We start from the raw sequence: 125,698 nt of genomic DNA, 5'->3' as shown, positions 1-125,698 counted from the left end.
AACCCCTGAGTCCCTGCACTCTCAGACAGTACCTGTAGCTGGCTAAACAATTGTGCTCAAAGCAGCAAGCCAGTATTTAATGCCTGCATCCAACTAGAAAATACTTCTTTTAATTGGTTTTCTTTCCCACCCACTGCCTTTGCTGTGTTCCCTCGTGTTGCTGCCATGCGACCATGCTTTTGTTTCAGCTTGTACAAAGCAAACGTTTCAGAGAAAAAATGTGTCCTGGCAAAAGCTGGACACTCTGACCAACCCCAGGTGGGACTTGCTAAAAACCTCTGATCAAGAGAGAAATTAAAGCTCCTGCCTCCTCACATTAAAAGCTTTGGTTTTGTCTTTGGCATTACTCATCCTTGTGCCTTGGCTGACCATCATGGATCGTATGAAGCAGACCCTTGCTTGTGCCCTGAGCACTCAAAATGGTGACAGGTGCTGGTAGGCTGCCATGGGGGTGCTTGGCCTTAAACCCAGGAGAGGAAACAAAGGTTATCCATCAGTCCTGTGCTTTGTCCAGGGAACCTGCAATTAACCACCTGTGTCTCGTAGCTTTTGGAAAGGAGCCATGTGGCTCCTTCTCCCATCACACTCTATGGTGATGGCAGTGTCCTCACCAGGCCCGGAGTGGGGACTGCTCTGTTGGTCCCAGCAGTGTAGGGGGTGTGGGCTGGGGGAGGAGGGCAGCCAGGAGCCCTTGGGGCTTTCCTGTGACATTTCAGCTGAGCTTTTCTCCCCCATAGACTGGGGAGCAGGATGGTCAGTGCCATCCTGCTGCTGCGAGGCAGCCCCTTGTGTTGTCCTGTTCTGCTGCCCCTGCTCCTACAGGCTGGCACGTTGTCCCTCGGATGCAGTGAGACATGCACCGCTTTTATAATGTTTTAAAGAGAAATTTCTATTTGTCATAACATTTCTCTCCTAACTGTTTCTGCTTCCCTCAGGGAGCAGCTGCCCAGCCCTGGCTGGTGTGGTGCCAAGCCTTGCCTCTGGACACGTGGCACGGGCAGCACGCTGCCTGCTGGCACCCCAGGGTCCTTGCTCAAGAAGTGAAGCTGCTTGGGAAACCATTTGCCTCTCATGTTACACTCACTGCCAGCATAAATGCTCCTTATCCCACTTCGGTGCTATCTACTGGAAAATGATTCATGGTGTCTCACCCTCTTGTGGACGCAGCACCATGGCTCTGGTCCTGGGCTCTCGGCCCTGGTGTGGGAGCCTCAGCCCTCAGCCAAGTGGTCAAGCTCCCTGCACACTCCCTTGTGCCTCTGGCCAGGCGAGGGGACAGGATGGCTGCTTCCTGAGCAGCTTCAGGGAGGCTCCTGCTTCCTGGGACAAGGTGTCCAACCCATGTGCCTCTCACAAAAACAAGGGATGGAGCAAGGTGCTTTTACCTGCTGGATGCCTGATGAGTGCTCTGCCTGGGGCACAGGAGGTTCCTGCTTGAGTCCTGCTCTCTGCAGAGGATTCTTTCACAGCTCCAACCACAGTCTAGGGCAGGGCAATGCTTTCTTCCAGCTTTTCATTTTGCTCAGCATCCACTGCTAGGCCAAGAAGGAAAAGGAAGGTGCTATTGCCTAATGTCTCCAGCACTCACCTGGGAGGGTTTAGGCTCCAGCCTGTCCTCAGATGAGCATTACCATGTTTTTACGCAACATGGAATAACTTGAGCAGAGACTTTGAATGATCTTTGTTCTTTTCTCCACCCACGCACCCACACACAAGAAATGTGGTAGTGTGGTAGGCAAGGCACTCTTCTGAGGATGGAGATGGCATCACAGGCTTTTCATCTCCTGTTTGCTTTGCTTTTCCCCTGGGGAAGCAGCAGGCCAGCAGGCTCCTTTGGCTGCTTCACATTCCTCTGGCTAGTCTGCCTTTCCTCCTCCTAAAAAAACACATAGTTACAAAGTTGGAAATAGCCTGGGTGAAATTTTCTCCAGCTCTCCCCCAGTGGGGCAGGGCGTTTCCCCGCCATTGTGGGGCTCTGTTGGGCTTTGTCTGCAGTGGGTGGGGAGTCCAGCCCAGCCATGGAGAACACCCCACGGCACAAGATGAGAAACTAACCACAGCTGGGCCTCTTGCATTGCTTGACCCTCTTCCCTTGGTTATAACATGCTAGGTTTATTTTCTTACACAGAAATCACACAAGCCCCTGACCAGTTCAAGGCCCATATGGGCTGCTTGCCCTGGACTCCCAGTCCCACAGTACCTCACCAGCCATGAGGGGAGGGCTGCCAGAGGTGTCAGTACTGAACCACTGGGCTTCCCCCACTTTTTGAAACACCATATGGGTGGTTTTTTTTGTCCAAATGCTGCACAAAGCCAGACTGAATGTGCCAGGTGAGAAGCAGTACCTGCTACACCCACAGTGTGAGTCTAGTGATCAAACAGGCAGCGTGAGCTCAGCCTGGGATTGACAATTAGCAGGGAAATTCTGCAGTATCAGAGTAAAAATAAGCTCAGATGCATCCAAACCTATCAAAGATTTTTGTTTTTCTCCTTCAGCCAGTGACTAAGACTCTGAGAAACCATTTATATACATATACACGTATATATATATATATATATATATATGAATTAAACTTTTAAAAGGGCAAAATGCTTCATGCTCAACACCCAGGAAAAAGGGTAGAAAAATGTTAACGTTGAAGTTTTTAATGAATGTGAAAAGTTTACCTAAAAATATACAATAATGGGCAACCCTGAGCTTTCTTCAATGCAATTTCAGAATAAAACCAGAACTGAAGTTTAATTTACCAAATACATCCAAGCTCCAGATCTTTGCATAGACCTCAGCTTTCCCGTGTGTTTCATGCAGGTGGATGTGAGGTTTGGCTGACAGTTGCAGTCTGGTTGCTTTTTCCACATCCATTATTGATGACCAGAGAGTGAAACAGAATAACCTGGAAGACCTTGGAAGTGTCAGCTTATATATTTGCAGTGACTTGTTGTGATGGTGTTTGATGGTAGCACTGAAGCACAGCAAAGCTTTCCTGGATTACATGGGAAAGAGTGAGACTGGAAAATTACTGAATAAACTTACCTGAAACCCCATGCCTGGTCCAGCAGAGCAGTGAGCACATACACCAAGGACAGGTTGTAAACAGTGTCCCTTTGCAGTTCAAATGCTGCTGCACATCCAAACTGCAGCGAAGCTGGAGGGTTCAGCTCTAATGCCAGCTCTGCCCATGGAAGCCAATGGAGGTTGGGCACTGTCTTTGGCACAGAGGTGACTTCTCCTTCTGTGCTGTCCCAGCTGGCCAGGACAGGCTGGAGGCAGTGAGATGCAAACGAGGTCGCTTTGGGGCACGGCTGGTGAAGCCGTTTCAGGCAGGGAACCTGGTGTTTCACTGAGGCCTTGTGGTTTGCCCACAGAAACTGGCCGGTCTCCCTATAGGCTGTGGTGAAATCCCCTGAATCATCACTAATCTCTGCTGGGGCTGACAGCATTCCCAGGCTGCTGGGCACAGGGTGCCTGTGATTTCCAGGAAGCCAGCACGGCCACCCTGTGCTGGCAGTGCCAGTGCAGAGGCTGTGTTGGAGCCAGTGAGTGAAATGTCCAGGTGGGCAGGAGAGGAGAGGTCTCCAGTGGGAATGGACACAGGAGGGCCATGGAACCACTCTGCTCCATGAGCGAGTGCGTTCAGCAGAGGCCATCGAGATAGCATTGTCTTGGATTGTTGCTGTAACAGCCTCCAAGCTGGAACTTGTCTGGGGAGAGGTGGCTCTAGAAATACTTGTGGGAATATGCATGAGAAGAGTATTGCGATGGATGGCCCCAGAGTTTCAGCTCCTCTCCATGGGAGAGTCATGGCTGGCTTTTTTTGTTTCTTTCTTTTTAAATAAGCCATTATTTTAAGGGAAAATGAGCATCTTGAGAATGCTCTTTCCCTTGTGGTTGGAATGGGTAAGTACCTCCTTCCTTGACTCTGGCATGTCCCCCCTTTGCCCTGCCAGTACCCCTTCCCCTCCTCCATCTGGTGGGTGGCACACTCTGTTCCCACCAAGGGATGGCTGGTGGGGCCCCAGCAGTGACCCAAACCTTGCACTTGCCTAAAGAGCGAGAAGGGCCATGAGAAATCAAACAGCTCAGCTGTTTCCTACTGCAGAGAGCTTCAGGAGAGGCTTGAGGGTTTCTTACAGCTGCCCTGGAGGGCGAGGAGAGCTGAGGAGGGAATGCAAGGTTAGCCGTGCATGGCCACATGTGCAGGGGCTGCAGTGTGCCCAGCTGCCTCAGTGCTCAGCTTCTGTGCCCACCAGGTGCTTGGGCACCTCCCAAATCTGCCTGTGGCTCTCCAGAGGCTGATCCCCAGCCCACAGTAGTGCTCACAGCTTCCCACTGTGCCATGCTTCCCGCCTCCCAACTCTCTTTGAAGCCCTGTCCCAGCAGCAGGAGGTAAGTGCCAGGGATGGGCGCACCTCCCCACAGCCCCAAAAGTCCTGGCCAGAGTCCCCAGCCAGTGGTGACTGTACAGACTGTTTCTCACTGCAAGCCACCCTCTGACTGCATTAAGTGGAAGAGAGCCAGGTAGATGATCATCAGCAGGGCTGCTCCAGCCAGCCCTGGGCAGGGCTGTGTGAGAGCCATCTAATGCAGCAGCTGCTGGGAATCACACCTTGCACCTGAGCAGCAGCCACCTTGTGCAGCAGCTGAGCTTCCCACTGCCCATTTATTGCTGTGCTTGCTCCAACTCATTCCCTGGGGTGCTGTGAAGTGGGGCAGGGCTCACCTGGGCACAAGGCTGAGCCAGCAAGCAGGGACTGGCCAGCCCAGAGCCCCAGGTTGTGTGTTTTCTGTTACTTGGTGGTTTGGCCTTTTTTTTCTGTGTGTGGAGTTGTTTTTTTTTGCAATGAACCCTGTGCTTTGCAGAGACTTGTCAGCAGGACACAGACCTTGCAGCTTAGCATGGGGGGAGCTGTTTGACTCGGGTTGCAGGCAGCAGCCTGGGTCACTGCTGAGCTCAAACAAGGTTCTGAGACAACCTCAGCATGGGATGGAGACAATCCATCTCTGCCAGACCCAGGGCAGCACCCCTGGCACAGGGGGCAGGATCCTGAGTGTGTCAGTAGGGAAGGGTCCCTGTGGCAGCACAGGGCTCTGCCCTGCCTCATGTGCATTACTTCCTGACAGTAACCTAAATTTTGGACAGAACCAGGCCCCAGTACCATTGGGAATCATCAGTCAGGCTGCAGGAGCCATCCATGGAGCATCCAGCCTCTTTCCCTGCTGGCAGCCACAGATGCTCAGCACCATTTTGTGCTGGTGGTCACTTGTATCCTCACAGGAGGAGGATTGCATGTTTTGGGATGCAGCCCTCAGCTGCTACCCCCGTCAGAAAGAGACCACATCCCTCTCCTCTCCTGGGGGTACCAGGATGTCTCCAGGGGCGCAGCACCCCTCCCTGCAGCCCCCTCCTGCTCCCTGGAAATGCCTTGGAGTTGCCTCAAGTGGCCCTGCTGCTTGGGTTTGACACCCCAGAACATGTGTCTGGCAAGACCCTTGCATGTGGTATAAAATGCAGCTTTAAAAGCAGATTGAACCTGTATTTTCTTTTCCCTCACAAGGAAAAAAGGATTGTCCCTGTAACAGTATTTATGAGAAATTACAGCAAGGGATGGGTCAGCTAAAGAGGCAGATGGCCACTGTATCTTTTCCAAATACTTTTATATAAATCAGTGTCAAAACCAGCAATAACATGTTTTTGTGGTTAGTGTACGTTCTCCATCAGCCTGGACTTTCCTGGGGTACCTGTACAACCTTCTTTTTTAAGATAATTTCCACTGTCATTGACATGGCCACATAGAGATTATTTTCATACAACTTAGTTCAAGAGTGAAGCCTCCACCAAGAACAACTTCTCTGGAGAGCCATCATCTTCTATAGGAGTTGTTTAAGTGCTCACCTGAGTTGCCTTTCAGCTCAGTTCATTCATTTCCAGTTAAAGCCAGCCCTGAGCAGGGACCACCAAACCCAGAAATTAGATTACCTAAAAGGGATTTGGAATAAATGCATCAAAAAGATACAGAGAAACAATGAAGTACATTTGCAAACCCAAGAGCTATTTGAGGCTGAACAGGGATGGGAACACTTATTAAGAAGACTCAGAAAACTAGCAAGTGAGGGAAAAAGATTTTTAAGATACTAAGAAACATCTACCATCGAGGGGAGAAACACTTTGTTATTTGCCAGTGCTTTCAGTCCCATGACATTTCCAAACACAAACCTCCACCATTAAACTTTATTAATCCTCCTTTCTGATTTCTGTATGGGTCATTTAGAATTACTTAATACTGAGCTTAGGGGAAAACCTAATAAGCCAACCACTAATCTTTGAATTTGGCATAATTCTCTCCTCACTATTTCTCAACATGCTCTGTCTTGTTCTTCCCCCCGCACTGAGAAAGCCCTGGAGTGCTGGCAGAGGTGGCCAGTCCAGGCTCACACTGGCACCCTGGACACAGTGGCCAAGGGGCTGCAGTTTCCAAATGAACTGAGTGGGAGAGATTTTGGGACTTGGAAAGGAACCTCTCAGAAAGGGTAACCTGTGGTGAGAGACTATTGCCAGGCCACACTAAGACTGGGATCCTTGCAAAGGAAATTAGATATGTATATATTTTTGTTAAGCAATGTCTGCATGACACATAAGGCTAAATCATGTTTTAGCTGCAGACGGAAGCCTGACAGTATTTTATCTCCTTTACAAAGTAGAAAAGCCTCCTGCCTCCTCCCAGGTGAGGGGACACGATGCTGACCCAGGTGAAGGAAATCTCAAAATCTGTCTTGGAAAAGAAAACAAGATTGCTCCTTCAGCTTACCCCAGTCTTAGTGCTAACAGTACTTTGTGCTTCTGTAATGTGGCATTTAGCAAAGCATCATCCAGGCTTTTAGCCAGCCCTCAGACAGTATCTTAGACCCATCTCACAGCAGGGAGGATGCTGCTTTGCTGAGGCTGGGGAGTGACAATGGTGGCTCTTGGACAGGGTCCTCTGCTAAGGACATGATCCTCTATTGTCCTCTTCACCCTCCTCAGAGGGTTAACCTGGTCACTCTTCTTCTCCAGATAGAACACAGAGAAAAGTGAAAAAAATCCTGGTTTGAGATACAGGAATCCTCCTTTAGTTGAGTGTCTCTCTCACATACAAACTCAACCAAGTGTTTTTTGTCCCAACTAGCTGGATTTTATTTCTGCCCCTTTTAGTCTGTTCCTTCCTCAAGATTAAAATAAAAACAACAACAAATGTAAAAATAAAGCACAGAGGTCTCAAGAGAACTTTTCCCTCCCTGCTGCCTTTCCTGCAGAAATATAAAATTCCTGCAGAATTTCTCTTGGGAATGGAAAAGACTGTAAAAAGCATTTTATCAAAGGTGCAAAGCCCTGTGGTCCACTCGCAGCTGGAGATCTTGGTCCCTCCTGCAGGTCACCTGCTACCAGCATAAGAAGAGCATCAGAGGGGACCCCATCCTCCAATACAGCTCAGGACAGATCCCTGTGCCAGTCCAGGTGCTGGCAGCAGTATCACCCTGCTAGAGGTGTGGCTGAATCCCTGTCTGAAACCCCCAGCCTCATTGTTTCAGGCAGTGGGCTTTATCCTCCAAGTTTTGGCCATTTTGGGGGTGGGACCCTTTGTGCTCCATACCTTGGGGTGCTGGTGGTGGCAGGATGGGGCTTTGATGCCCCAGGAGGGTTCAGGAGGCAGCAGGAGAGGTTGCAAAGAGCAGGGGCCACAGCAAGGGTCCACCCGAAGGAGCCTCAAGAAGGAAAGGGGGTAAAAGCAGGGAAAAGCTGGGGAGAAATCTTGCAGGGTGAGAGCGGGGTCAGAAAGCCAAGGCCAGAGCTGAGCTGCCCTGGCAGGCTGCGTTCCCTGTGTTCTCATGGAAACAGGAGCGATGCCCTCCAGCTTGGCTGTTTTCTCAGTTTATTTTTAAAGGCAGCTCCTGTTCGCAGAGGAGCGTTCCAGCAGCCCCTTCCCAGGGAGGAGCAGGGCAGTGCCGGGGGCACAGGAGGGAGAGCTGCCCCTGTGCAGGGTGAGCATTATCTGACCGGGACAGCGAGCCCCATAAATGGCAGCACAGCAAAGCCCGGGCCCGAGAGCCGGGAGGCTCTGGCAGGGCGGGGGTGGCTCCTGGGTCTGCTCTAGGTCAAAGTCACAGCCGGCCGAGCCCTGGAGCAGGGCTGGTGTCTTTCGACTTCCCCTCTACACTGAGCAGGCCAAGCATCCTTTAAATAAAAACCCTCCCTTGGCCTCTGCGTAGGAAAGAGCCGCCTTTAGAGCAGCTGGGTCGAGCAAGAGACTTCCAAATCAGGGCATCCCAGTCCTTCCGCGGCCCTGGCGCTGCCTGCGTGCGAGCCTCAGCGCAGAGTGCGCTCTGCTCCCTGCGCTGGAAACGGGTCCCTGCCTGTTCCTATTAAAGGATATTGTTTAATCTCCAGCTGGGCTGATGCTCACGCAGGCTGAAAGCTGCAGCCCAGTAAAAATCCTTGGCAAGAGTCATTAGGACATCAGGTCAGTTTTGGGATGCCAAAAAGGCAGAGTGCTGCTGCTACAGCCCCCATCCCACTGCCTATGTGCTGCTTCCATGGGGCAGCACCCCTTGCCCTGCCCTGGGACTGACCCACACCGGTGTGGGATTGTGAGACCTGAAGGTCTGAGGGGTGCTCTGTGATCCTGGATGTCACTGTGCAGGTGACAAGACCATGGGTCTGGAGTGGGGGACAGGGCACCCTGAGGTCCGGCAGGACAAGCTCCACGATGGGAGTGACAGCCAGGTGAGCACCCAGCAGACACAGTGTACATTGAGGGGTCACAGCACACAGGTGCACCAGGACCCCCAGCACCTGGCTGGGTTTGGGCTGGGCTCAGGGACACTGGGCTTGGCAGGTAAAGGCTGCCTCCACCACGGGCCATGATCAAACAGTGCCAGCAGGAAGGGCACAGTCCTTCACTCACCAGGGTTTCGTGACGTCCAATTGTGCCGCTTTCCAAGCCCAGGCTGAGCCCACAGCAGCAGGTTATGGACAGGATTTCGCTTGCCTTTGAAGCTCTATTTCCAGACATTCACCTGCAGGCCACACACCTGGGGCCACCATGAGTTACTGCAATTTGTCACTGACCTGTTTTAAACCACAAATGGTCCCCACTGTCACCTCAAAGTCCACCAGGTTGAGTGGGGCCAAACCTGACACAATGTGTCCTGCAAAGCATTAGGCTTTCTGCTGATGTTTTTGTCTCACTGAAGTGTAGCTTGGCCCAGAGGTTGACAAAAGCCATAGCTGATGCTGTCCAGGAGCAGTGAAAGGGGCAAAGAGCTTCCTTGCCTTTTCCTACTTACACATCAAGGCCTTTTGTTCAGGCACAGCCAGTTCTGACCACCAGCACACTGAGCCACCTTCTTCCCTCCTGTGGTCTCATCCTCTCAGCTCCCCAAAGGCAGGAAGAGGTGCAGGCCCATCACAGGAGCAGATGACTTTTTCCACAGAAACAGATGCCTGCTTCAACCAAGAGTCTTTGTGTTGAGCTCGATCCCACCTATTCTGATTGTCACTGTTGTTATTATTTCTATAACTGTTTTTCCTCCAGACTCCTGGCTCCAGGAACAAATTACTTCAGCCCTGCCCACTCCCAGGGATGTGAGGCTTCAAAAGATGTCTGAAAGATCCGTCCTTCCTGGTGACAAGTGCTCCTTCCTTTGTATTCTCTGGGGACAATGTTTGCAACACGTCACAGGTAGGGAGGAGCTGCCCAAGAGAGCAGGACCATGGCTGTGGGCATGGCAGGGGGGACGCAGTTCTGGCAGCCAGCTCAAGAACAGCTCAGGGTGGGGCAGGAGGCAAAGGGGTGATGCTCCTGGCTAGCACCAAACCAGAGGTGGCTTCGCTTCTTTGCCAAAGGAGAAAGCTTCTCTTGAATTCAAGCATGTGACAGTCTGAGCAGGAGCCTGTGCTCGAGATTTTTATGGATTGCTGCAGGCTAGGAGATTCACAAAATAGCTTGCTGTTTCCTTCAGCAGTGGAAGTGAGGCAGTCACAGTTATCCATCCATGGAGACTTCAGCATGGATCCCCCAGCTCCCTCCCTGGGACATGCACAGGGTACACCGGGTCCAGCTGACTCGGGTGGCCACACTTCAGCCATAGCCAGGGCTGTCAAAGAGATGCACAGCCCTTTCCAGCAGCTTCAAACAGACACCAGCTCTGTACAGTGAAAATCCAAGGGACTTTCTGGCTCCCCAGAGACATCACTGGCTGACCCTCAGAGCTGACTGAATATTTATGACCTCCAAGAAGGACAGCAGCAGCTTGAACACAGGACAAATAACCACAGGGCTGTGGTATTGTGCTTCCTCCTAGTTCTTTGCTGAGTCTTATGACTATAAAACAAACCTGAAGGTCCTCCTTGCATACTATGAATACTCCTCCAGGACAGAAGATTTCAGGAAGGTTCTCACAGTACTGTGAAAATGTATCACCTCACTTTGCTGAGAAGAAAATTTGGGACCTTCTCAAACTACTCCAGTTACGTCTAACAGAGAGCTTTTGTTGTCCTACACGTCAGCCTACCCGCATGCACCGCGGTGGCCAGAAAGAGATCTAACTTGAGCCTTGGGAAAGTCTGACTCCTACTCTTCCTGCCTTGTGACAGACACTTGTACAAGCTGCACCACTCCCTCTGAGAGAGAGCAGGACCTTCCCTTCCTCTTTCACACAGCCACCAGTCTTGGCCATGTGGAAGGGCAGCAGAAAAACAACCAGCCAGCCAAAGAAGAAGTTGGTTTAGCAGCTAGACAAGAAACCCGGGCTCAGAAGTGTCCTGTCCCCAACCCAGCATGTATTCAGACCAGAACAGAGAAATGAAACCAGCTGAGACAGGAAGAGACTTTTTGTTATCATCAGGCAGATTTTGTCCTTCACCCTCCAGCTCGCCCCTGTCCGGGGCAGCTATCATCCCTGCCAGCCAGAGTGCTGCGATGCAAGTTAAGACAGCAGCAGACCAGGGTGTTCTTGTGTGGAAAACCACAGCTAGAGAAGGATGCGCCAGTGGGGCTCTTGTTTCTTGTAGTGCCGGCTGGGGCCTGCCAGGCTGGACTCCTGCTGCAGGCCGGGGTGACCACTGTGACCAGACACTGGTAGTGGGTCCCTGTTATAAGCACCGGGAGAAGGAACGAGTGACTGTCCTGAAAATTGAGCCAATCCTCCAGCAATGCCTGGGAGAAGTGTGCCAAGGGACTGCTGCTACTCCCTTTTCAAATCCATTGATCTATTTCACCTGCTTGAAAATAGAAGCCAAGATTAGATCACCCAAACCTTTCTTCCTCTAGATTTGCCTCCATTTCTGCTCGGTCTCTTGCATCAGGACATGGCCTATTTAGGGACCCCCATCACCCGCAAAGACAGATTTTAGTACCTTTTTCTGAATCTCAGCACACTCTAGGATTCTCCACACAGCAGCTGGTGAGTGGGATTGCTGGCAGGCCTTTTTGTCTCTGGTGGCATCAAGGCTGAGTAGGGCTGTGCTCTAGCTCTTACTGGGTTTAACACCTCATTTCCTTTGCTGTCTGCCCCAGAAACATGAGGAAAGGAGGCTTTGTGCCCTTCAGGCTCAACAGCAAGTTGTACAGCACCACACAAGCACCAGCAGCTATGGGCTGAAGAACTGGTCTGGGAGCCCAGGTTTGCCAGTGACCGCAGACTCTTTGCGCATACACTGATTTCTAAATGAGCACAAGCAGCTCGTTGGGTCCTCCCAAGCTGCACAAATAGGGTCTGTGAGCTGAAGAAGCTGCTCACAGAGTCACAGAATGATTTGGGTTGGAAGGGACCTTAAAGACCATCTAGTTCCAAGTCCCCTGCCATGGGCAGGGACACCTCCCATTAGACCTGAGGCTGCCCAAAGCCTCATCCAACCTGGCCTTGAACTGTTCCAGAGACAGGGCATCCACAACTGGAGATGGCAGCCTTTTCCATGGGCAACCTGTTTTTACATCTCAGCCTCTTGCTCTTGCAGCAGAAGCCAGGCTGGAGGGTGCTCTGCAGCCAGGTGGGTGTTCAGTCCCTTTTGAGAAGAGACTGAGGCTTAGTCCTCAGCTTGAATGTCATGCCAGCCTCGGTTAGTCACCATCAGGACTGGGGGTGCCTCCTCTTCTGCACTGCACTTCCACACCTACAGCCTGGTTGTGAGGCATCCAGAAAATCCTCCAGCACAGCCAGTGTAACAGGTGCAATCAGCATAACCACAAATTTCAATGCAGCACCATGCTGATCCAGAGCTTTACTTCCAGGCTTTTGGTTTTTCATTTAGCAGCATGTCTATCTTTGGTTCAGTCCCAATTTAGGACTTGTTTTCATCCCCTGCCTTTCCTGAACTCTGCTGCTAGATCAATGAAACTCAGCTTTGCAATGAAATGTGGAATTCTACTGCTCCCAAGACAGAAAACTGGGAAAAGGCATCATCTGAGTGACAAAAAAATCTCACATGTTGGAGGACAGAAGGGGAGGGTAAGGTAGAGGTAGCAGTAAGTTAATGAGAAATGCTGGTTAAATAAACAGCATGTGTCTGTCCCTATAAACCTTGGCTCTCATTCCTCTGCTTTATTTTTATCCTTGATGAATGCTTTTGTCACTGCCTTTACTTCTACTGTTTTACAAAGGTGGTTCCACATTTCCACACTTCTTCAGCAGAATTAGCCAGACATAAGACCATTTTTTTCCTGACTATTTTGCATCATGCAACGCCCACCCTGGCAGACCCAGCCCATAATGTCACTGGTAGACAGAAAATTGAAGAAGCATCTTTGATATTTTAAGCTACCTAAGTTATTTGGTGCACAAACCAGGGCTCCGCTGCCCTTTGCACCCTGCAGAATTCTCCCCTGCTCCATCAGGATTCACCCCAAGTGCAGCTCTGACCTAAAAAGTGACCTTTAAAGACAAGATGTCTCTTGGCCAGCAGCTCTGGTCCCTGCTGTGAACTGTCACAGCTTCTGGGCTGTTTCTCAGAGAAACAAGCCTCATATAGCCACACACCGTGTGTGAGAGCTTGGGCTCGTGTAAGCTCAGTCTGTGCCCCCTTGAGCTGTGATGCCTGCAAGCGAGCAAGGCGGATGGTCAGAGGGAAACCTCCCTGCTTGTGCCCTGAGCAGAGCTCAGAGCAGGAATGAGCCCCTCCATGCAGCCCCTGTGGGCTGCAGCTTCACTCCAAGAGTTGTTTGTTCCAACAGACTATGAGACAATATGGGAAACAGTGCACTGAGCTCCAGACTCAAATCCACACAGGCAAGGGGCCCTTTGAAGGGTGCTCACTGAGCTCCTCTTCTGTCACTGGTAAGCTCCTACCATGTCTCCCTTTTCACCCTGCAGTATTCATTCCTGTGTCTAAGTGGAGCTAAAGGGCAACCAGGGAGAAAAATGGATGTGGTTTCCCACAGCAACATGGCCAGGACAAAGCTTTTCTTCCTGCTTGTGGCAGCCTTGCAGTGAGAGCAGGCTGTTCCCTGACAGCCCCAACAGCAGGATGGCCCTGCCCCATCCATGAGCACCCAGAGGCCTCACAGCCCCTTGCTGGGGTGTTCTGGTGATGTGACCTTTTCCATCACTGCACAGGCCCCCATGCATTACAGAGTACACCAAATAAAGAACGTTCTGGTGAGGTGTCTGAGTCCCTAATGAGAGGCCTGGAAAACACCCAGGAACTGAAGCCATCCAAAACTGATGACTCTCTTTCCCCCTGTGCTATGGACTGCTCTAAATTCTAGATTCATTACAGCCTTGACTTAAATTAAGCTAAGCCATCCTGCAGGTCTGACTTCAGCAACTGAACACTGAGGAGATCCCGTTGCTCTTGCCATGCTTTGCCCCACAGACCAGCATGGAGATGCTTCAGGGACCCCAGAGCACTTGTACTCTTTCTCCAGCTAGAAAAGCACTCACAGATCTGGTCTGTAGAGACTCATGGAGCTCTGACACCACAGGAGACCTTAAAAAGGGACTGTCCCTTGAAGCAAGACTTAGACGAGTTCAGCCAAGGCTTGTCTCTGGAGATAAGGAGTAAGCAACAACTTTGGGAAGCCAAGGATAAAGAGGTTCATCAGGGGGTCAGTTAGATAAAACCACTAAAATATATTTGACCTAACAAAGTTACTCTGGTGGCTGCTCCCAGATCAGTGATGAGGAACAGAACTTCCCAACAGCAGAACTCTGCTTTTGCTGTTCCCACTGCGGGGTGAACCCTGTGCACGCCTCTCACCACAACCAACACTCCAGGAATTGCCTTGGGAGGCTCAGAAAAGGGCTCAGCAGCAGCCCATGGTTCTGGGACTACAGGAAGGAAGGGATAAGACACAGGACTCCTTCACAGAACAAGCACAGAGGAGCCAGAAATAAACAGCTTCTTCATTCCCACTATTTATCACACCCCAGTGATAAATATTAGTGATAAATATTAGTACCAATCACTATTAATCCCACAACAGCAAAACTTGGATTACAATACAACTGAAAGCTGGAGCAAAATATGTGATTTGAAAAAAGCTCCTGAGCAAATAAGGAAGTTTCAGTTCTTGCCTACTTGAAGCACATGTGACATTATTTGTTTGAAGAATAAAATAGACTGCAGGCATGGAAAATGCCAGGCATAAAGCTTTAGAGAGTTACTAATACAGTGGAATATAAATGGCAAGTGATCCCACATTATTTTTGAAAAGGCTGGCTGCAATTTACAGCCTTGATTAGACTGATTACTAAAGGATGAGCAGCAAAATAACTTAAGTAATTAAATTTCCGAAGAGGAAATCAAAGGTTCTTACTCATAAAATGAGCTTCAAATAAATTTAAATATTCCATTTGATTTTTGCCCTTCTCAGCAGAAGAGCACGCTGCCTGACATGGTCATTTTCCAGGAAAGGAGACTGAACAAGGCTTAACAAAGAAGTGAAAAAGGGCTTTGTAGCTCTATAGGTTTTCCATGGGAAAGGTAAAGCCCATTGGAACTACTAGCTCAGAAAGCAATACAACTTAATGGAAAAATAAATGTATCATTAGGACATATTTCAAGTTGAAAAACACAGTATCCATCAGTATCTTGTGGTCAGTTTTCCTCCGTAATGTGTCAAAGCTGTCTGAGCAGATGGTAACCGATAACTGATGTGAAATCGCAGGGAGGGAGCGATCCAGGGAGCTCATCTCTAAAAAAAATTCCAAGAGAACCCCAAGTAGAGCCGTTTCTGCGTTTGGGAGACATCCTGTGGCCGCTGCAGACACTGCACCATCCCTCTGCAGCTCGCCTTGCTGTGCAGAAGGGATCAACTGACCATCCATGCATCCATCCATGCATCCATCCACGCATGCATGCTGGTCCTGCCAGGCAGCCCCTGCTCCTCTTGCCACCACAGACACAGGACCATTGTAACAATGCCTTCAAGCTCCTATCAGTGTTTTTGCCATCCATGTGGAAACACATGTGAAAACACTTCATTTCATGCCTTTTGCCTGTGTGAGCTGGGGAGGAAATTATTCCACACTTAGGAACTTTGCTGTTTGTTGCTGATTGCGGTGCTCACGCTGAGGTCTTGGTAAGAGGCACCTCCAAGCAAACAGGATTTTACCTCGAGACAGGCAAATGATTGAAAACCATGTGATTGTAACACCAGGAGAATTTTACTTTCTGATTTTGCATCCCCATATGTTTTAACAGAATTATTTTCGTGGTGAGGTATTTTGTTATCTGATTTTATTCACCTAATACATTCAATGTGATCAGCAACTACAAGGAAACACAAACTGTACAAATATTTTGGTTTTATGCCCTGAATTTTTTAAGGATGTTAAATGATAACATAAGGGTATAAATGGAATGAGAACTGCAACATTTCTATGCCTTAAAATTCCATGCTGTGGTTCCCACAGCAACCATAACCATGGCCACTTTTCATGGATTTTACATCCAAGTCTGAACATACTGTTCCAAGTGCTCAACATACATCAGCAAAAACCAAGCAAAAGCTTTTTTTCCCCCCTGCAATAAACATCTTACCTGCTAAGTCACAACCACTAGAAGGTGTTAAATGGCACTGGGAGGTGAAGGTGAACTGCCAATAACTGACAATTAATGCCCTTAACTGGCTTCTGTGCAGATACCTGCAGGATTCATAGTGTTGGTATTGACACCCTTCTGATTTCTGTTATTGCTGGAACAAGAGCCTGCTGTTTGTACCAAAGGTTAAAGCATTCTTAGAAGGCTAAAAGAGAACAGTTATGGGTCTTTCAAATTCTTTTGTTTTGGATACCAAACTGTTTCAACATCAGAAGCACACAGTGGTCAAGAGACAGTTGTTCCATGGTTTTGCTCGTTTTATCCAGTCCCTTTGCTTACTGCTGTTGCAATGCAGGACTGTAATTGGTCTTGGGTATGAACAGGTTGAACTTCTAAAACATTATTAATTTCCCTAGGTTGAGCTTTATCCAAAGCTCATGCCCCTTCCTGCTGGATAACAGTTTATTCTCTGAAGCGATGTCAGTGGTGAAATCATTGAAATAATTCACTGCTACTAGAGGGGAAAAGCTCCAGTCAAAGGTGAAATTCTCAAAACTCTACTTCATCAGAATGTCAAATCAGGGGTTTAACTGGCAGCACCAGTGACCTGTAATAACATGAGCCTGTCTTTACTGGAAAGGTCCAGGATTTTTCTATGAAAACTTACAGAAATGAGAGTTTATGAACAGTTACAAGTCTACATATTTAGAATTAAATGTTAATCCATAGTACCAGCTTTCCAAAACTGTATTTATTCCTAAACATCTGCAGTGTAAATTAGAAACCAGAATTTTACATTAGTATGACCACCCCCCCACTCCAGATGGCAGAAATACCATCAACTACTGGAATTCTCTAAATATTTAACACTTTAGGTTACTAAGAAAAGATGTGGTCTTGGATAGCACAGCAAGAAACACCCGAGCAGGCCCCCCCCTGAAATACAGAGAGCGACACTGGCTCGGGGGGCCTCTGCCCACACCCAGGGGTACCTGAGCCCTCTGGGGACAGTGACCACTGTGACTGAGCCGGTTCCAACCAGGGCACAGGGCACACACTGCTGCTCCAAACCAGGGCTGCACAGGCTCTCTGGGCTGGCTGCAGGCCTAATTAAATTGCAATCCACAACGTGGTCTGTGACACAGCAGCTGTGGGAAATGCTGATTAAAAGCCTCTACACATTATCCCAACAGGCCCATGTATAGCTGAGCTTTTAACTGAATTGGAGAGAGCTCTTATTTAAATTCCAGGTATGCCACAGTCTTTCCATATGACTGGGGGGACTACTGAACCCTGCACTTAATTTCTGCAACACAAACGTGTGGATATTAATTCTGTGTTTTTATGAACAATCTAATTTATCTTGACACAAACTTCCGTAATAATAAAAAAAAATAGGATACAGTATCTTGCTATATTTGATCTTGAAGCCTCACTGTAATGCAAGAGAAAAAGCTAAACCTTGCCCAAATCTGTACTATAAATCTTTAAATTCACAAAGATTGGACCAGATGCCATAGCTTGAACAGAAGTAGTGTGCAAAACACTTAGCCCAGAAGGACCAGCTGTTCCTCCAGCCTACCTCTCTCTACTTCTTCTCAACATGGTCAAGGACCTCAGGTCTTGTAAAGAGGTCAAATAAACTCAAGTGTCTCAGAAATCCTAAGTACAGGGAAGGTCTGCACAAGAAAAAGTGTATCTGAACTTGTTCCTACTCAGTGCTCATTGTTTTGTTTCATGTATCTTTACATGCTTTTTTTTAATGAAGTAAATCCCCGCAACCCAAACTCTTAATACGTTTTTCTCTGCCAGATCCAGCAATCGAAAGACACCTTCAGTGCTGGCTGACACAGGTTTCAGTGATGCAGACCTTCAGTCATGAGCCCATTACGATCAACCCCCAACACAGCACTTGGAGCACACATTCCAAGACACCAGCCATGTCATTAAATAAAAACACTTCTCGGTTGCTGTTCACGTGTCTCAAAACACTGAGACCTGCTGTTGCCTCCTCACCCACACACCTCTGGTTATTTTTAAAATCTGCCCCTTAAGGTGAGAAAAAACAGCTGTGGTTCTGCAAAGTCCCATCAGCGGCGCCTGCAAACCTACAGGTTTTCCCAAGACATATGAACAGGTAAAAAACCCGTGTTGGGGAAGCAGTTCATCTTTGGTTTGGGGAGCTGAAGAAAGAATTTTCCTTCTCAGGCAGCTCCCAGAGGCTTGAACACCAAGCATGCAGGGTGCTAAATATTCTCACAACTTGGTAATTTTACAAGGCATTTGGGAGGGAAGCTGTTAAAAATCTTTTTCTGATTATAATAAGTGATTTTTTTTAATACCTCAAATAAAGATTTACTCTGAAAGAACCTTTGGAGAACACTTTAAGAAAAAATACCAAAGTACAAACTTTAAATATCCAAAGTATGATACTGGTGCACTTTTTAGAAACACTTACATACTTAACAGGTGAAGTAGGAAGAGAGTATTTCAGAAAACATTTAATACGAAACCTTTTGGAACTTCCATTGAATACAGATTTACATAATTTATCAGAACACTTTTTCAGTTCAGACAACAAAGTGCACTGCCAGGTGAAAAAAATACATTTGGAGGAGTGCTTAAAGCATAGGGAGTGAAAGGATAGGTGACCATTCACCTGAGAAAGTACAATGACTGCCCTGAAATGTCTTATTGCTATTACAAAATGGAGTTTTCATGGAAAAAACCCATCCTGAGCAGCACAGGCATGGGCAGAGCACTGAAAGCCAACTGAACTCCAGCAGCACCTGGAGTTCTCAAGCCATGGCATGATACAGAATATACAGAGAATAAAATGCAAATTCAGGAATATTTACTACATTTAACAACTATGATTACCCTTTAAACTAGCATAATCAATATCAATGCTTAGGGGAAAGAGAGGGGAAGTCTGCTGCCTTCACAGACTACAGATCACAAGAGCTAACTTGCAAAATATTAAGGACTTTGCATTTTCACCTCGGGTCAAATCTGAACTGTGTACTATGAGTAACTATTAGCTCACTGCAAATTTAAAATGCAAATTTAGGCTCCAGTTTAAAGCACATGTTAAGTACATGCGTAAGTGCTTCACTGAAATATAACCACAAAACATTAATACAAAAGGTCAAGTAGATAATGCAGGGTATTATCTACACAAGTCCTCGATGAAATAAACCGAGTATCGGTAGGAAACAATGCATGAAGAAATCTCTTCATCCTAGTTTGCAAAATCAAATCCGCTTCACCGCTGCGATGGTTAAAAAGTGGGGGCTATGCCAGAGCAGCTTCATGTCCTACCAAAAGCTAGTTGGCCAACAGAGTTCATCGGGGCGGGCTCCACACTGCACGGGGACAGGGGACAGGGGACAGGGGACTCCCTCGGCAGCACGGCCAGAGACACACGGGCACGGAGCCATCCAAAGCAACGCAACCGGAGCCAAGGGGAAGCTCGCTGGAAGAGAGCTGCAAGGAAAAGCTGCAACTGCTCCTGCCTATGGCTGTGGCTTAGAAAGCTGGATGTTTGGACAGAGAAGATCAGTAGCCAAATTGATTCCCACTTTCGGGTTTCAACGCTGAGGGCTGCCTGGAAGGTGAGGGACAGCACTGCCCAACGTGCAGCAAGGCCTCGGAACGGCACCGACTTGGACGTGGCTTGAGGCGGAGAATGGCCATGATTTGAGAGTCCCTTTGTGCTTTGTATCAGCCTGATCTAATCTAACGTGGCAAACTCGCTCTGAAAAAAAACCACTACTCAGCAATTAGCACCTCCCTTTACACTGCCTCATTCCCTAGAGGAACAACAGAGAAATGTTCTTAGCTGCGATCAATACTCATAAGCCAAAAGGACAAAGATACAGTTTTAGTAGTTTAGCAGAAGCAGAAGAATGGAAGCGTTTACCCAAATATTAATGCACAAATTAACTACATTATTAAAATTTGATTCAGACTTAAATAATAAATAGGTGGGCAAAATATAATGCAAGACTTACTCAGTAAAAGTGAATTTTTAATCATTTCATGAGATCTACTTAGAAAACAGGACTAATAATGTTCACAACCATAAATCCAAACCCTTCACACACTTTTCTTAACACAGCAGTGAACTGTAAACCTGTGTTTACTGGTTATCTCTTCAGTCATTTTAAATATTAACTCAAGTGTTTCCTCCTTGGCCATTTCAATTTTTAGCACCAAAATTAGCCCAAAAAGAGGTACTGGTACAGCTCAATGTTGTAAATGAATTGTTTACATATAATACTTTATATATTATACACACATACTGTACATTCACACATCCACACAAACAGGAGGCATATTTAAATGAATATATTCTGTGTTTCAATTTGTTGTCAAAGACTTAGGAGCAATGGAAATAAAGCAGAAGGGGTAATATTTTACATAGTAGGCAACTTTAATGCTGTAGTGCACTTATAAAAAAGTCCAACTCTCCCTCCCAGCTCAGCAGCTTTTTTTTTTTAATATCACTATTCAGAAGGATGCAGAAGTTATTGCCTAAATGTTATTCTATACATTTCCATCGGAATTCTCAAAAACACTTTAAATTGCTAACTAATTTACAACTTAACTATTTTTTCTTGTTACAGCTTTAACTCATTGGCAATTTTGGAAGCAATGTTTTTGAAAGCTATGGATGTTCCCGATATCCGCTTAAAGCGAACTCCATTCAGGGACAGTCTTGGCAGTTTACACACCTCCATTTCCCACTGGACAAGGTTTTCTGCGTGCCCATCTCCATGGACACAGAAAAGCAAGAAACGCTCTCTTTGTTCATAGTCACAATTATTGGCATCCAGGACCTTTCGTATTTCCCTCATCATGTCATTGGGATCCATGGAGCTGGTGGTTTTCATGCTCCAGGTAAAACGCAGCGACCGAGGCTTGGCTTCCTTGTTCTCATCCTTCTGATCCACAGCTACATTGCGGCTGAAAGACAGGAATTTCGGAGTGAGCAGGGCCAGCCACCCTCCCCAGGGGCCACGTTAGTGAAGCCAACACTCAAAGCACACCACCCGGATTAGAGCAGCACTGGAGGCTCTGGCTGCAGCCGAGCCCCGCTCCCCCAGCTGCTGTACACACACACAAGTCAGGGGGGAAAGCTGTAGCTGCTGGGGCTGGAACGAAGGTATGGCACGAGGTGTGACACAACTGGCACTCACTGGATTCAGGAGCGTGGGGGCAATGACCTTCTGGAGGCAGAATGACATGCAGCACCTATGACTTGATTTTAAGGCAGGTTCTGCTCAAAACTGTACTCTTGGGCCACATGGGCAGCTGAAACACCACCTCTGTGCTAGAAGTTTCTGGAACATTGAAAAAACAGCTCCCTTGTGTCAGGAGTCAGTCCATGCCATGGGAGGTGCCCACTTAGAGGGAATGGGGTGAGTCTGGGCACAAAGGTGCTGGGGGTTCCTCTGCACCTCCTCTGGGCAGCAGCCGGGAGACCAAGCCCTGGGAGGGCCCGTGGAGCCCCAAAGCAGCTGGCTGCAGGCAGAAGGAAGGACAGCAGGATCAGCATCACCCACCTGCTGTCCAGGGTCAACATGAACCCCCAGACCTGGGGCTGGCTCAGTTACACTCTGGCCTTCCTCCACTGGGGCGTGTTTGAGATGATCCCTAGGGACACACCATGCTGCAGGCTCTGGGGGTTGCCTCAGAGAGGAGATGCTTCCTAAGTTGGTCAGTAATTCATTAAATACCAATCACTGACAGAGGTAAAGTGATGAAATCTTCTGCAGCTACAAGCTCTGCAGTTAAGTGCCTCTGAGGGGGACATGCATAAAGAGAGCTGGAAGTCACTATTCACCTCTTCAACATAGTTTGTAAAGATGGTGAGAGGGTACCATTATTGTCACAGTTTTAAGAGATAAAGTACAAAATATTGAGAGTGTGTTTCCCAAATCTGCTGCTTTTTTTAAAAATAAAAAAGCTTTTCTTTTGGTATGGGTAAGTGAAGTTAAACAGGACAAAGGAAAGAAATGTTCCAGAAGTTTCTAGTTTTCAATCATTCTTCTACTTAAATAAAAATCAGTAGTCATGCAGCTAAAGAATACATCTGGACCTCCAGGGACAAAATACAGATTTTTCTTTGTGAGTATTTGTACACTGTCAGTCACCTCTTCAAATTTAATTAAATATATTGACCGTCATACTTAACTATTTCCTCAAAACAGCAAACCTAACTGACCCCAAACCATGCAGTTTAGGTCTCATGTTGAGCCTCCATATTAAGCCAAGCTGGTCTTTGAAACAGATGGCAATGGTTACACCACGTTTTATTTCTACTACCATTAAGCAGGCAATTATGAAAAAGTTAAATAAAAAGTGATAGCAAGGCCACAACTAAATAAATATATTTCTCAAATATAACCTATTTCATAATCCTCCTAATAAAAGACTTCTTGTGACTGAGAGTCATAAGACTATGCAATATGATTTGCCAGATGTTATAAAATTCATCACACAAATTAAAGAGTATTCTGTTTTAAGGTTTTAATTTAATAAGGCTGTAAAGGGCCAGGGAAAACCCCAACTTTTATTCAATGCTCATTTTATTTTTGGAAGCTTTTTCTACTTGAAAACAGTTGGCAAAACCAGCAGTTTGATAACTTCTGATATTTTTTTGATATGCTGATTTTGGAAGAAGAGTATAATGAAAAATATTTAACTACCTGTGATTTTAGAGATGAGAAATATCTTATCACCTTTCAGTGGTTATTCCACACATTTGCAGCCTCACTAGAGACCACTTATCTACACATCTACACGACAACAGCAAATTACAATGACTAAAATGCAAAAAAAAAGAGAAACCACACAAGGGAAAAGGCAACAGGAAAGATGAAAGTTTAGAACCAAGTCAATCAGTGCTTTAATAGCTGTTTTGCAGACGGAAATGCATCTTTGTTTAGTTCCAATGACTTACATGAAACAAAAGCTGCTGCCTGAAGCCACTATGCCACATAATCAAGGGGAGAAAGGTTCAAACTCACCTAAGTAACATTTTAAACAAAAATTTTACCCTCACCTTGAGCCCTCAAATCTCCCGTTCCTCTCATATTCAGTCGGGAGCCTCAATGAAAAGAATGCAGAAGCAAAAGGAAGTGGGAAAGAGAAGACAAATCTTATACTACAGTATATAATATCTGAGTAGTTGCTAAAAGATACTACAATCATACCAAAGGTGTGTTAAAATACAGATCAACAAAGATGTAAAGAACTTGGTAGGTTAGGCCAAACTCAGAATGTAACATTGTCAAACCAAATGGAAGTCTATAAACTGCAGTTTGTAAACCAACCATAACTAATTGTAACAGTATGTATTTATATATTAAATCTGTAGAACTCACTGAATAAATCTGAGGTTCTAAAAGCAGAAAATGTGAAACTAAAGTTACAAAGCATATTGAAGTGACTGTATTTATTAAGTACCTCTTAAAAGAGAAATAACTCCCAAATGTTTTTAGGCTAATGTAATTTAGAAGTTTTATCTGGAATAAAGTATATATTTGAAAAAATCCCCGTAACTATTTAAGGACAAGTCTGACCACCTTGTGTATTTGCATGCTCATCAGATCTGAGGTGTTCAAACAATACCATAATACCTTAATGCAAAAGAAGATGCATATACATTTTAATGGAACTTTTAGAGGTAAATCCAAGATTTCACAAGCTGTGGTAACTCCATCCTATTAATTCCCACACTGATGCATCTTCCCCACCCAAGAACAAGCTCAAGCTTTCTGTCTTCTTGCAGTGCTTAAGGCTACATTGCTGGTCACAACAATGACCAGCAATGTATCATCTATTGAAAGCCCAAGGTCAAGAAGAATTAAGGGGAAAATTATCTTTCTCTGCCTTCCCATTGTTGAAGGAAAATGGTTCAACATATCAGCATTAACTCCTCTCAGAGAGATGCTGCCTGTACACCGCTTTCAACCACACTAAGGCAGTACATGGCTTCTCTGAGTAACACAAACACGGCAGTTTGGGTGGCAGGTGTCTAAGGACAGGAATATAAGACAGTAACCTTATTTTCTGATGCACAGTGATATTTATATCAGGGTGTGTGGGGTGTTACAAGGTGTGATTTCCTCCTTTCCTTCCTTTTGAGAGCTGTGGTGAGGGATCAGCCTTGCGAGGTGTCTCTGGCAGTCCCTGTCACAGGGGACCAGGAGCTGTCCTGGCATTGTGAGGGGCAGGGTGACAGCACTGGCTGCATGGGCCACAGAATTAGCCCACATTCAACTCAGGTGCTACTGCAAATCTGCTGCACTTAAAAGGGTGCAAAGCTGCTTAGCTGAGAGCTGCTGGTGATGGCAGCATCCGATCAGAACCCTGCTGCAGTGCCACAGCTCAAGGTACAATGGGGACAATGTCACTGGCAAATGAACAGCTGCCACAAGCAAAAAAGATACAGAAAAAATCAGAAGACGACAATTGGAGGTCCCAGTGCAAAGAAGGCAGTTATTGTTATTTTCATGAGGTCTCATATTACTAATCTGTGGTGGATACAAGAGAAGGTGGAAAAAGATTTCCTGTATATACAGTCATGAAGTCATCCTCTGTGACAGCTCTACAGGACCAGAAAAGGGATAGGTAGGAACCACCACATGTACCAACTGAACAGATCCTCCCCTTTCAGATGATTGTTTTACTGGGCAAAGCAACCAAAAAGTTAGAAAACACTCCTCAACTGAAAAATTAAGAGTACTTAAACTTCAAAGAGCCTTCTGTGTTCCTGTGAAGTGGAAAATGGCAGCTTTAAGAGCTGCAAACATTTATGGATTTTTGTTGGGTCTTTTGTGTTTTGTTTTGAAACTTGCCAAAGGCTGTAGAAAATAGGAGGACAACCAGTTTCCCCAACAATGAACAGCCTTACTGTTGCTGGAATCTGTCCAGAAAAGTCTGTAAGGAAAAATCCCTAATGATGTCCTGACACACTTATCAGTTTGAAATTAAGCTAGTGTTCAGTTTGTAAAATTGTACTCTAAATCTAAGAAAGGTCATTATTTACAATATACCTGCCACTCTGAAATGATAAAACATTCTCATGGAAGCCTCTCAGAAAATCCTTGCTTTGCTCAGTTTTTCCATGCATCAACGTTCCATTCAGTGAGCAGAAGGAACTGCATGAAGTGACACACAACCTCAAATGTAAGCCATCATGCCAAGCTTAGGAGAGCTGTGCCAGTCTCTCAAGGTGCTCCTTCCTTCATGACAGACATGGTTATGGTCCAGCTCTACAGCCCAGCCCTGCTGCTCTGGGAACAGGCACTTACTGTACTGCCAGGATTCTTTCAGTTGGGGTTTGTGAGTCAGATGCAGCCCTGAGGCCTCCTCACTTGCTAATACAATATTCACTTCTGTGCTAGTTTATGCTCTAAGTTTTCTGCTTTTGCTTGTGTTTTACATAAACTGATTTTATGGACCAAGATGCTTCTTGAGAATGGAACAAATACATAGACAAGTTCTGTTCTCATTTGTCATGCCATGCTTACACATTATCTACCTTATGGTTTATGAAGAGCTTTCACAAATCTGATTGTTTCCACACATCTGTCCCAAATTATGCCGTGTTCCCTGTTCTTTACATCTTTGTATGCTGTTTTAAATAACGAAGTAAACACAAAGAAAACTGTCTAAAAAGATACTGAAAATCAACAAAAAGTGCAAGATGATAAAATAAGATCAATTTCTGGAAATGGAGGAATGATGCTGCAATAAAATCCAGAACATTGAGTCATTTTTGCTGTCCGAAAAAAAAAGTTAAGACTTCCACAATATGCAGATTGGCAAAGACAGTGCATAGTACAAGATATATATATATACTCACACATATATATATATTTGATACCTCTGTGTACTGAGTAGAATATTAAAACTCAACAGTTTAACAAGGAGTGACTGATTATCTACTTTCATTCAGCTCCTAGAATTGATGCTGTGGCACTATGAATACATGCTACTGGGTTACTGTAGCTCTGAGAGAACTACAAAGACAGTGATCTCAGGTAGGATTCATTTCAAAAATAACCCGGAGAAACTGCCAAAAGCCCCAGCATTTTCAGGTTTTGTACCTACATACAGATCAGGTATGGAGGGACACCACACATACTTAAAACAGAATTAAAAAAGCACACTGATCCTGTGCAGGTCATGTAAGACTTCACAAAAGTATTCAAAAAGATGTAGCAGATATTTCTACTGTGGCCTAAGACTTCTGGCCTCAAGTCAAAGGCAATTTTTTGAAAATTACCTAAAAATTACCTAAAGTCTCAAATTCAAACAATAACCTTCTAGTTTAAAACAGTACTCATATTAGCATGTCCCATCTTTCTTCAGAACAAAAGTAGATGCATCCAGCTGTGTGGGGTTGCACAGATCACAATCCTTTGTTTTAGAAGTGGGCTGTACCCCACAGCTCATGATGCATGCTGGGTTAAAGCCACTGTCACTGCTCATTTCCAGCTGTATGTCGAGTTGGATGGTTTCTTTTCTTAATTAATTGTTACATTTTCTCACATCAGCTGTGACAATGGCGGCCAAGACAACCAACACCAGTTCCAAACAGGACATGTTTGGAAGAGCACTGATTACCATCACCATGGCATGGAATTTGCTCAGTTAATCAGGTAGGGTACTTTTAGCCTCGCAGTGTACATAATAAACCCACATTTAGGCAGCAATTTATATATGTCAGGACTCTCTAATCTAAACATTTCCTTGAAATGGTGTAACTCCAAATTACAGTCACAAGCATAGCCTTGTATTCTGAAGGTGAAAACAGATGCTTGTTTTTTGGCCCCTTTTCCCTGGTTTTGATCAGTAGTAGGAAACTGGAAGTACCACCCTTTAAGAAGTTCTAAGATGTGGTACAACTAAACAGGCTATTACAAAACTCTGCTGCAAAATTTATCTGCACATCAAAATTGTATAAGTGATTTTCATGAATCATAGCGGATTAATGAGAAATATAGCAGCTTGATTCATTCCCAAATTGCAAAACTAAATTCAATCCTTTGGCTTGAAATGTGAATCAGACTTCTGAACTTTTCCATTTTGTTGATAATTTGCATAAATGTACTTTTTGCTTATAACTGAAGTGGTCTGTTTGCACTTCAGCTGCAATTCACTTCAACAAATGCACCCCATTTTAAAATAAATACACAGCTATTGAATCTTCATTCAATCTTCCACACAAAACTGTTCAACTCACAACGGTGCTCAGCTGCAGGCAATACTTCAAACCTTTTTTCTCTTCAATATCATAAAACATAGAGATAACATAAATTTAATATTACTTACCTTTATTTGCTTGTAATTGTATGTTTTGTTTATACTTTCATCATTGTTATCAAACACCTCATTCTTCAAACATAAGCATGCTAAGTGTATTAGTACAGAGAACAGAATTACTTTGGCACTACCAACTCTATCAAAGAAAGGAGAATTCACAAGGCATGCTTAGCATCTTGTTATACAACACAGATGGTGCCACAGATTCTTAGGTATCATCATGAGTTAATGGATTTATTCTATGCTTTCCTCTGAAGAAAGAAAGTATTTAGTTCTCAGTAGGAAGTTTAGTTTTCAGAAAACCAAGGCTAGAAAAGCCAAATCCTTTGTTAATTGCAGGAGCCACTTTTTTTTAAATATAAACAAATCCTACCTTTTGATAAACCTGAATGACATGTTTCTAAAAGAAATTAAGCCAAAATAATAGTTAACAAAAAATTTTGTACAAAATAAATTGAAAAAGGCATTTAGAGCGAAACATGCAAAAAATCTCATTTTAAATGCACAATTAAATTACACTTCAATACATTCTCAGATTAGGCAGACGATTTAGGGGCTGAAGAGCCAAACTGCTGGCACTGCTACTTTCAGTTTTTTCTGGGAAATATGTAACCAGTATTTACTATGAATTAAAATATGTACTGGTGTCAAAACACTTTAAAACTCAAAATCTGCAAGGTCAGGTGAAAATATGTTTGGATTTTCTTCATATATTTACCACAGAAAGCAAAAATCAGTAACTCTACTATAATTCTATCCTGAGTATCTTCAGAGTTAGGTTTCTTCCTTTCTTCATACCATTAAGTCAGCCATGTTGTGCCAAAAACTGCCTTAAATATTTAGCTATTTAAGTGGCTGAAGCTGTAACAATTGCCCACAGCAGAACATAAGTAGTTCATAACCAAAAGAATTCTGATTCCCCATGGAGAATGTTACAATAAATTAATGATTAATAAGGTTTAAAATTTTTATTTAACAGAAAGAAACATAATCATGTCCTTCAGTGGCACTATCCACCTCTTCAGTAGTTTGTACAGCACTGAATATAACAGAGCCCCAGCTGCAAGGCATCCTCCAAAAGCAAACTAATCATCTGTAACTGTGCTATTGTGTTACAACTGCATGTTATTTAATCAAGTCCAGATGGAATTCAAACTACTGTCAAAAGTCGTGGGGAAAGACTTCTTCAAGAAAGCAACACTGCACTGCAAAAGTTGAAACTCTGAGGTAATGATAGAAGTTTGAATGCTGCCTAAACAACTGAGTGAAAAGTTTGCATGTTCACAGTTTGAACATCCATATTTGGAATGTCAAATGGAAAATTAAGTAAGGATATTACAAACAAAAGTACAGAAAGAAAGACGTGCCAAAAGGATGTGGCTGATTAAGACTTCATTTGACATAAAGCAGATGGCTTAACACTTAAAAAATATTCAAATTAAACTCCTCTCTCTCTCAACATAAAAAGAAAGGGGGAAAAAGCCCAAACCAAATTTCCTACAGCACAGTGTTTCCCAGAGAAGTATTACCTGGCAGAGAACTGAGCAAATTAAAACACTTATCAAAGGCTAGATTGTCACGTTCTTGTTTTGCAAAGAAGCAACATCTACATTTTTAAAGAAATTCACTCTTTAAACTGAAATCAGACATTTGTGAAAAACTGGAGTCTGGCTTAGCATTATTTTGTAGGGATGGGAGACTGCAAAGGGGATACTGAGAGGGAGGCATCTACAGTCATAAAATAGACAGGAAGGAAATGGTTTGCTGCTGACGTGGTATAAGCTTAAAACAAAAGCTAGCAGAATGATCTTGTCCAAAAAACTTCACCTGATAAGGAGTGTACAAAAGCTTGATGATTATCTTGAAGCAAAGACAAACAAGCCCTCAATTCTACAAATGCAAGTTGTAGAGATCAGTGGTCTGAAGTATGTGGTATGGGAACTGACAGGTTTTAAATACAGCAGGAAAAAACACAATTTCCAATTTTAGAGTTTATAGGACCTAATCTAAATCATACATGGATTTGAAACTAGAAGTTCAGTTAGAATAAAAATTGCTAGTGTTGGAGCAAGACCTGCTAAAGCTTGGCTTTGGCTAGACCACCACACCTTCACACCTAACACAGAATCTGCACATGAACTGAAGTCCAAAGTAGGAATAAATTTTTCAAGGTTTGACCAGACTCCTGCCGAGACTGAAATCCTAATACTGCCATTATTTTAAAATGGTCTGCCAGTACTGCCAACAGAAGCTTTTGTCTCCTGTCCCTACCCTTTCTCCTGTGGTAAAATACTATCTGTGTTACCAGCAAGGTTTAGCTGACAACACTGATGGACTAAGTGACTGGGAAACACAAACTGAGCTTCTAATGCTACATCAAATATCTAGACTGGGATCCTAGTTTATGCCATCTACTGATGGACTACACAGCCAATGAGCAGCTTTTTGACTGAGCTGAAATGTTTAATCTCTGCAGCATTCGCACCTCAGACATGAGGCTGAAGAGCACAGAAGAAACAGCACAGACCAAACAGTCTTACATTTAATCCCATTTGACTCAACTCCCAAAAACAAATGGCTTCTGTAACCAAAACAGAACTATGAAAAAATCATAAGCAACCGCATTTTCAGTTGCAGAACTTAAGCCATTAGTCAGTGAACGTGGACAAAATCACCTAAGCAATGAGGTACTTCTACTATAAAAAGGAGAAAAAGACAGAAACATGGCAGTAATATTTTAAGAGGCTTACCTTCTGGTTAGTTTAGAAGTTAGTTTGCTAAAGAGGTTAGTGGAGCCCCTGGTGCGGGTCTGTGAGAGCGGCGTGGCCTCGTGGGACAGGCTGGGCGAGGCGGGCGGGCCGTTGTAGGTGGCGGTGCGGCGCTCGCGCAGCTGCCCGTGGAACGTGCTCCGGCTGGCCGTTCCTCTGGGGAAACGAATACGGTCAGGGGTGGTCGCACTGCTAATGCTGTGGGTTGAAGCAACGGGAGTTCTCTGATCGGGAATAGTGCTAGGGCAGAAAACAACAAAAAAAACAATGCTAGAACGCTTTCACACAGGCACTAGGGCTCAGCAGGAAACACAAAACACTACGTTCTACAGTAAAGCATAAGCAGACACTTTTATATAGGCCAAGGTTGGAAATACCAACATTATTACAGCACTGTATGGAACCAAAATTTGTAAGAAGTTAGGATTAAGAGGCTGCCGAAACAGAAACCTACATAGGCAGAAAAGTGCAACAGGAATATCCTGGAAAAGACCAGATTAACCAGGCCTACAGTGTTTCACTGAGAAGACTGATAAAAGAATAGACCGGTAACGTTTCCTCCCAGGAAAGAGAATAGGTAACTTTAGAGTCTCTCCCTCCACATTCTGTACATACATCTTTGAAAGTCTTACTAATTTGAAAGTATCCTACACAAAATTCTCTACAAGCGAACCGCTCCAAGTACTGAAGTCCTTCAGGATACAGTTAAAGTCTCCCACAAACTTTGACAATAGGGAATGTCCAATACTCCTAACAATAGGAAAAAATTAAGGTTCACTATTGCAGGATTATGTCACAGACAGCCTGACACACCACAAGACAAATGTAAACAAGACTAAAAAAATGAGGAAACACACATCTTGTGGGCAAAATATACTAGAACAATCTAGGACTAAAATTCCACAGCACAAAGTTAAGAAGCAGTGGGTATAAGTTAGTGTCACAACGATTTCTGGTTCTTACATAGGCCTGAAGTTATCTGCGCCATTGTCTATTGGAGGCAACATCATCTTCGTGTGCACAGAGGCTGACATGGACATCGACTTCTGATGTCGCAGCCGAACACTGGAGAAGGATGTGGTACAAACTGAAGCAGGGCTAGCTGCGTAAGCGAACATTTCTGTCAGGCTGTGAGGGGGTTTGGGTTCAGGCAGAGGCAGAAAGAAGAGCATGATGGACCAACAACAAACTACTGCATAGAAAAAAAAAGCAAACTTTTCCTTCTATTAACTGGTTTATCAAAGAACACGAACTCTAAGAGCCCTCCTCTTCTATGTAACAGCAGTAACTACTCTACACTCCCCTTAAAAAGCATCCTTACTTACATGGCACTGGACATCTATAAGTGACCATGCTCTTACCATTAGTTTGCAATGATACCCTCCTTGAAGTGAAGAACCTGAATAACTCAGAATCCCATGCCAAAGCTCTATGATAAAGCACTAATGTAGCTTGTATTGCTCTTAACAGTAAACAATGCATTAAAACCCCCACCAAATGCACTTTCCAAAAGACTCATGATAGCTCCATTACTACAGCGAATCCTTTGTTTTCAGAATGTATCCGTGTAAAAAGAAATCACTGAAAGTTGGACAAGCTGTCAAATCTACATCAGAGACTTCACAGGTACAATCAAAACCAAAAACACCATGATCTTTAACAACTCTGGAGAAGCCAAAAGAAAAAGGCTGCTAATAATAAACCTGTATGTGTAGTAAGGCACTGAACATGCTTGCTGCTTTCTGAAGAAAGAAGAATGACTGTTGAAGAGCATCTTGTATTGCTTTAACCATGAAAATTAAATTCTCCAAATTACCATTGAGGCTTTGAAGGAAAGCATAAAGCAGTGTCTCAGCAGAATAGCCAGTAAGCTGCCAGCTGTATAGTATGTTCAAAGCATAGAATTTATTTATGCATTAAATTTATTTATTTATTTAGGCCAAAATACTCTTTGCAGCCTTCACATTATCTAGTAATGATAAGGATAGGAAGAAAGTGAGAAGCCACAAGGTGTTTCGGGCCTTTCAGACTCCACCACCATGTCATTCATCTGAACTTTATTTTAAAAGAAAGACAGCAGTAATTCAGAAATTTTCCTTGAGGTTAAGAAATCAGTAATTCTCAGTGACAGTTTCAAGATACTGCATGTTCACTTCCAAGTAACTTTATAGTTACACACACAAACTCAAGTCCCGTTACCGAATTCTGTACATCAGACTCTGGGGAGGAGAATGCTAGTGCAGCTACAAGTGTCAGCTCACCCACTTCTCAGGCTCGGCTCCCAAAGCACCAGTACAAAACACCACACAGCTCAGACATCTGAACTGCAAGCTAAAGTGCTTAGCAAAACATACTTGGCTTTGGTTTAACTTTTCAGGATCTGAAAAACTTCATCTGAGTCATGCATGCATCTCAACAATGCTGAATCCATCAGAATGACAACTACAAGCACTACTTACAATGAAGCCTTCAACACAGGCCCAGCATTTACATTACCCCAGGGTTTTAAGGAATTGTAAGAAAATGAACATTCATCTCAAAACTAATACCCTGAAGTCACGTAATTGGTCACTGATCTCTCAACATCTTCCAGCTCCTTTCCTCTATATTTACTGGAAAAGATAAAGAATCTAGTTTTATGACACAAGGCCCAAGTTTTTAGTCACCTGCCTCCAAAGATGTGACAACTAAAGGTATCAGTAAGGGACCTTCTCTTCCTCTGATGCTTTGCTAGAAATCAGCTTCCTTGGATTACTAGCCTGGGAACACAGAACAGTGAACTAACAATAACCAATTAGTGCCAAGTCTTATTAAAAATCTGAAGCTGTTGTAAATCATTTGTGTTACAAATGATTTAAAGCAATTGCCTATCATTATGAAGAGTGTTTCATGAGTCCCCAAGTGCGTTAATTAATGCTCAGACTTTGGAGGAAAGCCAACAGAGTCGTCTCCAGCAGAATGCCTGTGTCAGCCACACAATGTTAAAGAGAGATGGGAGACTCAGAACTCTTTGTTCCTACCAGTCTGGCATGGGTCTTCAAGACTACTTTCTCCAACATCAGATCTAGTGACTATTGATTCTTTAAAGTTTTTGTATTTTCAGAAACAGTGCCTTCTCAGCATTCAATGTGCAAGATAAAAGCAGAATAAGCAATGTTTTAACACTTTCTCTACAGAAAAAAATAGAGATTTTAAATGTGTGCATCTTGCCTTTTATGGTAGGTCGCCCAGGTTTTCACTGGGTCACAGTATCTGACTAGTTATGGAAAATCAAAAATCCAATCTGTAACAAACCATTTACAGCAATCACTCCTGCCAGTAACATTTTCCACCAACAGACATTTCAAAATCTCAGAAGTAATTTTGAACTAAACCTCGGATATGTACAAAGCTCTGGTTCAACTTCAGATCTTATTTTACAGAAGAAAAAATAACAAGTTTCTAGAGTTACTTTCTGCCAAGCTGAGAGTATAATAGCATTAAAGATTAATTCTGAAGAGCCATTCCCATCAATAGCTATGTTGATTTTTCCTGCATTAAAGGTCCCTGCATTTCATGTGACCAGTCAATGCTTTACCCAGTTACAGCAACAAAATACATTCAAATGTAAATTCTGAATTCTGTGCCAAATCACAGTAATTCTGAAACTGTGCCAAAATGAACATGAAGTTTAGTATTGAAGCATTTCAGACAATGACAAGTCTCCAACTGTAATACAATTAGCAATGCATTCTCATTATCTTTTCTCTTTTTAATCCTCTATAAAAAATAATGAATGCAGTAATCAAAAAATGCATGATAAAAGCTATAAAGACATTTTTTACCTGTGCAAATATAAATTCTCAGACATTTCAAATGACCCAAATAAGGCTAGTTTGTAGAAAAAGCAAATGATATTTAAATATCATATTGACAATAAAAGGTAAATTACACAAGGATAACCAATTACGAATATAAAACACAACTAATATAGTTGTCAAGTGATACTCAATCTTAACTTTGAGTTTAAGGTCTATATGAGACAAACCAGAAAAACATCAGTTTCCTGAGAAATTCAGAGCTAGGGAAATAAAATTACTTCAAAAAATAGCTCTTTATGAGTATGAACTTACTCCCAAATTAAGGGAACATCTAAATCTCAAGCACTCCTAGTAAACAATATCTAATAGCTTTTAAAAATGTAATAAAGAAATTATAGAGAAGATATTAGTTTAAGATTGACCAAAAATTGTATTAAACCAAGTAGTCAAGTATAAAACTATTATCAAAACTATTATGGAAAGATTCATTTTTTCAAAGAGTATTTGGAAAGAAAAGAACTATTAACATATCAAGTCAGAGAAAGGATGGTGAGCTTTAACCTAAGCAACTTGGTAACATTAACAAAGAGTAACCAATAAAGGCTGAGACAGACACACTAAGAGCCAAATAGCTGCGCTGCACTTCACAAGACAGGTGACTGCAGGCCCAGCTAGCCAACTACACTTTTGGCAGTCTTCAAACTTATGCTTGACTCTTTCCTTAATCACTTTCCATTGGCAGAAAGCTAGGAGGAAGAGACAGGGTCAAAATCATGGTCTTTATCCCTAGGCTCCAGGAATCAAACAGGGAATAGACAGGCTTTCCATTCAACATCACAATTCCTCAACTGCCAAAAGGAAGGAAAAAATTTTGTGCAAAAAATGGCAGATCTTCTGCCAACTTCAACACAAGTTAGAAAATACGTGTTTTCTTCTTACCCTCTACAAAATATCAAAATACTAGGAAGGGGTGGAGAAAATTTGGAAGCATAGAAGAGGGATACACATTTCTTTAAGTACCAGCTATTTGGATGCTCTCCTGGCAAGGGTTAACTACTTAGTTGTTACCAGCTTTTGACAGCAATAAAATTCTGAGAAGAAGAGCTGGAAATTAAAATACCTCAGCCAGCCAGGAAGTTTGGTGGTATTCCTCCCAGCTGCTACTCTATACCTGATATCTACATTCACTATAATATTATTTCTGAAAGCTCTTCACAGGATAGCAGTAGATGTGACCACAGTGCCAACACATATAGAGGTTAGCTCCAGTTCCACTGCATGCTCTACTCTGGATTTCAATCAGAAAATTAAAATGAAATTAGTTATTTCTCTGACTGTTTTCACTCAGAATATGGAGATACCCTGAGGAGGGAAGCAGCTGAGTTCTGTAAATCCTGGGAAACAATTAGACTGCCACAGTATCTGCAAGGAACACTATTAGTCCAAGACAATGGCCGATCACCATTTCATCTTTGCTCAGAATAAATTACCTCCTCCCTGAGACTTTGCAGGAAAAATGGTATTTCAAATAATCCCAGTGAAACAGAGTTTAGAGTGAAATATAAAAAGAGAATGGCTCAAGAAAGATGGACTTTGTAGTCTAACACTAAACAAAGCTCTTCTGCAAGCAAGCTGTTTGACCACAGGGGTTCACAACAGATTTAAGATGAAGGCTACTACAAATATTTCATATATTTAACCAGAAATTAGAAACTTCCTTTTACATTCTAAGACTATAAAATTTAATATAGGGAAAAAAAAAACAAGCCAAACATACTTACAGGTGCTCCATAACCAAAGATCTGTACTCACCTTTCATTAAGAATTACATTAGAATATCACTTATTTTTAATTTAGGCATTACAATTTTTTTTTGAAAGGTGAAGACAAGGGACATACACCATAGGAAGACATTTCATATACCTGTTCTCCTTGCCATTTTGTATCACTGAATGCCTATCAGCAGTGGTTCTTTCACTACAAACATATGTGTTGCGCCGTGTCATTGCTCCAGGGGTAGTATTATTCTACAATTAAAAAACATAGGTTTGTTATTCCCCACAGAAGGCTTTTCAGAGGTTAGTCTGCATATAATTGAAGGCTTTTTACTTAGTGCTAGTTCTACACAGTTCTAAAACTTAAAATAATTAAATAACTTAATATACAAACTCCATCAAGTATTTGTAAGGAATAAGGCAATCAGAAAAAAATAATTCTAACATGTTGTTCTTATATTTCCTATTGATGGCTCAAAATTAATATTCCTTAAAGTTTTTAATTAAAAATGTTCTGAATTACAAATTCTGAGTATATACAGCATTCTTCTACATCTGGATAGTCTGTGTCTTTATAGCCTACTTTTGAAATACTTTACCACTTGTAGCTTGGAGAATTTTCCTTTAAGTTAAAATCATACCCTTAAACAAGATAGGAAAAGCAAAGACTTAACAAACAAATGTGGTAAAATTCAGTGGGAATGTAAACATGGACTTTTAAATATTAAGATACTATGAGAAACACTAGACAAGTTTTAAAAACAGGGAAAAATAAGAGACGAATTGCAGAGGATTTTAGTAAGACATTTTTTAAAATACACACTTAAATACAAGCATAATACATTGAGGACAAGAGAACCAGGGGAACTTAAACTACAGACCTTACTTTAGAGGGGAGAAAAGAAATAGAATTACTTTGCCTCTGTCTTTACAGAGAAAGAGGGTGGAGATATGCCCAAGTTGGCGGTCAATTTTCCAGGAACGACTGAGAAGCTATAGGTAATTCACAGATAACAGAATTATAAAAAGTTAGATGCAATTACTGTAGGAAAAGCACGGTGGTCCAGACAAACATGCACCCCCAGGTTGTAGAGGAAGTAAAAGCTGGCAAGCCTTTGTATTTTTTCTCCCCACCCCAAGAACAAAACACAGGAAACTGCAAATGGTTGGAAAAGTGGAAAAAAACCTTTAAAAGTTTTCTTTAAAGAAAAGGATCACGGGGCAAAGCAGGAAGCAAAAAAGGCTATAAACTTCAAACATCACTGCTGGGGAAAGTCTTGGAGGAGGCCAGCTTAAGGGAATGACTGGTCAGCACCTGGATAAGCACATGTTGAGTAAGGAGGGCCACTAAGAATCAGGCAGGGGACTTCATGCTCAACTAACCTTTTGGAGCTCTTTGAAGAATTATGCTATGACGGACAAGGGAAACTCAGCGGATTTTAAAAATAGCATTAAGAAAAGGTTTCGCATAAACGGTCACAGGAGAGAGTCATGGCAAGAAGGATTAAAGAAAAAGAAAGGAAAAACTAGTTCAAGCACAAAAGCAGAGTAGCCAAACCTTTTTTGTTTCCGAACCTGAAATAAAACTGTTAAAGTGGAGTGTTCTCAATAACTAGCAAAAGCACCTCCAGTGCCTTAAGGCAAAATATCTGCTATCTAGGGAGTCTCAAGCAACATGTTCCCTGAACTATTTAACCATGAAGCCATCTTGTCTAAGAGACTGCTGACCTGTTTGTTACACATCTTTTTACACAAACGTACAAACTAAAATGTAACAGTGAAGTGCACAACCTCCTGGTGTTAAAAAGTACAAAGACAAAGGGTTATTTTAGATTAGCAGAACAATTAATTAAGTTGTAAGATGCAAGCAGCTGTCTGAAGGGTCCTCAAGCATTCTTCACTAGATATACCTTAAGGATAAGCATGTGCCAAGCATCAACAGAAGCCTTCCTGGCCCTTTCCTTGTACTTTATTCCTTACACATGCCTTGTCTTCTTATATGTTTATTTAAAAACCCAACACTGGTTTCTTCTAATTGATTCTTCTAATTTCCTCTGAAATTTATCACTACAAACTCCCTTCTCTTTACTAAGCTTGCCAGCAATGAAAGCTGTGCACCTAAGGTGAGGTTTTGTTTATTTGTTATTGGGAGGTCACACTGTGCAGGACACTTCATGGAGGCCTCACAAACCAATGATTCAGTGAAATATTGCTTATCAGTATTTTGCAGAGCATTTTGTTCTGTGTTCTGGACATACTAGATGGAGGATGAAGCACCTAAAATACCCAACATTGGTCTTCTGGTGGGAAATAAACACAATAATCAGTGGCTTCTTTCTTTCTACCTGCTGCCTTTGAATATGAAATGTTGGTTTCCCTTGAGAAGACACCACATAATATTACAGTGTATTGTCATATTGCACGTCTGAAAGACAAGACTGCAATCTCTGTGCTGGACCAGACTTTTAAAACTACGCATTTTCAGGTTTGGGCGTGGACAAGTTGTGGTATTCGTATCGGAAATGAGAGGACTGCAAGGACACGCTTTCCCAGCTCAATCTGAAATGCAGAGATGGAAGCATCAGTATACATTTTTTCCTGTTTGACTCAGATTTCAGAGGTCAGGGGAAGAGATTTAAGCATTTCAAGGTTTCAGATTTCAGTTTTGGCAAGAATAGTCTTGGTATTGGGGCCTTTACACTTTCTAGTGTATGACCTTTCCCAATTCATCAAGGAAGCTCTTCAGCTGTGACTTTTTTGTTCAGCCAATCTACAGACTGTTAATCTCTAGACATGACTAAATAGCACAGGTGCACAGCTCTGGAAACTGGTGTGAGCAGCACCCCACTCCCTGATGGAACGACAACCCCTAGGTCACGGTTAGCTGCCCAAACTCATCCTCATGGCATCGTCTGCGTTCTTTGCAGGAGGAGCTAACACAGCAAAGCACATGCTGAGACTTGTAAGCACGTGCACGAGGTCCAGTCACAGCACCAAGGATGAATTTGTGGTACAGAGTCCTCCTCTTTTCCTAGAGAGAGTCTTGTCTGCACTGCTCAGGCAGGCTATTTCTCATTAAGAGACACCAAAGCAAGGACTGATGAAACACTTTCAAAAAAAGCTTCTGACTTACAACAGTGAACCAATCTATTTAGTTAAGAGCACTAGTATGGTATTTGGCCCTGGATGATTTTCCAAATCTACCACCTGTTCTCCTCTTCCAGTTTTTTTAAAGCTATTCTAAGGGTTCTGGGGTAGCTTTATTACAATGTTGAGGAAAATTCCTAAATTCTATCTAACAAACAAGCAATTATTAAAACACAGATACACCAGTTCCTGCTAACCATCCAACATCTGTAGCAGGTTTTCATTATTAATTTGGTATTTGCCCAAATAGCTTAATGATTTTTGATGTGTACTTGTTCAGCTTGCAGAACTATTTGGTTTACAAGAATTTAGACGCACTGTCAACTTTAGAAGTACAGCTTGGAGCCCCTCACTCCAGTCCCAGACTTAGCTATCTGCTCTACAAGCACAACTCTTATCCTTAAGTGCAGGCTTTTAAGCTTTGTTATTTAATAAGAGTAGCACACAACTGACTAAGGGTCTCCAGTAAGGACTGGTTCTACTGCTTTTGCTGTTCTGTCAAAATAATAATTGTTTTTATAAGGTATTTTTCTATCTCTTCAGTGTTTTTTCATTATATTACAGATTTCAGGACTTCAGTGCGCAGTAAAACAGAAACTTTCTTCACCTCAAACTTTTTTCAACCTCAGGACAATATGGTAACTCCAATAATTTTTTCCCTTCTAGATGCATGCCAATACTGTAAGAAACAGAATTCCCAACTCAGCTGCAGGAAATGAGTAAAAAGTCAGTACTTCCCTTCATTCCCAACAATCAGAAAGCCAAAGTGACATTTTTTGCGGGGGGCGGGGGGAAATGAAAGAAAAGAAAAATGGGTTTGAACTGTCTGGTGTGAAAAGCTATGAATAGAGACAATTTCAAACACTAATTATTGAGTGACCTGATAAGTCTGATTTCCTGTTCACCCCCTGGTATCACTGCTAATAAAAGATCAGCTTGATCAGTTGCACACTGAGCCAGGGAAGCATGAAGTACGGTTATGAGCTAGAATTTTATTTCAGGTACAGCAAGGAATTTTGAATAAGCCTACTGGAATAAATCCCCAGTATTTGGGAGTGGCACAGAATAGCAGATGAAAAGATACTGAATGTAAAGTATGTTGTATCTGTGACACAAATCTTTTGAATAAGGCACCATACGATATCAAGTGAAGTCCCATGTAGGACAAAACTGATCTGATTATCCTACCATTCTGAGATTCAATAGCTAAGAACCATCTTTTAAGAAAAAAACAAATCTGAATGGTTTCTGGACTGATCAAGAACAAAGGGAAACTGTGGAGGACCACAAAAATCAAAGAGGGATCCCCTAAAATCCTGAGTTCTTGTTCACATTTATGAGTAACAGCTGCTACAGCAGAAGATGTGTTTTTCCAAGGAAACTCTTGGGCTGACATCCTTGAGCCAAGTCTCTACTAGCCACTGAGCCAACTGACAATACAGGGCCAATAAAGTAAAAAGTCTAATTTCACTTCTTTTGCTTCAGAATGTCATGCAGCTCAGGAAGTTATGCCCTCATTTGTTGTAAGTAATGGTGCTGAATATTATGACCAAAGAAATATGAAAGCTTTGTGGGATAAGTTAAAAAAAAAAAAAAAAAAAAGTTCTGTTGCAAGTTGAACTAGTTGAATAAAGGACTGAGAACTTTTTTCTTCTGAAAAGGATGAAATTTTTTAATACAAAATCCCAAAGTTTTAGAAATTAAATGTCACAAGACTGAAGCATTATGTGAAAACAGATTTCCAACTTTGCCTTTGAGGGAGGAACCACAGAGAACACAAGTTAAAGCCAAACTGAACAAAGGATTTTCTTTCTTTTGGCACACTGCCTATTGCTAAACCATGTACATTCACTACTTTTGCTCCTTGGAATGTTTTTCTTGTTGTTGTAGTTTAGAGGCAGGTGGGGGAAGCCCACAAGGACATAAGCCAGGCACACTGCTTTTGAATACAGGCTGAAATACACCTTTGAAGAGTTTTTAGAACTATATTTCATTGGTAATCTTAACAACGTAACTAGGACTTAAAATAGCATGTTTGAGGACAAAGATTAGGTGGTCTCCTTATACACGTGAAACTATAAAACAGGATAACAAAACTAGATTTCATTCTTCTGCACAGAGGCTGCAGAGGAACTGTTGATTATATCAGGAGTAACATAACTACCATTTTTTCATTTTACTTTTTTTTAATACCCAAATCATGTCTATTTACCAAGAGCTACTTATGCTATTTATGAACACTGACTACTTCAAGACTATTAAGAAGTAACTTGAATAGCTGACATTGCAAGGGAAAAATACCTACATTTACTCTTGATAAATGAAAAGTAATATCAGCACCACCGATAAATCAGAGGTTTAACACTTTTTTTATGCCTCAAAAAAATCAATGGTTTTGATAAATAAAAGTTTCTACTTACACTAGGGACAGCCGAACTTTTCTTACGTTCAGGAATATCAGCCTTATTGGGATTGCTGGCATTTCCAAGCATTGGGCTAGCTGGTGCAATTCCTCTTCCTGCAACAGCACTACTACTGGATTTTCTTGACTGAATTCCTTCCTCTTTGAGGTCACTGTCTGTAGTACTAGTCTGGCTTCTTTTGGGATATGCCACTACTGAGGGGATGGACGGTCCAGCTTAAAAAACAAACAAAAGAAACAGGAAAAAGGTTTTTCTTCTCAGAAGTTCAGTAACTATTTTTTATCACAATGGAAATGTATTCACGCATGAGAACCAACACAGTTAACACTGGGAATCAGAGTTGCAAAAAGATAATTAAATTCTTGAAATAGATGTATTTCAGGAAACAGTAGAATATTATGAAAAACAAAAACCTTGCAAGGTGAAGGTGCTACTTGATTTCCATGAAGGTTTCAAGAATTTAATTGTTTTCACATTTGGCTTGCTAGAACAACCCTTTAGAGTCATCTTAAAGACACTTAACAAGTAACTGACTCATTCAAACCAGACCATCCCTCATTAGCCCAGTGCTGCCATACATTGTTCAAGCCAATTTCCCAAGAGAGGCAGCTGGTGACACAACCCTGGGGCACCAGCAGCACTGATGGCTGTTGGGCTGTGCTCCTGCAAGGGCCAGAAGTGGCAGCGGTTCACACCAGCCTCCCCACATGTGCCAGGAACAGGCAACTGCTCCCAACACCTGAGAATGAGGAAGGCCTTTCAAAAGTGCCAAGCTTCCTCTTGCTTTAACAGCCTCTTGGACACTGGCTAAGGTCAGTGGGATGTGTCAGGATTGTGTTTTTTGACATCTCACACCTCTGAAGAGGATACATCAAGTTACACCAACTTCTTATTAAAAACGTCTTATATAAAACTAAGCGTTTTAATAAGAATTAATCAAAAACTGTATGTATGTATATACACAAAGAATACATATAAGTACATAGACATAGAATAGGTAGCTCAAACATGTTTTACAAGTATCAAAACCCCCAGTAATTGTCATCCCAGAAGACTCCCCAAGGAAAGCAACCTCTGAATGCAGAGAGTATAGGCCTAAACTGGGATTCCTTTCATGAGTTAAGTGTCTGGGCAGGAGGATGTTTAAGACATTTAGAAAATCCTAATCTACTATACTGCACTCGCATTAAGCAGAAGAGTTATAAGTTTGTCAGAGTCATTGTTCTTTAGAAATTGAATTCCTGCAGGACAACCAAGTGACACTACCCTCAGGAAACCAGAAATATTGGCAAACTGACATTTCTTCAAGTTTTAGACACAAGCTGACCTACTAGTGTCAAAAGAAAACAAAAGCTGAACAGACATACAAGAGCATGGGAGAGGAGTGCTGTGCTTTTCATGAAAAAGGGGGTTGCAACATTCTCTTCAATTTGTGTAACAAGACTTTGCCAGCACAGTCAGGAATGTAAGGGACAACACAAGGCAGAACAAGAGAATTAAGTTGGTGTATTCAGTGTTGCCTAAAAGCTCTTTTGAAGGCTTTATAACAAAACCAATTTAAAAAAATCAGTTATTTACTGAAATATTTAACCACCACGCTGTGAACTATGCTGTTGTCATCCTCCTTACACTTGGGGGATGGAGGCAAATGCAGAAACCGAGGAGAACTGGAAGTCACTGTACTCTCCAACACTGAAAATGAGAAATGCTCACCGTGATCACTGTACCGCCGCTGTTTCTGGCTAGAAGATATGCTTCTCTGAACTTTGTGATGAGGAGATTGTCCAGTGCTATTATTAAGATCACTACTTGGCCTAACTTTGGCAAGTGAAAGATTGCTGCTGGAGCTTGAATCACTTGCATCCAACTACAATACAAACGAGAGCATTAAAACAAGGAGTTCAGACAAAATAAATGAAAATTTCCCCCATATTCTGGGAGCAGGAACAGGGAGGTGGAAGATGGCTCTGCTACATGGGAGATTAGTGATGGCATGGGCAGTTGCTTAGAGGTCCCCCCTTCTTTAAGAGCGTTGCACAACTGTCTTAGGTAAAACTCAGCGGAATTTACAGCTCCTCAAAGGATAATAAGTAAAGAAAATCCTTTTGTCCTTTCAGAACTCTCCCCTCAGAGTTCTCCAAGATTTTAAAAGGAAGAGTGGATAGACTTTGTAGAGGCCACCACACCAACTCCTCCAGGAAAGGAACCAAGAGCATCTTACTGATGCTGAGCCCTCTCAGCATCATATTGCAAGGTAATCTACAATGCAAGAACTTTTTCAGGTTGTTCAGTCCTGCTCCTTGGTTCTCTTAAAATAGTTACAGCTGGCACACTCAAACCTGAGCTCCTAGACTAGCCAGGACAGTAACTGCACACAAAATCTTTCAGAGGAGCTGCTGAACAAACACAGCAGTTCTGGAGAGTCTGAAGGCAAGAGTTTAAAATCAGGTGAGAAAAAATCTGATTAATTTGGACTGCTGATGCATAGAACAACATGACTTTAAGTGCAAAGGATTTTTGTGCAGGAATGCAATGCCTAAGTAACTGACTTAATTTTTGCTCCTAACTCTGCTAAGGACACTTTCTGATTTCCTTCTTTGCAGTTTTAAGCATGGTACTTACCTCTGATGACTTCCTTCCTAGCAGTAAGTATGTAGCTGTGATTTCATCATACTTCATTTTACTAAGAGATTCTTGAATTTCTTCTTGAGAATATCCCATTCCTACCATAATATCTAAAACCAAGCAGACATTCTGTAAGTAACTGAAACTCTGATGTTCAGGCTGGCTGAATGTTAAAGAGAAAGGATGGAACATTTAAAGAATTAAACCAGAATTATTAATTTTGAGAACATAAACCTGATCAAGTATCAGTTTTAAAGGATTAGTTACCTTTTCCAAATGTTAAACAAATACAGAGTGGTGGTAGTTTGCATCATGTAAACAGTGTCCTACTCTGGAAAGTACTCAATTACCTATTCTTTTCTGGTCCGAGATGTCTAGTTCTGGTTCAACAAAAGGTTTAAGTTCATCCTCCTCATGCCCTGCATTGATCCACCTGTCCTTCATGATTTGCTATGAAAAAAAAAAAGTTTTGTTAGTACAGTACATTTAACAGCAAAGAAAACAAGATGTGGGAAGAACAACTTCTTTATGCAACAAACACTAACGTCTTTCCTAGTTTTTATTTTCCAGAATATTTCCAGCACCTATTGCTTTGGCCCAGTGAGGAGAACCAACTATGCACATTAAGCCGAGTTTCTCCCCAGTCAGCTGCATTCCAGTTCACAGCTGAGAGCCAAAAGCCTGCAATGCTGACCAGGAGCAGCGTGACAACTTTGACATGTCTTGGAATTCCAAGCTCCACCAAATAAGTCCATGGAAGCCCTGTTTTGGTCTTTTCTCCTTCAGGATGGTACAAAAGACAACTACAGCAGCCAATACCTCCAGTTCACAACTTGAAATGTGGAAAACAATGGTGGATCATCCATTAATGCAGGAATCCACAAGCTAACCACCAAGAAAAGTTATATGGCATAGAAAGTGTAGTGACACATTGATTTTGAAAGTAACTGGAGTCAGGAGTGTTACAACCCCAGTAAATAGTACCTTTGAAGAGTCATGTGCTTTCATCAACAATCCCACCTCCAAAGCCCACTCCAAATATACACAGGAACAGTATGGAAATAATAAGTTACAGCTCAAAAATGCAGTTTGCAAAATATATGGAGCTTTCTGATGAACCTCATTTGTGCAATTACCTCTAGAGTGCCTCTTTTTGTTGGGTTTAGCACCAGGAAACGTTTGAGGAGGTTTTCACAGTCTGTGGACATGTAGAAAGGAATCCTGTATTTTCCCCTTAGCACTCTTTCTCTAAGTTCCTTGGAACAGAACAAGAATAGACAGTAAGTTGTAAGCAGCAAGTCACTTAAAATATTAGATAAACATGGCCAACACCGTCTACAAAAAGCTACCTTTAAGTTCTGTCCATCGAAGGGAAGAGATCCACTCACGAGAGTATAAAGAATAACACCTAAACTCCAAACATCTACTTCAGGTCCGTCATACTTCTTCCCTTGAAAGAGCTCTGGAGCAGCATATGGTGGGCTGCCACAAAAGGTGTCCAGTTTATTTCCAACTGTAAACTCATTGCTAAAACCAAAGTCAGCTATTTTAATGTTCATATCTGCATCTAGCAATAGATTTTCAGCCTGGAAGAGAAAGAATGGTTTGTGAAATGAATAAAATACTTGATTTAGAATGCTATTGGTTGCAAATATTTCTCAAAACTTGCTATAACATGTGTAAATAAATAAATAAAATACAAAGCTCAGTATAAACTGTATTTTATAAATAATAAAAGTTGCATCCACACATACAGAAGCTGACACACATACACTGCACACACTTTTTCCTACTCACCTTGAGATCTCTATGAACAATATGCTTTTGATGGCAATACTGCACTGCAGATACTATCTGGATAGAAAACAAGCCAAATTATGTAAGTGACATCTCAAAGAAGCAGGAGCTTTAATCAAAGATTTCAACATTTATTACGGAAGTCAACATGAAGTTATCCAGTCAGAGCTATATAACCAACTCCTACAGTGACCAGTATATTTGGGAAAAAGCTGCTGAATAACTTTGATGTTATTTGATCTATTTGCTTTCTCCTATACTTGAGCGAGGATTTTGTTTTTCCTGTGTGGCTAATTATAGACCAGTAGAAGCAATGACTTTCAGAAAGGTTACTGAAGTATTTCCATTCCAATACTGTATACAGCTATAAAAGCTTTCCCCCTAGACTGAGGTTTTCCAGGCCCTCTCCAAAGGTGATTTTTCATGCCATGCTGGAGAGAAAAGGGTAAGAAATGGGCTTTGATTACTTGAGAAACTACTGGGAAACAGCCTGTTTGTTAAAATTTATGCAATGAGAAGCAACTATGCATCTGACAGAGATCTGCTGTCTAAGTGCATATGGTTTAGTGTATTTTGTATACCATAGCAAACTCAATGGAAAATCTCTCTTATGTCTCTCAAGCGTAATGGAATAATTTCTTCCATCATAATTTCCAAATATGAAGTTTTCCTGCTTTATATAGCAAACCATATAAGCTATTTACACAGTGCAGTGCCATAGTACATTGCTTCTTACATTCATAAGCATTGCTGCAGAACTTCACATGTATGGAAAAGCTGGATAAAGCATTATTATTACATGACCAGAAATGCAGTCAAATTAATTTTGTCATGCATGCATGGTCAGAATTGAGGCATATGTCATGACTTCTTAAAATAAGTGAACTGCACATAAAAATAGTAACTGCATTTAAATAAATGTATTTTCAGTCTTCATTCAACAGTAAGAATACTTCCCCAGCAGAAAGATGAGGTAGCATTACTGTTACAAGAAAATAACTCAAGATCAGATCACAAGTTTAGTGTAAGGATCTTCCTGTACTGGTAAGGTGCAAAGGTTTTCTCCCTCAGCATTTAGAGCACATGAAATGTATTGGAAGGTTCTTGGTAGGTCAAGTAACTGATGCCCCAGTAAACTTTCTATTTGAAACTTAAGCACAAAAGTGATCTTTGTGCCCTGTAATACTGAATCACTCAGATGCAAAACGTCACCTTAGAAACCAAGCAGATGGTGGAAAGCTCTATTTCCATTCCCTACACCTTCAGTCTGGTTTTGCTTTTTCCTTTATGTACTGGCTCCCTCTTTCAGATTCCAAGTTCAGCTTTTTACAGTTACTGAAACTGCCAAAGTGCTCCCATGCCAACCACTTGTCCCATCCTTTTGGTTTCCCTTCCTTTTCTCTCTGCTACCATTACCTCAGTGCTAGTCACAAGCTCACTCAGCAGGGGCTTCCAATGCTGACAGCATGACAAACACCTCAGGCTTTATTCAGGATTGCAGAGACACAGCACTATTACCACTCATTCCTGAACTGCTTTATTGTGACTGCCTAAGAGCAGAAGGTCGAGCAGATGATCAATCAGTAGTTTCCTCTGGAGATGCTTTTGAACTCCTCTGCATTGCAACAGGATGGCACAGAGACTGAGAAGTGAGTCCAATCCACATGAAGTGAAATAATGCAATGTGTAGGACATTAATAATTGAAGAGCAGAAGTCATAACTGAATGAAAAATAGCACAAAGCAAGGCTGCACCAGACAGAAACCCTTGTCTTCCATCTTCCATCACTGTTTCCACTGACAGCTCCCTCACTTCCTAATCTTCTTGTGTGAAGAATTATCTGACATTTGGCAGGTGAAGAGGGGAAAAAGTATCTGAGCTTTTTTCTAGAAGTAATAATTGGAGCATTGAAAAACTTTTCTAAAGAGTGACTTTAAAAATCTGTATAGATAGAGGTTTTGAAGAAGTTCTCTCTAGGCAGAAGAACCATTCTCTAAAAGGATTGAATGACAAAAGGATAAATGACCTCTCAAGGCCCCTTCCACACTGCTAAGAGGATTCTGTTGCTTTACTGGAACACACCAATAAGATGTATTTTGTGGATTTTATAATTTCCTAAGATCTGTCCTAACATCTACTAGCATTAAAAATTCTAAACTGCTTCAGCAGGGAAACAGTGAGAAGCCTGAAAAAGGCCAGATTTTTTTTTCTTGTAGAAAAGAGAGGGAAATAATACACACAAATTTAAGGAGACTTGCTGCTCTGCATCAGATTTTTCTGTGGAAAAAGGATGAAACTGAACCAGAACTGCCTGGAAGTCTGTCATGGGGAAGAAGAGTAAGGTGACATTAAGAATGCAAAACATTCTCAATTTGAATTTCTCACACATGGCTACACAAAAGGAGTCTGAAATGGAGAACTGTATAGCACAGTTGTATTTTTAGACTTTGTACCTTCTCCTGTGCTCCTTGTCAAGTGCAACTGGAATTATATGATTACTGTCTTTTACATTCTATTTCCCTGCTAAAAACCTTACGTATGTTTAACAAAATGGACTTAAAATTGTTCCTTTTTATCTTTAACAAGCAAAGAAGGGAGAATTACCAAATTCTGCTCTTTGCCTGCTAGAGAGGAAATGTCTCCTCAGACAAAACAAGTGTTTGATCAAGAAATCACATCTACTGAAAGAAGAAACGTAATCTGAAAATAAGATATCATACAACCTATTCTAAGAAGTAATCTCAGTATCATGGCACAACTGTTTTTTCAGTTTAGAAAGAGCCACTGTTTGCTAAAACAATTAACAAATTAAAAAAAAAAAAAGACTATTATGTCATAAGTCTCTATCTAACAGAGAACAGCTGCGTTGCATCAGATAAAAGGTCTGCAGAGTGCATTCTTCCTCCAACAATGACCAAAAGCTATACAAAGCTATCCAGGACTACAGTAAGGTGAAATTAATAGTTTTATAACCTGTGAACCCAGCAAGATCTAGGTGCCTTGTTTCCTTTGACACTGTCCCTCAGCCCTAGCTTTAGTATCTAATAAATTGCCAAGCTCTCATCAAAGTTACCTGACTTTCATTCAGCACAAATGCTTTCCTCTCTAGCAAAGCCCAATCAGCTTGTGCTACAGTTTATCTCCTCTGCTTATTTCTAGGGTTCTCTCTTTTTTTCTCAGTAACTGAGGCTTTTGAAGCTTTCAAGAACCTCCGTTCTTTGAGATCAAGGTCCTCTAAAACTGGATGAGCTCAGCAGCCAGGAAATCAGCTGCTGGGGGAGGACAGAGCACAGCTGTCTGCACCAGAAGACTTGCAAGAAGAAACTGAAAAGCGTATTCCAGTGCATACAAGTGAGGCCATCTATATATCTTTATAAGCAGCATTTATTCTACTGAAATAAAAAACAAAAACAACAAACCAACTGACAAAATCATCAGGCTGAGAGTACATAAACCCAATTCTTGATGGGTCAAATACCCAGCTCAGCAGGTAACTCCCTTTTAAAATCTTTTCCTCTACATTTCTTTTTGAAAATGAAGCTACATACATCCTGTACTACCCACATTATCCCATAAGATTAAGCACTAAGTGTACCTGTAAAACATGTTTGATCTGTTTCTGTAAGCTTTCACTTAAAGGGGAGTAAAACTGTTAGAAAAAGATGGGTATTTATTGAAGAAACATGCAATTTTAATGTAATTACTGCAAGATCTTTTTCCACATAGCTCCTGTTGAAATAAATTGAGGACTGAGAACAGAGAGTCTAGCAGTAGAAGTTTCCAATATTCACATTTGAGAGAGAACAGTCAGTCCTCTCAGGTTACTCTGAAGCTCTTCAAGTGATATTACAAAGGCAACAGCCAGGGATTTAGAAGAGATGGCTCAAGTGGGAATGACTGTTTCACATCCTACCACTTCTACTCCCAACACAGCACAGAAGCATAAACCAGAAACCTTCAATCACAAAGGAAAGCTCTCTACCTACCAGAACATCAAAGTGAAAGCAGCAGCTTTAAAAAGACATTTAAGACTTTGCTGAAGAGTAAGAAAAGTTTTCCTTACTGTCAAGATGCATAACTCCAATAATCACAAATGATTTCTGTGGAGATGGAAGTCTACAGCTGCTTTTGGGTGGTTTGGTTTGTTTGGTGGTGGTGGTTTTGGTGTGGGTTTTTTCCCCCAAAAAGATTAAAAAAGGTAAATATAAGCTTTAGTAAGATGAGAGAAAACAAAGTCATTGATTTAGTTCCTGGTAGTCTCATATCTTACATCACATTTCTTTTATGTATGGCTACGTTAAGAAGTGAAACCATCAGAGCCTCCCCTTCCAACAGGGAAACTGACTGATACATCACTGCCACAATCCAGCAGTTTAAAACCCCTACATACCATTCAAAAAACCATTCTTGTCCCTGCTCATTATTTTCAAGAGTCATTAAGCTGGAGCATTATTTTGACATTTAGTATTTTTCACAACATTACCAAGGTTATCCAAGTGAACAAAGGAAACAGACATCTACAAATTTCAGCACAAGAGCAGAGAACAAGTGTATAAGACTGGTCAGATCTGAAACTCTAGATGCTACAAGAGCAGTCATTCGGATTTAAATTAGTTATGCAAAAATATCTGGTTGTGTTCAGTACTGCTTTACTGTAGAATGGAAATGCCTTTTGCAGACCAATGAATTTCCAACATCTTGGAAGGGCTAGCTTATTTAACATAAAGAAAACTAAAAAGTCTAGAAATTACTTTTCTGTGACTTTTTAGAATTACTAAACAATATCTTCTCATGTAAGCAGATGAGAGTGAATGGATCCCTACCAGACACACCATCTGCATTTTGAAAGTGGTCTGTTTGTAGCCTGTTACATTTGTACAACGTCCAAAATGTTACAGACCTGCTGAGCTAAGGACATATGAAATCAGCCCAGAGGAAATGCATTTTGGAATGGAATACACTTCCAAACCAAGCAGTCTCTGTGTTCTGGCACTCCTGCACACCCTGGCACTGAGCACTAAGGAAACCAGCACCACTGAACAGACTACTGACTCCTTCAAAGTACTGCTGTGACCTAAGTTTTTTCTTACTCAGAGCTACAAGCCCACAACATGCTGAACACTGCTGTAAGTCAAATGCAAAGGACAGCTGTTTTACTCTTTTCAGCATTAAAAACAGGGGTGAGGGGAAAGCTGACATACAGGAATGTTATACATACCTGTCTAAATTTAGCTCTAGCCTCCTTTTCCTTCATTCTTCCATGTGCAACCAGATAGTCAAACACCTCCCCTACAATTCAATAACAAGATATATTAATGCCAATTTCAGAATGTAGAGATTCCTCTCCAGCAGTTGCCCACAACAGCTTCACCAGAATGACTGCACTTCAAGTTTATGATTACAGGGCAGCTCAAGAGAACAAGGCACAACTGCTGTGCAATTTACTATACCATCACCTCTTTTACAAGAGAATAATGAGTGACTGGATATACACAAAGGAAACCATTTCCTTCCAATTACTTAGGATAGAAACTGAGCAGCATACTTCTGTTTTGTAAACAAAGATGACATCTACCCCTTCACAGACTTTCTCACAAGAGTTTCTTTTGCTTCAGGAAAAAAAAAAGCTTCATATATGAGAACAGTTGATAATGTTTGCAAATGCCATCATACCAACACTAGATTTTAATTTGCACATGTGTATAAAATGGTTCTAAACAAAATCAGAAACCTTAGCTTCAAGATAAGCTTGGAAGAGGTTCCAAGGAGGGTCAAAAAGAATGAGCACAGCAGGACACGCTGATAGAATCCCTCACACAACCATCGTACCTTTTAAATACACTGAACAAGCCCACTGTTGTATGGCTGGATATAACTAAAGATTACTGAAGATCTACTGTGTTCCAGTTTTCCTCTCTTTTATCAATGCAGTCATTTTAGAGCAGGTCAATACAGACTACAATGTTTGAGCTTTAGGTGCAGGCCACTGGCCCATGAAACAGACATGTTAGTGAAAGCATGGGAGATTTTCTTTACTAAAAACCAACAGTCATGAACATAAGAACTACAAACATAATAGCAACAGTTTCTAAAAGTCCTCACTAGTATGCAAAAAACATAAAAACTTCAGAAGTGGTTCAAATATTTAAACATTCTCTACTGAGCAAAGAAACATGGTTTTGTAGACAGCCACCTCACAAGGGAAGAGCTGAGTAATATCATATTTATTTTTTTAAAAGATGCAACTCCACCAGATTGCAATAAAAAAAAAGGAGTCACACTGCAGGAGAAGTAACAACTGAGCCATCTGAGGGAATGTCAGGGCTTCCTATAAAATAGTCTTCCCTCTGCAGTGTATTCTTTAATACTAAACTCAGATCTAACTCTCTCAGCTGTATTTCACAGCTGTTTCTTAAAAACCTTGAAGCAGCAAACCTGAACACTTCTTCATAATTCAGGGAAAAAGACAGCACAGGGAAAGAATTATCCCAAATTTATGTGAAGCATTGCAGCTGTAGCAATAATGTCTTTCATCCTGCAGCCAGAGTTCATGCTCATCATGATGACCTCTACCTTGATACAGAGAAAACAGGGAAACTGATGCCTGCCACTGTGATTACAAGCCATTCCTGTCTTGCAGAGCATGGCACATCAAAAGGTGCTGCTCTTGGCCTCTGATATACAGTAAGTACAGTGTGGTACTTACCTCTCCCTCATCACCCTATGAAAGGTCCTCACTCTTTTAGAGAACCACTGGCCTTTCTACCTCCTAGAAGCCAATCACTAGATGGCAATAAGACTTCACTTTTAAATCTAGTACTATCAAACAACACGGAGATGTCTCCCCAAACATCTGTACTAGTCAATATTTTAATGGTATAATAAAATACTCTGTTCCTTTTTAAGCAAATCTTGGCTGAGCATTTAGGAAGCTGCTGAAAGAAAACACAGGTTGACAGAGAATCCTGCTTTATTTGTAGCAATTGATTAAACTTCACATAATCTAATGTAAGAGTCTGAATTCAACACTGATTTTCAGAGAAAAAAGTCTCCTTCCTAAACTGAAAGAAAAGCTTCAACTGTTTGAGATTCCCGGATGCTGGTGCTCAAGGGTCACACTGACAATCTGAGTGATACTAAGTTCTAGCCAGGAAGGAGTATCTTAAGCCTGAATACCTTAATTCTGGCTCTGGTGAAAATATCTGACACTGCATGATGTGCATTTTTCCATCCCCTCTACAATCAGGAAGAGCATTTAAGCTCCTCCTAAAATGGCATAAGGCTAAGTCAAACAATCCTTGACAGTAGAAGGCCTGTGATTAAGATATGTAAGATGTCATCAACATCTAAAAACAGAAGTTGCAATGCTCATCCTTTTGAAAGCAACAGTTAAAGAAACATAGAAATGTTTCATCTGAACATGATCTTACCAAATATCTTATACAAAATAGGACACCAGAGGCATGGAACTGAATACAATAAATTGAGAACGTTAGTATTTGTTACTTGAGGAATCAGTGGCTGAGAAGATTCCCAATTAATTTGAGTTGTGAAAAAAAAGCAAATGTTACTAAGTTGTAGTAATTTTAGAAGCAGGTTTTACAAATTACATTTATTATTTATGTTGACCAAACAAATACCAGGGAATATTAAAGATTTTGCTTAATATTTTACACTACCTTGACATACATATTTGCTGAAAAAGAAAGCAAAACTTTCAAGAAACCAAGTGCTTTCTCTCGCTTGGCAATTTGCTTACATGTGTCACTGCAGCAAAGAGGTACTTACCCCCACTTGCATATTCCATTATTAAATAGAGAGTTTTTTCAGTTTCAATGACTTCAAATAGCTTCACTAGAAAAGAAAGACATTTAGTCATCAGTTAACTAGCTGCAGAAGTATTATGTTAACCCGCCACAGAATTCTGTGAGAAAAATACCCAGACTGTTTGCTTGCCACTTGATTTACTCTAAAGAAGCTTTTTCTGTTGAATGTTCCTATGCAGAGAATACTGTAACACATTTGGTCAACTCACACAGAACAACATATTCTCAAGAAACAATACTTTACTTCTGTTACATGGGAACATAACTAAGCTAAGCAGAACATGCACAGATTTTAGAATCAGAAACAGGCACATATGTAGACTGAACTGACACGTAGTGACAAATCAGTTACCAGTCACTGACAGTCCCATAGGAGCACCACATCATTTAAATATACAAACTTCAAGAAATTCTTGACCACTTCTTGGTTTTGGTGTACATGCTAATTTTTAATGAGAGCCTAAATTCAGTCAAAAATCAATACTATACTTAAAAAAAGCAAATCTGTCAGTTGGCTATGCAAATAGCAGTTCGGTGCAAAGGGACCAAAATGTTTATTTTACTATTATTTTTTAAACACACTATTCTGAAATACTATTTACTGTTTCACAGTAAATTCAGACTCTAGTGCAAAATAATCTTTTAAATCTTCTAAACTCATGCCACAACAATCTTAACAGTGAAAAAGTGATAATTTCTCCAGAGATAGAAATTATGTGAAAGAAACAAGATACCTATATTTGGATGATTTAAGATCTTCATTATTCTTACTTCTCTAAAGAGCTGAAATAAATATAAAATATGAAATAAGTTAATAAATCACTAACAAACAGCCGTTCTCCTGAAGGACTGATGACTTTGATACAGTCATTTTAACACAAAGGGCAAACATTATTAGCATTTCAATGATGTTCTTGAAATAAGCACTTATGGAAGTATGGAAGGGAAGAGTTAAATGCCTGCTTAACACCCCTCCCAAACAAATCAACCCTCAAAAACCTGAAAACACCCATGAAGGACTCTGGACAGCTCAGGATAGAAGTGACCTTAGCCCTGGGGTTTGCAGACTTTTGGGGTCAGAAGACCATTGTGAGTCCATGCAGCTTCCTTCTGACCATCTCACACATCTTTCACTCCCTTCACAAAAAGTACAATTCCAAATTTTTGTGAATCCCCACTGGAGCACGTTTAGAACACCACTGCAGTATGTTACTGGTACGAACTCAGCATTCTTCTGGATTCTAAAGCCCAGGAATTACTGTGCTACAACAGCAGATCACAGGTGAAAAATCAGTTGTTCATATTGTGCAAAAATCATGTTATCCAACTACACCAGTAAGAAGCAAGTTCTAAGGAGAGAAGGGAAGAAAAGGCCACCCATCAACCCTTCAGAAGCATTCCTGCAAGGAGGCACAGCAGCATCTAGTCCTGGGTCTGCCAGCACAGCTCCACTGACTCACTTCCAGACACAGCCTCAAGCCTGCCCAGACAGTGCAACACGCTGAACGTACTTGCCAAAATTAATAGGGCAGAACGCAAACGGTGTTTTCCTGACCACATCGTGCTGCTTCCCTTTATGCAAGCACTTGTGTCAACCCTGGCTGACACACAAGGTACAGGGATTTTTTAACAGAAAAATCTCACAAAACACGTAACTCCCCCATAGAAAAGCACTCCATCTCTAGCCCAACCCAGCAGGATGGTGGTGAGGGACAACTGCCCATATTAAGCTGAAGGATGACATTATATCCCCTTTCCTAAATCCAGAGATAGTGTACCGATTGTAAGGATACTGTCATGTTTCATGTCCTGTCTGTCCCTCCCCCACTGCCAATACTGTGAAGAAGGCTTTGCTTGAGTAACTATTTCTGAACATTTCAAATTTGCCTGTCACACAGAGCAAACTCTGCCCTTCTGCAACTGAATAAAAATATGGAGTGACATTTAACAAACTAGAAATTAAAGCAAAGTCATGACTTAATGGGTTAATTATTTTCACTTCTCAAAACTCTTCTGCAAAAGACAATTGTAAGATATACATAAATTCATAACTGTAATACTAAAAATGCCACAGGTGGTGTTACTGCAATATAAAGCATTGCTTTAAACAAAGCTGGTAAATAGCAGATTAATTAATTTAGAAAATTTTAAAAAAGTAAATTAAAAACAGTTCCAAGATAAAATATTTTTGCCAAAAAACTTGAAGCACAAATACTCTGGTATTCAGAAAACCAAAGAATTGTCTTTTTATGCACTACACTACATGGCAGCCAAGTGTGTAGCTGTTCTCCCTCTGCAGCTTGCCCATGCCACCCTAAGACTCCAGAGGGCTGATGTTCTTCAGTGTCAATTATTTTCTAATAGCATGCTTGAAAAAATGGGAGTAATCAAGAGGTTTTATTAGAAACCTAACACAAATTTCTACAGGAATATCAGTAACCTAACAGATCATATAGAACTTCATGCAAAGAGACTTTAGCAGAATAGAAGTCCACAGCTCCAAGGGAACGAAGACAGGAAAAAAAAACCCAAGAGTTTTGTAAATATGGGATAGGGATAACAGCATTGTTAATTACAGTAAGGAAAAAAACTACCACTGGAAGATTTGGCTCAGGTCAGATTTCAGATAAAGTGAAGAAATTTGGTATGTCTACACATATTAGTAACTCAAAAAGCTTGTAGGTGTATTTACTCAATAACAGCAAAGAAAAGGTGAAACTTTGTAATAAAAAAATAAGTTGAAACATTAGAAACAAACAGAAAACAACAGAGTCAACTAAACAAAATCCGTATGCCTTTGTTATTTTTAATAAAAGAAAATGCAAGGGGTGTGTTTTAAATAAATCAATAGGATAAATTCACAACTTGGAGACCAGTTGTTCTAAGCATTCTCTGCTTTTTGGTATTTCAGAATCATAAAATTTCTGCAAATGGCAACATCTGGGGAGCAATCCTCACTGCACTGCCCAGGAGACTTTCTCCCTGCTGCAGCCACAGCTGGGATTGGCACACTACCTGAACACAGAGAAAAAACAAACAGTTTTCCAAATGCTTTTAATTATCTTGTTATCCAAGACTGTGCCTGACACTTTGCTAGATGACAAGCTGCTTAAATTAAATCACGATTGATTGATCAAGTAAATTATTTGCCACGCAAAATGGTTTCAAAACCTCTGTGCGCACGTTTTCTTTATCCTCTAGAGAGGTAAAATTGCCTTCTTTTCTTTTTTAAACTATGTTACTTCTGAAGCTTTTTCATATGTAATTAGACAGGGTAGACTACATCATCTCCCTCTTGATCATCAGGAATTTAAAAGCAGATGAATCTATAGCTATTTTTTCTTGCTTTTCATTCATTTCAGCTAAACTGGTGTATAATATATTCTGAATATTCCATTAATAATTTTAATCACAGCTTATATAACCGAAAACCTCTCATCAGTTTTTACAATTTCAAATAGAGTTTGCTTAATTCATTCTCAATTGATATCTGATATCTTCCACCCCCAATACCCAGGTAAAGGCTTCTGGGTCAGACTCTCATCAAAACACTGGTCCACGAAACGACTACTCTGCTTTACTAACCCAAATGAAGCATGTCAAAAAGCAGCTTCTAAATTATGAGCCATTTGTTCAAGTGGGTGACTAGGAATAAGCTCTTTTAAAAAACAGGCTATTTCTGTCTCAGAGGAAATTAAAAACAAGAATACTTGAGAATAGGATACAACCACCACCAAATTGTAATTTTAGTTAGATAAATGCACTTCAGACTGTGCACCCTTTAGTCAGTTTATCTGTTGTATGTCATTTTGACACAGATGGGGATATCTGCAAATGTCTGACATCATAATATGTATTATAGTTTATTTCTGATAGGGGAATAAAATATAAAACATCATATAACTTTCCCAAAGTATTCTGGACAAAGGTTTTACAAATTTCACTCCCCCAAAATATTATGTACATCAGCTTCTAGGAAATCATGTAGTAACTATCATCGCACAATGAAATTCATTGCAAACAGCCAGGTATGATAAAACCTCACACCTCTGAGGCTCCCTGCCCACAGGAACACAGAACAAGGTGTAATGTTAGAAAATGTAATACAAAGGTTCTCAATACAGAAAATATCTTTTTTAGTTTTAGGAACTTACTTAATGAAACTATAAAGGCAGACAACTGAAAACAGTTCTCATCAGTTTAATTTCTAATACTGAGATTAAAAACTACTCCCAGTTTGTTGAACAGCTCATTTTCCGTCAACAGGAGCTCTACAAATGTAGAGGCAAAGACAAACATCCTTAGTCTGCCAAACAAATGCTTTCAGCTTTGTTGTGGTCTGGTCCTTTGAGTGTAAGCCATGTCAGATACAGGAAAAGAATGCCATTTCATTAATGCTGTGAGCCAAAAAACTCAATAAAAAACCCCAATGAACCAGCAATGGAAGCTTTTAGGCTAACTCTCTTTGAACACAGCAAAAGACAGACTAGAAGTGCTCCTGCAGTAGCTATCACAAGACTGCAAAAGTTTATTTCAAAAATACTGAAAAAGTTTACTAAAAAGTGAGTCAGTGCCAGCTGCAGAGCACCAACCTCTCCTGGTCGCCTCCTCCCTTAAAGGAGGAGGCATTTCACAGGATGTTTTCCCAAGCCAGCTCAAGTCTGACCTATGTATTAGGCTTCTCCTGGAAACTGCTCACTGAAATATGCCCTACATTTAATAAAGAGCCTCAAGCAAAAAGCCTTTACACAAAACAAGTTTGCCCCAAACTGAAAACAGAAAGTGATACTCATTACAAACTGAAAAGCCTGAGCATTTTAAATTCTCATCCTTTTCTCGCAGTTCTTAAAATACTGATTGACCCATGGTCAGAAAGGACATGAACCATGTTAAAACTGATCTTTAAGAACACTTAAATGCTTTAACAGTAAGTATTGCCCAAGTAAGTGGCAAAATATCTGCACATAATGAACAAAAATATTTGGCTGAGGAGCCAAGTTCTAAAACAGGAAAATGAGAAGTGATTTAGTGCTATTACACGGGCTTGCTAAAAAAACCTTTGCATATAATGGCATTGCTAACTCAAAAGAAAAAAAACCAAACAGTTTTATTTTTTGTCTAGGAGGAAGTGAACTCTGTAGCATCAGCACTTGTTTTCAGTGAGACCAGTATCCACTGGAACTACGTACACAAGTCCATTTGTGGAGAACAGTGATTATGACTAACACCACCAGCATGGGAAAAAACCTCTAAGAATTCCCTTTTTTTCAAAGCAGGGAAATACCAGTTACAGCTTCCTCTTCACTAAGCAAGAGCAGCAGAGCAGTATTTAGATCCTAAAACAATAGTAATGAGTAGCTACATGTGGCTTCCACAGAACTTCCTCAGCAGCAGACAAGAAACCCGACCCTTACGAAGAGCCGTGCTGCTGAGGATCAGTATGGAGCTGTCAGGGCTGCAGCGAGAGCATACCAAGAATTACTGCTCCAGAAGGCAAAGCAAGTCCTTAACAAGGTTAACTTCTTCCTGGCAGCTGAAGTATCGATGTGGAAGATGGAGCACAAAGAAATCAGAACTGGCAGCCTTTAATCACCATTTGTTTCCCCACCTAAGGATGACTCGGGCATGCAGCTACACCGCAGCTGAGACGCTGTACACCACACCCTCTTCTGGCACAGTCCTTCCCTCCCCACCATACCTCAAATATTTTATCTCTCTCTCCAGAAGTGCAAGAGCAGAAGCACTTCCATGTTAGCTTCCCCCGCATCCACAGGTCGCGTGTGCAGTTGGCTCCAAAGGCACCGAGGCCGCGGCACTGCCGGCAGTGCTGGGGGAAGGGGGCAAAGGCTTGCAAAATAAAAAGCCTTGGTCAGGCAAAGCTGGCAAGTAGTAAGTTGTGCATTCACTCTGCTTCCCACGGCAAGTAGGCATTTAATATTAATAAAACTGCTTTCAGTTTTTGAATTGAAAACTGATTCATCTTGCTAAATTTCTTCTGTGCTCGTCCAACAAATGAGCTTAAAGGGGAGAGCACATTATCAATTTCACTCCATAAATTTGATCAGATATCTAGCCTGCTATTTGGTACTATTCTTTCAGACTCACAGTTAAGAAATCCAGTGGGTCACAAGATCATAGTACAAAAATCACTCTTCATAATCTCATTTTATAAATTGTAATTAAAAATGAAATTACAACAGAGATGGAGCCATGAGTGGACACTGAGCTGGCTGAAACCCAGTAATCAAAGGCCCATAATGCACACTTCCAGTCTGTGGCTTTACCAACTGAACACCTCTGAGTTGTAAAAGGTTTGCATTGTACCCTGATATGAGATCAAACTGGCAGTAGAGCCCAATCTCTGGTAACACCACATGAAGGACTATGATTTTACATTTTTAACTGAAAACATGGCCTCTTCTCTCTGACCATTCTTTCCACACCCTGATGTTTCCCCTTTTTATCACACAGCTTTTGTTTCAGTTTCAACTGCTTCAAGCATTCAACCATTTTTATTTAGGTATTTCAAGCTGCAATCTGCCACAGAAATCAACTTTATCTAATCCATCATATTACCTAATTTGTACTTTATTTTCACCCTACTTACCCAGAAACCACCAATAACCTCAGGGACTAAACTGAGAAAAATGGAGCCAGATTATCTGCTTTTACCTTGTCTACAGAGTCATACAAAGCTGCTAGCTGCTGGGATGACAGAGCCTTTCTCCTATAGGTTATTCTTTGCCTCTCAACAAAATCGTAAAATGTATATAATAATTGTGTATTTTTCCAATTTACTTTTGCACCATTAATCTTGATAAAAAATCTAGTCACAAGATCTTTTTAGTATTTGCATAAAATACAAATGCGTATACTCTCCAGTTTACTCTACTTACTCTCTTCCATTTTGTTTGCTGGTAAATTTTATGTATTCTCTTGTTCAAACAGAAATATTTCAAGGGGGTTTTTATCAAAGTACTCAAAAGTAAACAAAAATCCTTTGACTGAAGCACTTAAAAGGACATAGTTAGAGAAGTCCCAAGTAAAAGTAACATTTAAATGTACTTCCTGCATGGATTCCCAAACAGACTGGGCTGCCTAATGAAAGAGCAGGGTTTATCACTCTGTACTAAAAAGATAAGGCAATATAACTGTAACAGCACATTAAACATTCAGAGCTAGAGGGAAGAAACCAGAATAGCCATGCCCCAATTTGTTTCATACAACTGCATCACTTCTCCTGCTGCAAACTACATGAAAGGCACAGATCCTGCCTGGCCTTCAGTCCACAGGCAGTATTTTCAAGGCCAGTTTAAGAGGACAGAACCTAAGTTTTGCATTTCTAAGTTTAACAAAGGGACCGGCACAAAGGAGACATGGGGGCATCTCCAAACCACAGATGTCCTCTCTACAGAGTCAGCGCTGCTTGGGAGACAAAGGAAGTGGCAAATACCACTGTTTTCTCAGTTTACAGCTCCGTACGAGTTCGGCTTGAACAACTGCAGGGTTGTCAAAAATATCTGTTACAAAACCAGTTATTAAATACAGTAGTCAGATGTGTGCAAAGGTATGCAATGCTTCAGATTCTCCAGCACAGGCATTCAGGGTTAATGGAAGGAGGTGGGGAAGTGAACAAGTTATTATACAGTTGAAAGATTAAATGTAAAAACATACCTTTTGTAGACTAGTTGGGTTCAGCTGTGTTTTGTCAATTATTTTTATGGCAACCTAAAGGAAGAGTTCATGATCAGTATTTTCCATAGGAACAATACCACATTATTACAACATGCTCAAATCCAGTAACAGAAATGGAAAACATGAAAATTACACAAAAAACCCCGCTTAAGTTCCTCCTACAAATTATGTATTTGTATTTAAACTAGAAGTAAGAGTGGAAAAAACCCTGGTATTTTAAGGATATTAAGATAAGAAGCTTGCTGAGACTTTGACTTGACATTAAGACCATCACACTCATGACAGTGGAAGCTCCAGCAGAAGACAGTGCCCCAATAGAGAGCAGTGTTCCTACAGATAATATTTACAGAGTATAACTACACAACAGATTATACAGCAGTGACTGGGCATTGGCAGTTTCTAAAAGCAGAGATTTCAGAGCATATTGAAAGCATTTCCACACAAATTTGGCAAGAAATAAGCTCATCTTTGGAAATTCACTAAATATTTGTGTCAATTTGCTCCCCCCAACGGGTATTAAAAAAAGTATCACTTGGGAATCAACAAAAACATGTTGGCCATAGTACAACACTTTGGGTAAGTGCATTCCTTTACTCATTCTCCTCTTTTCAGTAAATGCTGCACAGAAATACTAAAGAACAAAATAAAAATTTCACATAATAAGGAAAAGAGAAATTCTGTACTGTGCTAACTAGCCAGAACCTGAAGATTTGAAGCAATGAATAGGCAATAGAAACTTCAGTGCAATGCAATTTGGATATTGGATGAGGCAGAACAAGAAATGAGAATCTTTCTAGAATTACATGCCAATTGGTATTTCTACTTTCTAAATTAGAGACTAAACATACCAGAAGAAGCTCTGCAGAAGGAGATTGTGCCTCCCAAAGAGGCAAGATGCTGCAACCAGCTGATTATAATACCTCACTGGTGCAAAGCATAGGCTTTCTACTCCAATTTTTGGCTCAAACAGTAGATGCTGCTGCTTCCCATGCCACAGCTCCCATTTCCCTGCATCACTTTGTGCTATCTTTGTCACCTCATTAACCTGGGGTTGGCGACATATGGAATAAATAATATCTTACATCAAAGCCAATTTATACCCCTACATTCAAGTGCAAAAACATGGGGATGGATTGTCACGATGGAGAGGGTAAGAGGGCAACACTGTTCAATGCTTGGGTGCCTCACAGAGTTACATAATGGATATGGTGTTTTCTGAACCTGATATTCAAGACTTATTTTGAGCTCTTCTAGATGCAAGATATGATGAGACATGACTGAGAAGCCATCTAGGAATGCTTTTACTTTGGGGAGTGTTTTCTTCTAAGGCAAGCTACTGAAATTAAGGATCACTATTTCCTGAGGCAAAATTCCATTGCAAAACCTTGAGAAATCTCTTCAAAAATACAAACAAGAGTGAAAAACATTAAGCAATAGGTATTTTATATTAGCAGCTGTGTACGAAACCAAGAAAGATTTTTATCTCTACTTTTATGCCTGTTGTTAACTTTGTGACAATAGTTCAAAGTTGTTTACTTCCTGCAATCTCTTATAATTCCATGCTGGATGTAGTGACCACTGTTTTTGTCAACAGCAGATAATGTTATTTGAAAGTGGTGCCCCAAGACTACCCACAGCTCTTCACTTGGTAAGCGCATCACACTCAGAAAAGGTTGCATTTGTGTTCTGGGCTGTACCATTTTGGACAATCTTTAAAAGATGTAACCTTTTTCAACCCACCAAGCCTTAAGGTACCATGTTACTGCAAAACCAGCTCACCTCAGCATGCACTTGTTGCCAGGTGACCAGAAAGGTCTCTGACACTGTCAAACAAATTCAGCCCTGTAGATACAGGGAAGGTACAGACCTCAGTTTTCCAAAAGACAGACTCTCAGGCCTGTTCAGTGTGCTAATTATAGCTTTAAAGGCAGGATGAATTTAGAGAATTCCTATCCACATTAACACTGAGAGTACAATGTGTTAACATGGTCTGTGAGAGCTTGAACCCATCATCAGAACAGGAAACAACTCCAGGTGTCTTGATAAGGTCTTCAAATCACAGTCAAAGGCAGCTTGCCCTCAAGAATAGTTCTGACAAGCCTGAGAAAGTTAAATTTTCTAAGTACAGTTAATAAAACATTAAATCGCCTTTCAAAGCAGAAACTTTACTCTCTTTACGTAAAGTGCATTTGGAATGGTTTCATGTACTGTGAGCTAGGGCCAGTGCTGGAAAAATGCAAGTCCAACCTACACTATTACACCACTGCCACGATATCCTGTGTGAAATCATTAATGGAATTAAAACTGAGTTTGCTTTCACCATTTACAATAATGAGACTTAAAAATTCCTCCTACGTGATTTGAATAAGAGAGTTAAAGAAATCAGAAGTTGAGACATTGAGCAAATTGCCCAAGCAGCTACTATTCAGAATGTTTTCTCCCTCTTAAATTTTACTTTTTCCAAGAGAAGAACAGAAAGAAGATGACAATAGATTCCTTGGAGTCCGACTTGAATTCTGAAAGAATTCAGCCTCACTGGGAAACTTCAGCTCCCTGGCTATTAACTGACTGTTAACTAACTATTAACATCTTTAAGGAACAGAAGGGTCCATAATAATTTTGGCCACCTCAGTTATAGCAGACAGTAGTTTTATCTTTTAGATTAATTTTGGTAAGTATGGAAAACTTGACAGAGGAAACATCCTTTGATGAAACTGCAACAGAAAATAAATGGATTGCAGTCAAAGAATTAAGAAAAGCAGATTGTCAATGAAGACTTGTAGTTTCAAAAGGGCAGACAGCCTACAAATAACACTCCTAGGCAGAGGATCAAGAAGAATGGTGTGTCCAAGCACCAGCTCTAATGCAGTGAAGCTAATCTCTGGCCACATACTCCTTGCAAGACAGTTCAACCCCCACAAGTTAGGCTGATGTTCTCATCATCCCCTGAAGGGCTAAACATTTCTTCCTTTCTGTAATTTGAAGATGGGCTCTCATCATGCATCCTGCAGACACACTAAAGATGGAATTCAAAAAGACTCCTAGAACTTACTCCAGTTGGAAACATGAAATCTTCATCTCAAGCAACAGGAAAATTCCCAGGGAAGGACTCCAGATGCAAGGAGATGAGCAACTACCCTAAAAGAATGTTTAAATAAACATATCCTCCTCCCAGGAAGTGACAGGAAAGTGCTGATCTACTTCAGGATTTGGAAGCTCCTGAGCACAGAGATATAAAGATGGAATTGCCCTAAAGGAAAACCAACATGGCCACTTAAAAGGACATTCAGAACAGAAACACGGATAACAAGGAAAAGATAAGTGGGGTTCAAATATAGCAAGAACACAGCAGAGATGAAAATTCATTTAAGTGTAACTCACAAAACTAAGCATTTAGTTTACATTTTGGTATATAAGATGGAAAAAAGAACAGGAACAAAGGACAGGCAGCAGGAGCAAGTGTGTAAAGCAGGAAATCACAAATTTAGAAAGCTAAGTGCCATCTGGCTGAGGCCAGGCTGAGAATATGACCCTGGAATTCTTATGAGATGCAGGTTTTTAAAGGAGAAAGGAAAAAAAGCATTCTTGCAGCACAGGTTCCTAGCATGTACCAAGAACAGGACAGCAGAGCAGGGTTTAGAAATGAGCAGACAATTTTTTTTCCCCAATTCATTATAAAATTCTTGAACTTGAAATTGGCAGGGAAAAACCAAGGAAACAGAAGGTTTAAATGCAACACATTTTCCTACAGTTGACTGTACCCTATGGAAATACACAAGATATGACTACCTGGACTATTGAAAAGTCTCACCTAGGAGGCTGCATGGAAATTTTTCAACTAGATAAGCTGAAAAGTGCACAGAGTTGTTTTTTTATTTTTCCTAAAAAAATGGATAAAGAGATATTAGGTTGGAAATAAATGAGTAAGAGTTTTTCAAGGACAAGATTTTGGGACCAATCTTGTTTAATATCTGTATCAGCAGCCTTGGCACAGGATATCAAACCATAATGATTAAGTCTGCTGCAGTAGTTAAGAGGCACCATCAAATACAATGGAAAACCAATTTAAAGAACCTTGGAGATGAGTTAGCAATGAAACAGATTCAGCATACAAGGTTGGTGCTGTTGCTGATCACAAGCAAAACACATCAATTTAACAGCCAGGAGAAAGGCTAGCACAATCTGAAGACTGATCAGATAAATACTTCTGTAAGGGCAAGGGTGAAGTAATGACATTGGGGAAATTGCTATCCAAAATATTGGAAACAATTCTGGTCACAGACATCAAAAATTATCAACATTGTACAGTTTATCTAGCAAGAAGAGAAATTCTACTCATCTCCCTCTTAAGAAAAAGAAGTTTTAAATATCTTGAAGATATTCCTATAAAATTAACTTAATTTTTCCCTTTTAAGGAACGACTCTCATTCCAATGGTTACAACCCAGAAAGTATTTATGCTCTGAATTGATTGAACTACATCAATTCTATGACAGTGGAAGAAACTTAGTACCCAAACCTTTCCAAATTTAGCCGAAAAATTTTACACTGTCTGCTTTATTTGTTGAAATTTCAAACAGAAGTAATGAACCAGAGTTATCTGCAAGTAAAGGAAAATGTACTTCACTTTTTGCAAAGTGTGACACATATCTATCTCCAAGTTCTATACCTATAATAATAGCAGAGAAATACTAACCAAGTACTTGCATATCCCATCTTAAGTACCAGTAAAAGGAGAAGGGAACTTAAGTGGAAAGGAATAAGCCAAAATCTTTCTCTACAAATAAAACTGTCATCAGAAGACAATGGGAACTGCCAGCCAAAAAAAAAAAAAAATACATCTCAACAGCTCTTGCAAAACGATGTCTCCCCTCTCTTCTTGCCTCTGTTCCTGCTACTGAACTCTGTATTAGCTCAGAAAAGAGAAATTCCCCTAAAGTACTGCAGTCAGCAACACAGCTTCTGTAAAAGTCCTTGCTGGTATCAGCAAACATTTACTTCATTAGACAGGTTTAGCAAGAAAAGGTCAGTAAGGTCCTTCTCCCTCTTTCAGTACTTCAGAGCTGTTTTTAATAAAACAGCACCAAGAAACACCTTCTTGTAACAAGCAGACAGGACTATAGCTCACCAAATCAGAACCACAATTAGAACCAAATCAGTGCAAGTGATTAATTACATTGCAATGGCATGCAGAAACTAAATATGGAGCTGAGTTTGCCTCCAAGAAGAGATGCAAGAGAAAGCTTGTCTATACTACACACATTGAGCAAACTGTCACTGGCACACAGGCTATCTCTGAACAAACTGAAGCATCTTCCCAAAGCTGCCCAGCAGTGCAGACATCCTGGGATGATCCACCCTAGGATTCCTGGGAGATATATTGCTTTGGCAAGAAAATACTGCATTTGAGCTACTTGGAACATAATTAAGACAACATTTAGTTCTCATGACTAACTTCACCTCCAGTAACAGCCCAGCAGTATAGACACTAAGAGCCAGTCTTTCCAAGAAGCTTATTTAATTGCTGTACATTGATCTGCTTTTTGAAAATGGAGGATTTATCCAAGAATATTAGTAGCAAATTTTAACATATATCAGCTGGACAGAGACTTGTCAAAAATACAAATTTAAGAAACCATTTCCAAGAGAAATTATTTTGTAATCATTACTAAAAAAAATAGTTTTCAATTTCTGCTTTTACATTGGTGGCAATATCTCTAGAAAACATGCTTGATGTTTGCTGGCTTAGATGATGCTATTCGAAGAGAACCTCCACACCTACAGCAACTCATTGCTGTTTACACCCATACCACTTTACCTCTCTGCCAGTTAGGATGTGCCTTGCCAGTTTCACTTTTGCAAAATTCCCCTTTCCAATGGTTTTAAGGAGTCTGTAATTTCCAATATGCGGCTGCTCATCAGCACAGGAGGCTATAGAGTTCCTGCAGCGAGCTCCAGAGCGCCCAGTTCGAGAGGAAACTTCCTGCCGTCCGTCTCCATGGGACGTGTGCTGCAACAAAAACATACACGGGTAAGGCTGAGGAATAAGGACAAAACACATCAAAGATGAGAAGCATACAACATTCAAAAACATCAGCGATGCCTTTGAAGAAAAACAAAGGGTCCAACTGAAACTTCATGTTTACACTGAACTTTGTTCTGATGGGGGAAATAAAGTGGTGCCCAGTTCACATCACCTCATCACCTCAGAAAGACAGTGAACATCACCTGCGCTGCAGCAACAGCTGAGCATTTTTAAGTAACTTACATGGACTGCCAGAGCAGATAGGAAATATGGATGTGTTTGATATTATTTCCTATTTGCATTACTGTACATAACTAGTGCAGGAAAGCCTTTGGAAAGGAAACACGAATACAGATTTTCCAAGAGCACAAATTGTTAAACTTAATGGACAACTTATACTAATAAAATAATAAAAGGGTTTTAGTCTTCCCTGTGGTACTAAACTTGTGTTCCTACAGATCTGTATGACTGAAAATACCCAGGATGACCTGAAGAACAAGGGAAGAAATCTTACCTATTATACTGAAACCCTGAATATTGATAGGCTGAAAGCCAGTTACAGAGATCTGAGACACTGTCTGCAATCTTTCAAGTTCCTTTCATTTTCATTTCCCTGAACAGCTACTAATTAAAAAGGAATGGTCATATATTATCTCTAACAGTCTTTACTCATTAGATCACATGGTTAAGGTTAAAGTATCTCTTAATTTCCTGACAGCCTGTTTATGAAAGTGCAGGTGCCTTCTTATGTTTTTAAATCATGGTTGAGGTCCTTACACCAACCACACTAATTAAAGTATTAGTTAGAAATGTTTAGGGGCCCCCAAATGTGGAGCAAATATCTCACTCCACCAAAGATGACACATTAACTTCACAGTCATCCCAGAAACCCCAGATCTTGCTCTTCTACTACTACTCCTCTTGCTGAAACCCATTGGGGACAACCAAGAAACTGGTATACAGCAACATTCAGTCTGAAAATCACTGTAGTGTGAGGATGAGATCATATCTCAAGAGCTAACAACCATGGTACAGGCACAAATGAACAAATCCATGCTTGCATGAGGCTTGGCAAGTTTCACTTGCCTGATATAACCTTGTGACCATATACTCTCACATCTTAGGTTCCTTGATTTGTTAATTTGTTAATTTCACAGCAACAGCTGTGATCAAATTATTTTTAAAAACACATTCATTTCATATAAGAAATGCTACTGATAGGAGTCTATGGCAACTCCTGGAAAATTGTTTCAATAGTTACTATTTTAAAAAAAACACATAATGTTTTAGTACCAATCTGGCTTTAGCTTCTCCTTACTGACTGGCTACTGCACTGCCACAAGATTTGGACTTCCCATAGTGGTACTTAATTTCTCTGATCACAATACCCTTTCACTTTAGTAAGTGATATGTATATTGAACTCCCCAAACAGGCTGCTGTACGAATGATTAAAGACAAGGAAACATTTCCTGTACTTCTGTTGAGAACCCTCCTCTATTTTTCCAACATCTTTTTGTGGGGCTCATGGTAGACATGGACCTACCATACCAAGAGTAGGTGCAGCAGGACTAAACACAGAGGCTGCATCTTCTGTTCAATACCCTACTGATTTCACAGGGGCAGAACTAACCCTCTTTGCAAAAGACCATCTGTACCTGACCGCCCAATGTCAACCCTGATTTACTGCTTCTCCTTCCTGAATCCTTACATGTATGATCACATTTGGCTGAACTGAAATGTAAAGTTTCCTTTCATGCAGGATATCAAGTGTTCCTGATGAGTGGCCCATCCTGCCCGATTTCATAGTCTAGCAATTTTATCAGTTTTCAGGAGCAAGTATACATGTGTTTTTCCAAACTACTAATAACTGGCACAAGAACAAGAAGCACACCCGTAACAATATCCAGTAAAAATTCAAGGCTTGATAATAATTCAGTGTTCTCAATAATATCTTAAGACCTACAACAACTGGGTAAGTGTTTATCCATAAGTAATTCTCAAGGAGAGGAAGGACAAGCAGTCAACAACTGAAGGAACTACTAATGTACTAAAGCCAGTGAAATCCTATTTAACCATTTCAGTATTTTGCATGTCCTGAATGTAAGGCTGGTGCTGATTGTTCACCTTAGCCACGCCTCTGTGTACTGGCACAGTAATGCCAATCTTCTCTATTTCCCTAAACTTTGACTTCTAACAAACCTTGCAACACACAATGCAGAGAACTTCTCTGTCAGCTCCTTTCGTACCTTTTAGTGTCAAATTATTCAGACCAGCTAGAAAAAAGCAGCAACTGCTGATGCTAGATGCTAACATCCTCCTACACTGCTACCCCTGGTGATCAGGGACCAGGATGTTCTGTACAGGGCCATGGGGATATTTCTCGGATATATTAGAGGAAGGTTCATTTCAGTTCAAGTACAGCATACTAGGAATACAACTGTACTACTTACACTGCACTTCACTGAGTTGATAACTTTCCTCAGAAAAATAAGTGTATCAGAACTATTTAAACTACAGCACTTCCACACCTGGGCACTCAGCACAAGCTGGCTTCAGCAGGAGCCAGACTGCCTCCCAGCAGGGCTTGTTAGCTTAGGCTCTCCAGCAGACAGATTCAAGAACTTGAATTCAACAGTTTTTGAACCACGCAGCTGACTCTGAAAACACAGTAGTTGTGCTACCTTGTGCTTGAACTAAAACACTGTTAGTTCTGAGCTATCCTAACAAGCAGCTGAGATGTGGGCATCAGGTATGATGTACTCCCAAGCCAGAGAACGAGTTAGCCAAAATCGATCTAACTCACACCCTACTTCACATAAGCACTGTCAGGTAAAGGAAAGATTTGTTATCCTAACTCTATTCCACACAGTAAACCACCCAGTTAATGTCTTGAGAGCTTCACTGTCCTCTTGAGAAATTACTTCTTGTGTCCCATCATCTTTTCATGCTTCCTAGCTTTGCATTTAAAGGACAAAATTAAAAGCTGCAAACTCATTTGGACTAGGGTTGATAAACTGAACACAATCTCCTTGTATGGGGGTTTGCATTTCCACCCCAACCCAGATTATTTCTTTTCAAGAATATGACCTTTTTCAGCTGCGCGTTTTCAGTATCAAGCTGTGAGTTCCTAAGCAGTTCAGTTCTCTCCAACTGATTTGCTCAAAGCCATCTTTCATTCTGTAGAAATCTAGCCATTGGCAACCATATCTAATTTGGACTATATTCCACTTTACATAAATAAATCTATCAGCAAGTCCTTCCTCTGTCAGTTACATTATTATACTGAACAGACAACAAGCTTTCTAAAAACCACAGAAAACAGATTGTCCATTTCAACATGGATTTTCTTTTGCATATGGAAATGAAGAGCATAAACTCAAAACTGAGTGAAAGTGTTTCTCCAAACCTAGTCATTTTCAAGAAGCTGTGATAGGCAGATGGAAAGCTAAATGGTGTAGGCAAAAAGCAAAATATAGGTGGTCCAATAAAAGCTCAAATCATGCACTGGCTTGTATAGCATCTGGCTGTGCCCAAGTACATCCCAGGGCAGTTTCCTCAGCAAACAGATTAGTGCCAATCTCAGCCCAGAGAAACGGCAATAGCACCCTCTGCTCTCCAAACTGAGATGCAGATCATTTGTCTTTTCTCTCAAATCCACAGATTTTGTCTCCCTCACTACACTGACCCCTCCCCAAAACTGTTCAATTTCAGGCTTTTTTTTCCAGGTCCACATTTGTAAGGTTTCAAGAAGATATGGTGTGTGTCTTAAAAACATAAGATTTAAAATCAGCATGTGTTTATTTGTAATAAGTTTCCATACATTGTGGTAGGTGAGTTGTATTTCCTGGAGGTGCTTTCTGTGTAAGAATAACACTTTCTAATGAACTCACCATGGCTGAGTGATTCCCAAAATATCTGTGTTCATGTAAAGCAAGACCATTACACTGTAGAGGGAAACTGAGGCAAGGAGATTGGGTACTTTGTGCAACATCAGGTTTGCCAGTCACTTCCTCTTTTAAAAGAAAAGTCTCCTGAAATCCACTCACAACAATAAAGCACTTTCTTCCATATCTTGGCATGCAGCAGGTTGCATTTAAAAATCTTATAAACACTTGAAATATTTTTCTTTTTTTTTGCACCATCCATTTTCAAGCTAGCAGGACAACCTTTGTCATTAAAAAAACCCCAAAACAAAACATTCTCCTCCTCCCCTCAGCCCCACCCTATTATTACTCAACCCAGAAGGAAATGAAGTAAAGCATCTTTATTTGTGAGAGAGCTTATTGCAAGGGAGGGACTGAACTCAAGACCAACTATATTTGGAACACAACACAAAACCCACCTTTTCGCAAAAGCCTTCCCCCAATGATGAGCCGACATCCTTTCATAGCCAGATAATGATTAGCATGAAGAGAAAGAAAAAAAGAAAAGGAAAAAAAGTAAAAAGCAAATGAAGTATGAAGGTGTCAACAACTGAAATATTTTTGGTAGATGTTAGTTTTATCCAGTATCTGTATGGTTTCAGATTAGAAACACCCAGGGCAGGGGATGACTAGTATCAAAGTTCTTGAACTGCTTAAGAAGGTGCCAGAAGTCGAGGAAAAACCTGAAAGAAACAGAACCTGATGTCCATTTGAAGAGCTGAAAAACAGTAAGAAATCAGAACGTCCAAAACCAGCAAAAATCCATGTTTGATTACAGTAAATAGGAAACTCCTTCTGAAACAGGGGGGAGAACAAATGGCATCAACTTTTTAAAAGTATTTATTTAATTAAATAGTGAGAACTAGCTTATCATCAGCAAAAATGAACAAATAAAATTTAATCTTATTGAAGTCACCAGGGATGTTTATTACTTTAACTGTTACCTCACCTCTACCTGAAATACTACAAAGTAATATTACAGAATTTCTTGGAAAGCTGTCAGACGAGTAACAATCATGACAGCCTCATTTCATTCAGATTTTTTAATTGTAGTAAGAAAAAACTCTACTTAAAGCCTATACCTTATAATGCTAATAATGTAAGTATTCCAGGACACAAACATTTGAGACACTAAATTGCATCTTTACCTTAACCTGGGCACACAATATATAAATACATACTAATTTCTGGCTCTGCACTTTCCACTAGCACTCTCATTTACAGAAAAACTTAACAGGAACCATATCATAGTTTATTTTTTTAAAAAAAAATCTCAGAAGTATTTAAAATCAAACATGCAAAGAGAAATTTTCACTGCAGCCCTTCCCAACAATGTGTTGTATTTTATTTCCCGTTCTCATTAACATCTTTAAGAACCCACAGACTGCTGAGTACTACTCAGTGTAAGAGCAAAAAGGTAGCCCTAAGGATATGCACAGAGGTAGCATCTTACTGAGCACAGATATCCCTGAAATAGCACAGCAGGGCATCCTGCAACTGCTGACAAAGGAATTCTACTGGAAAGTCAAAACAGAGACTTATGTTTCTGGCAGCCACCAAAGGGTGTCACAGCAAACACTCAACCACAATTGTTTATATACCAGCTACTACCCTGGGATTCCCTAAATCATCGTGTATTATAAAGTATTATAATATTTTCCTAGATTATTAAACAGGAATGCACCAGGAGAAAATGTCCTGTACTTGTCCTGATTTTACTTCTCTCCTACCAGTGACCAAGGCACAAATCAGGATATGAAGTGAGGTGGATTCTGTCAGACCAAGTATGCATATGTTGATGTTTGCATAACCAATTATTTGGTTCCAACATATATAATTAAAAGGCAGTTTTTAGACTAGCTTGCTCCATAATCTGTCTTAATGGTAAACAGTCATGGCTTCCAACTCAAAATTTTAAAGGGTCTCCTACGAAGAAAAATGCTATGCACCTAATGTGGCACTGACTGAAGTTATCAACCCATGAGAGAATTTATTCACTGATGTGGGCTACGGCCCAACCATCATGGATGTTGTGATCGAGTGGAACAACTGAACGAGTCAGAATTCAAGGGAGATAAGCAGACCTTCTAGAAATATAATACAGATGTTAAAGGAGAGAAAACACTAATTGGGATGCTTCCATTGTCAAAAGGGAAAGATTTCACTGTGCAGTTCTCAGCCCGTCATCGTGTTCATTCATGTAATGGTATGACATTCATGAAAACGAGTGGCTATTTTAATTAGGTCAGATCTGTCAAACCACTGGATTAAAGGGGAAACCTGAAGAGCAAACAGCCTTTAGCACACGGAAGCTATACCTCTGACACACATTGCTAATTCCTCCACACCTCAGTGGGGAAGGCAAAATAAAAGAAAAAAAACCAGGAGTAACGGTCATGACACGGCAGATCCGGCTCAAAGTGAGCACAGCAATGCAATGCCCTACACTCGGCAGCTTGATGGAGGTGGGCAGCAGGGACACAGGACACTTTCACCTGGCAGAGGGAACACTGCTACCCAAAGCAACACATGCACACTCCTAATTCTGGCTACTGACCAGCAGTGGGAATTGCAGTGGGAATTGCTAGTGACAAGTGCAGCACTGCCCTGAAGACCAGAGTGGGGATGTGCTGACAGCAAAGCACTAACAGTCCTCAGCAAAGGAAGGATGCTCCCCCCGCAGACATACAGGGTCTGGCTCAAGAGTCCTCCCATGTAAAACCACTACAGCCTCTGTGATGTGTTTGGCAGTATTCGGTTCATGGTCTATACAGCATATGAAAGAGAGTGATCTTGTAATTCCATGATTAGCACTGAACAACACAACAGTGAAGAAATCCTGCTTATATAATCAAAAAGATAAGTCTGGTGCCAGTTAGAAAAGCTCTTTAAAAGCTCTTTTGTTGCTTCACATTATCAAGATCTGACATTCATCATATCTTTCCAGCCAAAATTCCTTTACTGCTGATTAAAATGGATATTTATTGACATCAGCCTGGGGAATAATAGCTAAAAAGCCAACCATATTCTATTCTTCATCAACAATACTGCCAACTAAGTTGTTTCCAGAATCATCACTGTCAGTAATTACATGCTAAACAAAAAAGATAAAAACCCAACCACCTCACAGTTGGTTTTCAAAAACCACATTGAACTTGCAGATAGAAAACTTTGCTTAGGCTTTAACCCTGCAGGAACAAATTTTACTTGAAAGTCAATTTCTGTTTATATGTATATATATATATACATCTTGAGCTCAGCAACTTCCTGCTTTATGGGGCAAGAATTCTGCTTAACCCAAGGGTTTCATCCTTATCACAGGTGTACTCAGTATCTTTCAGGTTTATATTTTAAGAGCAGTATGCACCTATTTATCATATGTTCTAAAGAATTTTAGTGGCAGATGATCTCCTAGCTAAGCAGAGCCAACCCTGATATGCCATGAGCCTAAAAAAAAAAGTGACCTCCAGTTTTGATCTGGCTGACACCCATAAGGCAACATTATTCAACTGAGGAGAGGAAGTTGCAGACAACATGCTACTTATATATCATATGAAACAGAGATCAGGAGAGACAAATGCCTCCACTCTTTGAATTCCTTTGACTTGAGTCACCTGAGACATGTTGTCAACAGGAACTGTCCGCTTACATCAACATGAATATATCTTTTGGCTAGAACTAAGATGGAGAACCAAGCAGGTAAGCATACCAGGTGAGTGGGTAACAAAAGCTAGGAAGAAGTCTGTTAAGTTCAGTGTACTAAATATTGTATTTCCTCTCATTTTTTTTCCCCAATTTCCTGTAGTTGTGTTCTGTTTTTCAGACTGCTACCTCTAAGGCTACAACATAAGTCACATTTGGTGGCGCTAATGAATTAAGCCTAACTATGTACATTTCCTGGAGTAAGGTCCTGCAACCTACTTTTTCTGAGTGACTGAAATAATGTAAAAAGGGGGTAAAAAAAAAGGTTATTTCCAAGAACAAAACATCCCAAATTACACTGTTGTAAATATGTATCTCTGTTTGTAGTTGTGCCACAACTCAACTCACCCTAGAACCAGGGTGCTGTGCTGTGACCGGCTTAATTTAAACCAAAATAAAAACACCAGGAAGCGTTTCTAACCTTCCCCACCTGAACTGGATGTTCTGTTTGCAGCCACAGAATGGGGATAACCCCACCTTTCTTAAGGGTATGTACCAGTTGGATCAGAGCTGATCAGACTCGTCACACAGCCCCATGATAATTAGTTCTGGCACAAACCGCGGGTGGGAAGAGGCACCCAAGGCTGATGCCCCCAGCAGCCTCCCATCAGTGTGAGCTGACTGAAACCAACAGATTAACCACCACAGCACAGGCAGTTCAGCACAGCTAAGAATTAAATGTCTCACTGTAAAAATGTGAAGATACTAGCAGCTGGTGACTTGCAATATCATGCAGCCTCACCAGGTATTTTCTGAGTACACAGTACCAGGCCTGCCGGCATCAGCATCTTTTTCTGCTCTAGGGAATTTTGGCACTAAAAAAAATCCCAGGTGAATTCTTAAAATGTTTTTTATTTCTCATTATTTTGCCACCTTCACCCCATTTAATTCAAACCAGAACATTTACTACAACTGGTGAAAAATATGGAATAGTGTAGATGGTCCTGTAGAAGAAAATCTATCAGAACTCTTGGCCACAGGAACCCTTCCCTCCTTGGTCCCTTCTTTAAAAAAACCCACAGGATTTCATGCTACGGAAGAAAGCATTCCAATTACAGATCTATCTGTAATAGGAGAAGACTGATAAATAATATACAGAACAATGCAAGCTTGCATATTGTCTGCAAATGCTCTAATGCATTTCATAGTTAATTGATAATAAACCAAGGCATACTGCACTAACTTTCCCAGTATCTTAAAATACGTTTTTGTACCTAACCCTGCTTTTACTAAATCTTTTTAAATAAAAAAAAAAAAGGGGGTGGTACTTCTGCCGCACAGAATCCTTTTGTGCAAGCACAGTTGCCATCATGCTGGCATTTTTCAATAGCAAATTTTTCACATTAGGCACAGTCATGGAGATAAGAGTATATTTTAGTCTTGCTTTTCCTCAAATTACGTAAATTTTTAATTCAGATTGGCCTGCAGAACCAACACATTCAAAATAGTTACCCTTTTTTCCTGCAAAAAAACCCCACAGCTGTGCAATGAACACAGAGGTTTTAATTAAACTCCTTAATCCAAGATTTTTCTTTTCTATTTCATGCTGTTAAAAAAAGTAATCTTCCAACCTCCATACCACCTGTATTTCCTTGTTTCTATCTATAGTTTGCTATCATCTTCCCACTCTTTGAACATTTTTTTAATGAATAGTTGTCCTACTCCTCACAACCTTGCTCCTTCTGCTCCTATTTCTTTGTCACTGGTTGTCCTCCAACCTGCCATATACACATTCCTCTGTGACTCCTCTCATCTTTTGTTTTCCACCTTCTATCTTCTTTTTCCATTGTGTTTCCACACTCTATTCTCCTCCATCTTCTCTCCCTTCCTTCTCATTACTAGTAAAACAGGTTTACTCATTGTTCTGTCATCTTAAGTCCTTCTTCTGTGTGTATCCTGTCTCCCAGATTTGCATGAAGGAGGTCTCTGCTGCTTTCTTTCTCACATGCAGAACATGTTTTTGAAAAAGACCGAGAAGATGTGATCCTGTCCTGCACTTCTCTCCCCTAAGCAGCTGGCAGCCACTGCTGCACAAGACATGGCCAGAGAGGAGCTGCTCTGTCTCTGCAGTGAGGAGCCAGCTCATCACAGGCCAACAGCCAGCTTCCAACTGTCCAAGTGTGAAGTTCCTATGATCAGAGATCATCTGGGATGCCTTTCCTCTCAAGACCAGGTGACTTGGAGCCAAATTCTTTAATCTCAAAGGCACTAAAGGCTTGGTAGCTCTGAGTAGCTTTTGGGGAAAGTCACTGTGACAGTATTTCCACTTCAGCATGTCTTGATAAGAAGCCTTAGGAAAAAGAATAAAAATCAAGTACTGGCAATTACACTTTTTTATTCAACAGGACCTGCCAACCGCTGAACGTGGTTAACTGCAAACACAGACAATGATAATTTATACCCACTGTCATTCTGGAGGCTAACTTCATTTTCAAAACTGCAAGTATAGGCATGGATAGCTATGATCAGCACACTTTAACCAGATTCAACACCAGCCAAGCCTTTGTCAGCAGTGGTAACCTTCCAAGCAGAGAGAAGCCATTAATGGGGTCCACAACCATGGCCCAAAGGCTAGCTGAACACCTTGGCACCTCCTAAGCCTCTTCAAAGAGTCCTCTGAATATTAACTAATTAGACTTCTCTTGTATGAAAGAGAATGAATCAAGGCTCAATTTACCTGCCAACACAACACACCCAGCTTTGAGGTAAAAGAACAGTTAGCTGAAGTATCAAAATTATTGTATTTGGTATTAAAAAAGAAACCTGGTGTTCACAGCTGTAGGGGTAATTCAGACAGATTAAACATCAAATTTAAATTTAGTTTTTAAGCAAGGCATAACAGAACAGAGTTTGGTAAATTTCTAGATAGCTGATGGCCAAAACATCAGAGAGCTTCCTGAGGAATATGGTATTGTACTGGGAGGGGCTTGGCTCACTGGATCTGGCAAGTACTTGGATTAATCACTCCTTGTCAGTATCACTACCTATAGGTATTTCTGTGGACATCAGCACAGAATACAGCAATTGAAAAATATGCCTTATTCTAAACATAAGGCAATTAATCTGCAAGCAAGACAATCCATGTATGTCAAATTATGAAGATAACTAAACAGAAGTGTTAGACCAATATTTTGAAGTGAGAACAAGGTGCCTTAAGTGGAAGACATGTAAAAATCTAACTTCAAGTGCTAGAACACACAGCTTGTGAATAATTATGCTTCCTTGAGCACATATTAAGTCTTTCCACTGTAAAGTTATCCACAGTAGAGTTTGAATTAATTGGGGAATCTGATCTGAACACTTTCTAAAATGATTTACCATGTGGCCTCTATACCTTTGCATGGAGCTCGACAACCCCAGTCAGGTTTGGTATAAACTAAAACAATCATCCAAATAAACTCTGCATAGTATTTTGTAGAGTATGTTTCAACTTCAACTCTCCCCATGGCATAGGAAGGGCCGCATAATATTTTAATTATTTTCTTCCACAAGACAGGAAGCTCATTGAGATTTTACAACCAAATATGCTTAGTTGGCTTTTTGCTCAATACAGCCCTTAGCCTGCAGGTTGCATGTAGTGCTAAAACAAATAAAGATCACAGAAGTTAGAAGTGCCTATTATGTCAATAAAATCTAAATCCCTAGTAATGCAGTAATTGTTCCATGCAGCATGTTTTCTAATGCTTTGTCTGGTCTTGTTTTAAACAATGGGGCTACCATCACTTTTCTAGGACTATTTATGGTCTGGAACAATCCAACAGCTTTTCCTGATCTTTAACCAAAGTTTCCACCTTTTATGCCGCTCCAAAACGTAAGAAGCCCTTACAAAAAAATAAAAAAAAAATTATAAAAAAAAAATTATAAAAAAGCCTCCTCCATCAAGCTTAGCATCTATCTTGTAAAGAATATCAGACAGCCTTTACAAAAAGCTGAATACAAAGTTCACCGATCAACTCATTTTAGACTACAGTGAGTGACAACTCCCTTCTGTTTATCATTTGTGGACATGTCAGTGTCCATGCAGAAAAATGGTTAGACAGGATACACCAGGATCAAGTAAGTTTTAACTTAGGAGAAACACAGTTTCTATCTGCAGAAAGGGAGTCTCCTACCGAGCCTCATTTGTTGCTATATGCTCATGTGGTAGGACTACTTTTTTTTTGTTGTTCTTTATTCCTTTAGCATACGACCTTTGTGACTGATTTAATCCTGTAAATAAAGTGTCAATTCCTAAACCTTGGCTTTGTCAAGGTAAAAAAAAAAAAAAAAAAAAAAAAGGTAAAAAAAAGAAGAAGAGGAGGTATTCGGTGTGTGTGAAGGGAACAGGCTCCCTTGCGCGAAGGGTAATTCCAATAAAGAAACCCTTTTAATGTCATCTGAACAGGTGACTAGCCTAACAGCGTCATTACCACCGAGAACCCTGCAAATTAAGCAGGGAAGAGGCCTATTATCTAGGTCACCTAGCCCACCCCTAGCCAAGCTGAATTATTCCCATCTGTTTACCAGAGGTATATTCGGGTGCTTTAGCACTAAGTTTGCGTATCAGGAGAAGGCAACAGCCCCCCAGAGCTCCCCTCCCCACCGCGGATCCCCGTTACCGACATAACCAAACCCATCCTCGACACCCTGCGACACTCAAATAGTACAGGAGGAATTAAAGAGGGGACACCGGGTTTGGGAGGGATGCTCGCAAACACCAGGGAGCCGACGAACCGTGCTATGGAGGGGTTAAAAAAATAATCAATTCAGAATAAATCGGCAATTTGGGCAGCGTGCAGGCGGCGGGCGGCTGCTGACAGCGCCCCGTGGGGCGATGGCCCCGCGGCGGGGCCGGGCGCGGCGCGGTGCGGCGGGTCCCCCGCGGCCGCGGTACTCACGTTCTCGGTGTCGCGCTCGTTCACCGTGGGCAATGGAGTCCGAGTGGACATTTTCCCTCACTCGGGCGGCCGCGGCGGCGGCGCGCACAGACACACACACGGGCCCCGGGCTGCGCGTCTGCTCCGAGATGGTGGTCGCAGGGAGCCACCATGAAGGACGAGGTGCCTGGCGGGGGGCGGCGTCGCGTCGGTGCCCCCCCACTAGATCCTCCTCGGGGAGCGGAGCGGCCTCGCCCCCTCCGAGTCCTTCGGGTTCATCCTACAGCCGGGGTCCGCAGGGGTCAGCAGCGGGGAGGGGGCCGCCTCATCCAGCGGAGAGGGGATGGAGCCGAGGGAAGGGATGGAGCAGGGGAAAGGGAGGCGGCGAGGGAGCGGCTCCGGGGGGGAGGGGGTGAGCGCAGGGCGGGCGGGAGGAGGCGGCAACGGGGCGCCGCGCAGCCCGGCTTCTCTCGGCTGCCGCCGGGGCACGGCTAGCGCAGGCCCGCCGCCCGGGGTCTGCCCTCTCCTTCCCCCGCCGCGGCCCCGCTTCACCGCGCCGCCGCTCGCATCGCGGCCCGCCCCAGGCTCCGAGAAGGCCGGCGCCCCGCGGGCTGCGGGCGCTCGGTGGGTGCCCGCCCGCCGCTCCCTCCCTCCGTGCCTGCCCCCCGCCCGCCCCGCCGCCGCTCCCGGACGAGGCAAGATGGCCGCGCTGCTTCTCCGCGCCAGCCCAGCGCCGACATGAACCGGAAGGTCCCGCCCCCCGCCCGGCGTGTGCGGGGGCCTCGGGGCCGGGACCGGCCCTGCCCTCCGTGCTGGCCCCGCGTCCCCCGGGGATCTGTCTCGTCCCTCCCGGGGACCGGCCCTGCCCTCGGTGCCGGCCCCGCGAACTCCGGGGATCGGAGCAGCCCCGGGGCGGCACAGCTTGGAGCGGGGTTCGCCTTTGTGAGACCCCCACCTGGGGCACTGCGTACAGTTCTGGTGTCCCCAGTACAAGGAGGACATGGAACTGCTGGAGCAAGTCCAGAAGGGACCTCGAAGTTGCTTAAGAGGACTGGAGCATTTTCCCTACAAAGATCGAGAAAGTTGAGGCTGTTCAGTTTGGAGAAGGTTGTGTGGGGAACTCATCAACCTTCCAGTATCTGAGAGGGGCTACAGGGAAGCTAGAGAGGGACGCTCCATCAGTAGCTGTAGTGATAGGACAAACAGTAATGGGTACAGATTGAAAGAGGGGGAAATTATATTAGATATTAGCAACAATTTTTTTTACCGTGAGGGTGGTGAGGCACCAGAACAGGTTACTCAGAGAAACTGTGTGTGCCCCATCCCTGGAAGTGCTGAAGCCCAGATGTATGGGGCTTTGAGCAACCTGATCTAGTGAGAGATGTCCCTGCCTATGGCAGGGGGTTGGCACTGGGTTCTTCCAACCCCTTAACAGTCTTTGATTCTGTGATTCTATAAGGAATATAAAGAATATAAAGAGACCTCCAGGGAGCTGCGGCCCCTCCAGGGTGGGAGGAGATGCGGTGTGAGGTGGGGTGCTTAGGTTTTGGGGAACACCGTGGGACAGAGGGGCTGGTGCCACAGAGTGGCTGGAGAAATGGCAGATCTCCCTAGAGATCCAGCCCTTAGCTGGGGAAGGGAACAGATCCCCCTGCCCACTCACAGCCAGGGGAAGGGACACAGGCACGGGTAGTCCAGCAGTGGTCATCTGTGTTCAGGGTTCTGTCCTTGGGACATCTGCCAAAGCACAGCCTTCCTTTTCTTGGACTTTCCCAGCCCAGAGGATGGTGTGTGTGTGTCACAGAAGGGAGCTCACACCTGGCAGGGGTCTGAGGCTGGTGTTGGCAGATCTCACCTGGTGCCATCAGACACCCATACAGTGTTAGAGCACTATTTTCATACCAGCTTGATGCTTGGCTCTTTTGTTGAAGAAGGGTGGAAGCCTGGGCTATCAAAACATTCTTTGTATATCCACTAGTTACTCTGCACAATCCTTTTTAAGTCTACAAAGAAGATCTTGGTATAGTCAGGAGTAGTTCTAATTATGAATTAAAATCAAGAAAGATAAATAACTTCTGTATATTATGTATGTAAGTGGTTTAAAACCAAACCTATTTCTGTTTGGTTTTTTTTTTTTTAACAGAAAAAATACAAACCTCTGTAGAAAAAAAAAATGCTGGGTCTGGCAGGATTTGTAGAAACTTGGCATGTCTGCGGGTCTGGCAGCCTAGTAGTAACATTTTGTCTTTCTAAGTGGTGTTTCTCTGACAAACTTTATGGCTGTCATATATATTTGCCAGCTCAGACCTGAAATCCATCCTATGATATAGGTTATATTTCCTTTGCTTTTAGAGATGTGAGCAAGAAAAGATGGCCTTTGAATGCCACCCAGTAAAGTTGTATGTCTGTTACTTCGTCATCAGGAGTACAAAATGCTCCACAACATCTGACCTGCAGATTTTCCTTCCTAAGTCTTTCATTAAGCTGATGTCTTGGTCTGTGTTAATGACAGGAATTTTGGATTTCAGGACTCACCCCTTGTGCAAATGTTTGTATTTCTGTGTGTACATGCACATTCATATGTGTACTTGCTCAGACAATACACACTCATAGTGGAGCCACTCTCCCTGGGAAGCAGGCAGGACCCTTTGCACAGAGCAGGGAGTGGGATTTGTCTGTATCTGACTTGTCAAGGTCAGTCATGAAGTCTAAAGCAAAGCCAGGAAAAGTATCCAGATCTCCTGACTCTGCTTTTGCCACAGGGCTGCTGCTTCATCTTTTTCTTTTCAATTGCCAGTAGAATATGTTCTTTACAATGTGTTTGTAAAAAATTCTAATTGAGTTATGATAGAGTCAGAAGAAGGGCAAAAATTGGGCAGAGATTTCTTTGGGTTGTTACCGAGCCTAGTGCTCCCACCCTGCTCATGGGCACTCCAGCCAGCATGGGAAGGGTGAGCTGCCCACATTAGAGCGATTGGCAGTGTGAGAAGTACATGTAATGCTGTTTGCACCTAAGAGTATGCCTGTCCTGATCTGTGGAAGTTCTGTGCACAGGCATGAAGAGGCATTAAGCTTAGCATTGTGTTTTACATACTTGCATTTCTGCTCCATGGAAGCAGTCACTCCGATAAAATCGGAACTGTACAATGGTGGATAGTCAGATGCAATTCCTGGGCCTGTTGATACAGTAGGAGTTCCACTATTGCCCTTGATAAAGCCCACATTTAATACTTGCAGTCCACATTTAAAGGGGTTGGGGAAAGGGCACAGGGAGCAGCGGAGCTGTGAGGGATGACTGTATCTTTCAGAGTCCTGTTTTTGATTGCCAAAAGGATTTTGAAGTAAGAACTTCTGAAGAAGTGCTTGAGACCACAAAAATAACAGTAGCTGATTTTGCTATTTTATTGCCATTAAAATGACAACATTGATTAGAGCTGGTTTTACTGTGTAGCAAAACTTTCACAGGGAATGACAAACTGCATAGCAGGTGCTTTCTTCTGCATTTAATTGTTGTTATGTTCTGCTTCTCCCATTTAAACAGATGAGCTAATTTCAAAACACATTCATGTTCTTAGAAAATGGGCCATAGAAAAAAGCTGATTGTACAGGTTTCATCTTTCTTTGTTGTCCATAAATATTCTGTGTATTATCAGGTACTACTTAAGCCATATTCACAAATCAGAAGGTGATTTCTTTTCCTGTATAAAGATTTTAAAAACTCAGAAAGCAGTCTGATAATCCTATCATGCTTTCTGTTTCTTGTGCTATCACTAGTTGTGGTGGTAGTGGTTTTGTGAGGGGGACTTAGATGATAATGTTTGTTTGTTACCAGAATAGGCTGCAATTTGTGTTTTGAGCTGTACTGGCTACAACGCTAGCAGTTATAAAAACTTGGTTGTGGAAGTAGAGATGGAGAATATGACTCCAAAAACATACAGGAAGCAGATTCTGCTAGTTCAGGTGCTTTTTTTGTGTCACTCATTTGGCTGCCACCTCACAGAAAGCAGTAAGATACAGAACGACATCACTGTGGTGAAGAATTAAGAATTTTTTTCTTCTGGACATTAAAAGCCACAGTAAGAACCTCTTAACACTGCACTGCACAGAGTAGACTCCAACAGCATTTGCAGTCAGAACAAAAAATGTTGGACTTGATTACAATTGCTGGGCAAACATAAGGATTGAATTTAATGTATTCATATGCACAGGTTTTGAGTCTTAATTCTGGAAGAGGGATTACAGATGCAGAACTGACTGAGGAATTTGTATTCCACTCACTGCTCTTTAAAGGCTGGGGACTGAAAGACATCAGTTGGTAGAGACAAGTAGAGAATCAGCTAATGTAATGGTTATAGGTGCTTTGTTGTATTTTGCAGCTATGACAGTGCTTACCAGCTGGGAATCTGCCCAGGTATTAGATCATTTTAGTTTATACAAAACTTCTAGTTTAGATTGATAGTTGTTAACCCTGATGAAACTTTTTGGTTTTTTCCTTAAGCCTTTGAAAAACACATTTTAAAGTATGTTACATCCACTGGGATACAGCTAATATTATTCATTCTTATTCCAATGCCTTTTTTCTTTTTCTTGTACAAATTCTAAGGTAATTCCATGCAGTAAAAAATTTCCAGGACTGTTTTATTATTAGTGTTGTCTTTAGAATTGAAGTAATTCCTCGTGTTTGAAATCAGTATTTGTATTTGGTTTTAAAATCTTAACTTCCAAACAATACATAATCTTAACAGTGTTTTATGGTAGGAAGAAGTGTGTGATTTTTAAAATGTTAATTACAAAAGCTATTGATAGAAAAGGACTGATTACTGTCTGCAACCTGAATCAATAGTCCATGCTCAGTTATGATGAGGCCCAAGTGCAACCTGCTGCAAGGCCAGAGCAAAATGTGGTGTTGACAGCAGAGAAAACATTGGAAAGGGAAAAGATCTTCCTTCTCAGGTTCATGTCAAGCAGAGATTGAGACCTGAGAGGTGGGAGATTTTGCGTGTGTTAACTTTTCCCTTTGGTCCATACAAGTGCCTGGGGACAGCAGCGTGGCCTTGGCACTGCAACTGCTCAGCATTCCTCAGGTGAGGAGGGGTTCAGGCACTGGGCTGCAGGGTAAACAGGGGCAAACAGTGGTGCTTCCTGAACTGCATGCCTCATTTAATTCCCTTCCTGTAGGGCCAGGCATGCTGTGCTTTGCCTGCAGAGCCATATGGTGTGATGCATAACACGTGAACCTTCATGATAGGATCTCTATCAAGTGCCTGAACTGCACTAATTCCACCGCCATTTGACGCAAATGCCTATATGGATCATAGCTGCAGGACAGAATCACAGTGCTCTGGAGAGCTGGGTGAGAGCATTGCTATCATGGGTTGGCACAAGGTCACTGTTTAGAGAAGCAGAGGATTGAAAATACCTCCTTAGCTTTCCATGACCCTGATGCCATGTGGGTTACAAAGGCAATGCAAAGGACAAGTAGCCAGCTGGTGGTGATGCTAGCTCTGCATTTGACTCTGTATGTTTGAAGCTAAAATAGGTGTTTTATAGCAAGCCTCTTCCATTTCTAGCACATGACCCCACCAAAGAAACATCCTAGATGCTTTGCCATCTAAGTCAGGCATGTTACTGTGCCTCCTATGCCATTTCCTGTGCGGTTGATATTGAATCAATGACTCTATTCACAATTATGGGAAAGAATAGATGACTCCTGTACACATCATGTTTTCAAATGCTGGTTAAGAATTGGTATGCCCAAGCAATAGCGGGAAGTAATTGTTTTGTAGCAGTAAGATAAATTCCCGGGCTTTTGGGTACAGGTTATCCTAATAATTGGCATAAGCCACACTTGTTAAGTCTACCTTAAGACACACAAGAGTGTGTGTTGAGGTCCAGACATGGGCTGAGCCTCAGTATTTTCTGAAGGTACTTTAGCTGAAGACCCAGGTTGTTGCTTATATAGTCTTCAAAGTTATAGCAGAACCAAGCCCTGAAGTGCCTCTGTGTATTTCCCTGAAGTAACCTGTCTTTGATTTGGGTTGTATCTTGTATTTAAATATTACCAGAGGCAAGAAATTAGTGAGCAATTTAGGAAGACTGTCCGTGTGATTGTTCCTCCTCGCTTTTAGAAACCCTTGCTTCTGTTCTGCATATGCCTGCTAATGACATTTTGCAGCTATGGGAACTTTCCTGTTTCAGTATCATGGATGATCAAACTTTTACTCTAAATCAGGAACCAGCTCAGCCCACATCCATCTCTTGAAGAGACTAAAGAGATTGAAGTTTTGGGGTCTGTTATCAAAAGGCATCCTATTCCAATTTGTAAGCAGTAGCATGCATGTTTCCTCTGATTCATCTCTACTTTATCCATTGGTTTGTGCTGTGGATACCAGATGTGGGCATGGTTTTTCATCTAATAATAGCATGAAACCCAAATACAGACATGAAGTAGGTTATTTAGCTGATGCCACAGCCAAAGAACCCATTTAGCTCTCTCACATACTGTAACTCTGAACTCTGGAAACTCACATTCAGTAGTGTTTCATGTGCCATTTTCAGTATCACTGATCCTTCCCTTCCATAGTGTATCTCCTGTATTGAAACTACCCTTTATAATTATTATTATTCGTACAGGTGTGATTTTTACCTTCGGTTGTACTCAAATGTGTATTGTTCATCTGAATGCAATTTTGTAAACTGGTCTGCTTGTAGTGGTGACACATCCTTTCATTTTTATTTTTTTTTCTCTGTCTTGGTGTCACCCACAAACCTTATCAGCAATCCTTTTGTTTCTTTACAGTTCTTGATAAAATATCAGTTGATGAAGAACAAATTGTGCGGGGTTATGGGACATATTGCATTTTTCTCATGTTAAAAAATTATCAATAAGTAATTGCCATCCTGAAAATTCGCACAATGTGCAGGCTATCCAGGGTGGGAAAGGAAAAAATAACTCTGAGAAAACACAGCTGATTAGTGGGGTCTGCCAGCAAGCAGAGGGAAGGGGTGCAAGGACTGAGGACTGAATAAATGGTTGGGGTGGGACAAGGTCCTAGGGTGGCACCCAGGGAGCAATGTTTGCTGCTCACAATGTCCCAAGCACCCTTCCAGGAAGCCTGTGGTGGTGTCTCAGGGATGATTAGTTAGACAACCAATTTATATGTGTCACGTTGACTTTGGACTGTTCCGGTTTCTTAATCACCATGTCTTGCTGCAACAAGTTGAAGGCCTTAAAGAAGTCCAAGTGTTTTACATCAGCTTTGTTACATTTATCACTCAGCCTTACAATCTCCTTGGTGAAAGATAACAAGTCAGTTTGAAAGGGTCTCTTTCCATAAACTCCTGTTGATTTGCATTAATGATATTTTCCTCCTTTGATTCTTTGTTAATCTAGATCCATATGAGTCATTCCATTATATTGCTGGGACTCGTGTCAGGAGACAGGCCTATAATTACTTAGATCCTTCTCTCTACCTTTTCCAAAACCTTTTCCAACATCTGCTTTCCTTTGGAGCTTCCCCACTGCCCAAAACGTTACTGGATATCACAGGCGTCTGTATTGCTGTGCTTATGTGTTGAAGGCATCCTTGATAGTCATCCAGACAAAGTCAGCAACATGATATGTGCTACTGAAACAAGGTGGGGTTGAACAATGAATTAACTCTATAATCATAAACAACCTTTGCAAAAGCAAAGAAGGAATATTTTATTTGTATATTTATCCTGAGTTTCTGTGTCAGAACCTAATGTTATGGCTACAAAGGGTAGAAGGTCAATAGCTTCAAACTGAATTGGAAAAATACCACATTAATGCTGTTGCCCCAGTTCTGATCATAATTCTCATCACACAAGAACTTAAAAATACTTTTGGAGGGAATGTTCTATCATCTAAGCACGGGACAGTTTTCAAGATGGATAGAAGAGCAAAATTAATTAGAAGGAATGCTTTAATATTATCAAAATGAAAAGCAGGAGTTAAGACTATCATCATTTCAAACACACACAAAAAATCAACTCAAGTCCTTTATTCATGTGCGTCTGTATTTATCTGAGCAGGCATCTGAAGTTGCTGTAGAGGGCCAGGTTCCCCCTTGCTGCCCCTGCAGCCAGCCTGGCTGGTGCTTCCCAGTGGGAAAGATGGATTCCCAGCTCAGGCTTTGGAGGAACAGGATGTCTTTGTCCCAAAATAGTCAGGGCACCAGCTCTGCTTCTTTCTGGCCAAGAGTGCCTGTCACAGCTTAGCCTTTTTTCACTGATGACAATAAACGTTCTGGGATTAGGTCTGTGGTCTGTATGAATCACAGGGCTTTGTAGGACTTGCTTCAAGTGCCTGGCACTGTATAACCATAATAAATGAATAGTCCCTGTTGGCAGTTAAGTCCATGCATGCTGCAGGTATTCTGAACAGAGAAAATCAAGCCTGTGGTGTACAGCTGAAGAGTTTTCTCCATGTGTCGTGGAATTTCCCTTTGAATAACTTGCTTCATTTTTCTTTTCATGTTACACACCATCACATGATTTATAGGCAAGCATCTAGCTACAACTACATAGCATTAATCACATTTAATTGCTTTTATTCTCTTTTGCTTTTCTCTCTTTTAGCTCAGTACTTCTGTGACTTGTTGGACCAATGTCTTCTTTCACCATTCATAAAAATACCATCAGAGCAGCCACAGCTGTGAGCTGCTCTGAGCAGGGCAGGAGGGGAGCCCTGGGAACCCTCTTGCCTGGGGAGTGCTGGTTTATAGGGGCTCTGTACCCCTCCCTTGCCTTCAGTGAATGCCTACTTTACCACCTACTTTCTCCCTGGCCCCTTAGCTATTCTGTCAACAGAGTGATAATTCTTGCTGGCTGGATTTACCCTTGCAAATATAGGATCCCGTTGAGCTAATAAATACTTCCTGTCATTGCCTAGGGTTGCCAACAGTAACATTCCCTTCCCCATTTATAGGAGATGCTGAATATGGCATTGGTACTATTAACACCTTTAACGTTTCTCCCATTAACATTTTCTGCCTGTAAAAGAATTTTCATATTTTCTGTTGTTTCTGGTTTTATTTTCTTTGGTGGCTACTGATCCTGAACCACCTGAGCTTCGAGGAATCGGACCTTTAAATTTGTTTTAAAACTTTTACAATAATTGTAGATTTTTCAGTCCAACTTTGAAAAGCAAGATAATATTGGAGAGAAATGTGGGTGTATGACTCTGAATGCTTTAGGAACCTTTTATATTTACCCTTTTTTTTCAGCAGCAATATGGAATCAAATACCCATGAAAAAGAGATACCAATAATTATTAATATAAGATTTTTTTTATAGAAAAAGGGGAAATAAAGGAGGGAAGATTGAAAAAGGAGAATATAACAGAATGAAGAGGATTTTGCAGGTTTTAAAAAGTTCAGTAAATCCTTGCTTCTGTTTTTCAAACAGCTTTTGCTGAAAGCACTTCTATGTATCTACATTAGCAGATGAGATGATTTTAACCCCAGCAAGCAGGGACATGGGAACAGTGCTGGTTCCTGCTGCCTTGCCCCAGGAGGGGAAGTGAAGGATGGCATTGGAGGAGCTGGGTGGGCTGTAGGAGGCTTCCCAGTGGGAGAGGAGGAAGGGAACACACATGTGGACATGAATGAAGAACTGACAGACTGAAAAGGCACATCTGAGGGATGTATCTGAGGGATGGGGAGAGAGCTAGCAGCTGGAAAAACATGCAGACACTAACCCTGGGAGTAAAGCTGCTTTCTCACAAAGAGGAATGAACTCAGAGGCTACATTAGATCCCATGCTGGGTGTGATCCTGGATGGTTTGAGTTCTTGTTTCCTCATCCTACTGGGCTTCAGTGAGTATTGCAGTTGGATAGTGTGGGGCTGAGCCTCTAGGACACCCTTTAAGAGAAGGAAAACCATTTTGCCTTCTTATATGAGGGAGATGACCTGTGAGGGCACTTGTCTCCAGGGGACACTGTTGAAGGTCAGAGGTATCACATTTAGTCACATGAGACTGAGCCTGGGCTCACCTGAGGCCAAAGTCTGACTGCAGTGAGTTCAGCAAGGATGTTTGGAGGACAATGAAGGGCTCCTTTAGTGGGGCTGCCTGTTAGAGGAACATGTTGTTTCCACTGGGCTACATTTGCCATTCACTGCCATGTCCTGTAGGCCTCTCCATGGCACTGTGCCATAGATTTCAGGACCCCTGGGCTTCTCTGGGAAGACCCAGCACAGACTGGGAGAGGACTCGGGAAATGCACTCTGTCCTCAAGAGACAGCAGTGTGGGGCAGGCACAGCCAGTGCTCCTTGGCAGTGCTGACAAATGCTATGTAAGCATCCATACACACACACACATTTATATTCCTCTGCATCTGCGTGCATATAGCAGGAAATCTTCTCCCCTTGTAACAGACCCTCCTGGTAGTGACACACACTCCCCTTGGGAGTCCATGGAGGCTGTAATGTCTAACAGAGTAGGATTTATCTCATTCTCTAACACCTAGGGAAAAGACTAATACTATTTTCTAAAGTGCTGCATTGTTTTTGGGTTCATCTATATCGCTTTTAATATTTTATGTATGTGAATATGATGTACTGCAATGAAAACACCCTTATATCTTTTTCTAGTAAGTGCGTCTTTCCAAACTCGAAATGATGTCAAATGATGGAGAGGAGCTCTGTGTCTGGAAGGCACAAGGAAATGCATAAAAGATGAAGGCCTATTTATGTTTCTCACACGCACGAAAAACCCTCCAACCAAAAAAACAACCCACCTACATTAAAGAAACACTATTCAAGCTACAAAGAAAACCAGCCAGCATGTGGCCTTTCTGTACTTGCATGTTAGGATCCAGGCTTTAATTACAGGTCTTCATGCTGCCTTCCCAGAGGTCCCTGCACACAGGACCTGCACTGGGAACAGAGCTGTGTGTGGGAGAGGAATCCCCTTTGCTGGGTTAGCTAGGTTACAGCGGGTACCTCTACCAGGAGCAATATAAATGCAATACTAGCACAACAGAATGGGCTGATTTCCTCTATGCTCAGCAGTTAAACTGCTTTAGGGCTCACACAGAGCTGCTTCAGGTATCTCACCGAGAAGGATTGTGGCTCTGGTGTTGTTCTGCCAGTAGGAAGCATCCATTTTGTGCATGGAGACGAGCCTGGGTGGGGAGCCTTGAGGAAACAGTGAAATGGGAAACCTGCAGAGGTAACTTTGCTTGGTTTCTCCTGCCCCTGGAGAGGCTGGCAGTGTGACCTCACCTCTCTGAAGATCACTTGCACTTCTCACATCTGTGAGGCTGCTCCTGGGTTCCAGCAAAGCACGTGGGAGTCCCCAGCAGGCCCACCCGGGGGGTGACAGGGCCAGCAGCACAGCCAAAGTACAGAGGCCACCGGGGAGAAGTGTGATGGGATCTAACAGTGTGTTTGTCCCAGTGAAAGGCTGCCATCCACAGAGCATCAACCGATGTGAGACGTGGGACCAGAAGGTTTCAGCTGATGGTGGAGGAGAAACACAGGTGGGAATATGTGATTCTTCCCAGACATTGCAGGGGCACATCCTGATGGGGAGAAGGGACTCCTCTTTCTTGCTGTCCCATGTCCTCTGAGGTCCACTCCTTCCTTTCCCCTAGCTCCTTATCTCGACTTGCCCCTCCTTAGCCATCTCACCCCATCTCAGACTTTCCCCCTCTGTTCCCAGGATGCCCACACCCCTTCCCTTTACCTCTTCATCCCTGAGCTTTTCCAAAAGGTCAGGGACAAAATATGTCATCCCCCAGCCTCACCCTTGCTGAACTACCTTGACCGAAATCTCCTGGTGTGGCAGCCAGCTGGCACATCTCAGGCCAGCCCTGGTGGTTACAGCCTGATAAAATACGTCTGAAACAGGTTTTAGAGAAAGAACCCTGTGCCATGGTGACAGCAGGCAGTGCTGCCAGTCAGCAGAGACATCCTGTGCCTGGGCAGCCTGCAAGGCTGGCAAAGGCAGGGCATGTTCCTGCAGGCTTGATTCCTCGTGGCCATGGGGTTGTAGCCATTAGAATACAACTTGTGGATCATTCTGCCTTATTAATCAGGGAAAATAATTGGCTTGCTTCTCATGAATGTCCTTCAACTCCAGCACTGGGCTTCATGGTGAGCCAGTTCTGGGAATCAATTCTGCAGTTAGGAACAGACATTCCTGCTGAAGTCAGTGGCTTCTACTTTCCATCAGGCAAGGTGCTGGCTCTGAAATTCCTTACAGTTGCCCTGCAACTTCCTGAGGAAGCTGAGTCCATGCATGATTTTGTGGGCTTGTAAGCATTTCATAACTTAATAATAGGTCAAATTAATTCATTTTTTTGCTCTGCCTTTACTCTTTAGAAAGATGGAAGTTATTTTTTAAAAATAAAGCATTGCATATGCTGTATGTGGGAAGTGGTGATTTCTAGCTATGGACTGAGGGGACAAATTTGTATAATTTATAACTGTATAATAAATAATGAGTCTGATGCCTATGTTACTTTGATTTTATACAAGTCTAAAAGTGGAGTCCTGAAGCCAAGACTCAGCCCAAATATGTTGTCACTCCATTGCAGAGCTACAAAACAGTGGAAAACAGATCCTTAGTTAAACAAGAGAAGTTTCTTTAACTTTATTTTTCAATTCAGCTTATGAGCCAGGCTGTAAATCCATTGCATGATTCAAACCTATCACTTTTGCACCAGAAGGTAGGCTGGGGTAGGTGTGGAGTCCTGGACAGGAACCAAGAACTGGCAAGACTTCAGGAAAATACCTGCTCATCTGAACTGCCTCAGGGCAGCTACCCTCACTTGTCCCAGCTGATGAGCTGGCCCTGAAGTCACAAGGCAGCACCAAACCTGCAGCATGCTGCTCTTTGCCTCCAATTTCTTTGACAGACATGAGTGCAAGACAGGATGAAGTCTGTACTGTCTCAGCACTGCAAGTTCAGAGAAGCAGAGGTTGCTGCTGACTTGCCAGTTCTCAGCCTTCCTCGAACATACCCACATTAACGCAGCTCTGCTGCCTCGAGGAGCTGAGATGTTTGAGCTGGATTCACAACACAAACATTCAAACACAGAATATGGGCAGGGTGAAAATCCAAACCAAACAACAGCCACACAAAATGCTGAGGTGCAGTTGTCCAGATGATACTTGTGTCCAGCAGGTACAGACTCCAGCAACTGCAGACTCTGAATAGGAGGGAAGGTGAAGCCCTCTGCTCTGTGCTGCTGGGGATGCAGTCCCAGGAAATGGCAAAACATGGCAGATTGGACCTGTCTGCAAGGAGCCCGGGACAGACTGCTCCCCAGTACACAGGCACAGCCCCTCTCCTTCACAGCCTCTCACACTGAGACAGAGACATGTGTGATTTGCCCCCATGGGCTTATCCATCCTGACACCCTTGGGCTGTTCTATCCCCCCACTGCTGGGAATATCGTCCCCACTTCCAATGCAGCTGCCCCTGGGTGCTCGCGCCCCTCGCTGTCTCTTGCTGTGCCCACACATCCACTGCAAGTTCCAGGAGCTCCTCAAAGGCCTGGTCCTCCCTTTGTGCCAGAGGGACAGTCAGTATCTCCACTGCTGGCTGCAAAGTCTATCCTGATGTTTCCATACTTAAATAAGAGAAAACTCAGGCTCCTTCACTGCAGGAAGAAGGCTCCCTGGACAAGGGAAGAAAATATCACTATTCCTGTTCTCCTACCAATGAACCCTTTCATTACAAGTACTAGCAGACCCATCACTGTAGCACACAACAGGGAAAACCACAGGTTTAGATGCCAACCAGAAATTTTCTAATCTCATGAATTTCACACTTTTCATCTCCCTGACCATCCCTCCAGTTGCAGGACCAACACTGCAGCTGGACTCCTTTGTCTCCATGTATGAGAGGGACTTCAGTGGGTTTGCCTTTCCCTGGGAAGGAAGATCTTTAGGACCATGGCTCCCCATCCTTGCAGCAGCTCCCCATCCCTGGGGCTGGCCACTGCGTGCTTTCCCAGTGAGGTTACACAACGGCTGTGGGGAACGGCGTGTTAGGACAAAGCATGTGAGTCACCAAAGGTACCAGAGTCTTACATAACCCCCAGCATACATTTTTGGAGTACACTTCATCTGAAGGGGTTGTCAGGAGCCCTGACTAAAGTGACAGCCTGGGAGGAGCAGGGCAGAAGAAAGCTAATACTTCTGCTCTTTTTCCTTCCCTCCTTATATTTGATCCTCCTGGTAAGACCCTCTCCAGATCCAGGAGGCCTTGGTCAGTCAGAGGATCAGGGCAGTCCTGGTGTGTCCCATGGTGTGTTATGACATCTTCCCCAGGATGGGTTTCACTGTGGTGTTTTGGACAACCAAACCACAGATGAACCTCAGATCTACATAAACAGAATTAATTTACCTCTAAATCCTCTGTCTTCTGATTCTGACTTTGCCTTCTCTACCAGCTAAGTCTGCATAACCCCATTTTTCCTTCTCTGCTCTTCTCTGAGCTGGTGTCATGAGCCTTTCCTTGGATTTCTGCCATCCCATCTGTATAAGCTCTGGGTCTACTGGAGTACAGCAACAGCAGGGCTGACAAGATATGTCTGAACTCCCTTGTACAGGACCCACGTCAGGATCTCAGCAGGGTCTACTGGGCAGAAGGACTTTGTTTGGCTTGCAATAAGTGCTGCTCATTGGCAAAGAAGGACACAACCCAGCTTCCAGCCTGGGAGTGTGGCATACTCAGAGGTGTAGTTTGGGAGAGTGTAGGTGGGGATCAGAAGAGTTTCCAAGTGATGGGGTTCTGATTGCTTTAACTGTGAACTGAATACATCTTCCAGTTCCCACATCAAATCTCATGGTGCAGCCAATATTTCACGTTTCAGGTTCAACTAAAGTTTCATCAAACAGCTCTTCTGGCTCCAAGACAAACTCTTTGGGCAAATCCAGGACCAGAGGAGTGTGAAGGGTTACGGCATTAGCTTCTTGTGTAGGGGAGAAAGTGGCAAATGAAGGAATCTCTCATTATGAGTTGGATAATTTCTGCATAAGCAAACCTTTAAGAAGGTCTTGGCTCCCTCCCAACATGGAAGGGGAACACCGCCTGCAGCCACTATATTATGGACTCCCCTGATGGCTGAGGTTTTCTGCAGGGCAGCAGAGCATGGCTGCTGTGGAGGCATCCAGCAGAGCCAGGGACTGACTCACCAGCAGCCAGGAATGATGACACATGGACCAGGAAAAAAAGGGGCACAGCTTGGAGCTGGACTTTGCAGAGCAGTGTCTCCTGTGGACACCAGTATGGGCTGGCATCTTTGCAGGAAAGCAGGGACTGGCCCCTGGTGCAGGTCCCTCTTACTCTGCTGGGGTTTTCTCTCCATGGAAAAGGGTTTCAGGGTTGAGCTTGGAGGCTTCATGGATTATGTAATGTATGGAACATGTTCCCAGCAGATGCCTCTTCCAGACACGTCATTCTGGGGCACCCTGTGCAGCACCTTTCCCCCACAATGCTCAAAGGCAGTGGGGAGACTTGAGAGCTGTCTCTCACAGGTGAAAAGCCCCTCTGCTTCTAGTCAAAAGGACCCAAAGATCTCCCACACACTTGAATGCCATGAATTCAGGTTCTGTACCTGCATATTTCCATATTTCACAAGCACAGGCCAGCCCAGCAGGCATTACTCATTCTGGTGAGCCCAGAGGGATCATGAGAAAGAGCCATCAGCTTCCACAGCTGGAGGGAAATTATGCACTTGGCAGTGCACCCCATGGCTGCAGAATGAAATGTGAGTGTGCACATCAGCACTGAGCACCCCTGCTTCCCTGGACAGCCTGGCTTGGGAGGAAGCAGGGCTGAGGACTGGCAACCTCCTCACTGTGATGGGGCCGTCTGGCCAGTAGTCTGGGGCAGACAGGGGCTCAGATGGCAAAATGCCACCACACCATATGGGGCTGATTGCTGTGGCTCTTGCCTCACACCTCTGCTGGGCCAAGCAAACCCATCAGGGGAGTCAGCCCTTTGGAGTGCTTCAAGTTTTGACAGCCCAAGGCGTGTCCCAAAACAGGACAGCCAGGTGCTCCTGCTACAGAGCAGGGAGGGGTGGCTCCAGAGTCAGGACTCCCCTTCCCTGTAAAGCAGCTAATCTTAACTGGGTACATGAGTGTCAACAGGTGCTATGGAGGAAAGAGGGACGAGGGGATATTGGTGCAGCTGGAGGAAGTATTTATAGCTGCTTTTTAAAAAAACCTGTATAGATCACATCTCTGTTAACACATGTAACACAATCGGGAACCTGAGCTTCTCGTGATCCCATGGCTGCAGGATTTCCTGTGGAATCCTCTATGGGCCACAAAAACAAGCTAAAAATAAATGCATTAAAAAGAGACACATACTGAAACATGTGCATGCCTGCGCCTCCTCTTTGGCCAATGAATTGGATAGGGGAAAACAAAGTAGGGAACGGGACAGTACCTGGAAAACCCTCTGCAGTAACTCCTCTGGTGGGACACAGACCCCCAAAGGGCTGCAGGCATGCAAAGCTGAGAACATGCACTGTTGGTAGGGGTTTCAGGAATTCCAAACACAAGCAGGGGTTATGGAAAAGTTATCCATCAGAAAAGAGCAGAAAGAGGTTGGGATTCCCCCAGTGGACAGCAAACATGGAGAGCCTGTCTCTCTCCTGTGCAGGCTGGCCCTCAACTCCTTCCAGCAGCCACACACCAGAGCCAACAGTCACACAGCCCCAGGCTCTGGAGAAGCTGACCTGCACATGTGGCACTCCCGTGTGTTTTAGAAAAAGATGCAGAAGTCATACTTTCTTGTGCACTGAGAGATGGAAGAGGCCACCAGTTCATCCTTCTCAGCTACTCAGCTCCTGTCAGGCTGGCCAGCAAAAGGCAAGAAGAGGGTTTTCACACTATTGTGATGCTCATGGGCCAAGCCTTACAGGTAGCCCCATCACTGCTCTGGAGTATCTCCCAAGTCCCCATGGGCACAACAGCTTGTCACTGCCACGTCCCCACAGCCAGGCCTTGGGCACCAGCTCCATTTGAAATCACAGCTGAGATAGGATGCAGTTGAGCTCAGGAGGGAGCAGTGGGGAGAAGACAGGACCTGGAGATGGTGACAGCATCACCTGGCAGCTCAGCTTCTCACCCTCCCTTGGACTCCCCAGGGTACCAGGACACCTCCTCCCCTCTGATGGGGGAAAGCCTCCTGCTGCTGTCTGAATCACGCATTCCTGACACCTGCATTCACTGCGTGGGATCAGCCATTAGAGAGATACATCGTTAAGAGCTTGTGGGAGCTACAAAGGTATTTGGAAGGGGGATAGTGAGATTCCCTGAGCCCGAGCTTCCTACCCTCTAATTGCCCCGGGCTGTCGGGATTCAGTCGGTGCTTTCAGCAAAAACCCTGCAGGCAGCAGTGATAGAAGGCAGATCTTTCTGCAGATCAATTCAGTCTCTGCCTTTCTTCCAGCACTGTCGTGCTGCACAGCAGCTGCCTACCCTGCACACTCCTGGATGGACTCCTGTCAGGAACATGTGCTCCTGGCTGTGTCCAGCCTGTGCTTTTTGTGGTATCCCTCCACACAGGGGTGCTCCATTCCTTGTCCTGTCGCAAAGCTGACTCCTGCAACCCACATAGAGGCAAAAGCATCCCCTACAGCATGGAGAGAGGGGAGATACTCTGGTACCTCTCTGGCCTTATATCAAACCCTCTCTCTTGCTAGGGGGGCAGGTAATGTGATTAGTAAGAAGGCACCTTAGTTGAGCTGCTTTGGCATATGTTCCCTTCCCCCAGCACTCTGCTATTAGCTACCAGAGATGAAAAGCTGTGCAGAGAGACAGCTGGAGGTGTCAAAGATGTCACCTGCAAGCTGCTCTTTGTGGTGATGGGGATGGGAATAGGGATGGGTGAGAGCAACCAGCTGGAGGAACCAGAGCAGCCTCCTACCCCAGGGGAATGTGGTCAGGGTTGGGGTTGCTCAGCCTTCTCCCACCCCGTGCCCACTCTGCATCCCCACCTCTGGCCCCATTTCTGCCTGCATCCCCAAGGCTGCAGGGGAATGAGCCTCTGGCACGGTGGGAGTGTCTCCGTGTGCAGGGGCAGTGGGAGGGAATGGGGCTGCTGCAGCACAAGTGCTGGGGGGCTCTAAATGGATTTCCTGCCATCACCAGTAAAACTCCCTTCCCAATAGGGTGTCTTGTGCAGAACGAGCTACAGATGTAAGAGATGACCTGTTTTTAACTTTTTTTGGAGTGAATTTTAAGCAGCTCCCAAGGAAAAGAGGCAACCCATTGAGAAATAAACAGTTTTAACCATTCTGTGCTAGGGGGAAAGAAGTCTACAGGGATAAAGGCTATTGGTGTCTACCTCTGTTCGCAGTGTTTGGAAGTCAGACCCTGTCTGCTTGGTTATTTCTGGATATGCAAACTAGAGAAGAGTAAGATAAGGCCCTTCATGTCTAGGTCAGCATCATCTCTCATCATCTTACATGCTTTAACCTCTCTGGCTCCGATACATCCCCTGTCACAGCATGTGCAGCCGTTCAAAGCACTTCTTTCTGCAGAGCTGCTTTTCCTGGCTTGTTGCTTTGACAGGTTTTCTTTGTATCACTTCCCTGGCTCCTCTTTCCTCCTTGCATCCAGGAAAAAGTGATCTGCCTTTTACAGGAAGGCCCTTTATAACATTTGCACATCAAACCTGAAGTGCCAGCCAGAGACTGAGTGCTCCTTTGTGTCCCAGCAAACAATCTTCTTCCTGCAGAGATATTTCTTCCTCACAAAAAAGTTCTTCCAAACACCCCATCTTCTTTTCAGGCCTTCTTAAACAACCTTCCATTAAACTTTAAACATTAAGCAAATCTAGACACTTGCGAAGTCCCACTTGCTGCTGCAGCTATGACCCTCCAGTGGGTCTGAACCACCCCTCAGCCCCATACATGGCTGCCCCACACAGGTGTGGCCTTTTTTGAGTTTTCCTGGCCTGCAGCAGTTCTGTGAGCCCTGAGTAGCCTCAAGGTGTTTCTTGAACACACTTTGAAATAAAATCAGCCCAGCCTCTGCCATCACCCTTGTTGAATGTCCTGCTTTCTCAGCAAGAGAATTGAGGTGAATCAGCCCCAAAACACCCTCCCACCCTGGGCTGATATGCTCAGAATAGCACTCAAAAAAGCACCGTGCTATTAATACAGAAGGGAAGGGAAAAGGATTGTTTTTCAGAGATGGATTTGGGGTTGTTTGAATAAGAAAGACTTACTTGGAGTCGGTGTATGGCATCATGGCTGCTGTGGAAGCAGACACATCAGTTACACCTCTCCCTATCCCAGCTGGATGGACTAAACAGAATCCAGTCCTCACAGGACTGCAAGGTTGGGGTTATTTTTCTGTATATAATTCTGATGTAGAATTAACCATGAAGGCCCACAGCTTCTCTCCATCCCAGTAAAATCAAATTCGTATGAAGCTGGAGACCTTGATTAACAGCCTGTTGGGAGACACAAATCCCTGGGGTCTTACTGTATGTCCAGAAGACACTGCTCCAGGGTAAACCTATGCTTCATTTTGCTCTACTAGAGAGAGAAAGAACTGAGCTGTCTTCAAGGAAGCCTACAGATTCACAGGAAAAACTAGGAAAAAAAAGGTAGTTCCTTTGGAAGTCATTTTCTCTTAAGAAGTTCTGTCTGCATTTTTTATTAATGATACAACACCCTGGATGTGTCAAAAAAATATGAGAATACATTTCCTGGTGGGGAGCTCCAGCCTTGCAGAGTCAGGCAGTGCAGCTGGGCTGTCATTTGCTTCTTGGAAATTCATTTCCTAATCAACACATCCATGAAATGACTGTATTTTCAAAGCTTAGTTTCCAGAGCTGCTGTGATCAAAGACTGGGGAGGTGGGGGGAAAGCAGGGAGGGGGAACCTGACATCCCCATCAGCAGCCCAGCACAGAGAAATTGCCTGCATGAGAAAGCCTAAACAAAGGATGGTTTAAGGCCCTGACCTGGCTTTAACATTTCAGAGCCAAACAAGAAAATAGGGATGCAGAGACCCAACTCTGATCATATTCCTGCTTTGGTAAAAAAAATAGAAATCTACTTCTTAGAAACATGGGGACCACCTTGAGATTGGCAGGATCTGGCTGTCCCCTTCTGGGGTGGGAATGTGATGGAGAGCCCTGGAGCAGAGAGGAGGGGCCTGCAGGGACCCTCCTGAGCCACCCTGTGCTGCTGAGGGTGACAACAGTCCCTGTCTTCACCCTATCCCTGCAAACAGCATCCATCACCCAGGTCCAGGATGATACCTCACCCACCTTTTTGCCTTTGGTGTCCAGCTGGTCCCATGAGAGGCTTGTTGCCACCCAGCATTTCTGTGAGCATCTGATCTTACAACTGTCAAGCAGGAGGAGCTCAAACACATTAAAATGGCCCAAATCTGACCCAGACAATCAGGTTTTTGCTTCTCTGACACCTGCAAGGCCATAAGTTCACTTGTCTGGCAGACACCTTAAAGCCTTCCCACAAGGAGGTTATATTTATATTTGAAGAATTTAGGAAGACTGAGAAAAAACAATTATGTGAAAACACACAGATTCCTCTGTTGTCTTCATTTATCAGGAAAAGTGGATGTGTACTCACCGACAATTTGCAGAGGATTTTTGGGTAGTGGCTTTGCCTGTCCTTTCAGCCTGCGTGGCAGAGCTACATGAATGCAGTCAGATGCCAACGACAAGATTTTGGACAGCTCAGCATCCACCAACCCATCCCACCAACCCATCCCACCAACCCATCCCACCACCCTGCACCACCTCCCTCACTGCCCCAGCAAAGCCAAGACGCTCAACCCTGCTTCCCAGGACCAGCTTGAGGCAGGATCATGTGGGGAGCTCTCCCTTCCTGCGCTGCTGATACTCTTGGCTGTTGTGCTTTTCATTTCACTTTTGCTGTGAGCAACATGATTACAGAAAAATAACATCACAGGAAAATGAAGAAAAATAAATGGGTTCTCAGATTCACCCCATTGGACCACTGAGCAGGAGCTGGATGGTGTTGCCATCAGTTTTATTTTCTCTGTGGCTCCCTGCAGCTCTGGGTATGTCCATGCTAACAGAGCTTTTTAGAGGTGTTTAATTACAGCATCCTGGGTACCAGAAACGCAGATGGAGGGGAGGCCATGGTGCTGCATGGTGAGTCACTGCTGTGAGAGAGAGGGGACCATCTTCTTCCCAGCACACATCCCGTGCTGGAGGAGGAAATCTGAACAGCCAAGATCGTCAGCAGGACAGGGTAGGCATCCATGCAAGCAGAACAGCAACTGGCTGTGTGTGCAGGATCTCTTCACATGACATTTGGGTAACTGCAGCTGGTGAAATGGCTCATTACAGGACATGTTACTAGGAATGACTCAGGTAACACACAGATGTGGAGATGAGGTAGTTCTTTCCCGCAGGTAAAAGTGCTGCTGAGGGAAGCAGGCTGAGTGTGGCCTGAATATTTCCTCCAATGATGTAAAAGGCATCACTTTGCCTTCAAAGCATGTGCACTGAGATTACATGGACCAGGGTTTTAAGATCATCCTAATGACACAGGTTGGAGAATATAAAAAAATCAAGTTCTTCCTGAGTGTGACATGGATGTATCCATGGACCATGTGTGATGGAGAGGCAGCTGCAGCTCCTCCCCCGCCCCTCTGTCTCTCAAATATTGACAGTACTTTCAACAAAGCATTATTTTCACTATCCTCATGCCCTTCCCCATCACATGGCTCCCCGCTATTTCCTTCCAGAGAGACATCTCCATCACTGCAGTGACTGAGCTGCCCTAGGGCAGGGGGTGTCAAGGCAGTCACTGTGCCAGCTCCCTGTCCCAAGGCTCCGCACATCTCTTGGGGCTCCGCAGCAGCTGTGACCCCAGCAGGGGCAGGTGCGAGGTCGGGAACTCCCTTTCCATCCAGCACAGAGAATTTTGGACTTATTCCCCACAAACGTGCATCAAGCAACATGAGCTCAGCGGGTGTTGGGAGGGAGAAGTCCAGCCCTGGTAGATCTGCAGCCAAACAATATTCAAGAGGGTGAAAATTGGAAGGAGGTGGAATTTTTTGGGGGGTGGTTTTCCTTTTTTTCTTTTTTCTTTTTACCTTTGTGCTTTTCTTTGCTTTCTTCTTTTTGTTTGATTGTTTATTTGTTTGGATTGTTTTGGTTTGTATTTTTACTCTCTTTTCTCCCTTTCGTCCACCCGTGTCCGTCACCGCCTCGGGGCCGCTTTGGGCCGGCGCGCGGGCGCCCCCCGGCGGCCACTTCGCTCCGGGCGGGGCCGGGGCCGCGGGGTCCCTCGCCGGTGTCCCCCCTCTCCGGGAGCCCGCATTCCCGGCACCCCGCATCCCTGGCACCGGGAGCCCGCATTCCCGGCACCCCGCATCCCCGGCACCGGGATCCCGCATTCCCGGCACCCCGCATCCCCGGCACCGGGATCCCGCATTCCCGTCACCCCGCATCCCCGGCACCGGGATCCCGCATTCCCGGCACCCCGCATCCCCGGCACCGGGATCCCGCATTCCCGTCACCCCACACTGTCTGCACCCCTCACTCCCGGCACCCCACATTGCCTCACAATCCCCCGCAGGCGCGCCAGTGCCTGGCCCCAGCTCCCGCAGCCTGATCCCGCAGTCCCCGCCATGATCTCGCCCCACGCAGCCCAGCCCCGGCGAGAGTGGCGGATGCCCGGGGTCACAGGTGCCACCCAGGCTTGTGGCGGGTCAGAAGCTGCCCCTGTGCCCTCCCCATCCTGCCGGCCCGCCTGGGCTGTGTCCCCGCATGACACTGAGGGCCGTGCAGGTGTTACAGTGATGGGGGGAGCAAGGTCAGTCCCGGCTGGGATCCCTTCTGCAGCCTGGGGACGTTCCTCGGGAGTGGGTCTTTGCTACTGTCACGAAACAGAATTTCAGAAGGAAAAGCAGGTCACAGAAAATTTGCAGCACTAGTGGCTTCTCTGACACCCAGGAGCCTCCTCAGGGCATGGCCCATGATGTCAGCCCTCTGACAGCTACAGGCATCTCCCTTATAAACTCTAAACCCACCACTGCTGACCAGCCCTGGACCAGCACAGGCTGTTTGACACCACAGCAGAGCAAGTCCCACGGAGCAGGAAAGGCAGGGGACCTTCCTTCCAGTTACTCCTTGAAGGTTATCAGGCCAGGCCCTGAACAGTACCTGGTCTCTTTGCCCAGAGCTGAGGATGGGTTCATGGGAAAGGGGAAAGACAGAGAAGGAGCCTGTCATCCCCCATCACCCTCTGGTCTTCTGTGTGCAGGGCAGGTTGGGTCATGAGCGCAGCCGCTCCTTCCCCGTCCTGCACACATCTGCAGGTTTTCCTGCAGAACAGGTTTCTGGTATTAGTGATACCACTGCTTCTTTCTGTCTCCCAGTCCCACCCCACTGTCCTGAGGTGGAAAAAAAAAGGAACAAAGGCAGAGACAGTATCATAAAAGACCATAAAAAACAAAAAGAAGAAACTGCAGCAGTTAGTGCCTTGTGTTAGTGAAGCTCCACAGCTCCCCAGTGCACATCCCTGAACGCCCCCAGAAAGTCTCTCACAAGAGACAGGTACCTGCTCTCCCACTTTTCCTCCCACCAGGAACACTCAGTTCCCCTTCAGTGATTCAGATAAAACCACCCTCTTGCCCAGGAAAAGCCTGTTGGTGTTATTAAACAGGAAGGCCTCACTGACCACCTCTCAATCCTCACCACCCACACACCACAGCCACCTTCACTTCCTGACTTCGCTCTCACCAGCCCGGAGCAGGATGCAGACAGCCATGCCTGTGCTGCTGAGCCTGGCTACCCTGTGTCTCTCTCCGAGCCCACACACTCCTGTCCTCGCCAAGGAACAGGTGTGGAGCAGATATTTTACACAAGCACGCAAACCTGGCCATGCAAAACTGAGAGCACCCCTGGGTCCACACAAGTGAGGAGGTTCATGAAGGCTGGTTACCCATCTGCACAGCTCTGGGGGCTCCAGGAACACCTCTTGCTTCCTTGGGCATTTTTTTTGCCCAAGTCAAATGCGTTGCTCCTGTCTTCTGGTATCAGGATTGACCAGGAGCTGGTTAGCAGGACTCATCTCCCCTCCATCTCCTTGATTTTTAGACAGCATGAGGAGTGCACAGTTGATTAGTTCTCTCTGTATGTTACTGCTTTTTATGGTGGTTTTTTTTCATCCCTGGACTCATCTTCAGCAAGTTGTGCTACTTGCTAAAACTTAGGCTCCTCCGTTGACTGCAAGGTGAAGGTGTTGTTCTTCAGTGACCTCTGTTGGGTAGGATCCAACCTGCTTTCCTCACAGAGAGGTTTTCCCTTCCCTGTTTCTGTACTGTTCCACCTAAGCAGGGGTTTTGCTCTTTGGAGGTGCTGTGTCCCTGACAGTAGCCTAAGTGGCTACAGCTACCACATCGTTCATCTTGTCTAAACTGTTTCTCAGGATTTTGACAGTCCACCAGTAATCAAGGTTGGTTTTTTTTTTATTTTCCTAAAAATTGCCCCTCCTGCATTCTGGACCTTTTATAGGCATCTTTCAGCAGAATAAATCAAAACCAAAATCTAGCCAATCCTGTTCATGGAGAAGGCATGGAGAATGCAAACTCCTGTATTAAATGTCAACTGATAAATAAGAATCTAAAAGACATTGTTTAAAATTCTATTATTTCCTCCACACAGGACAGTGATTTCTGTCATTGGAGCTATGCTCCTGTTTCCCATTTTGCCTGACTGTGCTTGCCCACCATCCACAACCACCCCAAGTTCCACAGCACATCCAGCTGGAACCACCAGCTCCTCTGGCTTGTGATGCAGAATGTGAGTACAGGCTGAAGGAACAAAGGAGGCAGGAGATGGAAGCTTTCAAATCCATTTTTCCCAACCCCAGAGACCACCCTTAAACCTTTTAATCTAGTATTTTACTTCTTTATTTAGTCTTTTCTATGTGAACTACTCTGTTCACAATTTGTATACCTGTGACTTTTTCCATAAGAGTGATTATTAATAAATAAATAATTTATTAACAATTCCCTGACAAGACAGGGATGGGATTCTCCTGGGGAAGTATACTTTCCTCATGTTTCTTTTAAAGATGTCAGATAACTACCTTAATTGCACAGAATCAAAGCCAAACTCTATTGACGTCAATGCAGTTACCTGGGTTTTATTAATATCAGATAAATATAAAAAACAGTATCAAGCAAAAATTCACAGAGAATAATAAAACACCCACACAAACCTCCCGTTGAGTTGCTCCTGGTGCTGACACTTCCCTTATTTGGAATGTATGGCTGTACTGCCTATGACTCTGCTCAGACCAGAGCTCTCCTTTGAATCGTCTCTTTTCCCCTTAAGAAAATAATGTGCAGAAAATGCCTCTAACACCTCGGTAATGAGATTGGCACCAGAAAAACAGCTCCAGACCCAGAAAATATCAGGGACCTGGGAGCAGGAATAGGTTCTGCAACCCCTTTCCACTCCTTGAAGATGCAGGACTGCCCCTGTTTGAGCTCCAATGTGGTGCAGCCGAGTAACACTTGAGCTGAGTGACATGGAAGGACCAGTGTGAGAAAGTCCTAAGAGAAAACATCTAGGGCCAAGACACCTTGCCACTTGGGCAGGGGCCCTTGTAAAGCTTGTGCACCCCATGGGCAGGTCTGTGCCCAGCCCTGTGCCTTGCTGGTCCCAGCCTTGCATTACTGACCTGGCTGCATGGCTTCACTCCAAACCTGTCCTGTCACAGCTGATCTGTGTGGCCAGCACTGCAAGCTAACGCCATCCCATCCACAGCACACCCAGGACTGGTAATTTAGCCACAACAAAAAGCTTAAAGAGTCATAACTATTGAGTAAGCAATGACTTTGAAGCACATGCAAGTAGAAAAATTGATGTGCAGAAAAGATCATTTAGCATTCATTTGGTTTCCCTGACACTAATTATAACAGGAAGAAGAGTTCCCTCTGTTTACTGACAGGGATTGAGTGAATGTGTTTCTTAGCTTCCTAACCCAAACTATCAAAGATGATTTTTGATTTTGCTCTGAAAAAAAAAGAGTTTTAGAATTTTACTGAATAAAAGCAGCATCACCTGGGCACTGGAGCCATGCCCTTGATGGATATCAGCAGCAGCAGCTCTAAGGAAGCTGTGGAGATACCCTGCTGCTGGTCTGCACTAGGGAAGGAAGTGACATTCTGGGAAAGCTGCTTGCTCAGTGGCCCTAGAACATCTCCTCAGTAATTCCAGGTCAAGAGACAGATTCTGACACCTCTGTGGCAGCAAGATGATCATTGCCAAAATGAAAAACACAGACAACACAGACAACGCCAGCAGCCTGTCAAGCATGTAAGTAATCCCAACAGCTCCAGCAACTTCATAAACCTTAAGCTAAAATTTAACCATGCAACGTTTCACAGATAAGGCTTAAAAGAGCATTGTTTTCAAGCTGCTTTTTTTTTTTTTTTTGTCTTTACTTCTGGGTTTTCTGTTCCAGAACTTCGTGGTTCAGTGGTGTTACCGTATGCCAAGGAGTCAACCCTCAGCAACAGACTGCCGAGGCTCTTTTGGGACTAATTAGTTTGAGAAGAAAACAGCTGCCACAGTTTGGAAAGACTAATTGGGGGTCAGCTACTTTTGTTCCATCTCTCCTTGCCATTTCTGTTTGTTGATTTCACTGGGAGCCCAGAGGTCCTGTGATCTTTATTACAACTTCGTAGTAGCCCTCAAATGAAAGGACAATTCATCACAGATCACTACATTAACTACTTTTCAGAGGTACCTCTCCTTTTCAAACAGCAAGGTTCAGCACTTGCACAACTGGTAGACACCCACGTGCTAAGCATTATTTATTATAAATCAACTTTTTAAACTCTGTGGTACATCTGGACAGCAACAAACCAACCAAGCTGTTTGACTTGGGTGGAGATCGGGATCTTTTGGAAAGCCTCTTACTCCAAGAACAGATCAGATCTTAGGAGGGAGGAATGACAGCCCCATGGTAATGTCTCATTCAAGTGGTCCAGCAGAGATGACCTCTGGGGGAACACCACATCACAGGTACCCTGGCAAGGGAAGCCACTACCACAGCAAGGTAAAACCAAAGCATTGAGCACATTTCTGTGCTTATTGCAATCCCTTCAAATCACTTTTCCCATTTTTAGTCCTCACCTCACTACAAGCCCAAGCAGCACATGCTTAGGAGCAAAGAACGCACTTTTATCATATACATGCCCAACCAGATCCAGCTGAGGAGGCACTGACCTCTAATTCCAACTTGTAGGTTCTAACAGATAAAAGTAAAACCAGGCAATTTTACTTCTTACATGCACAATAGTCAGGATTTCAAACCCTGGTTGAAGCTGCTGAGCCCCAAGCAGAGCTGGCAGCTGAGCAGCTCCTTGTCGTGTTGGATGAAGAGAAGCTGCTGCCAGAGGCTGCCAAGCTGCAGCAAAGCTCCCAATCTTAGGCTCCTGCAAGGAGATGAAGGTTTGTAAAGCCAAGGCTGATGGAGCTGTCTTGAGACCCTGCACCTGCCCACAGGCAGGGTTCTCTCTGAGGTTTTCTAGCAGAGACATGGTACAACTCCAAGTGAGGGGAATCACCCAACACTGTTTCCTTCCCCACTGCCACAAGTCTATCTTTGAAGTTTGGAGCAGATTTTACTTAAACTCCAAATTGCCTTTTGAAGACGTACTTGTTATTTTTAATCAGATAGCAGAGGCAATACATTCAAAGACTCATGAAACAAAAAAGTCAGACCTCCTTCCCTAAAGAAATAGTCACACAACAAACACTCAATTTTTATGCGCTGGTGGAGTCATCAGTTAATCTGAGACAGAAACAGCAACATACACATGAAAACAGGATCAGAAGTGTAACTCAGCACCAGGAATTTCATAGTGGCAGCCTCAGCACTTCCAGAAACCTCCACCACACTGAAATTAGGGTAGCACTTTGGGATACACTCACTCTGATCCACCTCTGGGCTACCTCACACAAGAACACTTCCATTCCCTTCCTGCTCCTACAATGTTTTACACCAAATCTACCATCCTCTAGCTTTGGTATGACACCATCACTTCACTAACCCTATGAGAAACTTTTTTTGGGTGGATTTATTTCCTAGTTCCCCTACAGGAAGGAAGATGTATGTTTTGCTAGACTTTACCGCCAGCAGGAAAAAAACAAACACCCAGAGATTACCCCTATTGGTGGCAGCCCTCAATTGCCATCAAATCTGCCCTGAAATGGGATTGACCATCCCTGAAATGGTAATTCACTGGCGTCACCATTCAGAGCAGACAACACCACAAAAAAATGTGCTTCAGACAGAAACCTTCTGGTCATGAGAGTAACTTACCAGAGTGTGCTCACAACAGTTACACAAGGGAGGCACGTGCCTGCACCAGGAGGAACAGATGTCTTCCTGACAGGGAACACAGGGATTAGTAATCCCTCTTCCAGGCTCCCAAACATGCATGAAAACTCACACTTTGGAAATACAAACCTGGTTTAAACCCAAAGAACAGATTTACTTTTAGACAAAAGAAGCCAGGATTAAACCTGTTTCTAAATTAAAAACTGTGAGTTTGTATTACAGCAATAAAAATCCACATAAAGGGCACTTTGAAAAGCTTCATGGCTTTACACCATCGTTCCAGCACCTTTTGCCACAGCTGCTAGTGCCCAACGATGACTCACTGCGAGGGCCACCTGCAACACAAGACCCTGCAGAACAGAACCTGCAGCTCAAGGCACCCCTGCTGTAATTATCCAAATACAAGCTTTGCTTTCATCCAATTCCAGGTTCTGCCAGAACAACCAGACTAGAAAAAGCAGCTTCACTGTGCACTGCAGCCTTGATCTCAGAACTCATACTGAATCCAACAAAAAAAAACCCAAACCCACTCTATTTTCCTGGTAGGCAGCTGTGAAGGGCAACAAAAGCCCCAGCCTTAACTCCTCCTTGGCCAAAACCTGTCACACCATGTCATAACAGGTTCCTGATTTTGATGGACCAGGTTTTTATTTATCCTGCTTATAAAGGAATCCAATTCCTCAACATTGGCATTTAGGACACTTCCATAGATAAGCAGGTGAACTTTGGGGACTTCTGCACTCAGGGTACCAGATCTCCTCTGCTCCTCCCCTCCCCAAATGATGCTGGAGCTGGACACTGCACAGCTGGATTTATGGCAACAGCCAGCTCCTCAGGGGCGGCGCACACCAACTGCAGCAGTACCAGCTCCTGTGGCTTTAATCCTGGATTTGGGAGCTGTTGAAAACCACAGGAAAGGAAAAAAAACCCAAGCCAAAACCCAACTCATGTAGTGATTACCAACTGAAGCTTGTTTAAAAAAAGCCAAGCCTCCAAAGATCAGAATACAGACATCTGTCCTGTTTTAAGAAGCTGGCAGCTGCACTGTTGATTACCCAACACCCACATCGTGCCCAGGTTTCACATCTCCACTGTTGGAACAGCATCTAGGGTTAAGGTGTTTTTTTTGTTGTTTTGTTTCATTCAAGAGATTGTCATTGTGTGATCAGCTTCACAAATGTCATTGAGCTGTGTATATACTTACTTTGAAAAGCAATAAGGGGGTTGAGTCACAAATGAAGATTGACCAAAACCAAATCCTTTATTTCCACAACTGTATAAATGTGCTCCAAGTATGTGTCCAACACAAGTTAGAAAAACAAAATAGAACATGCCAGTTGCAAACTAGATCAGTTCACCGACGTGCTGACTCCTTGGTATTAGGCTTAGTTACACAAGACCAGTCACAGTAAAAAGATACATTTTAGAGTACAAAGTAGCAGGATGTTAAGCCATTTCAGCTTGTGCACATACAAGTCACACTTCTGGCAGAAAATGCAGAGAAGTTTGCATTACTACGCTGGAAGCTATGTTGCATCACTTTAAATGGCATCAATATCGATATCGTCATCTTTATTGTTTGCAGGCTTCACAGTTTCAACTTTAGGTACACTGGCAGTTGTGGAGTACACCACCTGTGGAGACAAGACACATCCTTTTAACAACAGCACCTACTGCCACTAAGCAGCGGAGTAATTCCAACACCCAACAACAACCCAAGCACCCTTCTGACCATGGCCATGAACTCCTGCTTCATAAGGTAGAGCTGTGCACGTGCATCTGGAGGAAGCAGCATCTCCTATTCAGGAGCAGAATAATACAATGCTGGGAGGAGAACAACCAACCAATCCCTGTGTAAAAACACTACCAGCCACAGCCAGATGGAGTGTAACCAACAGATTTTACCTAGGCCTGTACTGTGAGGAAAATAATCAGCTACTCTTTCATCAGCTTGTCTAACAAGCACACCCCCACTAACTCATCTACAACATGTGACACGATACTTGATACCTCCTGTGAACCTTGCAGAACACGGGCTGCTACTGTGCAAGACTCTCACTGTAGAATGATACAGTCTTGGGCTACCCAGGTGCGATTGCATTACAGCGATCTCATGTAGACATCTGGCAACAATTAGCAATACTTAAAGCATTGTAAATGGAGTATTCCTCCAGTTCCCAACATGCACAGCAATACCCCAAGTAATCCATTTCAGAGTGCACCAGGACAAGGTTACAAGATTAAGCATGCAAGAACAGTGCAGCTTTGGAGCTGCTGACAGTAAATGAGCCTTTCCTACCTCTATGTTTTCATCTTCATCCTCTTCTTCATTACCAGAAGATTCTTCTTCAGCTTCCTTTAGCCATTTAATAAATGGTTCTGCTTTGACACGGATTTCTTTGGCAAGGTCCTTTGAAACGTATTTCTTTGAGGCCTGAAAGAGACTTTGTGTGAACACTGAAGGAGTTTACACCAGATTGTATCCCAATTCTGCCTAAACTGCAACTCTAATCTCACCCACTGCCTTCCACAGCCCATTTTCCTGAAGGAGGCTTCTTACTGCACAATCTACACCAGAATGGAGAAGCCAGATGCAATAGGCTACACCTTCAGGTATTTAATTGCTACAGTACATTACATATTGCCCATTACCTTTTCTGCCCAGCCAAGGATGACTTCTTCTTCCAGAAGATCTGCATCATACATTTCCTTCAAAATATGTGGTATTTTTGAAATAAGCTGAGACTGATGCATAGCTACCACACACTCGAAGCCATGGAGAAGGTACCTCTGAGCTTTCTTGTTGTTGTGGCAGAACTAGAATTGTGATAAAAGTAAAAGTGATCGAATGAGCTTTTTTACCCTCTCTCCATACTGAATATAGAGCAGAAGCAGCTCTATGAGATTGTAAAATCTACAGTAATTCATACAATCCCTTCCCAGCAGCTCCCCCTAGCTAAGAAGTTTAAAACACTAAAGAAGTCCTTCCCCATAGTACCAAGCAACTGCTACAAAAAACTCTTAACAGTTGTCACAATGAGTGCAAAAGAGACGGCTTACACGAAGGAAGTGACGTCTGTATTTTCTGATTTGTTCACGAATCTTTTCATCAAAAAGGACTTCAGTGAGAACAAGTGGGCCCATAGCCTTCACATCCAGTCTCTCTGCTTCTGCTACAATGTCTTTGTCAGAAGTATCGATGACACCTTCTTCCTTCTTTTTCTAGAGGAAAACAGGTACAGAGAAACATTTCAATGCCACTTGTCTGCATTAATGCTCTTTGCAGTCCTGCCTTCCCACTGCTGTACCTTGCAGAAGATTGAGCAAGTTGCTTTTAGTTTCCTTACAAACATTTTGTACAATTACAGCTGAGTGATTACATCAACAACCAGAGAATAGTTACCTTTACAAAATCAAATAGTAAGTTGACCCTCTCCTCTATAGTTCTTTCCAGGTCTTCACTAAGTGTGAGGTTCTTCGCATGGTCACTGATTTCATCCATTCTACGCCTCTGGGCTTCTTCTGTTGTGTCCTCACCCCAGTCATCATCATCCTCCTCCTCCTACAATACAAAACAAAAGAAAAAGAGATCCACACAATATTACTGCAGGCTTAGTATTACGGGAAGACAAATTATACAGACTTGACAGCATTTTTTTATAAAAATAAAGAAATGCTTATAGTACAATTTGCAAGTCAAAGATCATGGAGAAAGTGCAAACATAGTAAATAAGTAATGGAAGCTAGAGCTAATTCTATAGCCATCTGTGTGGCTATCTGAACTGCAGTTTTACTATTCTGCCTAGTACACAGGAGACAATCCAAGTGCCTGAAAAGGAGAGATAAAGGATAAGCAGCTTTCACTTAGCAAGGAGCACAAATGCTGGCACTGATGAGCCAATAAAGCTGCTAGAGGAAAATCAGGGACCCTTCTATTTCAGCACTAAGTTCTGGATACAGTAAGACCTTTAGGTGCAATGTTGACCAGCAAGGAATGCCAGTGATTTCAAAGGTTTAAAGCTGAGCAACACACCACACACCCTTATCTCCCCACTTTCCCTTCTACTTACCACAACCTGTGGAGGAGTTATCTCCTCTGGTGGTGGGGGTGGAAGTGTCTCATTGCTGGACACAGAACCATTCTCTTTGTCCTTGCCTTTTCTGTTCTTCTTCTCCTTTTCTTTCTTTCCTGTACCAGTGTCACCACTTTCTGCAAGTGAATTTTAATGTTTTGTTCTATGAACTAGAGCAAACTAGAAAGTCCCTGCACGGCTGCCAAATCCCGAAGTGGGTTTGGATGCTTTCATTAGCTGCAAGTTATGGGTAGTACCCATCCCCAAAAACACTCAGGGAAGATGTACATTCAATTCAGTGGGGAAACCCCCAGCTGCAGTCAAAGTCCTGTTTGTCACCAAGATTGTCCAAGTCTATATAACAGATGACCTCACAAAGCAGAGACCCCTGGAATAGGTTAGACTTTTCTATTCTAGCAAGCTTAAATTGCAGCAGGCAACTAGATGCTTACTACAGAGTGTTGCTTGCACAGTTAGTTAGAATTTACTACAGTTTTTACTTCCTACTCTCACATTTCATTCTGACCTAAAGGAACAGTTGTCATGAGCTACTGCTAACAACCTTCCTTCCTTTTAAGCTTTGTGCTACACAGGCAAATCCAGCTTTTAACAAACAGCTCTACTTGGGAAAGACACATTGTAAGAAGGAAAGACATTACCAGCACAGCTTCATCTTGATCCCCAAACATACTCTAGAAGTATGCCGGTACTTTTTTGCATTTCATTTAAATGTGAGCTATTTATTTTTTTACTTCCATACCACCACTAATACAGAAGATCTCTTTATTCCTGGAAGTAAGAAAAGGCACTTACCAGGTGGGTTTTTGAGAATGAACGTGCAGAGTTTATGGTTTGTGTCAAGCATGCCTCGATAGCCACAGGCTTTGCAAGAGTTACCTATAGTTTGTTTCTTAGGATTGACATGCTGTAGAGAGAGAACAATCTCCAGTTAATTTACCACTTACATAAGAATTTAATTAAAGCATAAACCTGATGTCTATATTATCTCCATAGGATTAAGGCAGAGGTTTAAATACTTTGTATCACCCTCTAAAGACAAAGTTTAGAAGCAGAAATTTATCCCAGAAATTCTTAACTGTAAGAGATGTAAAACCTTCCCAAAGGGTGCAAAAATGCGTACTTGATTTTCTGTTCACATATACTCAAATCTGCTTTTAACTTTGCACCACTTCCACAAACATCTAAGACAGTGTTTCCACAGTGTCAGTGTTAATGCAGATAGAGAGGACTCACCAGATCAGTTTCAGGATTCTCACACTCAGGACAGAGAACAAATTTTTTAATGAATCCATCCAACATGTCTTGCAGCTTATTCGCCTCATGAGATCCATTGACAATGTAACGGTCATTCTTAACATCAAACTGGGTCTGTGCTCCCAGCTCACAACCAAAAAATTTGGTAGGATCTGTAAAGGAAGAATTATAGTCACTACCACACTCATATCTTCATTGTGTTTCTCTGGCAGCAAATAAATAGGCTACTGTTTCTTTATGTCCATTATTTAATCCTGAGATAATCACATGTCTTTCTTACAAATCTTTAAGGAAAAGCATTAATGCTTTATTAGTTAATTAATACTGCCACTTCAAACACAAAAGCATTAAAAAATGTCGTGTCATTCCACAGTACTACTTACACGTTGGAGGCCGATTAAGCGCCTTTGCAACGTCAACCATGTTGACTATAACCGTCTTTATTCCATTTCCTTTGCCTTCCACCTAAAGAAAACAAACAATGTTTTAAGGTACCAGCCAACCCAGTGTGCATTTCCTATTTAACTACACCAAAATTCTGCTTTGAAGTGCATCTCCTTCCAAGACCTAATGTGCACTTAGTGTGGACCAAAGGAGCGGACACCCTCCCCATCCTGAGTGGCCAAGCCTTATCACCTCTTCTTTCCCCTCCCACGAGAACCAGTTATAGGAGAACACTCCTTGCTTACAGCTGCTCAGGAAGTTACCTTGGCAATCAGACGGGGCATTTTGTAGCGATAGAACTGATCTGAAACACTGCGGTTGACGTTGACAGACATTTTGCCTTATTAGTGGCTTTATCAATAAGATGAAGAGATCTTTGATTGCAGTTTTTTGGTATCTTCTGTCTGGAGAAGACGGGATGACATAAACGACTGCAAGAGTTCTCGGTCTCTGACATGAAAAAATTTTCGCCACTGAGGCTGTAAGGTTCTTGCTTGTATGCTATGTTTCCCCAATACAGGTACCAGTGGCTGCGCAACAGCTCTGCAAGTATTAACAAACAAACAAAAAAAAATATAAGTTTAGCTTAACACACATCAATCCACTCTTGCTACAAAGCTATACAAGGGATTTTATCTAGGGTGAGAAAAAGGAAAAAGTACATTTGTTATGCTATGACTTTCTTCAACCTATGGAACTAAAATCCAGCCTTGGCTCATACTGCTAAGGAACTTTTCTTTAACTGCACCACAAAGCTTTCCATCCTCTCTTACTACCCTGAAACCACTGAACAGCCTGCAACTACTTTTTTTATACAGTTAGCTCCAGCAGGAGTTAATTGAGTTCTGGGATCACTAAGGAAGGACACACTCCTTGACTTATTATACACACCAGTGACTTGCACCATAAGGGTCATGTGACATGATTTCAGGCTGAAGGGCACAGGAAATCAGGAGAAAGATTTGGAAATCCATTTCAAATTGCACATCACAGCATGAACCTATCACAGAAACTGAAGTCTGCCAAAATGTTGAGAAATATAAGGTGAAGCAGCAGCAATCTGTAGCCCAACATAGTTTTTACATAGCTTACCAGTTTTTGAATCGGAGTGGAAAAGAGTTGAAAATTACGTAATTCTCCCTCTCACTTATGGATTCTCATAGCAGCTTCTGTTGAGTTCTGACTTAACAATAAGCCTGATAAAGTCTGACAGAAGTTGCTTCACTGTAGAAAGCCTAGCAATGCAGAGGTACAGAGCAGTGCAGCAGCTTTTCCAGTTGATTTTTATCTTGGGGGAAGGGGAGGGGGGGGAGGAAGGGGAAGGAGGATGAATCCTATTATTAAAGTTGCCTTGAGCAGTATTTACATATTTAAATTAACACGTGCCTCTATAATCAGATCTAAGAGTACTTAAACCACAACTGGTTGACTACACAGGCAACCCTGACTACAGAGCATGGCTATTTTGACCCATCATTATGCAGTTATTATTAATGACAGAAGCGTTGACACATTAAAAAAGCCTTCTTAGTATTTATGCGCAAGAGTGTGCCTATGGTGCAACACGATCCGAGTCCTTCTGATCAGGTTTACAACTTTTTTACACAATAAGAACATAAACTTATACGTGCCTTGTGCTCTACATTAGCCCCGATACGATTTTACTTTTCCTCAGCAAAAAGTACACCGCAGACTCCGTTTTAAACACACCATTTCCTTCCCCAGGATGTCTAAAATAACGTAACCTGACCACACGTTTGCAGAAGTACTGAGGAAGCAGCTCTCTCGGTGACCGAGTTCCCAGGAGCGTGCCGTTTCCTCTCCTTCCAGAGTGCAGCATTTGTCTGCTGCAGGCTGAAGCTCCCTCTCCTGGTCCCTACGACACCTCAAACCAAGCACCACCCCCCTATATGCCGCGCACAGAGAGAGCGGGAAGGCAGACCGACTCCCTGCCGCACAGCGCCGAGTCCCCGCCCCGCTCGCGGTGAGTCATAAATGCAGCAATTAAGCACTGAGTCAGCGCTAGGAGCCATGGGGGAGTCACCTCCGGCCGCGCATGCGCCGCGCCGCGGGACGGGGGAGCTCCACCGCCCCCAACCCCGGGCCGCCCCCCGAGTATCCCCCGGGGCCGCCCCTCGGGAGCGGGGGCCGAGCGCCCCCCCCCGCGGCCGGTGGGAACTGCGCCACTGCCCCCCCCCCCCCCCACAACGCGGGAGGCGCGGCCCCGCCGCCGCCATCTTGTCTCGTCGCATGGCGGCGGTGAAATGAATATAAATAAATAATTTTTTAAAAAAAGAAAGCCTCCCCCAACTCAGAAAAAAAAGCCCAAGCAACAATAACCCAAAGGCTGTAGATCGACGTTTTTTAGAACTGAATTTTGTGCGTTTTAATGTTGTTTATCTTGCCACCCCCCCCCCCCCCCCCATTGCTTCTCTTCCCCCTCCCGTCAAAGTCCCGGACGCTTCGTTACACAAAAGCTCAGCAAACATTCACCATTCACCGGCAGCCTGAGGCCCCAGCCCAAACCACCCGCCCGCTCCTTCCCCCCCCCCACCCCGCTGCCCTCATCCGCCCTAGCCCACTACAAACACTCACCGTTTTCGTCCAATAAAGACATAAACCCAACGCTGCTCGCCCCGGGCTGCGACGAAGCCGATTGTGAGAGGAGAACAGGGCCGAGGGGGCGCTTATATCCAAACGGAGAGGGAGGCGGAGGCGGACGCCGCAGCCTCCGGGTCCCGGCGTCCTGGGGAGGGCGGTATCACCAGGGAGAGCGGTGCCGGGAAATCTGCGGGCAAGACACAATCAGGAGCATCGTTAGCGACGGCACCTGTGAAGGAGAGGGAGGAGGAGGAGGGGGGAGAAGAGGGAAGGGGGGAGGGAGAAGCGGCGAGAGGCGCGCAGCTGAGGCAGGAGGTGCCGGCGGGCGGGACCCGGCAATGGCTGCCCCGTACTCACCTCTAGAATGTTCTCGCTCCGACTGAACAACGCCAGAGCTGGGATCAATCAGCCAGCGTTGCGCCCCGCCCCCCACCATCGCCATTGGCTCACATCTCTCCTCGCAGCGAAGCTATTGGCTAAAACTTCGCCTCTCCCCCCGTCCATTGGCTAAAGCCACTATCAATCAAGGCTTTGCCTCCCTCCCCGTGCCCTCCCCCCGCCGGTGCCCCAAAGGACATCGCGTCTACAGCGAGCGAGTCTCGCGAGAGAGCGCGGGCCGGGCCGGTGCGGCGGGGCTGGGCCTGAGCCTGAGCCTGAGCCTGAGCCTGAGCCTGAGGGGCCGGCGGGGGCTGAGGGCGATCCTGGCTTCCCCGGCCCCTCCGTCCTGCCCGGACGCTGCCCCGGGCGGCGACCTACTCCCTGGAGGGCAGTGACCCAGTGCTTGACATCTCAGTAGCTATGTTACAAGTAATAACACAAATAATTTAAAGCAATTAAGTTGCTGAATAAGCTGTGTTTTTCCTGCACAGCCGGCTTTCGGGGTGTAGGAAAGAGACTGGTATTTAACTCCAGTGTCATAAAGGCCCCGCGTTGGGAGGCTCTGGGTGGCTGGGCTGCCTTACAAAGGATGACACAAGTGTCATCATATGCATGTACTCTGTTCTTAGTGGAAAATGCTGCCAACCCTATGTAGCTGAATTGGGACCCTGAATGAAATGCATGCCTGGACTTATTTCCACGTAAAAACCGGAAAACTTGCATCCTTTCTTCCCTGTTACTTGTTCTTTCCCATTTTCTTCTATGTATCATGGGAATTATATGTTTTGGGTATTTTGGAGTGTAAATAATGTTCAAGTGGCAAAGAATTTTTTCCTGACTTTATGAATTGAGTGGGTAACCAGCTCTCTTATCCCTATAAACACTCCCCAGCAGAGCAATGCTCCTCAGTTCCTGTCACTTTCTTACTGAGTAATGTTGTAAAGCTTCTTGATGGCTCTGTGGGAGTATAGAGGAAAAGAGAGGGAGCAACAATAGAACTACTAGTGTCATTAAATAATGTTATATACTCTAAATCTCTTCCTGCCTGAAGTTAGCTTTGATGCATAGTTTTCCTGGCTGACTTTGATATCACATTGATGTGGTCAAAGGAGACATCCCTCCTGTTGTACCTTGAAGTATATATCGAGCATTTTTGGTCTGATATGCAGAGGAACTGCCCTCAGGAAGGTGGCTGATAAGTGAGGTTTTCTTAGAAGTCACAAATGCAGGTCTACTACCCGCTCCAATAGCACACAGCAACAATAAAAGAATCTTGTTTCCTCAGTTGGAGCAACCAGAGATAAATGCACACATCATGGTGCTTTCTATCAAAACCCTCTTTGTGGCAGCTGCCCTTGCTACATGGAATAGCTAGTCTTTCTAGCTAGGACACTGTCCTGTAAAGCATCATGGAAGGGTTTGAGTTGGAGGGGACCTTAAAGATCACCGAGTTCTAGCCCCTCACCATGGGCAGGGACACCTTCCACCAGATCAGCTGCATCCAACCTGGCCTTGGACACTTATGGGGATGGAGGGTAAGTTTGTCTTGGACTTCACTATCAGCATTTGAAAAAGGTAAAACATTCTTCAGGGTATGTTAAATGCCTTCTCGATAAATGCACAGCAACACTTTCTGAAACAAGAGTGAGTTGTTGAAACAAGAGTGAGATGTTTTCCAAAATAAGGAAACATCTTTAAACTATGTAAGGCTGGGCAGTTACCATGAAGGAAAAAAAGTCATAGAAAAGTGGGAGGCAAGAAAAGCACAGCAGGAAATCCTTTGCTGTGAAACTATGTGGCACATGTAACTTGCTAAATGCCTCCTATCTGTGGCTCTAGCTCGGCGTAACAACACCTGGGGGTTAATAAATTAGGAGTGTTAAAGTATACTGTTGCCAACAACACTTCGTGAGCGGCTGGGAAAGAGACCCTGGATTTGGTTCTATTTGACATTAGGACTAACTCTGAACCCTTACGATTAATAGAATAAAGTAAGATGGTTTTTAAATATAGCATATAAATTGACAAAAGTTAAAGAGGTACCTTTTAAGATGGTGTTTCTTCTGCAAAAAGCAGGTTTTATCCATGTGAAGTCACGCGACATTCTCCTGGATTTTGCAAATCAGACTAAAATTGTGGATTATTGACTTCATGGTGCCTAGTTGTTGGTTTTTTCCTCAGCAGAAAATTCATTAATATTAAATGCTGATTCCCAAATATATTTTACTGAATCTTAATGTTTACAGTTTATTGATTTTAATATGTCATGGTATGGACAAGCCAGAAAAATATTTTTTCTCCTCCCACTTTAAAATGTCACAATTTCATGAATCTTCAAGTTCATAGTTCACATTGCTTGTGTGACCTTCAAAATACAGACTGCTTGTGTACTTTGCATTTGCTGACAGAAACTATGCAGGTTTTATACATACTTTTGTAGATATGATACTTTAAATTACATTAGTAAGTCAGGTTTTGCAAATGGTTTCATGTCTAAGAATAGGAAATTTTCCACAGTTGAATTTAGGGTGCATTTCCTTATCACACAAGTGCTTTATTATTGCTGAGTTCAGCCTTGAACAAACTGAGTTTGTTCTATGTTGCCTTAGCCAGTTTTTATTAGAAATAACCAAGAGTCAATGACTGTGATAATGCAGCAAAATCAAAACTGTTGAAATTCCAAACATACTTAAAATCGTCACAATTTGGTCTGTAATCTGAACAGTTACAATATGTCCTTGTAATCCCTGATTGACAACTTGATGTCCTCTGGTTTACTCAGTGAGTTTGTCCTCATCAGTTGTGTGGCTGGCTGCAAACATAACCCTAATTCAATGCCCTCTTGGTAACCTTGGCCTTGAAGAATGTTTTGTCTCTGCTGTGTGTGTTAACTGCGAGTGGCTGGGTCAGAGCTCTTATTTCATCCAGTGCAGGCAGGAACATCAGCACCTGAGTAAGGGATTCCTCCTCGTGCCATCCTCATGGCTTTGGCTGTAATTTCAGGAGATGGAAGGAGGGCCAAGCTTATCTACAGTTACGTGGAATAGCAATAACCTTTCTTCTTCCTATCTTGGCAATGTGTAGAGAAAGTTTAATTATTTACATATCAGGTTGGAATAGGTAACCTTTAGGGAAGGCTGGGTCCGAAATCCATCGGGATTGACACTAGACATTGATCAGTTGCAGGGGCAGAGGTTAATTCTGGTTTTACTGTTCAGGAGCTTCATAGTCATTTCTGTCTGGCATATCACTGGCTGTCTTGGGAAGGTTCACTTTTGAAATGCTTTTCTTTACATGCTCTGTAGCACCATCATTCCTGGTAGATATTATTAGTTGCTCAGGAATTAGTAAACAGAGAAAAACATGAGAGCAAGTGTGTGATGTTAGACACACATATAGCTCTTATTTATGGTAGTTATTTTTTTTGCTTCTATTACTATGCAGAAATGCTAAAATCTCTCAGCTAGTGTTTGGGTCTGAGTTCCCTGAAATGGCTCAGTGTCAGCTGACAACATGAGCTCTGCCCCTGATTTGGTCTTGTCACCAGTGAGGTTCTCTATAACCTCCCTCCCTTCCTGTGTATGTCTGGGAGTCACTTCAGCAAGGAGAAGCAAACAGCTTCCCTGCAGAATATAAACTAGTGTTTGATAGCAGTGAAGTCCCTGCCTTGGAGAACTATCTTTTCTTTGTGTGTCTCAGCAGTAAGTGGAAATGCTGGTGATAGGAATCAGGGAAGCCAGGTTTTCTCAGTTTTTACAGGTAGCAGCTTTGGCTATGGTCCTAACTGGCAACCACTCCCATTATCCCGCAGTTGCATGCCTGTGGTTGGCAAATCTGCCTGCGACATTTATATGGTTGCTAAAAGAAGTGGATGTGGAAGATAAGGTGTCCATGGGAATACAGCTTCCAGCTGAGAACATGCTGTCAAGGCTACCTGCCTGTTCATAATGCCTATTAGTAACCACTGCATTTACATTTCCCTGCTTCTTGTCATAGTCAAGCTTCAGACATCAAGATCTGCCTGTGTGTTAAGTTAAATCTCTCTTCCAGTACCATTTTAGCAATTTGCACTTCCATTTCATTAAAGGAATTGCTCAGGCCCTCTGCAGCTGTCGTGCTTTGCCAACACCTCCACAGATTAATCCTCCTTCATCATTTTTCTTTGGCTTCTGATGGTCTGGCAACCAGTGCTGTGATTATCAGTACAGATTTCCCAGCAAATGTTGATTCTAAGTAGTAAAAAAGAGTAATGAATATTTAGAGGTACCTTTTGGCTTTCTACTTTTCCTGGAGGAAAGGTGTGGTAGCCCCTGGTATTGAGAGCCTATCTCCAAACCTCCCAGTCTGAAGACACCCTGGAGATCTTAAGTGCTCTCACAGCCCTTCTTCTGTGAGACAAAATGTGGCTGCTGATTTTATTTCTAGGGGTCTGCACTGCTGGGTGCAGCAAGTTTTGCTCATCTGTTCTGCCCATTTGAGCATGGAGGAATTTCTTTGCTGTAGAGCAATACAAGGGCATTGCTGGGAGAGCTGAGCTTTGGAGGCAGTTCTGAGGCCCAAGTAGGGATTAAGTTTGTGCTTCTGCTGGCAGATGTAGGAAGAGGATAAGGCACCCCTGATGCTTGTGCTGAAAGGAAAGGAAAAGGCAGTTTTGAAAGCAAAGGAAAATTTTATGTTCTCCAAAACAAAACCTTTGAAGGTGCTGCTTGGCTGGTAAGGCAGTGCTGCGCATTTGGAAAGAGACACATTGCAGGAAATATTTTTTCCTCATAAATCTGATTTTAAATTCCCTAAGAGTTGCCTCTCTTTCAGCATTGAAGGTATTTTGCAGGGAACTACAGGTCCTAGAGGATTGTGTTGAATTTGTACATCATGGCTGAGAGTATAGCTGGTGCCAGCTTCTTAATAAAACCACAAGGATTACCTTTTGTAATGAAGCAAATAATACATGACAACCATGTAGTGCCAAAGGCTTTGAATGCTCTGGTGGTTTGCAGCTCAAATATTTAAATTACTAAAGTAAATTATTTGCCAAACTACAAAACAAAGCAGGGGGAGTGGTACTTAAATAGGAAAATAGGGGCAGAAACTTTGTCCTATGGTTTGCATATGCCAAGTGTTATGTATGCTTAGGGTATTACACAGACTAGTAGCAATATTAAAATAACTAATAACACACATGGTTTCCAAGAGTAGTGTAATAAATTAAGTCTGGTTTTGGCCGGTGGGAATTCTTTGACACCTAATAAAAGCTGACTTGAAGCACTAATAATGTCTCACTCTACTTGTGAATGTCACTGTGTTTGGAATTACACAGGGGGTTTAGGAACAGGTCAATGGTGCTGAAGACACAGGCAGGTGCATACTCACACACAAACACACTCACCACCATTGCATAAATCTTGTGTGTTTAAGAAATGAGGCTAAAAATATCCTTGAATATGAATGTGGATCACACATGGTGTGGACTGTAAAGTCTAGCATAATTTTATTGACCTAATGTAGACTTTTGTGTTTGAGGATGACCCAGGAGACACTGAAGGGAAAACTTTTTTGTAAGGATTTTACTGCCTCAAGTTGTTTCCAAAATCAGATTTTCAAAAAGCTTAAGACACACAGTCGGGCCAGTGAGGTGCAAAGGCATAATGTAGGGTGAATTTTCCCTTGAAACTCAAGGGTGTTATTTGAAGAAAAACATCCACATTGGTGGTTTTTGAACTTTTTACTTGGGATAGTCTTAGGATACAAACTTTCCTGAAACAGGCCTTTTCATAGAGTTTAAAAGATCTAAAATAAATGCTAATAATAACATGATTTGTGGCTACTACACTCATCTGAGAAACTGTGGCGCCCACAACTGAATTACATTATGTGGTAGCTGTGAACAATTTGACACTGTAATTCTTTCAGAACTTGTTTTTGGGATTCCAAAATTATTATATGCATGTAAGTGAGATCACATGTATAAAGCATTATTTGGCACTTAGTCTAATTTATACTTGTTTCACCAGTGTCCTTAAGATGCCTTTTTCTTAAGCCTTATTTGCACAAGTAATTTCAAGCACAGTAGCATTTTTGCTTCAGTGCCTGATGTAGACATGAGACATCTGAATAAGCTGCAACTTATTGTTGTACAGTTCTCCATGGATTTTTTTATCTGTTATGTCTTCTTTGCAAAAAAGGACACAAAGCAGGACTTCCTATAGCTCCTCACAACCACTCCAACCTCTAAAAGATGAGATACTCAAAAAATATGCTGGCTATTTTCAGTGTTGTTTGCTGTGTCTCACCCACAGTTAGTTTTTAATCATTCTCATGAATGATTTACTGTTCCCTTTCTATCATGTTACTTTTTCATTGTTGCCTCCAGCAGACAAAAAGCTTTCAAAGGGTTCTTTAGGGCTTAATGTATTGTTTGTCCTGGATATTTGGCATTACTTATTCAGAAATGTGTAATAAATACACAGCTCCTCTCATTTCTGATTGTTTGCACATCTAAAACATATAATTTGTACTAGCCGTTGTGAAGAAAATTAACTCTACCCCAGCTGAAATCAGCACAGACATTTGACAGATTAATGGATGACCAGGTGATGGATGAATAGTCTCTTCTAGATGATGTTAGGAAGGGTGTGTGGGTGCAGGTGGAATCTCGAAGGTCATATGTAAATACAAGTGAGCTCATTCAAGTCTGTGGAGATGAAGCATTTTATACCAGTGGATAATGTGCTGGTTTTATTCAGAGACTTTACTTCTGAGACATCTTTCCTGGTACTGGCTTTGTGCACTTATCTCTGATTATGATATAATACTTCTGTCCTCAAAGACATATGCTTATATGATTATTATTTTGTAAGTAGATATCCAGTTCTTTTGATTGGTTGCACCTAATGTGGCTAAAGAAAGCCTTTACTTTCCCTGCTTGCTTTTTCTCCCCGCTGCAGCACGGAGACAAGAAGTACTGTGACAGAGGTCTTGATAGTTTAGTCTATCTCCTTTGAGGGTAAGTCTCTGTGGGTTTATGTGCTCTGAAGGATGTTTACTAGTAGATGTTTGATAAAACTTTATTTTATAGATAATGAATTGTGAATCTCAGTGACACTGCTGCTCCCAAAGAGACTTAAACAGCTGAGTCATGTGAGATGAAACCTGAAATTTCTTCTCTCACACATGTGATGGAGTCCCACTGAGTTCCTTTGCAGAGAGTTCTGAGCTACTGAGTTCTGCACCCTGAAAAACATTTGGGTGGGCAGGAGGTTGAACAGCTTGTCCCCTGCACCTTGTCCAGTTCTGTGCTAACTCTGGTGCTCAGGAGGCATATGCTGGGATGTGTGCAGGCAGATTGCTCCCAGATCACTCACATCCTGGAGCAGCAGGGAATCAGGCAAAGTAGTGGTGGGCTGCCAAGTCCCAGCCTGTTGGCCAGGTTGCTTGAGAGTTAGCACAAACCTGCTACAGAGTGAGCCGCTCTGGACTTCTCCACATACTCCAGGACTTCTTTTACCCCAGCAAAGGTCTTATAGGCAGCTCTGTAACTGACTGTGGGTTGTGGCAGATTCACCTGATTTTTGCTTGTTTACCTATCATGCTCCAGATCTGCAAATAGTGTTGTGTCTCCTGTACTGATTCTAACCTATCTTCTGAGAGATCTTGGTGAATGTTGGGGAGGTCTCTCTCTCTACATCTGTGGACTCTGCTCAGGGCTATTGCACAAAAGGCTGTGCAATATATTCTTCCAAAGACCTGCTAATGAGAACATATGAATCAAAGAAGAGTTAGTAGTCATGGGTTTCCCACAGCGATCTCTTTCGTAACTGATAACTGATGACTGCTTCTCAACAAATACATAAAAATATCAGATAAAACCAAGTCAGAGTTTTAAGCCTGTACTCAGGACGAGCTAAGCTTCAGCCATTTGCTCTGACCACTTCTGAAAGCTTGGCATGCACTGCTTGCATGGGAGAGCTGTGCCAGAGCTGTGAAAAGCCATATATGTCTTAACTTGTGTTCTGTGTCTTTTATCTTGTCTGTTTCCCACTGGCACTGACTGCACTTGAAGCTTTTTAGAGGGCCTGTCATTGTGCTGTCCATGCTGCTAAGGCATGGACAGACAGTATTCTGTTCTTAAATCCTGCTTTGAAAATATCTTCATAATATGTCCCTAGAAGAAACTTCTGGTTTGTTTATTTTGATTTGTCCTTTGTCTGTGGCTGGATGCCCAGTCATGGGCCGGAATCAAACTGGCCTAGTACCAACACAGGGTAATTTGCAGCTCCTTGTAAGCGACTTCATTTTGGCCGTGCCTCTACAGCATTTCCCAGAGCCAGTCATCTGTGTTTCAGCTGATCGGGGTGCAAGCTGAACTCTGACTTGCCTGGCTGAGCCTGCCAAGAAAAGCATTAGCTAAGCAGAAACAGTGTGTGGCTGGGGGCAAAGGTGATCATGCATTAAGTATCCACATTTTGATACTAAAAGGATGCAGCTACAATCTAAACAGGGTAAAGGGCACCAGGCTGACAGACAGCCGCCTGAGGTGACCCAGGAGTGCAAGCCACTTTGCTTGCTGAGAAAGGCCTCTTTGTCTCCCTGCACTATGCCTGCCCATTTTGAATGAGCTGCAAAACAAATGCAAGAAACCAAACTGTACGGCCTTGATGACATTCTTCTGTTTCTTGGCATTGGTTTGTTGTGCTCAGGAAGGCCTTGAATATGTTGAACCATAGTGTGTATCTAATCTCCAAGCAAAACAGAGATATTTGTGCAGCTGGATTGAAGTTCCCCTCTCCCTTATATACAGCCTAAGGGATGAAAAGGGTGTCTGAATGCTGGGGCACCAGCTGAG

General features: G+C 43.0%; 2 protein-coding genes and 1 non-coding gene across 17 annotated transcripts; all 3 read right to left on the bottom strand.

Annotated features, from left to right (window-relative positions):
- Window positions 1-18,502: 18,502 nt before the first annotated feature.
- MARK3 (microtubule affinity regulating kinase 3) lies at window positions 18,503-80,297 on the bottom strand. 12 transcript variants are annotated; one of them, XM_014249800.2, is made up of 20 exons: window positions 79,740-80,297; window positions 71,580-71,618; window positions 67,030-67,221; window positions 61,192-61,245; window positions 54,252-54,300; window positions 53,480-53,545; window positions 50,910-50,980; window positions 45,692-45,748; window positions 45,244-45,480; window positions 45,031-45,150; window positions 44,245-44,344; window positions 43,892-44,004; window positions 42,983-43,136; window positions 41,267-41,484; window positions 35,848-35,951; window positions 31,088-31,252; window positions 30,107-30,280; window positions 27,730-27,756; window positions 23,086-23,130; window positions 18,503-20,984 (listed from the first exon to the last, which is right to left on the bottom strand). In XM_014249800.2, exons 1-20 carry the CDS (start codon window positions 79,788-79,790, stop codon window positions 20,639-20,641), a joined length of 2,382 nt encoding a protein of 793 aa, XP_014105275.1. In that variant the 5' UTR covers window positions 79,791-80,297; the 3' UTR covers window positions 18,503-20,638. The 12 variants fall into 12 exon arrangements, with proteins under 12 accessions (XP_014105275.1, XP_014105271.1, XP_014105273.1 ...); XM_014249796.2 differs by having other exon boundaries at window positions 30,107-30,364; window positions 79,740-80,296; XM_014249798.2 differs by having other exon boundaries at window positions 30,107-30,364; window positions 31,088-31,189; window positions 79,740-80,296.
- A 29,024-nt stretch (window positions 80,298-109,321) lies between these two features.
- On the bottom strand, window positions 109,322-116,873 carry EIF5 (eukaryotic translation initiation factor 5). Of its 4 annotated transcripts, none has more exons than XM_005520103.3 (12): window positions 116,836-116,873; window positions 116,473-116,665; window positions 114,141-114,420; window positions 113,817-113,898; window positions 113,413-113,585; window positions 112,972-113,083; window positions 112,156-112,295; window positions 111,489-111,647; window positions 111,146-111,307; window positions 110,738-110,902; window positions 110,385-110,519; window positions 109,322-109,719 (listed from the first exon to the last, which is right to left on the bottom strand). In XM_005520103.3, the coding sequence occupies exons 3-12, from the start codon at window positions 114,210-114,212 to the stop codon at window positions 109,627-109,629; spliced, it is 1,293 nt and encodes a 430-aa protein (XP_005520160.1). In that variant the 5' UTR covers window positions 114,213-114,420; window positions 116,473-116,665; window positions 116,836-116,873; the 3' UTR covers window positions 109,322-109,626. The 4 variants fall into 4 exon arrangements, with proteins under 4 accessions (XP_005520160.1, XP_014105311.1, XP_014105310.1 ...); XM_014249836.2 differs by lacking the exon at window positions 116,836-116,873 and adding an exon at window positions 114,970-115,165 and having other exon boundaries at window positions 116,473-116,812; XM_014249835.2 differs by lacking the exon at window positions 116,836-116,873 and having other exon boundaries at window positions 116,473-116,812.
- Window positions 112,502-112,625, bottom strand: LOC148184035 (small nucleolar RNA SNORA28). The gene has a single exon (XR_015773037.1). It is a non-coding gene; the product is annotated as a small nucleolar RNA SNORA28 (small nucleolar RNA).
- Window positions 116,874-125,698: the final 8,825 nt, after the last annotated feature.

Source organism: Pseudopodoces humilis, chromosome 7, assembly GCF_049639895.1.
Source record: "Pseudopodoces humilis isolate 2021_Gansu_Grassland_sample_001 chromosome 7, ASM4963989v1, whole genome shotgun sequence".
NCBI lineage: Eukaryota > Metazoa > Chordata > Aves > Passeriformes > Paridae > Pseudopodoces > Pseudopodoces humilis.
This window is presented reverse-complemented; position numbering and strand designations above follow the sequence as displayed.

What these genes read in the sequence shown, in the direction of transcription:
- MARK3 (XM_014249796.2), bottom strand. Translation starts at nt 79,790, where the DNA reads ATGTCCACTCGGACTCCATTGCCCACGGTGAACGAGCGCGACACCGAG. An exon ending in AAAGTTCGGCTGTCCCTAGT is followed by an intron (nt 35,952 to 41,266) that starts GTAAGTAGAAAC and finishes TTTTAATTGTAG; the next exon opens with AATAATACTACCCCTGGAGC. An exon ending in GCAGATAACTTCAGGCCTAT is followed by an intron (nt 30,365 to 31,087) that starts GTAAGAACCAGA and finishes TTTCTGCCCTAG; the next exon opens with CACTATTCCCGATCAGAGAA.
- EIF5 (XM_005520103.3), bottom strand. Translation starts at nt 114,212, where the DNA reads ATGTCTGTCAACGTCAACCGCAGTGTTTCAGATCAGTTCTATCGCTAC. An exon ending in TGCCCCGTCTGATTGCCAAG is followed by an intron (nt 113,899 to 114,140) that starts GTAACTTCCTGA and finishes TGTTTTCTTTAG; the next exon opens with GTGGAAGGCAAAGGAAATGG. An exon ending in ACAGACGTCACTTCCTTCGT is followed by an intron (nt 110,903 to 111,145) that starts GTAAGCCGTCTC and finishes TCACAATTCTAG; the next exon opens with TTCTGCCACAACAACAAGAA.